This window comes from Macaca fascicularis, chromosome 7 (assembly GCF_037993035.2).
Source record: "Macaca fascicularis isolate 582-1 chromosome 7, T2T-MFA8v1.1".
Taxonomy (NCBI): Eukaryota; Metazoa; Chordata; class Mammalia; order Primates; family Cercopithecidae; genus Macaca; species Macaca fascicularis.
In genome coordinates, this window is record NC_088381.1 from 56129029 (window position 1) to 56270208 (window position 141180).

The 141180-nt window shown below is 52.1% G+C and overlaps 1 protein-coding gene, 3 long non-coding RNA genes and 2 pseudogenes across 4 annotated transcripts; 4 read left to right on the top strand and 2 right to left on the bottom strand.

Moving 5' to 3' along the window:
• The first annotated feature begins 11261 nt into the window (after window positions 1-11261).
• LOC102128067 (uncharacterized) lies at window positions 11262-23054 on the top strand. Its single transcript, XR_010588185.1, has 3 exons — window positions 11262-13732; window positions 14033-18601; window positions 22280-23054. It is a non-coding gene; the product is annotated as an uncharacterized lncRNA (long non-coding RNA).
• Window positions 23055-23258: 204 nt separating this feature from the next.
• Window positions 23259-23895, bottom strand: LOC102128480 (MKI67 FHA domain-interacting nucleolar phosphoprotein pseudogene; annotated as a pseudogene).
• Window positions 23896-29617: 5722 nt separating this feature from the next.
• On the top strand, window positions 29618-31548 carry LOC141407221 (uncharacterized). Its single transcript, XR_012415243.1, has 2 exons — window positions 29618-29875; window positions 31482-31548. It is a non-coding gene; the product is annotated as an uncharacterized lncRNA (long non-coding RNA).
• A 3595-nt stretch (window positions 31549-35143) lies between these two features.
• Window positions 35144-36598, top strand: LOC135971861 (uncharacterized). Its single transcript, XR_010588186.1, has 3 exons — window positions 35144-35252; window positions 36296-36382; window positions 36490-36598. It is a non-coding gene; the product is annotated as an uncharacterized lncRNA (long non-coding RNA).
• Window positions 36599-36660: 62 nt separating this feature from the next.
• LOC135971700 (uncharacterized) lies at window positions 36661-41103 on the top strand (annotated as a pseudogene).
• Window positions 41104-54360: 13257 nt separating this feature from the next.
• Window positions 54361-108804, bottom strand: ADAMTS7 (ADAM metallopeptidase with thrombospondin type 1 motif 7). The gene is made up of 24 exons (XM_045395882.2): window positions 108570-108804; window positions 96137-96492; window positions 93908-94073; window positions 92573-92769; window positions 86150-86233; window positions 85680-85804; window positions 84684-84833; window positions 83224-83367; window positions 72334-72478; window positions 71649-71741; window positions 71091-71236; window positions 69544-69713; window positions 69087-69220; window positions 68053-68173; window positions 66571-66815; window positions 66148-66289; window positions 63192-63318; window positions 62453-62666; window positions 60741-62162; window positions 59650-59802; window positions 59029-59202; window positions 58802-58948; window positions 57489-57651; window positions 54361-54731 (listed from the first exon to the last, which is right to left on the bottom strand). Exons 1-24 carry the CDS (start codon window positions 108667-108669, stop codon window positions 54574-54576), a joined length of 5076 nt encoding a protein of 1691 aa, XP_045251817.2. The 5' UTR covers window positions 108670-108804; the 3' UTR covers window positions 54361-54573.
• Between the last annotated feature and the right edge of the window lie 32376 nt (window positions 108805-141180).

Sequence of the window (141180 nt, forward strand, 5' to 3'; positions counted from 1 at the left end):
TTTTATTGTTTTTCTGGTTTTTTGTTTGTTTGTTTGTTTTTGAGATGGAGTCTCACTCTGTTGTCCAAGCTGGAGTGCACTGGTGTGATCTCAGCTCACTGCAACCTCCACCTCTTGGGTTCAAGTCATTCTCCTGCCTCAGACTCCCTAATAGCTGGGATTATAGGCACCCACCAACACACCCGGCTTTTTTTTTTTTTTTTTTTTTTTTTTGAGACAAAGTTTCACTCTTGTTGCCCACAGTGGAGTGCAATGGCATGATCTCGGTTCACTGCAACCTCCGCCTCCTGGATTCAAGTGATTCTCCTGCCTCAGCCTCCCAAGGAGCTGGGATTACAGATGCCTGCTACCATGCCTGGCTAATTTTTTTGTATTTTTAGTAGAGAAGGGTTATCACCATGTTGGCCAGGCTGCTCTCGAACTCCTGACCTCAGGTGATCCACCTACCTCAGGTTCCCAAAGGTCTGGGATTACAGGTAAGAGACACCATGCCCAGACTTTTTTTTTGTTTTTTTAAGTAGAGGCAGGTTTTCACCATGTTGGCCAAGCTGGTCTCGAACTCCTGACCTCAAGTGATCCGCTCACCTTGGCCTCCCAAAGTGTTGGGAATACAGGTGTGAGCCACCATTCCTGGCCCCCTTTTTATTGTTGAATAGCATTTCATAGAATGGATGTATCAGTTTGCTTAACCATTTACCTATTGGGGGCATTTAGTTGTTTCCAGTTTGGGGCTATTACAAATAAATCTGCCATGAACAATCATGTGTGAGTTTTTGTGCAGACATCAGTTTTATTTTCTGGTACAAATGCCCAGAAGCAATTGCTGGGTCATATATTAAGGTGTATGTTTAATTAAAGAAGCTGCCAAACTACTTTCTAGAGTGTCTGTACCATTTTATATTCCCACCAGCGATGTATGAGAGAGTGAGTTTTGTCTGCATCCTCGCCAATATTTGATATTATCACTATGTTTGATTTGAGCTGTTTTAATAGAAATGTAGTGATATCTTACTGTGGTTTTAATTTGCATTTCCCCAGTGGTTGGTGTTGAAGATCTATTCCTGTGCTTTAAGTCAACTCATTTTTAAAACTTAAATAAACATATTTAAAAAGAAACTTTTGCTTTAGGAAGCCAAGGCATGTGAATTGCTCAAGCCCAGGAGTTCAAGACCAGCCTGAACAACATAGTGAAACTCCATCTCTACACAAAACAAAAAAATATCCAGCATGGTGGCGTGCACCTATGGTTTCAGCTACTCGGGAAGTGAGGCAGGAGGATTGCTTGAGCCTGGGAGGTCGAAGCTGCCATGAGCCATGATTGTACCATTATACTCCAGCCTGGGTGACAGACAAAAACCTCGCCTTAAATAAATAAATAAAAGGAAATTTGTGATTAGTAGTTCTCAAAGTGTGGTCCCTGAGCCAGCAGCATCAGCATCACCATCACCTGAGAATGTTAGAAATGCAGATTCTCAGGCACCACCCCAGACCTCCTGAATCAGAACCTCTGATGTGTGGGTTCAGTGGTCTGTGGTTTAACAAGCCCTCCCAGTGAGAATCGGTCTCATTTACTACAAATAGAAGGTAGGGCCGGGCGCGGTGGCTCAAGCCTGTAATCCCAGCACTTTGGGAGGCCGAGACGGGCGGATCACGAGGTCAGGAGTTCGAGACCATCCTGGCTAACACGGTGAAACCCCGTCTCTACTAAAAAATACAAAAAACTAGCCGGGCGAGGTGGCGGGCGCCTGTAGTCCCAGCTACTTGGGAGGCTGAGGCAGGAGAATGGCGTGAACCCAGGAGGCAGAGCTTGCAGTGAGCTGAGATCCGGCCACTGCACTCCAGCCTGGGTGACAGAGCAAGACTCCGTCTCAAAAAAAAAAAAAAAAAAAAAAAAAAAAAAAAAAAAAAAAAAAAAAACAAATAGAAGGTAATGGTAAGAATAAATGCATCCGCATATCACCTGAAATCCTCTTGTGGGCACCAGGTTCACACACCACACTTTCGGGCAGGAGCCCCACCCACAGAGGCTATGACAAGAATGTTCCTGCCCCTGGGGCTGTGCAGTGACAGCTCACACAGCTCCATGTGGCAGTTCTGAGTTTGGGAAGGGCTGATGCCATCCTACTACAGCCCTTCCTGCCCTTCACTGGACTGAGAAAATCCAGGCTCTGAGGAGGGCGAGACTTGCCCATGGTCACCCAGCAACATGGTCAGTCTCCTTTCCCAGGGTCCTCACAATGCCTGGCCTGTTTAAAGCCTGTCTCTATTCACTGCTGAGTGAAAACTCCAGCTCCAAAACACAATACGGGGAAGGATAGTATCTTGGGCAGCTTATGTTTATAGCTGCAGATACATGGGGAAAAAGTCCAAGAATACTTTTGAAGCAGTTATTTAGGGAGACAAGGGGTTTGTTGGTTTGTGTTTTTAACTTTTCTATATTTCATAACTTTATCACAATAATCATATTTAGTTACATAATCAAAATGTATTAAATATAATATTAAAAATCAACATGAAGCCTGATCCAGCCACGGCCCATCGTTGGCAGAGTCAGGAAACCTTCCAGATAAAGCAGCCCCGCACCTGCCCCAGGTCACACCCTGGGCCTGGGCACATGCTAGGTCCTATGTCTGGACACCCTCACCCCATAGTTGCCTCCACATCCACACCCACCAGCACCAACTGTGGGTGAGGCCCTGCCCTGCATCCAGCCCTGGGCACCCCCTAACCCAGAGGGCACCTCATGGTGTGAGAGTCCACCTGTCTGTCTCTAAAGAGAGGAAAGCTCCTTGGGACATGTGTTCCGCTTGACCATCACCCCTGGCCTGGTACAGAAAGGTGGACAATGGGTATTTGGTGAATAAATGAATGAATGATTGGAATGAATCCCCAAAACTGTGATTTCCTGAGGTCCTTCTCCAGCTGGCCCAGGTGGAACCGATTCCACTTTTTCACAGGAAAGCCAGGTGTGAGGAATGGGGCAGGTATGTGTGAGGGGCCAGGTTCTCGAAGGCTGGGTGGACATGGGGCTTGTGGCGGGTCTGGGGGTGGCAGTGCTGCTGTGGAAGCCTTGGGGAGGGCTCATCCCTGGAATCCCCCAGGGTATCCTGGTGTCCCCAGCTGCTGTGTGGTGTGAGAAGGCCTGGCTGGTGGTGACACACAGGTACTTGTTTGGATTGGCCATCTGGTCCAGTCCAGGGAGCTGAGCCTCCAGGCCCTCAGGGAAAAACTCACTTTTGATGTGTGACAACAGCTGCAGGCAAGGGGAGGGAGACGTGAGCTAAGCCTCGGCCTTAGAAGCCAGAAGCCAGCTCATGCCCCTACCTTGGTCTATGTGGGAAAGGGATGAGACCTCAGCTAGCTCTAGGGTCCTGGGTTTTGTTCAGAACCCTCCCCTATGGACTCAGTGACTTGGGCTGACCCAGCCCCTCCGTGAGCCTCATCAGTGAAACCAGGGCTGGGCCAGGGCTCTTGACACCTCCCAGTTCCAGCCTCTGGCTTTCTCCCAGGAGGGCAGGAGATCAGACAGAGGTGACCCAGGCTCCCCTGTTTACCTCGGCCTCCTTGTGAAGCCTCCCTCTTTCTGCCTGTGAGGTGGGTGGGGCTGGAAGGAGGGGCATTCACCTGTAGGTCTCTGACTTCTCTGCCCAGGTGTTCCTGGAGAGCCTGGTCTATACCCAGTGCTCTGCTATACCCCATGGCCTGGCCACAACCTCCCTGCCTCCAGAGCAGCCCTGGCCCAGGGAAGAAGCTGGTCTCTGTATGGAATGATAGGTAGAAAATAGAAGTGGGGACGACAGCTCTGGAAAGGAGCCAAGGACGAGGTGCCTTCCCAAGGACGTGGAGGGTTTTTCCGGAATGGAACTTGACTGGTGCAGGCAAACATCAGGAGTTGGGAAGGGTGGCTCCCTCTGTGGGAGCTGGGGTGACTTGCCTGGGCCAAATGGTGGTTGGCTGTGGGTAGGGCAGGCACAGCTGGGGTGCCCAGAGCCTGGGGTCCCTGTCCTTGCAGAGGACTTGAATGCAAAATGAGTGTCCCCTGCCCTCCTCTACTTCCAAGCCCAGACACACATCGGCTGCCACAAGCCCCTGAGGCTCTTCAGAGGACCAATGGGCAGCCACACCCATGCTGGGCCAGCCTTCTGGGCCCACCTGCACCCTGGTCAGAGCCCATGACTGAGGGGACTCTCTGGGGACAATGGGGGCAGTCTCATGCTGCCCTCTTACAGGTGGGTCAGTTCCTGGGATCTGGTGTTGGGCTGGGGTGGGCTGAGGCTGTTCTCTGCCGGGGTGCCTGGTGGACAGCACATAGAGCAACTTCTCCTTGGCTTTCCTGGACCCCAGGACACAGCTGAACACTGCGCTTTACCCTGGATGCCTTTGGATTCTCAGGGGACCCTGGGAAGGAAGAGGGGGATGCCTCAGCAGGAGGCCAGGGCCCTGGGCCAGGCTTGCTCCTCCTAGTCCCTCCAGCAGGCACCTTCTCTTCAGATTGACATCACCTGATTCCTGAAGGCCTGGGCTACTGACCAGAGAGAGCCCCAACTCCCTCACCACAGCCTGTTCTCACATCAGACCAGCTAGTATGAGTTCGGAGCTGAAGCGGGTGGAGAGAGAACACAGGGCTCTGTAAGAGTTCTCAGCTCCCTGCTGCGGTGGGCCTTGTAGAAGACCCCCAGAAATCCGCAGCTGCTGTAAGTCACTGGGAGGAAACTGCGGCAGACATGCGTTTCCCAGCCTGGTAGATGCAGAGGGGTGTCCGGGCCCCCGAGTGGGAGGCCCAAACGTGGCCTTGGATGTGGCAATGCGGGAATTCTAGCCAGTTCTGGGGCCCTGGGCAAGTCATTTAACCTCTCAGAACCCCATTCCTGGTCACCATGGGGCTCTTGTGTGGATGTAAAGGACCCCCAGGCCACTTATGTCCCATCAGTGGAAGCCTAGCATGGGTGGAGACCCCCAAGACTGAACTCAGTGGTGGGATCCAGCCTGCCCAGCTCTCCTACATAGAGCCCAGAGCCAGCAGGGTGGGCTTCCTGGAGATGCAGGTGCTCCTGCGGGCTGGGGAGCATGAGCAGCGGTCCCTTTGGGAAGGTGGAAGAGGCTGCGGTCAGTGGAGGCCATAGTGAGGCAGAGCTTGGGCAGAAAAGGCCTGATGATCGGGGGATCTGAGACCCGACAGAGCCTGGACTGAGAACATTGTGACCACCTCCTCCAGGTGCCACTGAGGTGGTGGAAGCTGAGCTAGGGCTGGGCCCCCTGGTCCTGAATGAGGCCTCACCAGTCTTGGAAGCTGTACCCAAGGTAGCTTCATGTAAGGGCGCATCTAAGCACTTTTTTTTTGAGACGGGCTCTTGCTCTGTCTCCAGGCTGCAATTGGGTGGCATGATCACAGCTCACTGTAGCCTCAAACTCCTGGGCCCAAGTGATCCTCCACCTCAGCCTCACAAAGTATAGTAATTATAGGTCTGAGCTACGGAGCCCGTTTTAAATCTTAATACATATGTCTTCCTGGTCTGCTTCCCTGGCTGACACACATGCTGACATCTTGTGCCTAGACAGACATGTTTCTGGACTTGGTTCCATTCGTTCTGACGGGCTCCTCCCTCTCAATGACCGCACGTTACAGTATGTGGCTATTCTTACACATTTCTGTATAGACCTGAGGGTTAGTATATTAATGTCAAAGTTCTACTGGTTTTCGAGGCTGGGTGGAATGTTTGGGCTAATTTAGTTGTGGGCATCTTGACAATATAGGCTTTCCCTCTGGGAACGGTGATTCTGGGATGCAGGTTTTGCACATTCTGGTTTATTGCTTGGCTCGCTGCCACAGAGGGATGGCACTGCTCCACGTGCCATGCCCAAGAGATGTCCCACCTTATCTTTCTAAATCAAGCTGAATGTTCTCAGCTGACAGCATATCATCAGTGTGCGGGGACTCACTCCCCACAACCCGAGATGAAGTGAGGCGGAGACTGTGGAACAGATCCGTACTGACTGCATTCGCCCTTCCTGACCTGCACTGCTGCTGGCCGGGGCTGTGTCTGAGCCATCAGAGGGCATTGATTTGGGGACAGGGTGGGGGGCAGTGCTGGAGAGATGCCCCTCACCTCCCTCAGCTCCTCCTGTCCACCCAACACTTGGCCACTAAGGCCCCTGACTTCCAGGCCCCAGTCACCACTAATAGGGTGCTGCACGGGAACAAAGTGTAGGCCCAGAACCTGGAGTTCAGGTCACTCCTCCTTCCAGTCGAAGCCTCTGTCCCTCCCAGGTGATTCCAGCCTCATTCCTCCATGGGCCACATATCCTAAACAAAGGCCTGGACAGGGGGTCTTTATCCGAGTGCCCAGAAAACACACACGGAAAGGCTCTGCATGCCCCCATGGCCTGCCAGAGGTAAGAGCCTCCCCGTCAAAATGCACAGTCCAGGTTCTTGCAGGGAGGTGAGGAGGGGAGGAAGAAAAGGTCCACCTCATTGTTTCAGCAGGAACCTAAACTTGGGATAGCCACACACAGCACAGTTCTTAATCCTGATAGTTTTATAACTGGTTACAGCAGGGTCACATGCACAACTGTCTTCCAACATCTTTCAATGGGCCACATAACATCCTGTACCTTCTTTGTTTTTTTATTTTTATTTTGTAAGGCCATGGGGAGTGGCTCATGCCCGTAATCTCAACACTTTCGGGGGCTAAGGAAGGAAGACTGCTTGAGGCCAGGAGTTTGAGACCAGTCTGGGCAGCACAGCAAGACCCCATATGCAACAGAGAACAACCCTATCTCAAAAAAAAATGTTTTTGAGTACAGTGGCATGATCACAGCTCACCGTAGCCTCCAACGCGTGAGTTCAAGTGACACTCCCACCTCAGCAGTTGGGAATCTCAGAGCGCACCACCACATCTGGCTGATGTTTTAAATTTTGGTAGAGATATGGTCTATGTTTCCCAGGCTGGTCTTGAACTCTTGGCCTCAAGAGATCCTCCCAATGCTACCTCACAATGCACTGGGGTTACAGGCATGAGCCACCATGCAGCCCCTGCAAAATCTAACCATTCTTCAGGTGCTTCTTTTGGACCTCCTAGTTAGACTGTCATTGGCAAATACTAGTTTATTATTTTCCCATATTTATGTTACTGGATTTCCCATATTTTATTTATCTAGACTAGGGTTTCTCAACAGCTGTATTATTGATGTTTTGGGCTGGATAATTCTTTGTTATGGAGCTGTTTGTGCCTTGCAGGATGTTTAGCAACATCCCCAGCCTCTACCTGCTACATACCATTAGCACTCCTCAGTATGATGGCCAAAATGATTCCAGATATTGTCAAATATCCCCAGGGAGGCAAAATCACCTCCAGTTGAGAACTGCTAACCTAAAAACCTGTGAAACAATGTTAGATCATGGTAATGATAGCACATACTGCTCCTGACCTTAATGGGAATACCTCTAGCATCAAAGTATAGTAGCACCTGCGTACTACTGTCTGGGCTGTTATTAGTACACTGTATTAGTCCATTCTCACACTGCTATGAAGAAATACCCAAGACTAGGTAATTTATAAAGAAAAGAGGTTTAAATTGACTCACAGTTTTGCATGGCTAGGGAGGCCTCAGGAAACTTACAACTGTGGCAGAAGACACCTATTCACAGGGCAGCAGGAGAGAGAAGGAGAGCAAAGCAAGGGGGAATGCCCATAATTAAAACCATCAAATCTCATGAGAACTCACTCACTATCACGAGAACAGCATGGGAGAAACTGCCCCCATGATTCAATTATCTCCACCTGGTCCCACCTTTGAAACATGGGGATTAATGCAATTCAAGGTGAGACCTGGATGGGGACACAGAGCCAAACCATATCATATCCTTTATATTAGCATATTGTATCAAAGTATAATTTTTTCTTTTTTTTTTTTTTTTTCTTTGAGACAGAGTCTCGCTCTGGCTCTGGCTGGAGTTCAGTGGCATGAGCTCAGCTCATGGCAACCTCCGCCTCCTGGGTTCAAGCAATTCTTGTGCCTCTGCCTCCCAAGTAGCTGGAACTACAGGTGTGTGCCACCACGCCCAGCTAATCTTGATTTTTTTTTTTAGTACACATGGGGTTCGACATATTGGCCAGGCTGGTGTCAAACTCCTGGCCTCAAGTGATCCTGCCACTTCGGCCTCCCGAAGTGCTGGGATTACAGGCGTGAGCAACTGCACCCAGCCTGAAGTATAATTTTCACAATGTGAAAAGCTTGACTTTCATACAGATAATGAAGGAATACGTATAAGATATTTTCTTTAATTTCCAAGGAAGTCAGCAACACGATGAAGCTAGTAAAGGAGCATTTTGAAAGACAGTGTCTGTAGTGATCTAGGAAGGGCATTCCAAAATGCATTCTGAGATAGAGCCAAAACTTGTTAATATCCTCTAGGGAGACCAGGCATGGTGGCTCATGCCTGTAATCACAGCACTTTGGGAGGCCGAGGTGGGTGGATCACCTGAGGTCAGGAGTTCAAGACCAGACTAGCCAACATGGTGAAACCCTGTCTCTACGAAAAATACAAAAATTAGCCAGGTGCAGTGCTGGGCGCTTGTAGTCCCAGCAACTTGGGAGGCTGAGGCAGGAGAATCGCTTCAACCTGGGAGGTGGAGGTTGCAGTGAGCCAAAATCATGCCACTGCACTCCAGCCTAGGTGACAGAGAGAGATTCTGACTTTAAAAAAAAAAAAATCATATTGGGACATAAAAATGTCATCTTTGGGAGTTGTCTTTTCTACTGAACAGAAATTTGTAAGTTAACGTATATACATATTCTCCAGTATATTCATAACATATTCTCTAGTATATTTCCCTACACTAGTGGTTTTCAAGGCCACTAGTCTTTGAAATTGGAAGTCTCAAATTGGAAGCATCAGCGTCACCTGGGAACATAGACCTGCAATGCTCAGGCCCCACCTCAGTCCTACTGAGTTAGAAACTCTGGTGTGGGGCCCAGCAGCCGGTTTCACAAGCCCTGCAGGGGATGATGATGCACTCTAATGTGTGAGAGCCAAGGCTCTAAATAGTCAATCTTTAATGGTAAAACAAGCATCTATGAAACAATGCTACAGTATGATAATAAGAGGGCATGCCACCCACCTTTTAACTTTATTTCTCAATTTAAATATTTTGTCTGTCTGATGTTAAATTTGCTGTTTTGTTTTTCAAATACTCTTAAGACAGTTTTCATCTGTTCCTAATTTTCTCTTTTCAAATAAAAAATGGTTTTCCAAATCTGTCCATTTTTCTCTTCTTTAACCTATCGATTGGATGAAATGAAAGTTGAACCATTCTTACCTTTTTTTTTTTTTTTGAGATTGATTCTCACCCTGTTTCATGGGCTGATTGTAATGTAGTGGTGCAATCTTGGCTCACTGCAACCTCCACCTCCTGGGTTCAAGCGATTCTTGTGACTCAGCCTCCTGAGTAGCTGGGATTACATGTACTCACCACCAGACCCAGCTAATTTTTTTTTCTTTTTTTTTAGTAGAGACGGGTTTCGCCATGTTGGCCAGGTCTCCAATTCCTGACCTGAGGTGATCTGCCTGCCTCGGCCTCCCAAAGTGCTAGGATTATAGGCGTGAGCCACTGCACCCAGCCTTTTTTTTTTTTTTTTTTTTTTTTTTTTGAGATGGTCTCATTCCGTTGCTCAGGCTGGATGGAGTACAGTGGCGCCATCATGGCTCACTGCAGCCTCCACTTCCCAAGCTCAAGAGATCCTCCCACCTCAGCCTCTTAGGTAGCTGGGACGACATGTGTGCACCAGCACAAGCAGCTAATTTTTTGTAGAGACCAAAGTCTCCCTTTTTTGCCCAAGATGGTCTAGAATCCTGGGCTCAAGCAATCCACCGACCTTGGCTTTCCAAAGTGCTATGATTACAGGTCTTATGTTCTTAAAATTGTTCTTCAACATGGTATAAGGTAGTCTAGTAACTTAACATACTGTTGTTTTCAACAGGCTAATGCTTGTGATTTGTAAAAGAACTCTTCAGAAATGAGTTCAATTTTACCATGAATTGGGACACTTTCCATTTCTTTCTATTCCATAGAGCAGTTTACTTGTCATGAGCTCTGTCTTTTGAAAACTTGAAAACCTACAACAATAAAACCAGCTGCACCTGGTGCATGGGATGGGCATGGAATTGAGGACAGAGCTCAAACTACAGTCAGCTCTCTGTATCCTCGGTTCTGGGTCCTTGGATTTAACCAACTGTGCATCAAAAATACTTGGAAAAAGTAAAACAATAAAAAACAAAAAATTATAAATACTTTATAACAGGTATTTACAAAGCATTTATGTTGTATTAGGTATTGTAGTAATCTAGAGATGATTTAAAGTATACAGAAGGATGTGCATAGGTTATATGCAAATACTATGCCATATTATCTCAGGGACTTGAGCATCGGTGAATTTGGTATCTCTGGGGTCCTGGAACCAATATCCTGAGGTTACTAAGGGATGACTGTATTCAGTTGCTTTTTGGGGTATTAGTTTATTCTCTAATGTATTTTTGTCATTGTTTTGTCTTTTTGTTTTTGCCTCTGAAGTCGATGTCGGAAACTTAGTTGTTCTAGACTACCCACTAGTTCAAAGCTACTGGTAAGCAGACTACGACTGCAATCTAAACAACCGATTTTTTCCCCATCGGATTGGCAAAAATTAAGCATCTATTGATGTTGAAGCTGTAGGGAGTTTTCCTGAGCATGTTAATTACGACAGCCCTTTTTGCTAGGCACCTAGGCGACTCATCAAAATGAAATAAAATACACATGCACTTGAAGAAGTTATCTGGTTATTTCCTTATCTGGGTGCTGGTTATGTTAGGTCTACAGTTGATGAAAACGTATTAAGCTTTATATTTATAATAGCTACAATTTTCTGTATGTGTAGTAGATTTCAATAGTTTTTAAAATGTCTTTTGCCACAGCCCGCAGCTGTGTATTATGCTATTCGCTTAACAGCGGAAAACATGGCAATGACCTGAATCTCCCGGGATCCTACCCACTTAAATTAAATGAAACAACTTCCACTGTCTTTCCTAATGCCTTAATTCGGTCCTCAGTTAAACTGCCGATGTGGGAGTGTTTTTTCCAGGGAAGGATTCTGCAAGACGGAGGAGAAGATGCCAGCATTTCGCCCCGGGCACCTCCAGTGGGCTGCGGTCTGCTCCCAGCCTCACTCGAGCAGGCCCCGCCCTCCCAGAGGCCGTTAGTCCAAGTCACGTGATCGCCGACTCCGCTGACCCTGCAGGACCTGAAAAAGGAATTCCGGGGTCCTGGCTTCCTGGCCTGATGATGAGGCACCAGGGCTGCTGGAGAGGGAATGAGGGGGCACCAGTGGCTCGGGAAACCGGGGAGGGTGCCTGCGCTGGCCTTTCCGCAAACACAGTGTGTGCGGGCCTGACGGCTGCGAGTCCGCTAGAGGAAAGTCCACCATTACCCCTCTCGGGAGACTGGGGCGGGGGTGGGGGGCGGGTAAGACAGGGCAGACCCGCCGGCTTAGAGTCCCTGTGCTTCCCTAGTGAAAGGAAGGGCCCACGCCTCCCGGGGCAGGAACTAGGGCTTGTCTGGAGCTGGGAGTCCTTTCAGATCTTCCCCAGCCCCAAGAGGACCTCCCAAGGACACCCCCTTCCCCAGCCCTGCTGTGGGACTTAGACAAGAACGTGCTTAGACTCAGGCTCACTCTTGCACACTGTTAGGAAGCCCCTCCGCTCTTTCCAGAGCCAGAAAGTAGTAGTTTTGGGGTTGAGACTTATCCATCTATCCATCCATCCATCCAGTCCATCCATCCTTGCGTTCCAAGCGCCTAGTCTATACCATGAAGTGTGCTAGGCACTGGGAGGACTTGAGCTGCCCAGGGAAGGGGAAATCGGAGGCTTGAATTGGAAATCATAGTTAAGGCTCCAGGGGCAGAGACCTAACGGCGCTTTGTGTGTAGTGCTAAGGGGTCTTCCTGAGGATGCTATTAACCTTAAAGGCGGATGGCGAGAGCTGGCTGGCTGAAGTACAGTTTGTGCACCGGGGTTGGCAGGCAAGGGTGGGAGGCGTGTGTCTTCAGACAGGGAACAGCATGTGCAGAGACTTCAGGTGAGAGAGAGCTTGGCTCCCCAGGAATGAATGCATTTCCCATAGCTGGGAGAGTATTATCTGGAGGTTAGATAAAGATGAGGCTGGACAAGTAAAAACTAAATCTTCCTGGCTCTTGGATCACCACAATAAAATTAGTGTACCAGCCACCAAAATTTCCTTGTGTGAGGGGCTATTTTAGGAAGTATGATCAAGCAGGGCCTGGCCAGGTACAGTGACTCACGCCTGTAATCCCAGCACTTTGGGAGGCTGAGGTGTGTGGATGACCTGAGGTCAGGAGTTCGAGACCAGCATGGCCAGTGTGGTGAAACCCTGTCTCTACTAAAAATACTAAAAAGCCGGGTAGTCTTGCCTGTAGTCTCAGCTACTTGGGAGGCTGAGAGGCAGGAGAATTGCTCGAACCCGAGAAGCGGAAGTTACAGTGAGCCAAGTTTGTGCCATTGCACTCCAACCTGGGCAACAGAGTGATAGCCGTCTTTAAAAGAAAAAAAAAGAGAGAGAGACTGGTCTGATGAGGGGTCACTTGAGCAGAGAGTGGAATGAAATAAAGGATAGCAAGCCACACAGATAATGCAGCAGGCATGGAGGCGGGAACAAGGCTGGTGTCCCTGAGCAGCAGCAGGGAAACTGGAATGGCTGGACTTGTGTGGGTATAGGGAAGAGGGGAGAGAGGTCACTTGTCTCTGTGAGGCAAAGGACTTTGTTTTATTCCCTGCTGTACCCCCAGCGCTTAGAGTGGGAGCTAGCACAGAGAAGGTACTCAACGGATGTTTGCCGAGCAGACGAATGCCTGGAGTAGACCTCAGAGCAGGGTTTGGTGGCAGGGTGGGTCAGGGAGAGAGTTCACTCAACAGCCTGGTGATAGGGGAGAACAGGTGGCCAGAGGGCATCCATCTATGACGGGGACCAGGGGTCCCTGCTGGGCAGTAGTGTGGGAGACACAGATCCTGGCCATACCTCAGCCTTCCCTCCAGCCTGATTACCTGCCTCCCTCCCTTGCAGAGGTTTCGGTTCTGTGGTGATCTGGACTGCCCCGACTGGGTCCTGGCAGAGATCAGCACGCTGGCCAAGATGGTTGAGTGCACAGGGTCTAGTCTGGGGGGAGGAGGGGCGCTGGGCTGGGGATTGTGGGTGTAGAGGATGGTGAGGTTTTCTGGGGTTGGGACCTCAGTGCTCTCAGCCTGTGCTACCATGCTTTGTGACCGTGATCAGTGTCTGGCCTGCTCTAAGCCAGTCCCCAGGAAGGAGGGGTGAGGTTCGCCAGCCTGGCTGATGTAAGGACTTCCCTTCCAGTTCTCTGTGAAGTTGCAGCTGCTCTGCAGCCAGGTACTAAAGAGCTGCTGGGACAGGGGAATGATGTGAGTACAAGACCCAGCACCCCATTGTCCCATGACCTTATGACCCCCAGTGCCCTGAAGCTCTGCACTAGGCCCGGGGAGACGGGTGACCCAGCCTCACAACCTCTCTGGGCACCTCCCATACTTCTTTCCAGCCTGTCTGTTCTTATTGCAGGATCCAGGCTGGGGGTGAGGGGCTGGTGAATAGGGGCCTGGCACCCCCTGCAGGTCTCCTTTCCCCATAGTATGAGAAGATCCTGAAGCTCACAGCTGATGTCAAGTTTGGTGAGTACCCCACTGAGTCCACAGGCCCCAAGCTACCCTGGGACCTCGGCCTGGTGCCTGGTATGGAGGGGCCCCCTACTCCTCCCTGGAGCATCCTTAACTTACCTTCCCTAGTGGAGGAGCATGAGGGAAAGAAAGACATTGACAGTCCCACCTTCCTGTCCTCTGCCAGCTCCTGGTGGAGCAGGAGCAGTGCCTTGGCTCCAGGGGGCCTCAGGGCTTTGAGCTGAAGTTAATATGGCAACTGGGAGGTGGTTGGGGTGGTGGTGACACCCCCTGTCCCACCCACGGGTCCATCAGAGTCAGGCGACGTCAAGGCCACAGTGGCAGTGCTGAGTTTCATCCTCTCCAGTGCAGCCAAGCACAGTGTCGATGGTGGATCCTTGTCCAGTGAAGTGCAGCAGCTGGGGCTGCCCAAAGGTATGGGTTGTGGGTGGGCAGCTGGGCAGCCTGTGGGCCAAGGGCTGCTAGAGAGGGGGCCGGGTCCTGTGACCCCGAGGTGTACCCTGCCCTGTCTGGACCAGGAACCCAAGCCCAGCCCCCACCTGCTACTTCCAGAGCTACTCCGTTCTACCCCCAGAGCACACAGTCAGCCTGTGCCACTGTTAGGAGGAGAAGCAAAGCCCCTTGCAGAAGCACTTGCGGGTCTGCAGCCTACGCAGCAAGTATGAGGCCAGCCAGGGTCCAGGCTCCTTCTAGAAGGTGCATGCAGCATGCAAAGTGCATGGAGAGTCCAGGGGGATGACTTAACCATGGTCACATACCAAGCAGCTGCAGAGCTGGGACCTGGCCCTGGCTCTCCTGACTCTGCGGGCTGTGTGATGTGTACATACAGGATCAGACCTTGCCCTTTCCTCCTGGCTGACCCTTCCCTAGTCCCCTGTACCCCATGTGTGAGCACCCAGCTCACTCTTATTCCTCCCTCTCCGAAGTGTGGCCCTGGCAGAATGAGTGGCAGGAGGGGCAGCAGAGGCTGTGGACCCCTCAGCTGCACCTAAGTCCTCTGTGTGGTCTAGCTATGTGTGCTGGGGAAGGTTCTTGGCCACAATCTCCCCTCTGTAAATGAGATCAATACCTGTGGCAGGGAGAGCGGGAGGCCAGTGTGAGTGCCTAGCACTTGGAACAGGGCCCTGAATGAGCATGGACATGGAAGCAGGGATGTTCCTCGACTTTATGCACCTTGGGGATGGGAGCGGGGCTCCCTGCATGGGTTGACAAGGCATTGCTTTCCCCCACTCCACCTCTGTCCCAGCCCTGCAAGTCCAGTCCTTGGGGGTCCAGGAAGGAAGAAGCCCCTGGCTGTGTGACCTTGGGCTGGTGCTTGGCCCTCTCTGGCTCTGAGTTCCTGGGAAAGTCAGTGGTGTTGGAACTCCAGGTTCATTCCTCAGGGTTGAAGCACGGTCTGTGGCAAAGAGGGAGAAGATGTGTCCCATGGTGAGAGAGGGAGAAAGAGAGAGGAGGCATCAGCCTCTTTTAAACAACCAGCTCTCCTGTGAACTACTAGAAAACTCACTCACTGAATCACTTGAACCCTGGAGGTGGAGATTGCAGTGAGCTGAGATCGCGCCACTGCACTCCAGCCTGGGCTGTAAGCGAGACTCTGTCTCAAAAAAAAAAAAAAAGAAAGAAAAGAAAATTCACTCATTACCATGGGGAGGGCACTAAGCCATTCAAGAGGGGTCCCTCACCATGACCCAAACACCTCACACTATAGGCCCCACCTCCAGCATTGGGGATCACATTTCAACAAGAGATGTGGATGGGACAAGTATCCAAACTATGTCAGAGGCCTCCACCTCCCTCTCATCAGAGTCTTCTGTCCTCAGTTCAAGTGCATGCTGGCCTCCATGCCTGGCTTCCTAGGAAGTCATCTTGGCCCCAAGGGGTTGGGAAGGGCCACTAGGCCAAGGGTTGGAGCCCTATCTCTCCTCATCCCAGTCTGGTTCTCCAACATGGGCTAGCCCACTCTGCTTGCTGCGTTCTCTCCACACCTGCTCCCTGAAGCTCAGGGGTCAGTCTGGGTGCAGGTCTGGGTAGAGGTCCAGGAGAAAATTCTGCCCTCCATCCCCCAGCTCATAGCTCCTGTGCACCACGGCAGCCAAAATGCACCAGTGTGGCCAGGAGCACTGGCTTGTCCTTGTAATCTAAGTGTTTTGGGAGGCTGAGGTGGAAAGATCGCTTGAGACCAGCCTGGGCAACATAGCCAGACCCTGTCTCTACAAAAAATAAAATTAGGCATGGTGGCATGCGCCTGTAGTCCCAGTTACTCAGGAGGCTGAGGTGGGAAGATCACATGAACCCAGGAGGTCAAGGCTGCAGTGAGCTATGATTGCACCACCACACTCCAGCCTGGGCAACGGAGCAAGACCTTGTCTCTAAAACAAGAAACAAAGTGCACCAGTGTGTGGATACCAGCTTCTCCTGGTGTGTGGACCTGACCTCATTTGACTCCATTGGTGAGTGGGAGGCTGCCTGCTGACTTCCAGAACATTCTCACCACTACACCTGTGTCCCTCCTGCATGCTCTGGCAGGCTTTGTGAGCGGGCCTGTCAGCTACCTCTCTGGCTGCCCTAAGGCCCAGCTCAAACCTTATCTGCACCTGAGAACCTTGTTCTGACGAGTCTTTCCCCCACCCATAGGCCCCCTCATTTCAGAGCTTTTGGTGGGGTGAGTACAAGGATCGACTCTCTGCTACCAGCCTGGGAGGAACTGTCCCCAGGGTTGGGTCTCTGGATGGCATATGAGGGTCTAGACCAGGACCCGGATGCCTCTAAGCTGAAAGGCAGGCCCTCGGTTGCCCCAGCTTCACAGAGCCCCCTTGTCCAGCCTGACCTTCTGGGACAGGCCCGACCCCTGCGTCCTTTGGTCTTTGTCCCTGCTGGGAACTCTGGTTACCCTGGCTTACCTACTTTGACTCAAAAGGTAATGCTGACATCCCCCATGAGACAGAGTGACAGACTGAGACTAACATAGGGTTACCTGGCTCAGAGTCACCATGGCCAGGCAGAGCTCAGGTTCTAGCCTTGTTCAACCTCCACCTCCCGGGGTTCAAGTGATTCTCCTGCCTCAGCCTCCCAAGTGGCTGGGACTACAGGTGCATGCCACCATGCCTGGCTAATGTTTTGTAGTTTTAGTAGAGGTGGGGTTTCACCGTGTTAGCCAGGATGGTCTTGATCTCCTGACCTCGTGATCTACCCACCTCAGTCTTTCAAAGTGCTGAAATTACAGGTGTGAGCCACTGTGCCCAGCCTCCCCAATGTCCTTCTAGCTCTGGTGCCCTGCAGGGTCTGCCTTGGAGCACCTGGAGCCCAAGAAGCTGCCCCTCACCTTTGTGATCCCAGGGACCCCCTCCCTGATCATGAAGAATGTAGACCCAAACCCGCTGAGGTGCCTGAAGGAGCAGGGTCAGCCTCTGCCTCCCACGGCCTCTCTGATGGGGAGGATGTTATCCCAGCAGCGAGAGCTGGGAGCAGAATCAGGAGGATGGGGGACTTCTCTCTGGGTAGCTCTGGGCTCCACGGTGGAGCTCTTTTAACCTGGCCCCTCCCCTGTGACTCTCCTTGGCCACAGGCAAAGAAAGCAGCTTACCTGAGGTCACCTCTCAGGTAGGGACCTGGGTTCTTTCTCACCCAGCTGCAGCTCCCCCTCCCCTGGCCGCTTCCCCCAGGTGATAGAGAACCTGGCACTCTGTGCCCCATAGAAGAGTCCCCTTTCCTTCTGGTGAGGGATGGGAACTGGCTTGGGGCGGGAGGGATGAGGGGGCTGGGGGCTCTCCCAGCCTGGCCTCACATTTGAAGGATGACATCTGGGAGGCAGCATGGTTTAGGCTGTGAGATGTGTCTCTCCCTCTGTTTATTCATCTGAAGGACAGGGCTGTGCTGTTCTGGGGTCACTGTGACAATGCAGCTGGTCTGTGTGAGTTGGTGGTGGCCCCCTGAGATGGTTTGAGGTGGGCTGGAGGTGTGTCTGGAATGCTCCCTCGCACCCATGGGGAAGATCCACTTCAGGAAGACTCATGTGTCTGTATGAAGGAAACCCGGTTCCCTGCCCCTCAGTTGTCCTCTGTCCCTTCCCAGCCCCCTCTGCTGTCCTGCAGGCTCTGGCGGTGGCCATCCCGCTTGGTGACCATCTGACTGGTCCACTCTTCCAGGTGGACCCTCTCTCCTCACGTGGTGCAGGTCCCATTGTGCCACCTCCAGACAGGCCACACTAGTCTGAGGGCCTCCCTTCCCTGGTACCCAGCCCCCACCACTAGGTATGTGCGCCCTCCCTAAAGCCCGCTGTGTTCACCAGCTGTGTTTGAACTCTGTCTCTGTGCAAGGCCTCATGCAAAGCCTGAAACAGCCTGGCTTGTAGAGGGCCAGGAGACCAAAGCTTGAAAACAGAGTGACGGTCTCCCAGAGTCCACTTAGCCTCAGCCCCAGGGCTGCGTCCATGCTGGTCCTGGCTCCAGTGGGTCAATTCTCTCCCATGACATCTATAAGGGCTCCTGTGGTGATGGAGGTGGCTGGAGAGAACAGGCTGCCATAACCCTCCCTCCCTGAGAAGGCCCAAAGGGGAACATTTTAGGCATCAGGGCATTCTGGGAAGCATCTTCCAGGGACCCCTCCTACACCCTGCCCCACCCTGGCTCTCTAGTCAGAAATTGCAGTTGCTTGGACAGTGGAACCGACTCAGGACAAATGCATCTATTAGGCTGGTCTTCGGGGTGCTGGGGTGGGGGCAGGGGCACTTCAGGGATAGGAAGGAGAGGCCTGTGTGTTCCAGAAGTACAGAGGAATCTGGTGCCAGCTGCAGTCAACCCTGATGTGATGACCTTTCTACCCGCCCTCTTTGATGTCTTGGTGCTGGCCGCTGTCTTTGGCCAGGTAAGCTCATGGTGTGGGCTCCTGGGGTCCCCTCACTGGGCCTGCCCACTGCCTGCAGGTAGGGGAGCCTATGGGCCAGGACTGTCCTTGGCTTCGCCTTCCAGGTCATGGGTTCAAAGACCATTCCTGGGTTCCACCACAACCAAGCCTCAACGGTGTCCTGATGGGCACAGGAGCTGCTGGGGCTTTCTAGGTTAAGACCCTTGCCTATCCCGTTGTTCCTCCTACAGGGGGTAAGGGGTAGCTGCAAGGGTCACCCTCAGTCTCTGCCCTGAGAGTCTGCCTAACTTTGCCCCGGCAGCCCCACACCTGCCCTGGAAGACCCCCCACACCCACTGGCTCTGATTCACCATAGAGCAGCCAGGGCCCCCGTTGCTCACACCCTCTGGCCTGAGGCTGACTGGCTCTCTGGCTGGGTTTGAGGGGTCAGGGAGGAGGGTGGGCCTTGCCGTCAGCAGCTCCCATTCCCACTCTGACCCCTTTTTAGTCTCCCTCCTCTTGTGGGCTCTACCCTGGGGCCCTCCCAGCTCCTCACACCAGATGACTGTCTAAATATCTAGAAATCAGTTCTTAAAATACCGACCTTGGATTGCTTCCTGACTTTTCCATACCCCCAAAGGGCCAGCGTTTCTCTTAGGACTGACAGTCTCTCCAGTCCTACTGGTCTGGACCAGGCAGTCATAAGGGTGCCCTTGCCCCAGCCCTCTTTGGGGCGGACTTCTATCCCCTTCCTGCCACCTGGCAGCAGGACCAACCACACTTTGGTGGCAAGAGGGGCAGCAGAGACTGCGGGCCCCCCAGCTGTGCCTAAGTCCTCTGTGTGGTCTAGCTGTGTATGCTGGGGGAGGCACTTGGCCACCATTTTCCCCTCTGTAAATAAGACCGATACCTGTGGCATGGAGGGTGGGAGGCCGGTGTGAGTGCCAAGCACTTGGAGCAGGGCCCTGAATGAGCATGGACGTGGGAGCAGGGGTGTTCCTCGACTTTATGCACCTTGGGGATGGGAGTGGGGCTCCCTGTGTGGGTTGACAAGGCATTGCTTTCCCCCACCCTACCTCTGTCCCAGCCCTGCAAGTCCAGTCCTTGGGGGTCTAGGAGGGAAGAAGCCCCTGGCTGAGTGGCCTCGGGCTAGACCCTGGCCCTCTCTGGCTCTGAGTTCCTGGGAAAGTCGGTGGTGTTGGAACTCCGGATTCATTCCTCAGCGTTGAGGCACTGTCTGTGGAAGCTGTGGGGCAAGATGAAGGTGGGGAGAGGAGAGGCTTGGAGTTTGGGTTTCAGCACAGGGATCAGCAGCGTGAGGGGTCACCTGTGTGTAGAGGAAAGGGAGTGAAGGCCAGGAGTGAGGAATGAGTCTGACTGCACCCAGGATGGTGCCGTGTCTCCTCCCACATCCACCTGGCCCTGGGGGAGAGAGAAGAAAGGCCATGAGACAACAGGGAAGGTGAGTTGGATCCACACATGTCCTTCCAGGACCTGGAGGTGCCTGGTAAGCTCCAGGCACCTGGAGGAGTGCCACTGTCTGGCCCTCATGCAGTGGGAAGTAGGGGAAGGAAGATTCCCTCCCCTGTTCTCTGTCCCAGGTCTCCTGGCCTCCTGTGCTCCTAACTTCAGTCTCTGTCGGCCCCCAGCATCATTTCTAGGGTTGGTGGGAGGCAACTGGGAACAGGTTAGGGGTAGGTGGGGCCTGCTTGGGGGAGTCTGCTTGACTGCCTGGGCCACTGCCCACAGTAGTGGGGAGCTTTTCTGGCACACTGACTGCACCACCCAGGCGCTGCCAGTAACAGCCCCCAGGGAGTGTTTGCAGAAGGCCTTGGCTGCGGGGGGTGTTGGTTGGACCCCACCCAGAACAAACACCTGGGGTGGGGTCAGAGAGAACCGCCCTCCACTTACCTGTCTGGAGAGGGTCCTCTGTGTTGCACTGTGCGTGTCTAAGCTCCCAGGCTGAACACCCCGTGGGAGGCCCTCCACTTTAGCACCTTGACAAGAAGGGCAGTGTCACTGGGATCAGGCCCAGCCCCCTGGCCACAAACCCCACAGCCCCAGCTGGAGGGTGAGGAGATGCTGGGCTTGGGTGGGGGAATCAGGGGAGTAAAGGGACCTGCTCACCGCTCAGCTTGGCTCAAAGGCTCAAGGCGTCAAAGGCTCAACTTGCCCCTCAGGAAGGAGCCCAGGCCCAGCCAGACACTCACCAGGACAAGGGTGAATGTGACAAGCAGGAGGCCTAGAATGAGGAGAGCCACAGCATAGCCGGGGATGGAGATGTCCAGTGGCTGAAGGCTTCGGGGCTAGGAGTGCCTAGAGCAGACCAAGAAGCCTATGGCCAGGCGGGGCCCTGCCTCCCAGACATCTGAGAAGATAGAATCTGGGCCCAGAAGGTGCTGAGGGACTAGAGAGCTGGGGCTATGAGCACCTTGGAGGGCTCCATGAGGAGGGGAGGCAGGCTTCAGATCAGGGCATATGGAGGCAGTGAGCCCGAGGGAGGAGGCAGATGGACAGAGGGAGGGGCCTGCAGAGGGAAGGAGGTACTGACTGATGTCTGGGATGACCATCTCTCCCAGGAGGCCCTCTGCCTTCCACAGGGTGGGCAGACCCTGCTGCACACAGTCCCACACGAGAACCTGGGCTGGCACCACCCTGAAGAAGGTGGCACCCACTCTGGTGGTCAGTGGGTATGGCCTGGTGGAGGATTATCCCACTTCAGGGATCTTGGCAGCCTGAGGGGCCTAAGGGAGGTCATCTCTTCCAGCCTCCTGCCCTCAACCCCAGAACCCAGGTCTGAGCCCTGGGTCACCCAGAACCACCCCGGACCCACCAGAATTCCTCCACCACCACTTGGTCAAAGTTCTGTAGAGGTCTGAGAACAAGGGTCAGCTCGGGAGTCAGGAGAGGATGAAGAGGGTCACAGCTCTACCAAAGTCTTGTCCAGTCATCCCCCATCTTCCCGAGGCCTCTTCCCCGACCCCCCCACTTTATCCCGCCACTTCACCCATCTCGTCAGCCGCCCCTGAGGTGCCCAGAACTCAGGGCTGCTTTTGTCCTCCAAGGCCTTGGTGTAGTGCTGGCCCAGGATCCGCAGCCACACTTCAAACAGCACCAGCTCTGCCTTCTCCCCTAAAGAGATGGGGTGGAGGTGGCATCAGCCTGCACCCCCTCTTCTGGAAGCCCTGGAGTGGGATGCACACCCACGCTCTAATGCTCCATCCAGGGGTCAGCCACCACTATTGGTCTAAAGACCATATTAATTTCAACATCTATTTGTCTGTTTTTCTTTAAAAGTATAACCACCAAGCCATTCTATTTTTAGGAAGATACGTTCTTTTTGAAGTGTTGGAAACCATGATGACTATTCTTAACTTTAAGTCCTAAATGACCAGTATGTGTATTAGTAGATAACTGGACACAGTACAAGGTCAGAAGGGTGACTGAGTGTGGAAGAAAGAGCAGTATGTCCAGTAACTGCAGATGGCTAAATGACAATGAGTCCAGATAATGGATTCTGATGCAACCATTCAAATAATGCTTATGAGTGCTTGATAACGTAGGGAAAAGCTTAAGATACAGTGTTTTAGAGAGAAAAGGGGAAGGAGGAAAAAACAGATGGAAAGTATGACTTCAATAATGAACATTTTGAATGCTTCCATTTTATGTCTTTCTCTTTTTTTTTTTTTTTTGAGACAGGGTCTCACTCTGTCGCCCAGGCTGGAGTGCAGTGGCATCATGATCGCGGCTCACTGCAGCCTCTACTTCCTGAGCTCAAGCAATGCTCCCATCCTGGCCTCCTAAATACCTGGGACTACAGGTATGTGCCACCATGCCCAGCTAACTTTTTGTATTATTAGTAGAGATGGGGTTTTGCCATGTTGCCCAGTCTGCTCTCAAACTCCTGAGCTCAAGAGATCTGCCTGCCTCGACCTCCTAAAGTGCTGGGATTATAGGCATGAGCCACCGCCTCTACTTTCTACTTTCTTGTTGAAGTAGACTGTATTACTGATGCCCCACCCACACCCTCTTTTTGGACATCTGGCCCCTCCTCGAGTCTCTGGAAAGGGCAGCACTACAAATCCAGGGACAACTAGGGAACTCCCACCCTCACTGCTAGGCAGATCAGATTCTCTCTCCTGCTCATTGGAAATGACACAGAGAGTTTTCAATAGATTTTTTGCAGAGGAGCATCTATATGGTCCAGTAACACTGGGACCAGGGGTACTGCCAGGGCAAGCCAAAGCCTCAGAGGCTGGAGGAGCCTGGAGCACATGCCGAATGTTCATCTGCAGAGCCAATCACAAGCATGGAGCAGAAGTCCAGAGTGAAGGCATGCAGGAGAGGAAAATCACCTCCCAGCCCAGGCCTTCCATGGTGTGGTCATATTTTGAGTTTTGTACTTAGATGTCTGTGAGGTTGCCTGTTGTATTCTTAATGCAAATCCCACTTAAGCCAGCCTAGAATAGGTCAAGATAAATGTAATGACTTGACTTGGCTGGAGTGCAGTGGCACAATCACGGCTCACTGTAGCCTCAACTTCCTGGGCTCAGGTGATTCACTTCTGCCTCCTGAGTAGCTGGGACTACAGGCATGAGCCAACTTGCCCAGCTAATTTTATGTATTTTTCTCATAAAAATATTTTTCAGAAGAAATCTTACATATAATACATTGAAAATCACTGATTGGTTTTTCTTCATCTTTTCTGTGAATGTATAGGTGTTTGAGTCTCTTGTATTTATTCTTTTACACAGCATATGGGCTGTTTGAAGACTATTTCATTATTTTCATCATCATCATTCATTTCAGCCACTTCAGATTTTCATCTTTTTAAAAATGTTGATGTACAAACCGGTGTGGGGCCCTAGGTATCCACTGTCTTCTCAGGAGTGTCAGGAGTACCTAAAACCTTTTTCTTCTTATGTAAAACTTGGCCTTTTGTAGACATCTGATGATTCATTTTTGAAATACCTTCCATTTTCTGTAAAATCAAAGAAGGAAAATAATAATCAATTCCTTTTTAAGCTAATTTCTTCCCAAGTAATCCTTTCCTTTTAAATCACTCCTCCATCCATAGCTTTTGTGTAAGTGCCAATTCTGATTATACATTTCACTGATGGATGTGATGGCTGCTTAAATGGAATATTCCAGTGTTGAAAGAGTTCTTTCTGTACTTTTTCAGGTGGCATAAAATGACTCTCCAAGAGTCTTTCACCAAACAGGTAGTTGTTCATTGTTTCAGCAACTATCTCGGCAACATCCTCAGACTCAAACTCCACAAATGCATGGCCTTTGCTATTTCCAGGCCTTTTATTTCTGGATAGTCTGAACCTTGTAACAGTGCCTTGGAACTGGGAGACATAGGAAAGGATCTGGGTTTCCTTCAGTAGGTTATGTAGGTGGCACACATAGACTACTCCAGAAGAAAGTTGTTCTTGTTTTTGTGTTTTGTTTCATTTGTTTGTTTGTTTTTGAGATGGAGTCTTACTCTTGTTGCCCAGACTGGAGTGCGATGGCATGATCTTGACTCACTGCACCCTCTACCTCCTGGATTCAAGTGATTCTCCTATCTCAGTCTCCTGAGTATCTGGGATTAAAGGCATGCACCACCACACCCAGCTAATTTTTGTATTTTTAGTAGAGACAAGATTTCTCCCTGTTGGTCAGGCTGGTGTAGAACTCCTGGATTCAAGCAATCTGCCTGCCTTGGACTCCCAAGGTGCTGCGATTAGAGGCATGAGCCACTGCACCCAGCCCAGCCTTGACTTTGAAATATATGTTGTTCATCCAGTCAACAGTGAACTCTGGGGGAACACCAAAGATGAGGAGAATGAGAGAAGAGATACCTCCAATTAAAGGAGTTAAGAAGAGATGCTTGAACTCATGTTTTAAAAAGTCACTGCAGGTTGGGCACAGTGGCTGATGTCTGTAGACACAGCACTTTGGGAGGCTGAAGTGGGTGAACTGCTTGAGCCTAGAAGTTTGAGACCACCCTGGGCAACATGGCAAAACCCCATCTGTATACAAAATAAAATAAATTAGCCGGGCGCGGTGGCGCCTGTGGTCCCAGCTACTTGGGAGGCTAAGGTGGGAGGTGGAGGCTGCAGTGAGCTGAGATCCACCACTCCACTGCAGCCTGCATGACAGAGTGACACCCTGTCTTAAAAAAAAAAAAAAAAAAAGTCACTGTTTTGGGGTTTTCTGGGTGAAATCTGTTTCCGTTAAAAAAAAGGGGGGTCAAGACAGTATGTATTACTGATTCAAATTCATAATCAGATGCTTAGAGTAAATAATTGTATCTATTGGTTCAAAAACCAACCTCGGAATTGTTAAGTTAGTTTTATTGGGTTTTTCTTTAAACTGTGCTGATTCATTCAGGTCTGTCACTTCCAAGCCCATGTTTTACTACTTTGTAATCTTATTTGGAAGGAAAACTGCAGCTAAGATTATGATCCATCCTGAGATGAAAAGTTTCACACATATACACCACACATACCCCCACCACAGTATGATGACACAGCGACCCAACCTTAGGCAAATGGTACCACTGACAGCAAATGCATTTTTTTCTTTATTCTCAATTTTTATTTCTTTATTCTAACAGCAGCATATGCATTTAACATTTTATTGAGATCCTCAACAGCTGCCATTTGGTTTGTATGGCAAATTGTTTACAAAGTAACTTTTTTCCATTTTTGATATTTTGATGAAAATTACGTTCTTCAATTTTAAAGCCCTGTCCCTCTCCCAAAGAAAGACTAATAACTAACTACCAAGTAATGATTTTTTAGGAAAAGAACGAAAGCCAGAACAGCTTTTAAACACTTCTGGAATGTGGTAAGGGTCCAAAGTCAAGACCTTCTGGGCCCAGTGGAGGTGCTAGGCTGCCTCGGGACACCATCAGCACTTCCCCATCCACAACATCCTCAACAGTGGGGAGCCATGCGTGGACCCTGGGGGCTTCCTGTTCCACAAGCTCCCCTCTCTTTTTCCTCTCCACCCTTGCTGCTGGGCCTCCCCTCCAAATCTGCCTAATGAAGGCAGCAGTGTCTTTAATACTGTTCAGCTTTGTCAGTGGAGACAGGGTACTCTAGAAAGCTGAGAGATTCCCTGGTCCAGTCTGGGGGAGGAAAAAATATGCAGTGTAGCATAGATGGTTTCACTTGTCCACTGAGACACATGCTCATACTTATTAGATGCATGTATCAGATGCTTCAAAAGTCCTGATGTGTAGTAGCACAAAAGTTGCTTGCAAAAAAAAAGTTGCAAAATGATAAAAATGTCTTCAACAGTTCAGGCTCCTGATGACAAAGCTGGTTCTGATAAGTAGTTATTTTGACATGCACAGCAGCTTTCCCTATAAGTCCTGTGTTCCAAGGGTTTCATTTAGACCACAGGAAATGGAAATCAAAGTTTAAATGGCTCTCTGCTGACAAAATGTGGTATATCCATCAATGGACTCAGTAATGATCAAACTACCAAACCTGTTATATGTCACAGACCAACGCCAAAAACATTAGCTAAGTAAAAAAGCCAGACACGAGACCACATATTGTATAATTCCATTGATTTGAAATGTCCAAAAAAGGCAAGTTGATAGAGACAGAAATGGTCTGATTTACCTCAAGAGGTAGGGATTCAAGCTCTCTAGAGTACATGTGATACATACATGAGAAAAAATAAGGAAAAGAAATTTAGATATAAATAAATGAAAATAATACTTCTCCCTGATTACAAAGAAAACCACTTTCTGTAATAATTTGGAAGACAAAATATGAAGAAGTCTTTAATTTTGCCACTCAAAACATTCTGGTTTGTTGCTTTTTATACTTTTTTATGCATATAAGCATTTTAAAAAGTAGAATCATAATATATAGTCTTTTGTCACTATGTTTGGGGCATATTTCTATGGCAGTAAATATATCCTTGGCATCATCATTTGTAAAAGCTTGATGTAATATTAATCTTTGCCACCCCAGAAGTAAATTTTCTTATGTATGTATTTTAATGGACTCAATCAAGCATTTTTTGGCTGAATTCATAGAAGTAGAATTTCTGGAGGAAAATAACATAAAACAGTCTTAAGATTTTTAATAGAAATTTTCAAATTATCCTGCAGAAAAATTGGTTCAGTTTATACTCACACCAACAAGGGCGGAGCTCCAGTGTCCCCCTTCCATTTGTCCTCTTTGCTGGTATTTAAGCAGAAAATCTCATTGTTTTCATTACATTTCTTTGGTTTTTAGTGCTTTTGAAGTTTTTTTTCTTTTTTTTTTGAGATGGAGTCTTGCTCTATCGCCCAGGCTGGAGTGCAACAGAGCAATCTCAGCTCACTGCAACCTCCGCCTCCTGGGTTCAAGCGATTCCCCTGCTTCAGCTTCCTGAGTAGCTGGTATTACAGGTGCCCACCACCATGCCTGGCTAATTTTTTGTATTTTTTAGTAGAGATGGGGTTTCACCATGTTGGTCAGGCCGGTCTCAAACTCCCGACCTCAGGTGTTCCACCTACCTTGGCCTCCTGAAGTGCTGGGATTAGAGGCGTGAGCCATGGCACCCAACCTTGAATCTTTTTTATATGCTTATTGGGCATTTTTATTCTTGTGGAAATTGCCTGTTTCCCCATTGCCTATTTTCTAGCCAACCTCCAAAGTCACATTTCAGTTAATTTTTATCCTGCTGATTGAAAGCATTTTAACTTAATGATTTTAACATAAACAGGAGCAGGACAGATTGTAATTATCTAGATCTTGCTCTGTCACCCAGGCTGGAGTGCAGTGGCATGATCATAGTTGCTGCAGCCTCGTACTCCTGAGCTGAAGCAATTTTGTCTACCTCATCCTCCCAAGTAGCTAGGACTACAGGTGTGTGCCACCATGCCCAGCTAATTCTTAAAAATTTTTTGTAGAGATGTGAATTCACTATGCTGCCCAGGCTGGTCTTGAACTCCTGACTTAAAGTGAGCCTACCACCTTGGCTTGCCAAAGTTCTGGGATTACAGACATGAACTACTGCTTCTGGCTGAGAGCTCATTTTGTTTGCTAGTGGTGTTCTTGGTATCCTTTTATATTTGAGGCTTTGGTGCTAGTGCTGAAGTATTATACTCACTATCCAAGGTTTACAGGACTTTTGTTTTAATATTGAACAGATGGAACTGTTTAGTTCTGCATGTTTGTAGACATAAAAAATGTACCTACCAGGACTCAGCTTTATATCCATTGAAAGAAAGAAGTAATACAATAAAACTTTGCCTGGCTAGAGGCTTTGAAATAATGAAGTATTCTGATTTGATTCTATTAATGTGGAAGTGTGAAGGTGAAAAGAATTCAAAACTTACATTTCCTGTTGAATGCAATTTGAAAATACAGCCAATGATTCCACTTCTCTTCTCTAGTAAGTTTGGACATTCCCATCTACTTGGTGTTTTATTATAGAACTGCTAGTGTGTCTGAGACTTACATTGTGAAGACACTTTTTTTAAAACTTGAGATGTAAGAGGGTGTAAATTGTATGAGATCAGGCTGAATGAGAACTGACGCTTGTAAATATACTTTTTAGACTGAATCTCTGATCGCCACTTGTTTTCTTATTTAACACATAAAAATAAAACACATTGGGTGGAGGGTTGGAGTAGGAAGGAGATTTATGTGTTTTAATTGCATGTCATGGTTTCGTATCAAGACAGAACATATGGTATCCCTGGCTTTGGACCTACAGAAGGAAACACATTTTTCTACCTGCTGTATGCCAGAGGTTCTTGAACATCTGGAGGGATTACTGCAGCACAGATTGCTGAGCCCTACTCCAGAGTTTCTCTTTCACGAGGTCCAGGGTGAAGCCTGAGAATTTGCACTTATAAAAAGTTCTCAGGTTCTGCTGGTGCTGCTAGTCCAGAGACTACATTTTTGAGAACCACTCTTGTCTACTAACTGTGAATTGTAGAACTCTAAAAAAAGCTTAGTTTGGTGTGGGAAAAGAAGCTCACAGGTTATGGAGCAAATCATGAAAGATTCAACCCTTGATCTCAGTCTAGTGTGGAATTCAGGTAACAAGCAATACACAGTGATATAGCACAGTTCTTGGTTTTCATTGTTGTAAGTCATAGCCAAGTATCAAGTGAGAAATTCAGTTTCATTTGCAAGTTTTAGAGAGGTCAGGTGATTCTAGATAAATGCTTTAAACCAGTAAAGAGCTTTGAGTGCTTATTAAATTGAAAGCTTTGTGTTTTTATTTATTTTTTATTATTTTATTTCTTTTGAGATGGAGTCTCACTTTGTCACCCAGGCTGGAGTGCAGTGGCATGACCTTGGCTCACTGCAGCTTCTGCCTCCCTGATTCAAGTGATCTACTGCCTCATCCTCCCGAGTAGCTGAGATTACAGGTACCCACCACCACACCTGGCTAGCTTTAGTATTTTTAGTAGAGATGGGGTTTCACCATGTTGGCCAGGCTGGTCTTGAACTCCTGACCTAAGGTGATCCACCCGTCTAGGCCTCCCAGAGTGCTGGGATTACAGGTGTGAGCCACCGCACCCTGCCCAAATGCTTTGTGTTTTTAAAGATATTGAACATTTTTCTTGTTCTTTAAAAAATCCAAATAATGTAGGAGAATAAGAGAAATGTCTTTCATAAAAGAGAAATCATTGTGATTATTTTACCTTATTGGAATGTTGGATAATATAGTCCACTTCATTAATCATCAAACGTGCTATGGATTTTCCATTTTTATTGGATTTGTGTCTCAATTGAGGTAATACTGGTAATTCTTGTATTCCATCTGAAGATGAAAAATGTAGGCCAAAATCATAGACCATGTATAGAAGCTAGATAATGAAGACAGCTCTGGAGGAACATGTAGACACACACACACTGACGCACATATATATAAAGTATAAACACATATATTTTTTAAAGATTATTTTTAAAGTTTTAAAGCAAAACCCAGCCCCTCTCCTCTCCCGGAGTAGGCAGGCCCCACCCCTCTCTCCAAGTGGGCGGGACAGCAGTTGCATGGACAGCTTTCCTTGTGATGCCACAGGTTCCTCTGGACACACTGCTCCCTGGCCACGCCTCCTTTCCCTTTCATCTTTCTCATTGACCAATGGGCTTGGAGCATTAAGGCCACACCCCTATTCTGTGTTCTAGTGGGGCCCTGGTTACGCTGCCTCTGGCTCAGTCGCACAGCCGCCTGGTAGGTGACTGGAGGTGTTCACTGATGTGGCCCCAACACTGCCTCCCTTCCCACCCCACAATGTTAGAAGAAACTCGACAGAGAAAATTGGCAGCAGCCAAGAAAAAGGTAAGACACACCAGGTCATGGCCCCCCAACCTAGCCAGAGATCTCTTCCAATGACAAGTCTACTGCCAGAATCCATACCAGTCCTCAGGCACACCAAGCTGAGTCCCCTACACTGGTGCCTCTGGGCTCCCCTCACTAAAGTCTCATCAGTCAACCCCACCCCTTCAGCAAGCAGCCCAGCCTCTGCCCTCACCAATCACCCCACGGTGACTTTTGATGGGTGACTCCTGGGGCTCCCTGCTCCATACTTGGTTCTCACATCCTACCACCCCAAGCCCAACCTCCCTGGATTCTTTGGGCTCACCTGTCCGAGGACCTCGGTCCCCCAGCCCCAGCACCCCACCATCACCAGTCATCCCTGGGTGACTTTGGGCTGCTGACTCCTACGGTTCCCTGCTGCAGACTCTGCTCTCCCCTCCTGCTGACCCGAGCCTGACCTTCCTGGGCGTTTTGGACTGGCACCTCCAAAGGCCTGAGTCCCAGCCCTATATCCCCCTCCCCTATCATGGATCAGCAACTCAACCATTGCACTGATGTGGTTCCCCCCTCCCCCAGGAGGAGTGGAATGTAGTGATGTCACAGTCCCCCAAGGAACTGTCATTACTGCTGCAAGACCAGCCTTTGATCTTATAACTCAGTCCCCTAAGCATCCTCGCCCCATTTCTGGTTCCTCTGGCCGCAGCACAAATTTCCAGCTGGGAGGGGAATGGGGACAATGGGACTTAGGAGCAACAGGTTTCAGGTTGCCTTACTCCCTTCGGATAGACATTGACTTTGTGAAAAGCCTACACTTCCCCTGTGAGATCAAACGTTGACAGTATCTCTGGGTGGCAATGGGAGAATGGGTTTGGATTGGTTTTCTCCCAGCCTTCTACTCTCCAGAGAGACTTTAACATGTTTTTCTGAGTTCTCCACCTCATATTCTAATTCTCCATGGTTCTGGGACCAGACTGCACTTCAGTCAGTGGTCTCTGAAGTGAGATTTGCTTATCTTCTGTGGAATAGATCTTGGAAAACTGAACTTGATAGCTTGAATCTTCCTCATATTATCTCAACCTGGTACTTTGAGTGTCTCAGGATAAATGTGGGAGATCTTTCTGAAGCATCAGTTTCCCTTGATTCTCTTGAGAGAGAAAAAACATTAATGTACTTAGGGATGAAATTCACAGATTTACCAAAAACCTGCCTTCTGCCATGAGGACACATTGATATAAAAGTTTGAGAGGTCCCGGTGCACTTCTTCACACTAACAGACGTGTGAGGATGTGTGACTCCAAACCTCACAGTGTGCAGTTCCTGCCTACTTAATGTTTACTTTTCTACCTCTGCCTCTGGTTTTGGTCTCTGGCAGCTGCTGATTCATGGCAAAACCCCAGAGCTTGGAGTCAGAAGACTGAGTTTAAGTTCCATTATTGCCTCCCCACTACTTTTTTTAAGCCATAATATACATTCCTCTCAGTCACTAAGTGACTGTGACAACGCCTTGTACAGTTGTTGGTGGCATTAAGTCAGATGGTGTATAAGAGTATTTTGAAAAACTGTAAAGGGGGATGTAGCTGTAGGGGCTGGTAGTTCTCATGAGTATTACTGCTCTTCTTTCCCACAGCTAAAAGAATATCAGCAGAGGAACAGCTCTGGTGTTCCGGCAGGAACGAAGACAAAAAAGAAGAAAACTGGCGGTAGCCCTGAGACAACCACTTCTGGTGGTTGCCACTCACCTGGGGATGTGAGTCTTGGCTGGCCAGGCTCCTGGGGACAGGGGGCCCAAGGGGCAGTAGGGGATAATTGTTGAGATTGCTGGGTACTGGTTAAGGATTCTGGGATTGAATCCTGCCTCTCCATCGAGTAGGCTTCTGATTTACGGCAAATTGCTTGAGCATTTTGGGCCTCTGTTTTCACATCTGTAAAACAGAGGTAGCATTGTTTGACTTCCATTTGTGAAGTTTAAATGAAATTCCTTATTGTTGTTGTTTTTATGTTAATCCCCAGTACATGGTCTGCTGTAAACACTCAGGATGCCCATGAAATGGTCATTGCTATTTGATTTTCCTGATCCCCATTCTCGAGGGGAAGCTGGGACAATGTGTACAGCCACTTGCCATCAGACTGTCCCTTTAGGAGTTACAGAAGGAGGGCCAGTGTGTGGTGAGGACAGTCCCAGGCACTAGGAGTAAGAGAGGATCTAACTTGCCACCAGCTTGCTGGGTGACCACAGAAAAATCACTTCTTCCCCTGGCCTCAGTTTCTTCCTCTGTAAGACGATACTGGACAAGATTAGTACCTTTCAAACTTGTTTTTCAGCTGGAGCCCCCTTAGTTCAAGTGAACCCTTACTCAGGAGTCTGGTTTTTTTAATAGAGGTGGAGGTCTGGAGCTCTACCAGATTCATCGTCCACATCCTGGGCTTGAGGAGAGGGGTCCAGTGAGCATATTAAGAGCTGCATTGGTCAGGTTGCTCCACTCTGTGGCTGCATCACTCAGGGAACTTTTCCATCTATTTGTTCCTGCCCCTGGCAAGGCAGCAGGTGGCCATTTGGGAGAATGGCACAGGCCATGGTTTCAATCTCCTCTGCCCTTCTTTGCGTTTTGTTTTCCTCAACCCACATCTTCCTCCTACCCTGACTTTTTTGTTTCTCTCTAAGCCACTTCTGTCTTTCTCCCCATGCCCTTGTTTTTCCCTTGTCACCTCCTATAGATTCAGGATATTCCGAAGGTGCTGGTGTCCAACCTTAACCATTCCAGTGGGTAGCGCTCCCCCATTGCACAAGTGGAAGGTGAGGCAGTGCCAGGACCCCTCTCTGGCTTGCTCTCTCCAGCTGTGCAAGCTCCTCATGCCCCTGAGGCTTCTCTGGTTTGGGAGATACTTTGCCTCTGCCTTGTTTTATGTTGCTGCCATTAACCTTCATTCTGTTTATGTCTGCTTCTTCACTTGCTTGATTGATTGGGTTTTTTCCTTCCCTGCATCTTTTATCATCTTGGAAATGGTGAGACCTTAAAGTTTAAAAGTAACTTGGAAATAAAGTATGGAGCAGGCATGTGGGATTCAGGGCCTTTTTTGTTTTGTTTTGTTTTGTTTTGTTTTGTTTTGTTTTGTTTTTGTGACAGAGTCTCACTCTGTCACCCAAACTGGAGTGGAGTGGAATGGTGCAATCTCGGCTTACTGCAACCTCTGCCTCCTGGGTTCAAGTGATTCTCTTGTCTTAGCCTCCTGAGTAGCTGGTATTAAATGCACCTGCCACCACGTGCAGCTAATCTTTGTATTTTTAGTAGAGATGGGGTTTCACCATGTCAGCCAGGCTGGTCTTGAACTCTTGACCTCAAGTGATCCACCAGCCTCAGCCTCCCAAAGTGCTGAGATTACATGTGTGAGCCACCGTGCCTGGTGCCTTGCTGTTTATATATTTTGTCTATATCCATAATTGTTTCCCATGTCAGTTTTTGGTTTGTTTGGTTTTTTTTTTTAAATTTCTAATTTTTATTACTCCTGCATCATCTGCTACCCTGAAGGATCTGGAAGTAAGAGGCCCTGGGCTGACTTGCAGTGACCCTGCAGGCCAGCCCTCCAACCTCCTCTCACAGTGGGGGCTGGGTGCCCCTCTGCCAGCTGAGACAGCCCACACACACACCCCAGCCCTAATGATTGTTCTCTCTACCTCTTTCCACAATCCTCCTCCAACTCCTCCTCTCTGCATGCGCCTCAGAGCCGGAACCAAGAACTGGAAGTAGCCCTGGACTCAAGCTCCACAACAATCAATCAACTCAGTGAAAACATAGAATCACTGGTAAGAGTCCATTGGGGTCCTGTGATTCCATGCTGCCAATCCTGGGCTTTAGTTTCCCGTTGGGGCTCTGAAGAAAGGGACTGGGGCCCCTGGTGCCAAGGGCAAATGGGGAGCTGGAGCACCCAGGCCTCACCTAGAGGGACCCCAGAGCAAGGAGCATGCAGCATGGCTCTTCTGTCACTGCCCTCTTTGCCGACTCTCTCTTCTCCAGACACCCCTGCTCCAGTCCTTGCCACACACGCCCTGGGGTTTTCTCCTCTCAGGGAAGCACTAGCCTGATGGTTTGTCAAGGGTCCTGTATTTCTGCCATGACTCAGTCCCTAATTTGCTCTTTGAGTCTGGACAAGCCACCTCTCCTCCTTGGGCTCCTGTTTCCAGAGGAGGTAGAGCATCAAAATCTCTGTTAGCTCTGAAAGTCTGAGATTTAAAGGCCCTTAGAATGGAAACCTCAGGGCCAAGGGCTCCTGTCTGTCCTTTTCTGTCCTATATCTGCTGTGAAGAACTGTACCTGGCTTGTACGTGCTCAGTAAATGTTTGTTGAATGAACGCACCTTTCTCAATCACAAGCTGGCAGAAGGGTGGGCCTTTCTCAGACTCCGTCTCTAGAGGTTTATGTTACTGCCCTTTCGAGAGAATCCAGGTTCAGACTTTGAGTTCTGTGGCTGTGGGCAAAACCCAACAAAGACCCAAATCCTCTGTCCTTGCGAGCTTGAGGAGGGTTGACCCATTCCTGTTGCCATTGGGTCTGAGAACATTGCCCTTAAAATCCATTCCTGGCCACTGCCTACCGCTTCCTGGTCTGGGGAATAGAGTTGAGGGGGCCCCCCTCAGTCACCTGAATTTGACTGTCCCCACAGAAACAACAGAAGAAACAAGTGGAACGTCAGCTGGAAGAAGTAATGCGATTTCTTTGCTTGCTCACAACATGACTGCTGGGTTTGGGGGGCATCAGATGTAGAGGCACCAGACTCATCTCACCCACTCCCAGCCTGGGGAAGAAGGCTTATCCCTCAGATTCCACCACATCCCCACAGGGTCCCTGATAACCTGGTCCCATGGGTGGGCCTGTGCTGGGGCATTGGTGGCATTCTGGGGGCATGTCTCTTGCTGTGCCATCTCTGCCTCCCCCGGATAAGAGCTCTGTCTTCCTCTTCCTATAGGAAAAGAAAGCAAACAATGAAATACACAAAGCACAGACGGAGCAGTTAGAGGTGAGTGGAGGGTGGGGAGTTTTCTCCTGTCCTCCGGAGAATGTTTCTTTCCTTCTCTTTCATCACTTGCTTGGCTTTTCTCCCAAACATTCCATTTCAGACAATCAACATCCTCACGCTGGAAAAGGCAGACTTGAAGACCACCCTTTACCATACTAAACGTGCCGCCAGATGCTTTGAAGGTGGGAATCTGGGCACCCCGTTATCCTTCAACCTGGCACTTTGACAGGTCTTCAGGGGAAGTCCTTTGGGCCCCATCTCAACCTCTGTCATTACAGAAGAGTCCAAGGATCTGGCCGGCCGCCTGCAATACTCTTTACAGTGTATTCAAGAATTGGAGCGGGCTCTCTCTGCTGTGTCTACACAGCAGCAGGAAGAGGACAGGGTGAGTCCAACCAGCTGCCCCATCCCCTGGCAGCCCGGCTTCCCAGATGGAGGAGAGAGTATAAAGGTCCCTTCTGCAGGATGCAGTGTCCTGCCCAGAAGGCAGCATGCTCATTTCTTGCTGCTTTTGTGTGTGGTTGTTAGAGGCAGCCTGGGGCTGAGTCAGCTGCTGTGGGTGAGTTGGGGGCACTGTGGGGAGCAAGCACTGGACGCAGAGCTCAGAGGCCAAGTGCCTGCCCTGCCCTTACCTGGCTGTGGCCTTGGCCAAGTCCTAGGTGGGATATTGGGTACTTGTACTGTGAAGGTACAGAAGAGTATCTTTAGTATGTTACCATTTCTGTAGAGAGAGGAAAGGCGTGTGTGTGTGGGTGTGAGTGTGTGTGTCTGTGTGTGTACATACTATGATAATATACATAAAACATGTTTGCAAGGGTTTGTAAAAAATTCACAAGAGAGTAACAGGGTGGCTGGGAGACACTTCCCTTCTGTGCCTTCTGAGTTTTGGACTATGCGAATGTATCATCCTTTCAAAAAGTGAACAAAAGATTAATTTCCCCCTTGCTATCTGTGCCCCCACCCTCAGCAAGAAAAATGGGCTTAGATAATTGGATAGACCTGGGTGTTCAAATCCCAGCTTGGTCTGAGTGATTTTAGGCAAGCCCTTAACCTCGAACACTTGATGTTTTTCATCTGCACCATAGGGGTTATCCTAGTAACTGTCTCATATGGTGGTTGTGAGGATTACATGGGATTGCTAGTATGGAACCTGGTAAAGCACTCCATAAAGGTTCAAACAGTGGTATTAATAACAGTAATAACAACAGCAATGTTATCTGATCTCTCTGGGCCTCTGTTAGCCAGCTGAAAGTTCGATCTCTTTCCCTGTCCCTTCCAACTTTACTGGGTTCTTTTAAAAACCAGGTCATGGGCTTGGAAATGTCTTGATCTTTACTGACCGAATTGTATATTGAGCCTATCCCTAGCCCTTTTAAGGGGCACTGCCTGGGCTCCCCACATCAAAACTTCTCACTCTTCACCATCCAGTCCTCGAGCCGCAGTGAAGCAGTCCTCCAGCGGCAGTTACAGCAGACCAGAAAGGAGCGGGCGCTGCTGAACGCACACGTGACACGGGTGAGGCTTTGCAGAGGGAGGGATGTGGAGGGAAGATGACCCCAGCTGACCAGGAGCAGGTGAGGACCAGTGACAGCCCTTCCTCACTTCTGTGGTCATTCTTGCAGGTGACAGAGTCACTTAAACAAGTCCAGCTGGAGAGAGATGAATATGCTCAACATATAAAAGGAGAGAGGGCCCGGTGGCAGGAGAGGATGTGGAAAATGTCGGTGGAGGTGAGACCTGACCCTGCAGCCCCCACCTTTGATGCGTCACTGGATCTTTCTGGGCATCTGTAAAATGGGAATAGTACAGCCAGAGGTGGTCATGGATCTGGGTTTGTGGAGGTGGGGGCAGAGAGGGAGACGGTAGCTTGTCCAGCCACCAGCTCCTTTCTCCAGGGCCCTTTCCCCCTGTGCTTTGGGCAGGCTCGCACATTGAAGGAGGAGAAGAAGTGTGACATACATCAGATACAGGAGCTGGAGAGGAGCTTGTCTGAACTCAAAAACCAGATGGGTAAGATGGGGCTGGTGTGACCTGGCAGCAGGACTGGCATCAGAGGGCTGTGGGGTGGCTTAGAATGCCCCAGGGAAGTGGGTGGATGGAAGGGCTTTGAGGCAGAGGGAAAGTGGTCTGTGTCAGCAGCCAGCAAGCCTTGTCATCTCCATGAGCCTCAGGGTCCCCATCAGCAAAGAGAGAGGAGTGCCCATTGCCAGCCACCCACAGTGCTCTCTATCTGACATGGCTGGGAAATTGGCTACCATCGGGTGTGACGAATCATTAGCAGTGAGGCCAAGTTTCTGAAGCCTGAGAGGAGCTGCATCAAGAGGAGGGCTTTTTCGGGGGTGGGGGTGGGGGATTGGAGGGAATCTACAGGCCCTTATTGTCTGTTTCATTTCTCAGCTGAGCCCCCATCCTCGGCACCCCCAGTAGGGACCTCTGAGGTGGAACAGCTACAAGATGAGGCCAAACACCTGAGGAAGGAGGTGGAAAGTCTGGAGGGAAAGCTCCAATCCCAGGTGGAAAACAATCAGGCCTTGAGTCTCCTGAGCAAGGAACAAAAGGAGAGACTCCAGGAGCAGGAAGAGAGGCTCCAAGAGCAGAAGGAGAGGAGGCTGCAGGAGCAGGAGAGACTATGTGAGCAAAAGGAGAGGCTTTGGGAGCAGCAGAAGAGGCTGGGGGAGCAGGGTAAGAGGCTGTGAAAGCAGGAGGACAGGCTACAAAAGCAGGAGAAGAGGCTACAAAAGCAGGAGGAGAGGCTGCAAAAGGAGGAGGAGAGGCTGTGGGAGAAGGAGGAGAGGCTACGGAAGCAGGAGGAGAGACTGTGGGAGAAGGAGGAGAGGCTACGGAAGCAGGAGGAGAGACTGTGGGAGAAGGAGGAGAGGCTACGGAAGCAGGAAGAGAGGCTGCGGGAGAAGGAGGAGAGGCTACAAAAACAGGAGAAGAGGCTGCGAATGCAGGAGGAGAGGCTCGGGCTCTCCCAGAACCACAAGTTCAACAAGCAACTGGCCAAGCTTTAGTGCAGCTTTGAGGATCTGGTGGGTTGCCCCACCTGGGGAGCCTGCCCTCATCCCTAGCCCTCCAGGCCTTTGTTTCCCCACCTGTAAAATGAGGCAGTGTAGTCCTCACATGACATGGTACTTCTAAAGGCATCTGTGAGCCAGAGCTCATCAGGCCTTGCTCTGATGGCTGTGAGGGAGAGGGGATGATTTTTCTAACTTGCCTCCACCCTTCCCGGTGACATGGGAGGCAGACACCAAGTTCTGGGGTCTCCAGCTGCAGTGGCTGGCCACTGATTGCTTCTCTCTGTCCAGAATAATGAGAACCAAAGCGCACTGCATTGGAGCAGCAAGTAAAGCAGCTGCAGGAGAAGCTGAGCGAGGTGAAGGAGATGGTAACCTCTGCCCCATCCAAGAAGGGCTGGGAGGCAGGCACCAGCCTCTGGGGAGGGGAGGTGCCAGGCCAAAGGCAGCTCCAGCTGGGGGGCAGGTGATGGCAGCAACCTCCAGGGCAGCTCCATGACTGTTTCTTGCTTCCTGCCCTCTGACTTTTACAGGTGGGTAGCCCTGGGCTCTTCCCAGGTCTGGACATCATCATCCCAGCTAAAGGCATAGATTACCCCAACCATAGGGGAAGAGACAGCTGAACAAGAGGCTCCTTATGCCGGGCACAGTGGCTCCTGCCTGTAATCCCAGCACTTTGGGAGGCTGAGGCAGGAGAATTACTTGAGGTCAGGAGTTTGAGACCAACCTGGCCAAAATTGCAAAACCTCATCTCTACTAAAATAACAACAACAACAAATTAGCCAGGCACGGTGGCGCATGCTTGTAATCTCAGCTACTCAGGAGGCTGAGGCACGAGAATCGCTTGAGCCTGGGAGGTGGAGGTTGCAGTGAGCCGAGATTGCACCACTGCACTCCAGCCTGGGCCACAAGGTGACATTCTGTCTCCAAATAAAACAAAAAAGCCTCCTTAGATTCAAACTGGATTCCAACCTCGATTCCACTGGTCACCATTCAACTACTTTTCATCTCTGTTTCTTTAGCTTCAAAAGGAAGTTAGCATTTTTCTTATGGAGGTGCTGGGGATTAAATGAGAGAACACATGGAAAGCATTAGACATGTAGCACACTTAGCAGATGGTGGTTGCCTCCCTCAGCTTTTCCACCAGTCTGTGGCCTACAGTTTAAATGGTGGGAAGAAGGACATGAGATTTGAGGCTGGGGAAGGAAACATGTGGTTCTAGGCAAGGGAGGAAGTCTCTTAGGCCTGGAGCAAGGGGCCAGGGTCCCAGGCAGGTGACAGAGCCCCACTGTGCCCTTGCTACCCTATTAATGGGCCCAGAATCTGGAAGCCAACCACCACGTGCCCTCATGCCCAGGGTCTTCCTGCAGGTGGAGCTGAAGAGCCAAGAGTCTCAGAGTCTGCAGCAGCAGCAGTGAGACTAGTACCGGGGTCACCTGCAGCAGTACGTGGTCACCTATTAGCAGCTGACCTCTGAGAAGCAGGCGCCGCACAGGCAGTTACTGCTGCAGACCCAGCTCATGGACCAGCTGCAGCAGCAGGAAGCTCAGGGCAAAGCGGTGGCTGAGATGGCCTGCCAAAAGTTGCAGGAGACCCAGGGGAGGGAGTTGCTGAGGACAGGGCCCCGAGGGGATGACCTGGCAAACTCTGTGCCTTCTCACTCTGTTTCCCATCCTGTTAGGAGCACCTAGAAGCTGCCAGCCAGCAGAACCAACAGCTAGAGACCCAGCTGAGTCTCATGGCTATCCCTGGACAAGGTACAGGAGACCACTCAGAGGAAGAGGAGAGAGCCCCAGGAGGAAGGGGGGACTGTTAGCAGCATAGGATTGAGGGGTTGGAAGAGACCTTTAGAACAGCTGGTTGTTATGCCAACCGGGTGTCTGCACTAAGTTCGGCATCGATATAATGACCTCCTGGGAGCAGGGGGCCACCAGGTTGCCTAAGGATGAGTGAACTGGCCCAGATCAGAAAGGGAGCAAGTCAGAACTCCCACACCGACAGGTAGCAGGACTGTGCCTGGGCAATATAGCAAGATCTTGGTTCTTAAAAGGAAAACTAAAGAACAGCAGCTCATTCCCCTCTGGGGAGGGGCTGGCTCAGGGTTACACAGTGAGGGTGGGGACAGACGTGGGCCCATAGTACGTCCCTTGTTGGGTTTTCTGAGGACCCCTCTGGCCACCTCCCTACAGGAGATGGAGGAGGACATCTGGACACTGAGGAGGAGGGGGTGCCTCGGCCTATGCCGAGTGTCCCAGAGGACCTGGAGAGCCAGGAGGCCACAGTGAGTCTGACTTTCCCTGCCCCCATTTTGCCACCTTCCTCCGTGGTCCCTCCCAGACCCCCTTATGCTCTTGCTTTCCCCGCCTTCTGATTTCTCTGGACATTCACCCCTTCCGGGAGCCAGTGGTCAGACACCACTTCACCTGTGACCAACAGGTGCACTCTCTGAGGCCCCAAGGGAAGGGGCTGTGCTCCACCTCCCTGCCCCATTTGTTCTGTGTATGCCCCTACAAGAATACTCACCTCTTGCCTTCAAGTGGCATTTTTCAACTCCGCTGGAGCCAGTTCCCAGGAGGAGCAGGCACGGCTATGTGGGCAGCGGAAGGTGTGAAGGCTGTGCTGCCTGTACCTGGCTCACCTGGTGGCCTCGGCCTGGAAGGAGCCAGAGGAGAGGCCCCAGCCCTAGGGACTGGGGGTGAGTTTGTGTGTGGGGAGAGCTACCGGGCCCTGAAGGAGGTCATGGAGAAGGTGAAGGTGAGTGAGTCCTGGCATGGGCCATGAAAAGTGGGGGCAGGGCAGGAAAGGTCACTCCCAAGATATGACCCCATTATTTTGGCTCCAGAGTGGCTTTATGGACCTCCCAAAGCAGAAGGTGGGTGGGAAGGAGCAGGTGGAGAACCTAGAGCTTGGATTCATCCAGCTCTCTGGAGCAACAGACGGCATGAGTGAGCGGGAGGCCACAGCATGGGCACGGGCAGCTGCAGGGCCATTGTAGGGGCCCCAGCGTCTGAGCCCTGTCGTCTTGCAGGAGAGTACTTCACCGTATATGGGAGCCAAGGGGCAGTCCCAAACACGCGGCACCAGGAGGAGGAGGACGTCAGCAGTCTGGCCCAGAATGAGGAGGAGATGAACATAGGGCACGAAACATTTCTGCAGGGGTGGGGGTGGGTGTGAGCACAGGCTCTGATGTGGTAGCTGAGCACTCCTCCCTTCAGGTGAAGCTGCTGGAGCTGCAGGAGCTGGTGTTGCCACTTGTGGGTGACCACGAGGGGCATGACAAATTCCTCCCCACTGCCCAGAACCCTGCTGATGAGCCCGCTCCAGGGGCCCCAGCCCCCCAGGAACTTGGGGCTGCCCATGAGCAGGGTGGTGAGTAGAGCCCTCAGGCGGGGTGGACAGGCAGGGGCAGGGGAGGCTCGCACTGTGCTCAGACCCCCGCCTCCCTCTCTCCGAAGATTTCTATGAGGTGAGCCTGGCCGACAGCGTGGAGCCTGCACCAGGAGAGGCCAGGGAGGGTTCTCCCCATGACAACCCCACTGCACAGAAGGTTGTACAGCTGCTTCCTGTAACGCAGGACACCCAGGAGCACCCAGGCTTGGCCAGCAAACCCTGCGTGCCATTCTTTTACCGGGCAGCCGAGAACAGGGAGATAAACATCATCATCATCTAAGAGCTGGTCAAGAAATTTAAAAAAAAAAAAAAATTATGGGGTTAATCCCCTACACAATTCATCTACTTCATTGGAATGTTAGAACCCCTCATGTTTATTTATGTTTCTAATTTACAGTTTAAATTTGTTTGTAGAAAGTTACCTTTAGTATTTTTGTTTTTAATTGATAATTGTGGGTCATTAGCTCACATATCGAGTTTGCCCTTACATGGTGGGAGTTCAAACACACAAAACCCACTATTTGCACAAAACTATTCTTACTGGTTTGGAATAGGCTGCCCTGCTTTTTAAATGTTATTGCAGCATGTATATTCATTACAGAATTCAGATAAAATTTGCTTATGTTCTGCTATTATGTTTGATCGATTCCTAATCACAGTGAGCTCTTCATTAGCTCAGTATATGGTTTGCCCTCAAGTGCGCACTGTTTCTTACTTCGTAATATGCCACTGTGAGTACTGACATTTAGAGTTGTTTAAAGGCCGAGAACTGGAAACAGCCTTTCCCCTATTTTCTGTGTATTGGGGATGGGAGTGATAACATTTTGGGGAGCTTTTTAAATCTCACAGAAGAGGAAAGTGGCCTGCTCTGGCAGGTGTGTGCGGGATAGAGTGTGTTTCATTTGTTCTGGTGCCAGGAATGAGCGCGGTTCTATGGTAGTTCCCTTAGGATTTGTACGTGCTCTGGGCTCATGAAGATATCGCAGCATGAGCTGCAGCGGTTGGACTCTTTCTCAATGACCTAAAAGGGATTATTTCTGAGGAATGAAAGGCTCCCGTCATTGACTGTGGATGTGGAAAACCTTTCCCAGCCTAGAGCATTTATATCTACAATACATTTTAAAGTCAGAGTTCATGCTACCTGTCTTAATCACATGACTACATGTCCCAGTACACAAAAGGGCACTGCTTGGCATTCTTCTTAGTGTATTTAGTGAAGATCATAAGAAACCCTTTCAGAGTTTAAATGTCCCTGGAACAGGCATACAGGCTCTAGTCAAGAATGAATTCGAGTGAAGGAAAGCTGTGTGACACCTGGCATTCCTCTATGTTCACGGAGCTTCTTTGAGGCTAGAAGATTGATTTTACCATCTAGACCTCTCTGACTAATACCTATTTTTCAGCCACATTGGTTAATCTGATATAGGAATTTACTTCTTTTCCTTGAATGGAAAACACTTTAAAAATAATAACAACCATTTTAATAAACTAATACATGTGAGAGTATTCGTTGAAACAAAAAGCAGTTTTAGTGGACAGTGTTATACTACATTTGAAAATCAAGGAGAAGTTTATGCAACTTAAAATATTTACAAACTGCAATGCAATCTACTGTTTGTGAATGTCAAAGTATTATGAGTAAAGGTATCTATACAATCACAGAGTTATATTTCCTCACAAAGTTCTTTACGAAGGGTGAAATATGTTTTTATACCTCTCGGTTTCAGTTAGAGGCATATTTTGTGCCATATTTATGTTATGTGCCTATACAGGATGAATGAATTATTTCAGTCATATGTTGCCTAAATCATAACTTCATGATGCTTGGGAAAGAATCAACAGTTAAAACTTCATGAAGTTCTAATGTCTGTGTTCCAAAATACGTCACAGTATTAGGATGTAGGGAGAGATGTATGTGCGCTCCCTGGGGTGTGCAATTCTAGTTACTAGACCATCTCCATTTTTAGCATTTGGCATCCTCATGATACTTTTATAAATATGACATTAATAGGAGAGCAATAATATGATTTTACAGATGAAATAACAGATTTGCCTGCATTCACTGAAAGAGTACAAACATTGGTCCTTCAACTGACTCTTTCAAATTGTATGAATTTATCAATGTATTGGATAAACCCAGTTTCAGAATGATAAAAACTGTCAGACCAAATAGTGTGGGTAATTAGCAGTGGTACAGTTTCTAAATACCGCTCTTTGTGTAGGGATTTTGTCCTATGTTTCAGAAAATCTAAAAAGAATGGAAATCCTATGACAATAACTTAAGTGTTTCTTCAAAGCATGCAGTCTTTGCAATACCTCATTCAGCCAAGTATTTGTTCTCTTCCTCATTCGGTATAAGGCAGCTTTCAATCTGCTTAGAAGGCAACATTAGAAGGTTAGAGTTCATCAAAAATACAGAATTTTAAAATGTGAGTTCAACTGAATAAAATCGAATTTCTGTAGGAAGTAAAGAATCAAAATACCTATTTAAAGATTGCAATATATGGTCATTATTTTTAAAGTATCTGATTAAACCTGATAGGTTTTCCAGAAATGAAAAAAAAAAATCAGTTCAAAAACTAAAGCTGATTTTTAGAAAATGTGAAAATGTAAATCAGCCCTATCCGTAATATTTTCTCTAAAACTTTATCTTACAGAGTCACTTTAAGATAACTATTCAAAAATGTAACTGCTATGTTAATGTTTTAAAATAAGTTAAAACATCTTAAAATATGAATACTGTAGTTTAAAGCAAAGAACCTGGGGGAAGGAAAAGTAGAGAAAGAGATGCCAATTCCAATGCCAAGCTTTATTTGCTGAGTTTTCTTAGAATGACTTTTACCAATTTATGAATTCCTGTCAACAGAATGTATAATGGAAATACTGAAAAACTTTTGTGTAAACTGGAATTATTGACTGCTACTGTGATGCTATTGTAATGTAATAAATTAGGAAATTGTTGCAAAGTGCTGTTTTTGCCGTAAATTTTGTGTGTCTTCAAAACTATGGTATTAAATGTATTGAGACTGTGCAAATGCTGGGCACGCTTGGCATGAGATAATCGGCTTTTGTTTTTACAAAATTGTAACTATGCAAGTGTGTTTATTAAAAGAACAGAAACTAAAAAGAAGTTATGGGAATTTAAGACAGTTGTGGGATGAAACAGTTATGAGATAAAAAATGCTGTGGAAAAGCGGCCAAAAAAGTAGAAAAAGTTTTATGAAAAGTTTTTTTAAGTTATAAGAAGTTATGAGATTTTTTAAAAAGTCATGGGATAAAAATAAAAATAAATAAAAGCAGGCCCCTGTCAGCATAAGCCTGGAGAAGTGAGGCTGGAGTCTTCGCCCCCCACCATGTACCAACCACCCCTTCCCAGTCACCCCTTTACCATTAGGGTAGCAAGACAAGACCCCGTCTAATGGAGGGAGACAAACAGACCCTTTGCCATCTTGACCAGGGCCGAGTCCTTAAATTTCTGGATGGTGATGTTTGTTATTGAAGAGCCAGAGGCTGGTGGAGCTGGTTTGTTTGGAGAAGGCCTGATGACCTCCCTACTCTCACCAAAGCAACTTTTCCCTCAGGGGGCCTCGCATCTTCTTATTCAGAGAGGCAGCTGAGGCGGGACAGTGGGGCTAACTGTAGAGCAGGCGAGGGCACGGGCTGCTGGGGTGACCCCCCTTCCCCAGTGTACATATAGTATCTGTGTAACATTTTGTATATTCCGGGGGGTAGGGCTGCCCCCTGTATCGTACCTAGTGGAGGTTGGAGCTGGCATATGAGGAGGAGGTTCTAATCATTATTGATGGCTGGGAAACTTATTTATTGATAGCACAGGACAGAGGAAGGAGGTCGGGATGGGGTTGTGGCTCCCTGGTGATGCGACTCCTGTTTATTTTGCTTTTCATTATGGAATAAATGGATTTAGCCATACTGCTCAGCCTGGTGGGTTCCCGTTCCCCTCACTGGGTGCTGGAGTTTGTGCCACTGAACGAGGAGCCCCAGAGTGTCTGGGCATGTCCAGCTCAGCTGTTGGGAACCTTCCAGGCCTGTTACCTGTATGCTGCCTGGTGACACCTGATGGATTTCATGGGGGCTGCCATGGCACCTATGGGGCACAGTGAGGCCCTGACAGCCAACAGGCTCAGAAGCCTGATCTAGCGGTGGCCAGGAAGGCAGATACCAGCACCCAAGGACACTGACTTCCATCCACCCCAGGCATCTTCCCTTCGGCCTCCCTGCCTCTCTGGCCTATCTGCACTGGGTGGCCTGTTCTGTCTGTCCCTCCAGAGTGACAGGTGCCCCGCAGGCTCCTCCAGGCTGAGTTCATGGCCCTGCCCCCTAGTGGCCACAGCCAGCTTCACAGGATAAGAGCCAGCTAAGCTCCAGGGGCTTTCCAGGAAGTGTCCCTTGGAAAGGGTGTGGCCTTTTCACCACTCCCAACAGCACCCTAGAAATGGCTTGGCCTTTTCCCTCCCTGAGCTCCACAGAGAACAGCCAGCAGAGGACACATTCCCCGTCATCCAGAAATGGATCTGATTCTCAGCTGAGGGACAGCAGGACTGGTAGACACTGTCAGCCCACACAGCTGCCTGCACAGCACCCCCATGCTTGGTGGGGGGTGGGAGGGATGGTGGAGGCTGGCTGTCCACAGGCCAGGCATGACAGGGAGGCTCACTGGAGGTGGCGCTCTTTGGAAGGGCAATGTCAAGGGACAGCTTTCTCTTGTTGGGCCACAAGACTCCACCAGGACAGCACGGTGACTGATTCCCAGTGCTAGAGGTGAGGCGGTCGGCCACGTGTAGATGTGTATATATATATATGAGTATTTAGAGCTATTTATAGAACAGGGCAGGGCGTACCACAGAGGGGCACAAGTTTTCAGCAATGGTCACACCTGGATGTGTCAGCTCAGCACTACAACAGACTAAGTCACAGATGAAGGGGGCTGGCTTTGGGCTGGGGAGCCACTGTCAAGTCACAGGACACCCGCCCAGGCAGGCTTGGAAAGGGAGGCCTCCCAGAAGAGGAGGATCTGTTTAGAGGTTGAAGGGGGACCTGGGGCTCTCAGGATGGGATGGACTTGCCTGATCCATTCAGCTGGCAGTTGGAGGAAAGCAGAGAGAAAATGGGTTAAAGAAAAGCCAGAGCCGGAGCTTGTAGTGAGCCGAGTTGGCGCCACTGCACTCCAGCCTGGGCGACAGAGCAAAGACTCCGTCTCAAAAAAAAAAAAAGAAAGAAAAGAAAAGCCAGAGCTGGTGAGGCAAGTGCAGAGCATGGGCGAGCCACAGCAGCTGTGGGAGGGCTGGGGAGGGGAGGGCACAGGTGTGGGTGTGGCAAGGTTCCTAGAAAAGAGGGGCTGGAAGGGAAAGGGGAGGAAGATAGAGGGAGGAGCCAGAGCTTCACAGGTGGTACCTGGGGGATGTGGCTGCCCTCTGTAGCCCACACACGCTGGCCTCTCTCACGGGACCCAGGAAGTGCACCCATAGTTCAAACCAATGCTCAGCCCCCTTGGGCTTCCCTCTTCTCTGGTCACCCTGTCTTCCAACTCACTGGCCCAGGGCCACCTCTTGCTTGGGGAGCCCCACCCAACAGCCAACTGGCCTGATAAGGAACACTGCTTGAACCAAAATAGTGAAGCTATAAGGGATGGATGGCTGGAGTGAGTGCCAGAGGCCCCTCTGGGTGGTCAGCAAGACCAGGGTCCTCTGAAGGGAGCCTGGGGAAGGCAGGGAGGGCAGGTAGCCGGATGCCACTGGCCATAGACTTATAAATCTACGAGGGGAGCCTCAACTGGTTGATGGGGGGCTGCAGGTTGCATAGGTGAAGCTGGGCCCTTCCGACTGGGAAAAGCAGAAGAGGGAGAGTCCGTGGCAGGAAAGGCAGGTGGGCTCGCTAGGCGGAGCTCAGCTGGCACTGTGGTCCCATTGGCTGAATAGCACAGACAACCTCTAGGAACAACAGGCCAAGGCGCGTGAGCCCGCTGGCCAGTGGTAGTGCTTCAGTGGGGGCCAGGGACCCTGCCTTTGGTCACACAATAGCAGCTATGATGGCACTTGGGAGGGAGGGAAGGGGGTGGCTGTGTGTCCCTGCCTGGCCTGTGGAGTGTGTTGTGGGATGACCGTGTGTGTGGGACTCTCACCTAGATCGCCACTGGATTGCCGACAGATAGAAGAGGTGGGACCCTGACTATCACCCCTGCTCTGCAGTGGATTCGGCTCTCGGCACTCCCAGGCTGGGAGCTGGATGCCCTGCCCTGGCAGCATGACTCAGACTGCACGACAGGTACGGTGTGCCCAGGATGATGTTCCTAGACCTCTGGCCACCTCAGAGTCCATCCCCACACTCAACCCCCTCCAAGCTCCCAGCCCCTACACCATGAACCACGAGCTCTCTGCCCTCTCTGATGGCTCCAGAGAGCACCCACACCTGCCAGCTTGGGAATGGAACCTGTTTCAAGAGCCCCCAGGCTCAGTCATGGAGGCTGGTACCTGCATCTGGCCGGGACGTTCTGCACCTACAACCAGGAGTCATCCACCAGCCCCTGTGGGTGTGCTAACAGTGGTCGTGTTGATGTCACCGATGATGCTGGGTGCCTCCATCAGCATGTGGTACATGTGCAGCATCTTGTCGCCCGGCTGTGCCTGCTCTGCTGACTCCTCCATCAGCGTGTTCTCATCCCCATGCTAGTACAGGTTGGCCAGCAGTTCTGAGAAGATGAACTCGTTGGTCTGAGAGTGGGCAAAGAGGGAAGGAGGTTAGAACCTGATGCCTGTGCCACCCTGGCCACCCCGCCGGGCCCTGCTAGGACTGTGTGCTGGACTTGGAGCCCCAAGTATGGCTTTTCAGACGTGGCTTCTACACTGCTTCAACTCGAAGATCTGCCTCCCAACCACCTTTTCCCACTCAGATGGGGACACTGAGGTCCAGAGGAAAAGTCACCTGTCCAATATCACAGATCTGGAAGGGCACCCAGGACCTATCATGCCACCAGGACACCTGTCTACTCAGTTTTTAAAAATTTTTTTTGGAGATAGGATATTGTTCCATCGCCAGGCTGGAGTACAGTGGGCGATATCACCACTCACTGCAGCCTCAAACTCCTGGGCTCAAAGTGATCCTCCAACATCAGCCTGTCAAGTAGCTAGGACTACATGCACATGCCACCACCAAGCCCAGCTAGTTTTAAAACTTTTGCATAGAGACCAAGTCTCACTATGTTGCCCAGACTTGTCTCGAACTCCTGGGCTCAAGCAATCCTTGACTTGGAAGAGCCCTGGGTTTATGGCCTGGGCAGCCAAGTGTTCAGGAACCCTCCCTGGCCACACAGTCATTGCCTGTTCTGGGCCACCCTCGTCCCCTTGACCACAGCTGTTGGCTGCTCTGACGCTGACAGCCGATTTGGACACTGGGAGCTGAGGTGCTGGCTGAGGCCATGCCAGGCTTCCAGGAGGTCGTCACTATTTTTAGGGTCTTTTATTGGGGAGTGGCTTTGTAACAGTTTCAGGCTTACTAATATCACCCACAACAGTGTCCTGATTTCTGCCAAATGAGGAAGGATATGAGAATCATATTTGCTGGGGAAAGTGATTCTGAGTCCTGGGGTGAGCCTGGAGAGTTTCTGTTCATATCGTGTTGGGTCAGGATTCCTGAGAGTGACACGGAATGAGCTCACCCATGCCGACAGCTAGGGCTGTGTTGGGAGCGCCGCTGCCCTCAGTTCTGTACTGGGTTCCAGGTGCTCCCAGGAGGAGCAGAGGTGAGTGGGCATGGCTCTGGCGAGTGCCCGCCCCTTCCCTGGCACCGCAGGTCGACCTGGCCCCTCCCACACTGCTGGGCCTTGCATGGTCCTGCAGCACCTCCTTGTGAATGGCTCGTGATACGGTCTCCCCTGCAGCTTGCTTTAGAAAGCAGGGTCGCCAGACTGACAGGTGTTTTAAAGAGTGCTGAGGCATGGCAGCAGGCTCCCTGATGTTATCAAGACTGCAGGGGCCCATAACCCGCCTGTGGGCTGCAGCCTCAGTGTTTTAATGAGCTCCCCAGACTAGAGGTTGCAAGGAGGCCAATCCTGCAGCACAGTGAGTGGCCTTCAGAAACACAGGGAGGGAGTTGTGTGGTCAGCTGCATTCAGGAGACGGGGATTAAACAGGATTGAACCAGGCTCTGTAGCAGAACTTCTGGGAGCCTTTCAAGGTGCTGAGCATCGTCTCCCAAATTTAGCTGACCACGGGGCGCCTTCTCATCTCCCAGAGGAATCTTCCAGGCCTGAGGCAGAGGTGGGATCTGGCTTCCCAGGTGCCAGCCTGGGCTCAGAGGCCTCTGTCAGCTCCTGACTGAGGAGCAAATGAAGAATTACACTTCGGGCTCACGTTCTGCAGCACAGGAGGGGTGGGCGCCTTTGGTTTGGGGTTTGTGGGGGCTGTGGGCTGACAGCTATGGGGGAGAAAGTGCTGGTGAGTGGGGACCCTGTGCCCCGTTCACATGAAGCCTCCTCCCGCCTGGTGGGGCTGGCAGCCTGGTCTGCAGAGCCAGGCAGGAGGTGGAACCTGAGAAATCCACAAGCGGGGACCCCTGTGCTCGGGTCTTCCCTGTTCTCTGGTGCTCCCATGTTCTAGAACACACGCTGGGGAATTCGGAATTTAAATAAAGCTGGCCTTTCTGACCTTGAGCCTCTGGACGAGAGTTAAGCATGTCCAGGTAGCGGGGTTTGGAAACACAGAAGGCTGCGCCCTCGTGTGCGCCGTGTGTTGACAGGAACCCAGGCGGCTGACGGCAGCAGGAGCAAATGGCCTGCTCCACTAGGGACGGGCAGGAAGTCCTTCGGGGCATTTCTGTTTCATCACAGCTTTTCCTGGGGCTGGTGAGTCTGTTGGGCCTTCAGTTGACAGGAAAGGAACGAGCCCCTGTTGCTGGATGCAGAGCATCTGGGGCCTGGCAGAATCCAGAGAGGGGAAGATGGTGGCCCCGTGTTGGAGGAACTGGCTTATTTTGTGATCCCCAGAGACCAGCGTGGCTGACTCCTTAGTGCTAGAAATCCATAGCCAGGCCTCAGGACAGCTTTTGGTTTTATTTTTATTAAGCCACTGACCAGTGGTTAGGAGCAAGTGATCACAACCTTAACATTTTTATTGTAAATTGGAGCCTTGACCTGGGGATAATGTGAAACCCACAAGCTGCACGTTTCTCTGTAGACTGCATCTGGACACTTGTCACATTGCCGAGTGGCTCTGACAGTCATCGCCAGGACTGCCTGGGCCTGTGTTCATTCCCCCAATCAGTCCTGGGACACAGACGTCCCGGACTCAAGCCCGGTGCCAGGCCTCATGCCTACCTGAGGATGCAGACACATCCGCACCTGTCATCACCATGCAAGTGCCGGGCACTCTTCTCGGTGCTTATGTGTGGGAACTCGAGTAATCCCACACACTAGGAGGTGGCACTACTGTCATCCCCAGTGTGCAGATGAGGAATCAGAGGCCATAAAAGGGGGTGACTTCAGTCACACAGCAAGCATGTGGCAGAGCTGGAGTCCAGGCTGTCATTCTGAACCTGCCCCTGGCAGGGCCATTGTTTCTTGTCACCTCTCTGCAGAAGATGGGCCTCATTCCCTACGTCAGACTCCCAGCCTGGCCAGTGCTCTTCCCACCCTGCCCCAGGCCACCTGCTGTGCCTGTGAGGGCTGTGTGTGAGCACTCACGTGAGCGCTGCTGATTCTCTTGTCTCTCCCCGGTGTCCTGCCAGAAAGCAGTTGAACCTCTGTTAATACTTTTGTATGCTTTCACTACAGTTTACATTTTTATAGGCTATTTTCTCAAGGTGTTTCTAGATTCCACATATCTATTTTATATAACAAGTTCTTACGTTATGTGTGTGACTCCCTTGTATCTGTGCCAGCCTGAGCCTCCGAGTTGCTCTTCCCTCTGGCCCTGACTCTCAGCGACTCACTGTTGTGATGTGCGGGCCCACTTCTTACCCCAGGTAGCCCCGGGCGCTGCCTGTAGTCATGCTGACAGCTGTACAGTAGCCGCCAAGACTGCTGATGGCTGGAGACGGTTCTGGTTCCAACTACGGTATATTGATATAGGAAGTATTCTAGACAGATGCTCGGTTGGGTTTTCTAACTACAAGTTTGTATGGCACAGATCCCCACCCACCATCCTATAGTTTTGTCTTCCTGTGTGTTCCGGGACTTCTGGGCAGCTGGGCCTGCCCGGGGAAGTCCTTGCAGGTGGGAGGCCATACAGAGACCTAGTGTGTGCCACTGAGTGTCCCACCGCTGCTGGGCAACTGGAGGACTGCAGGGGGCGCCAGGTGACTCTCCTTTTATATCATAGCAGCTCCTGTGCTGACCTTCAAGTTACATTTTGGAACTGTAATACTAAGGAAGAAATAAACTAATTTGTATGATATTCTGCACTGAAATTCCATTATAGTCACTAGTGATGAGGCTCACCCCAAAGGCTTGGAGGGTGGACCAGGGCTTATTGGTGTTGGGGGGTGAGGAGGGGCTCTCTGACCTTCCAGCCTGGTGTTTCTGGGTGTCCCTGCCCTTGGCTCACCCTGGGGCGGGTGCGTCAGGATGCCTTTCCCAGCAGTGGCAGCCTTTGGAGTCTCCAAGAACCATGGCCAAGCTGCAGGTGTGGGCTGGGGGCACCAAGGTGGGAAGCCAGGACCTGGAGACTCCCTGTGTCCAGATAACCCCCCACCCAGCCACAAAGAACAGGCACGCTTCCTTCCGCCAGCTGTGCCGTGCCCTGCCTGAGTCACAGGCTTGTTTGTCTCCTGCCTGGGCTGACAGCTCAGGCCCAGCTGCCACCGGAGACACCCCCAGCCGTCAGTGGAAAACACCCAAGAATGATGAAGACCAAAGGGGTTCCCATAGGGGTGTTTCAGGGGTGGCTCCCGCAAGGATTCCCAGACAGGGCAAGGCAAGGCCTGGCAGGCTTTTCCCTTCTGGGGACATGGATTCAGCGAGGCTGGGGGTTCCCGAAGTCACACAGCACAGCAGCGGCGGCAGAGCTGGGACAGGGACTGGCTCAGTGTGTGGGTCAGGAGCAAGTCGACAGGCTCTGCTCCCCACCCCTTGGAAGGGGCTGCCACCAGGGGCAGTTCTGACTAAGGTCTGGGAAGCCATGACTCAGAGCATGGGTCCCCAGGGTCTCTTTGGGCCAGCCGGGCTGCTGTAGACAGACAGGAAACACTCCTGACGCTCCTCCACCCGCGGGCAGCACAGCGGGGCTGGACTCACGCTAGCTTGCCCAGCAACTTGCTTTCCTGCGTGAACTCTGGCAGGCTGCCCGCTTTGTGCAAAGCCGCCGCTGGGGCCTGCTCGGGGCCCTCTCCCTCTTCCACCTGCTCAGGGTGGCCTGGAGCTTGGAGGTGGGCAGTTGGAGCCTAGGATGGGCCTGTGTCAGCAGGGCATGTGCCCTTGGGCCAATTACTTCCTCTCAGAGCCTTGGGCTCCTCCTCTGAGGATGGGGTGTGTTGGTGTGAAACGAGGTGAGCATGTTGAATTGGGGAGCAGCAGGACACGCACCTGCAGGCAGCCACCCTGCTCACGCTCCCTCCCTCCCTTCCAAGTCCTTGGATAGACACTCATCGCAAAAGATTCAGCCTCTGATACTGTTTCTTGGTCTTAGTCCCTAAGGAGTCTTTTTTTTTTTTTTTTTTTTTTTGAGATGGAGTCTCACTCTGTTGCCCAGGATGGAGTGTAAAGGCGCGATCTCAGCTCTCTGCAACCTCCGCCTCCTGGGTTCAAGTGATTCTCCTTCCTCAGCCTCCTGAGTAGCTGGGATTGCAGGTGCCCACCACCGCACCCGGCTAATTTTTGTATTTCTAGCAGAGACAGGGTTTTGCCACATTGGCCAGGCTGGTTTCAAACTCCTGACCTCAGGTGATCCGCCCACCTAGCCTCCCAAAGCACTGGGATTACAAGCGTGAGCCACTGCACCCAGCCAGGAGTGATTTTCAGTGGTGTCTCCTCCATCCCCAGCATACACCCAGCCCTGAGTGGCCGTGGCTGCCACATGCAGGCTCCAGGGCCACACTCGCCTTTCGTCCAGGGATGTCATATGCTGGAGATAGAATGTGAGAGGTAACCCCTGTAGGCTGCAGGGTGACCTCTCTGAACCTTAGTGTCCCCACCTGGAGAAGGGGCATAACACCTCCCAGGGGGAGGGCTGAGGAGGAAATTGTCAACAACTGAGTCCAAGGCTCATAGACAGAGGGTAGGGTCAGCTCCAGGGCTGGGCCTGGGCCTGGGAGGACAGTGTCTGCCCCTTCCCCAGCCTCCTGCCCCTGGCCAGGACAGGACCCTTTTCAAAACACATTCATGCTCATCTGTTCCCTGCTGTGGGCACCACTGTCTGGCTCCATGGGACTAGATTTTATGGGAGGGGAAGGGGCTGTGGGTAGGCAGGTGCCAGGTGCTGGACCATCGATCAGCGCGGTAGGAACCTGTTGCTGGGGCTGGTGGTGGGAAAGGGGCCACCCCGAGGCAGTGGCAATTAGCCCAGCCCTATCTCTGGGCACAGAGATGAAGGGACACATGGGGACACAGTAGGGCACAGCTGGCCAGCCTGCTCTTCCCCTCTCTGCCTGCTTTTTGTAGAAGAGTCAACAGATAGAACAGACAGGGCCAGGGAGGTGCCCCCGGGGGCCCCAGTCCCCATCACTCCAGGGGGCAGTCCCTGCAAGTGACAAGATGGGCCCAATCCCTGTGGAACAGGTCTCTGAGGACCACAGAGTGGGGCCCCAGCGGACGCTGGGAGCCTGAGCTGGAGGCAGGCAGCAAGTAAGGGCCAAGCTGTGCCCCTGCCCAGAAGACCTTCCTGCCCCCAGCACCCCACCCTCTGCACACAGGCCTCCCTGGGCAGCAGCCCCCGGCTTCCAAGGCCTTCTGTGCCTCACCAGACGCCATGCTCTCATGGACCCGACTGCTGCTCTGCCCACTGCAGATGTGCCCCAGAGGAGCACGTGAAAAGCCGGGCCTGCCAAGGTGCTGCCGTGGTGGAGTTTTGGGCAGAGGGGCTGGGGGAAGAGTTTCTGACTTTTAAGATTCCCCAAATCCAGGATGAAGTCACACAGTGCTTTGGAATGGTAGATGCTCATTTATGTAAAATAGTAATAAATGTTACACGAACTGTTAGAATAAAAAAATACCTTTTTTGATGGGGAGGAGGTCCCCAGCCTGCCGCTGGGTAGGGAGAGGGTTAGCACCATTAGGGCGCAGGGGGTGGAAGCTCCGCCACAGCCCGTGGTGGGCACTGAGGTCTGTCGGTCAGTCTGTGCATCCTGGCACAGTCAGCGGCGGGCAACCCGCTGATGGCCTCGGGAGGGGACGCCGTGGCTGGGCGGAGAGCATGAGCGGCAGCACTGCATGCGGATGGTCGGCAGCTGGCAGCGGCCCAGTAGGCGCAGCCTCTCACAGAACCCGAAGGACAGGCGGTCCCGCTCACAGCCTGGAGTGGGGGGCAGAGAGGCATCAGAATCAGTGGTTTAGGGTACCCAGAACCTGGCTCCCCACCCCAACCGCCTTAAGGAGGCTCCAGCAGCTCCCCACCAAGTAGAGAGCCTCGGTTTTTGGAGTGGCTCGCGAACCGGAGTTGCAGGTCTCCAGCTGTTGCTGTTTCTGTCCCACCTACTCATGACCAACCCCAGGACTCGAGAACGGGTGCTCCTGGGCTGAGGTTTCTGGAGGAAAGGTCCTGAGACCCCACCCTGATGCCCTCACATGCCCATGAAAGAGCCTGCCCAGGGCGACTCCCTGCCACCCCATCTCCATCCTTGCTCACCCCTGGTGTTCCCCAACAGATCCTGCCACAGAACTGCGGTCCCGGGGCCTCCTGCCAGCCTGCAGTGGCCTCTGTCCCCGACTCCCACCACCACCCCCTGCCCCAGTACATCTGTCCTGCCAGGCCTCTGTGACCACCTCCAGCCATGGGGGCTGTACTCAGCCTCGGGTTCTGGGTCACAGGGTCCCATCTCCTAGACCAGCCTCCCACTTCTCAGGTGGGCCACGAAGCCTAGAGTGAGTGGGCCTTACAGGCTGTCAGCCGAAACCAGGGACTGAGCCCAGGCCCACTGGGGAGGGAGGCCAGCTCCAGGCTGTGCTCATCAGGGCTGAGGCTTGGCTGGGCCCTCCTGCCCCAAGTTATCAGAGCTATTTTGGGAAGTGGCTTGTTCCCAGCCTCCTGGCCTTGCTCCTGATGCCGCTGCCACTGCTGACAGCCCCCAACTGCTGCCCGGGCCCTGCTTATTCCAGCAGACCTCCCTAGGGAGGAGGAGCAGGAGGGCAGCAGCCCCTGGGACATCCCCCAGGCCCAGCAGAGGGCACAAGGCAGCAGGCAGGCTCCTCCACCCCAACTCCAGGCAGAGCTCCAAAGTGTACATCTGCAGGCATGCATCCTGGTCACCCCGGGGTGACCTCAGATACGCTGCTTCACCTCTTGGGCCTTGGTTCCCTCCTCTGTCAACCCCACCTCCACAGCAAACGGATGTGGCCATGCTGTGTCATTGCAATGACCACACACACACCAGTTTCCCGGCTTTCCACATGTCCCGCCAACTGTCCCACAGACCAGCAAAACACCCTGGGAATTCCAGGTCTGGAAGTCCAAGACACCTTCCCAGCCGCCCCTCCACTGTTCACTGGTGGCAGAAAACTCCTCACTTAGGACAGCTTCTAGTTCAGCCACCTAACCAGCCCCCATAGCCCACTCCCTGCAGCCCACTCACACCCGCCCCTGGGAGACCTTGCAAGCCCAGAGCCTCCTGGGCCATCCGTCCTTGGTTCTAGGCTGCCAGGCACCTCAGTTCCTGTTCTCTGCCCCATCTGGTCCTCATCCCCGGGGGTCATAACCACCCTGCTCCCTCTGGCCAGCCCTAACCCTGAAGGTGAGAGACATGGTGCCAGCACCCAGCTTAGGCGACACACAGGAGCACTCTGAGATGCTGGCTAGGTGCATGCTGAGGGCAGGCAGGACAGGGTGGGGGCACTGCCACTGGGCCTTGAGGTTTGAGGCAGGAAGGCCACCCCTGCCAGAGGCAGGGTAACGAGGCATGGCAGGGGCCACTCTGAGCCTGAATGAGGGCTGCCCAGGAGCCAGTGCAGATAGAGAAGGCTGTATTGGACAAGGGGAGAAGGCAGACTGGGGAGATTGCAGGGGGCCCCGAATGCCAGCTTGAGGGCCCTGGCTAAGGACTTTGTCTTAGGGGTAGGGAGCAGACAGCCAATAGCACAGGGGCCACAACTCCTCATGCCACAGCTTCTGGATTCCTTAGACTGGCAGGGTTGGCCCCAGGCCCTCTCCCTGACCTTGCAATTGGGGATGACAGTGGCTTTGGCAGAGGGGAAGAAGCCGCTTTGCCTGAGTATCCCCTCGATGCCCACGCAGTGCTGGGCCCTTCATGCCCAGACTTCATTTATGCAAGGATGGGGCTTGGCAGCCCCTTTATTCAGCACATGAAGGCCTGAGAGGGAAATGGAGCCCAAGGCCACACAGCTGGTGAGGGGAGCCTAGGTGACACTCCAGGGCCACCCCATTTTCTGCCCTCAGCACTGCTGAGAGCAGCTGGGGCTGCAGGAAGGAAGTGTATGAGTGTGTGTGTGTGTGTGTGTGTGTGTGTGGCAGCAGCGGGGTTGTGGAGAACCACCTCTAGCTCAGGCCCTTCCACCAGGACCCAGCTGGCCAGGAAACCCCCCACCACTGGGATTAGCAGAACCCTGGAAGGGAGGCCCTTCCTGCCTCAAACCCCATTACCTCATCAGCAGGGCCCTGAAAGGGAGGCCCTTCCTGCGGCTCCATTGCTCACTCTAGGCAGTCCCCTGGCCAGGGAATGGACAGGCCAGGGCTAGGGACAGGGACTCACCCAGGCCCAGTTTTCATACAGCCTTAGGGACATCCCTGGTCTCACTGTGAAGACTGAGACCCAGAGGGGAAAGAGCTTACCCAGGTTCACACAGCAAATCAGGGGCCAGGGCCACTCCCTCTACTCCCCCGAGGTCAGACAGCTGCCTGCGGGATGTTGTATGACTGGGACTCCCCTTGACTGACTCCCAGCACAGCCCAGCCTCCAGCATGGCATCCTGTGGCATCAGGATTTTCAGTGGCCACATGGCTCCTGAGCCCAGACGCAATGGTTTGACGACCCAATTTCCCCATCGCCCTCCCCGCCCCACCTCACTTCAGTAGAGATCCTGGGGTCAGGGGACTCACGGGGAAGCTCGACGGGTTCACAATCCTCGGTGCCACACGGCCGGGAGCTCTCAGGCCAGGCCTCGTGACCACACTGGTCGCTGTCTTCCTCTGGCAGCCCCGTCTGGGTGTTGACACACTTGACCAGGCGCCGCTGGACGCCACCACCACAGGGGGCTGAGCACTGGGGGGAGTGGGGGAGGAATGAGTTTCTCCGGGGCCAGTCCTAACAATGGGGACAGTGACACCTCCTCTGGGAAGCCATCCCTGCGCCCTGTGCCTGACAGGCCTGCCCTTGCTCCCTGAGTGCCTCCTGGAGGACCTGGTCCCACTCCTAGAGCCCACTTGGTGCTGGAACCCCACTCTCACTTGTGGGATCGGCTCCTGCAGAGGGGAGGGGCATGAGAACAGTGGGACAGCCCTCAGGGTTGCTGGGCAGTGAGCCCCTCACCAGGGACATGCCTGAGAGGCCTGGGCAGGGGCCCCGGGATGGAACCCTGATGCAGCGGTGGGCAGAGATGTGGGCGAGACACCACTGTGCCCGAGGAACAGGGCAGAGGACCTGCAGCAGCCCTTGGGCAGGAGGGGAGGAGACAGGTTTCACAGCCGGGGCCCAGCCCACCAGGCTTCGTTGTTATCAGGTGTGGGTCTGAAAGCCCTAAACATGCGCTGAGTCTGTGCCAGTGTCGTACTGTGCCCAGCCCTGTGCTTTGTTGTGTTCGTTCATTTAATCTTCCCAACCCTCCTCTCCCAAGCTGTCCCAATTTTACAGATGAAAAAACAGTGACCTAGCAAAGCAAAGCAACCTGCCCAGAGTCACTCAGCAGCCAGTGGGACAAAGACTCAACGCTGGCCCAGCTGACTCCAGGACCCAGTTCAGGGCCCAAATCTGAGACGCCTGAACCCCTGAGTTCCAAACAGGCCTGGCAGAAGGTGTCCTGCCCATCTGAGGGCCCTCTCCCGCCCCCTTCTGCCGCTGGCCTTTGCTGGGCTCCCTGATACCCCCAAGCTCGTCATTCCTGCCTCAGACTTCACACCTGCTATCCCCTTGATCCCTGTCCTTGGCATCACTGACTCCTCCCTCGGGTCTCAACCCCAGACCCCTCCTTGGAAGGCCTTCCCTGACATCACAGCACACGTGCCCTTTCCTTGTCTGTTTCTCCCTGGCAGGTGTGAGCACCAGTGGGCGGGGCCTCGTCCAGTCACTGCTGCATGCGCAGGGGCCACAGAGAGCCTGGCTCACAGCACACACTCAAAAGATCCTTCACCCAACCCAGGACCGACCAGGTGCCATCACGCACTTGCTCCCTGCTCCTCCACTCAGCCCGGCTCACCTGGCCCCAGGGCCCCACCACCCACTGTGTGCAGGGGTGGGTGTTGCAGGGCCGTGTGGTGTTGGGTCTCAGCGCCTCCTCGCAGAGGCCTGGCTCTGGACAGGTCACCAGACGCTGCTGCTCACCACCGCCACAGGCCTCGGAGCACTGGGTGGGCAGGGAAGCAGTCAGGGCACAGCCAGCATCTGAGGGCGTCCCCTCCCCCCAACTGAACCCCCAGGCCTCACCTCCCTCCAGGAAGAGGTGTACCAGCTGAGGCAGGGCTGGGCCCCGCAGGGCCTGTGCGCAGGTGGCTTGGCAGGCCCGGGCTGACAGTGGAAGGGCCGCAGCAGCCGGAGGTCCCGTGTGTCCACACACTGCACATCCCGCACTGAGGAACCTCCGCCGCAGCTGCGAGAGCACTGGGGACCGAGAGACGTGTGGGGACACATCCCCAGGTGCAGGCCCACAGGTGTGACCCCGTGAGGCGTGTGGCGGGAAAGGCATCAGGCCCACGCCCCAGCCCGGGGCAAATCCCTGAAAAGCCCCAGCGAGAGGCCAAGACTGGCCCGCCCCAGGCAAAAGGTGGCATGGCCAGGGGCTGCCAGGGGCGGGGACAGACAGAGAAAGGGAGGAACAAAGGCAAGCTGGTAAAAGACAAGTCCAGATGGGGTCAAAAATACAGAGGAAAGGAAACAGGCCAAGCCAGACACAGACTCCCAAGAGATTCGGAATCCGGTGTGATCGGGCACACAGACGTGCAGCCTGGAGCCCTCCCCTGTCCTGCTGCTTTTGGAACACAGGCCGCGGGGAACCAGGGCTCCAACCCATGCCCTGGGAATGCCTGTCCTAGCTCCATCCTCACGCACCTTACTCCAGTTGCCTGAGTGCCAGGTGGCACAGGGCCGCAGGTGGCAGCGGCGGGCAGGCTGGGGCCGGCCAGCGGGGGCGCAGTCCTCATCCCGGCCAGAGCTACAGCGCACCGACCTCCAGACAGCACCCAGGCCACAGGTGGTGGAGCACTGCGGGGCACAGACCCGTGAAAGCCAGGCAGATCCCATCCCCGCCAGGCCTCTACAGCCAGGAAACTACCCACCTAGCCTAGCGAGACCTCAGCAAGACAGGGGCCCTCTTCTGGGCCTCAGTTTCCTTATTTGCAAGATAGGCTCCTCCACCCACCTCCCAGGAAGACCGTGAGAATGAAAAGTCAAATCCCCCCAGCAACCAACCGTCCCTGCTCACATGGGACAAAGGGCCTGTGTTCCAGTGTCATTGGTGCAGAGGTGGGGGAGGGGACCCTGTGGGCAGCCCTGACCAGCTGTCCTGACCAGCCTCGTCACTTCCCAGAGGCACCAGGGAAGGAAGGCTGGGTCCTGGGACAAGCAGCCAAATCGCTGGCGATAGATGTGCAAAACAAGTCCTGTGGGCCTCAGCCTGCCCCTTCCCACCCCCAAATTAGGGATCTGAACAGAAGCTTGCTTCTCCTGCAGTGACCATCTGGGGACCCAGGGAGGGGGCCCTGGCCAGCTTCTTTCATGCAGCTCAGATGCCTGCAGGTCACTGTCAAAGGAGGGTGAAGTCACTTAGGGCAGAGCCAGGTGGCAGTGGGCTGAGCCCAGCCTGGAGGAGCCAGGCCGAGCCTCAGGGAAGCTGCTGCCTGCTAGGCAGGACTGGGCCTGGCAGCCATGCGGGGACCCTCCCCATTACACAGCTGTCTGAGCCAGTTGCACCCTGGGGTGGGCTGTGCTGCCAGAGCGTGCCTGCCCCTGCCTTCCCTGAGGCCTCCTGTGCTGCCCAGAAATGGGCCCCAGGGTCCCCTCATTCCCTTAATCCTGGGAACTCCTGCCCCAAGAGAGGCGAGACAGATGGCGCCTGTGTCCCACTCTGCTCATTTTCAGATGAGGAAACAGTCACCAAGGTCCCGCGCAAACTCCCAGCCCACCCAGCCCGCACCACTTGCCTGGCTCCAGTTTCCCGCTTGCCAGCTAGCGTTCCTGACAGCCAACGGGTCCGCGGGGGAGACGGCTTCAGCCAGGCTGGGAGCCAGCGACTGGGTCTCAGGGGTTCTGTGGCTGTTGGCGGGGCTGTCCCAAGCGGGCGTGGACAGTAGCCTAGAGCTCAGGGGCACCTCAGGGCTGAGGGACTCAGGCTGGCCCTTGGGTCCTGGGTTCAGGGCAGGCTCAGGCGTGTGCCCGAGGCCAGTCAGGGTTGTGGGGAGGAAGGTCCCCCACACTGCCACAGTCTGCACGTCCCATAAGCCTGGTCCTGGGGTTGGGAAGGTGGGAGTCCTTGGCTCCAGGGGGCTGTCCCTGCCCTTCATCTCTGGCAGATGGGCTATGGGGGGAGGAGGGAGAGGAGCCACCCCAACAGTGGGCCACAGTTCACTGTCCACAGGCCCCAGGCCACCCTCCAGAGTTGGCTCCCAGGCCACAGTCCCTCCTGTCCATAGCTCTGTCACATCAGGACTAGGAGAGGAGTGGGTACTGCCGACAGGGGACAAAGGGGGCAGGGACAAAGGGGGCAGCGTGGGGCTGGGTCTCAGAGGCGGGTGGGGTGCTCCGCGGCCCTCGGGTTCCTCATCATCCTTGAAAACCTCATTGGTCCTGTCCCTCCATGGAGGGGGCAGCTGGCTCTGGCTGTCCTTGCCAACTGGGAAGTCATTTTGGCTCTCAGGGGCAGCAGGCGTCTGCAGGCCATCAATGGAAACCCTGGGCCAGGGCAGGCTGGGGAGCCCAAGATCTGGGGCCCCTCTGGGGGCGTCTTCCTCAGGCAGGAAATTGATCAAAGGGTTCCCAGGGGTCTGCTCTGAGGGTGGGGGTGGGGAGTGGCCGGCCTGGCTGGGCCAAGGGCTGGGGGACCAAGGTCCCGGTGCCCCCTCCTCCTTGGCTGCAGGAGGCTCTGTGGCAGGCACAGGGCTACCTGTGGAGGGCACAGCAGGACCACTGTGTGGTGGGGGCGTCTGATCCCCTGTCTCCGCCAGGTCTAGATCAGGCCCCTCAGAGGGCCCATAGGACAGATCCTCATGGAAGTTGATGAAATTGTAGTCGTAGTAGAAGTCATCCACAAACACGGGCCCCGGCAGGTCCAGCTCTAGGGCCTCCTCCTCAATGGCGTTGCCCATGGTGGCTGGCTTGGGTGATGAGACCGGTGAAGGGCGTGGGGCCAGGTGGCGTGGGATGAAGTCAGCCTCATTGAAGAGCTCGTGGCTGGAGGAGCCGCTACCTGAGCCTTCAGGGCCCAGTGTGTCCAGGGGCCACCGACAGGGTGGCAGAGAGCAGGTGACTTCGCTGGCTGGCTGCTGGGCCTCGTCACAGGGGACACCAGTGTCATTGGTGCAGAGGACATTTCGGTGCTGAGTGCCCTCCCCACATGTCACTGAGCACTGCAGGGGAAGCCAGGGTGAGGGGCATGGCTGGGTAACCTGTCCACTGCCCGATGTCAGAGTGGCAGAGACCCCAGCCAGCCCTCTCTGGTCCTGCCCAGCTCAAGGCCATGGCTGTGGACATGCTTGCCAGGGGCTTCCTGATCCCTGAGGCTTTAGAGTCAGGGGCTGGACCCTGGAATGCCCAGGCTCCCTCCCACCCACGAAGGCTCCAGGAAGGCTGTCTGCCTATCTGTAGCCGAAGACCAAGGGTGGAGCTGGAGGCAGGCCCCCTCCCATCCTACACTCACCTGAGACCAGTTCCCTACAGCCCAGGTGGCCGGACAGGGCACATGGCGGTTGCAAGGGGTTTCAGTAGGGGGCTGGGGAAGGTGTTCACAGGCCGGGGGCTCCAGGGCGCTCTGTTCATCCAGCCCCACGCTGCGGATGCAGAGCACGGCCCGGTGGGAGAGGCCCCAAGGCCCACAGGAGCTGGAGCACAGCTGCCACTCACCTGCCCACCACCTGGTGAGGGCACACAGGTGGCATCAGCATGGCATCAGATGGATGGCACCAGCAGGGAGGGCCAGGCTGGGCTTTCAGGCCCTCAGGGTTTGGGCAGAGCTGGGACTGAGGCCAGTGGATGATTCTCCAGAGCTCCAAGCCCAGGTAAGTGTCCTGCCCTCAAAGCCTGGTGACATGGCACAGCTCCTCCATTCCTGCCACCCTCCCCTCAGGGAAACTGAGCCCGATGACACGGCACAGCGCCTCTGTTCCTGCCACCCTCCCCTCAGGGAAACTTCCCTCAGGAAACTGATCTGAGGCCTATTTCCCCATCCAGGGACCCAAAGAGGAAGACCACAGGTGTCCAGGCTGGCCCAGGCTGGGGTGAGGGGTGACCGGGGGCTGGGGCTTCAGCCTTGAGAAGAGAATGAAAGCCTAGCTCCCTCTGCTCCTCCCCAGGGCCTCTGGGGACCCAGATGTAGGGGCCTGTGGCAGACTCAGGACACCTAGGGGTGGGGAGTTGGCGGGGGAGTGGGGTGGGCTCACCTGGCAGGGCAGGGCTGCTCGCTGCACTTCCTCTGGCGGTCATCGGGCCGGCCCAGGGGGTCACAGTGCTCCTCGTCCACGGGCCCTGTCTGCCGCTCCGAACAGTACACACTCTGCCTCTGCACACCTGGGGGCCATGGGGTTTAGCCTGGGACTGGCACCCAGGTGGCCACCGCCCAAGACCCAAAGACACCCTTTCTGCCAGAACCCTCCCAGAACAGCGCCTTACTGCCCATGTCAGGATGAAGGCAGACCTCCACCCTCACCTCCTCGCTGTCCTGGTTCTCACTCACCCCCTCTCTCTTATGTAGCTTCCCCTCTGGCTGCCCCTGGAGGGGTGGCAGAGTGTGGAGGATTAACAGGTTTTTGGTGCCCCGACCCTCTGCATCCTAGCTGAAACCCTGGACAACTCATTTGGCCTCTCTGAACCTCAGCGTCCTCCTCTGGGAAGTGGGAGCGACAATCCTGCCTCCTCCAAGCCCTGAAGGGAGGATTGCGTGTGTTCTTGCATGTGCAGGCTCGGCCCACGCCCAGCACATCCTAAGAGCTCGATCCGTGCCAGCTGCTGCTAGCATGCAAACCCAGCCATGGCTCCTGCCACCCTCCTCTCAAGGAAACTGAGCCTGCCCTGAGGCCTATTTCCACATCCAGGGGCCCAAAGAGGAGGACCACAGGTGTCCACGCTGGCCCAGGCTGGGGTGAGGGGTGACCAGGGGCTGGGGCTTCAGCCTTGAGAAGAGAATGAAAGCCCAGCTCCCTCTGCTCCTTCCCGGGGCTGGCTTGGGTGATGAGGTGGGTGAAAGGTGTGGGGCCAGGTGGCCTGGGATGAAGTCAGCCTCATTGAAGAACTCGTGGCTGGAGGAGCAGCTGCCTGAGCCTTCAGGGCCCAGTGTGTACAGGGGCCACCGACACACCATCCCACCATCCACACCCTTCCCAATGGCTCAGAGAACATCTGGACAAGAAATTGGGCATCAAGGGGCAGCCCCTGCTCTCTACCCCTGTACTAGCCTTGGCACTGCTCCTGTCCTTCACACCATCTGCCACTGCCCACCCTGGGGCCTTTGCACGGCCACGCTCCTCACCTTAGACACTCACTTCCATACTGCCGGTTGAGGCCCAGCCGCAAGACCCCCTCTGCAGGTGGCTCTGTCTTCTCTGCTCCACCCCCTGCCCCGTGGTCCTGAGAGTAAGTTGTCCCTCCCCTGAGCTGCCGGTCCCACACCCATCCCCCTCTTTCCTCACCAACAGATTCTGATTTTGTTCAAGGCAGCAATGGGACCTGCTGAAAACACACCCCACTGCCGCTCCCTTGCAACTAAGGGGTCTGGGACACAGTCCTGGCTGGGGAGAAAAAGGCACAAGTCCCTTGCTGGGAGTCAGCCCTTTCCCCTCTCCTTCTTCCTGCCCGGTACACGGTAAGAGCCCTGGAAGGGAGGACACCATCTGTGACAAGCAGGAGTGTAGGGGAGGCTGCTGTGGCAAGGACAGTGTGGCTGAGGGCCAGTCAGCTTCAGATCCCGCCAGCTTGGACTGTGCACCTGGAACTTCCTGCCTGAGACAAAGAACCCCTGTCTGTTCTAGCCACCACGGGGCACTTGCCTCTGCAGACACTCCCAAGTGGTCCACCTGCAAAGCAGCCAATTTGCTGAAAGACAATTCCCCAAATGTCTAGTGCTGCAAATGTATGTATTGGTTTCCACGTTTGTCCAATTAAAGACACCTGTGTTAGGCCAGGCGCGGTGGTTCACGCCTGTAATCCCAGCACTATGGGAGGCCGAGGAGGATGAATCACCTGAGGTCAGGAATTCAAGACCAGTCTGGCCAACATGGTGAAACCCCATCTCTACTAATAATATAAATTAGCCAGGCATGGTGGCGCATTCCTGTTAATCTCAGCTACTCAGGAGGCTGAGGCAGGAGAATCACTGGAACCTGGGAGGTGGAGGCTGCCGTGAGCCGAGATCATGCCATTGCGCTCCAGTCTGGGCGACAGGGTGAGACTCCATCTCAAATAAAATAAAATAAATAAAGACAGCTGTATTAGATAACATGGGTTTCCTAGCTTTGGAAGGTATCTGCCCAGTTCTCCATTTTCGTTTTGTCATCATAATAGCATTTTAAGGAATGCTCAAATGTCTGTATCTCAGATTCCCGATTCTGAGACCCTGAGGACACTGAGTGTCAACGATGGGAAGACTGAGGGAAAAAGGGAGGACTAAGGGACAAAGCGGGAGACTGAGGTGTGGGGAGACCAAGGAACCGCGGGGGAGACCGAGTGGGGAGAGGAAGACTGAGGGGCATGGGTGGGACTGGAGGACAGGAGGGAGACCGAGGGGCATGGGGGAAGATTGAGGGGCATTGGGGGAGACTGAGAAGTATGGGAGGAGACGGAGGGGCAGAGGGGAGGCCGAGGAGCAGTGGGGAGGACACGGAGGGGCAGAGGGGAGATCGAGGAGCAGTGGGGAGGAGACAAAGAGACAGAGAGGAGGAACTGAGGAGCATGGGGGGAGACTGAGAGAAATATGGGGAGGAAGAGTCGGAGTTAAAGAAATTGCCCTACTTTTTACAAATAGTTCAGGGAAATAAGTCAGCGTGGTGAGGGGCCACTGGACTGGTCTCCAGGACGCAGCAGAAATGCAGGCACAAGACCTGCTGGAGCTGAGCAAGGACACAATCGAGAGGGAGCTGTGTCCGCTGGAGGGAGAACGCCAAGAGCTGGAGCACACTGAGCACGCGCCACGAGCCAGCACCCACCTGCCTCATCCATTTACCCTCCCAGTGCGCCTGGGACATGGGGCGGTTGCCAGCCTCATCTCACAGATGGGGAACTGAGGCTCAGAGAAGCCAACTTCCAAACCCGTGGTGGCCCAGCAGTGAGCTGGAAGCTGAAGCCAGCGTCCCTGTCCACAGACGAAGCCCCTGCTGGCGGGGCTGTGCCTGCCCCACTTCTCACCTCTGCCACAGGTGACTGTGCACTTGGTCCAGGGTCCGTAGTGCCAGGAGAACTCGGGTGACGGGACCTCGTCATGGCCGCCTGCCTCCCTGTGGATGGTGTACTCGTAGCGCACCCCGGGGTTGCTCTCCTGGAACAGCAGCTGGGTGGGCAGGCAGGAGCCCGTGAGCACAAGGTGTCTTCTCCATCCACCCAGTCCTAAAGGAGCCAACCCCAGCCACCTCTGTGAACTGCAGCTACACCATTGGGCCATTTTAAAGATAGGGAAACCAAGGTAGAGGCCACAGCAGGAGGGCCTGGCTCAGAGCCAGGCTCTGTGACTGACCCAGGGCTCACTCCTCCAGGACGAGACCTGCCATGAGGGGTGCTGAGCCTGGGGACTGCGCCTCCGCTCCCCCACCCTGGGCCTCGGGAGGCAGGCACCTGGATCCAGACAGGCTCGTTGGTGGGACCCGGGGACGTGAGGTTCTCCCAGTTGCCCCTGCGTGCGTATGTGAAGGTGGTCCCGGCCACCTGGTAGTCCCCGTTCCACTGGATGGTCCAGCCACCATTGAGGAAGTACTTCTCCGGGTCCTCGCTCCGCAGTGCCAGGAAGTTGGCAGCCTCGGCCACCTCCTGGATGCGGATCTCGCGTGCGCCGGCTGGGATCAGCCCCACATCCACATACCCTGTCAGCCAAGGGTTGTGGGTAGGTTGTGCCCAGGGTGAGAAGGTTGCTTATCCCCACCCGCTTCCCTCACATCTCTCCCCACTTGCCTCTGCCTGCTGATGCCAAAGATTTCGCCATTAGCTTTAAAGTCTGAGCTCCCAAAATTGCTCAGATGTGTCGTGGGTCACCAAAACCCCACAGAGGTGCCACAAATCCTGACCCCGTGGCCATGCCCCGTCACCCCTCTCTTGAGGACCTAAACTGGTCTCATCATAAGGCTGGATCCATCCCCTACACTAATTCTCTTTCTAAAAAAAACAAAGTGCCCAGGCCTTTCTCCTGGGACACCCTCCTTATCCCCACACAGCCTGCTTTTATTCATTCACTTCTGTCACACCCATCACATGCCAGGCACTACTCTCAGCACTTGTGTAAGCTCATGGGTAACAGCCCTATAGCCTAGGTACTATTGTTATCCCCATTTTACAGATGAGCAGAGAGGCAGACAGGGATGGTAACGTGCATGAGCATCCTGCTGGGATATGAGCAGCCTCCAGGGCCAGTGCTTTATCCACCACATTGCACTGGGATGAAATCTAAGCTTCTCAGCCTGGCATTCAAGGCCCCATAGCTGGTCCTGCCTTCTCTTCTTGCCTCCAGGCTCTGGCACAAGCACTTTCCTCCATTTGGAAGGCACCTTCCATCACTTCTGAGTTTTATGATTCAGCTCAACTTCCACCTCCTACAGGAAACCTTCCCTGACTTCCCCAGGCCAGGACCTTCTTCCTCGGTGCTCCCATAGCCCTCTGGGCCTCTCTCCACTGCACTGGTCACACCAGAAGCTTCTGCCCCCTGCAGGACTGAGCGCTTCGCCTGCATGTCCCCATCACCTAGCACACAGTCCGTATTTGAGCAACGTGTGCAAAACAGACCGGAGGTGAGGGCACAGAGCTGGGGGTCTCAGAAGTTTCAGGAGGAGACTACCATTCTTTGAAAGGCCCAGGGGCCACACACAAGCCGGGTTGGCCCTGCCTGGGGTCTCTGGGACAGGAGGACTACCCATGGGGACAGGTCTCTGCACATGGGCCAGGGGTCCCCTGACTCCTGCAAGAATTCCACCCCAGCAAGGCTTCCCTGCTTAGCCATCTCCAGGCTGGGTGGGGACCACGAGGCCAAGGACAGGGGCCCAGGGGAGATGGGGAAGGGGTCACCAGGTGAAGAGCACACCCCTCCCCCACAGCAGTCCCACCCCATACCCAGGCCCTCGGCCTCCTCGAAGGTCCCGCTCACGGTGTGGCAGGTGGAGCCGTTGCCGTGGCACACACCACAGCGATCCTCCATAGCACCGGAGTCAATCTCAAAGTCACAGCCCACATTCTGCAACACACAAGGAGGGGAGGCTCCTGGTGCTGGCGGCCAGCCCTCTGTGGTCCCAGCCCCGGGGGTCAGCCAGGCTCAGGAGGAGAAAGCTGGGAGTGGGGGTCAGGAGGCCTCTCTCTGGCCCTGCCCCACCCCAGCTGTGCCTCTGACCCAGGTGAACTTCTCTACCTCCCTGAGCCTCAGTTTCCTCAGATGTGAGATGGAGAGACCCACCCCTCGCTTAAAGGCATGTCATGAGCATCACATGAGACAAGAGAAGGAAAAAGTTCTGCAAAGGCCACGGGCAGGCAGGGGATCTGACGCGCCACGGGCTCCTGACCAGCGCGTGCAGGGAATTTCAACGTCAAAGGCACTGGGGGTTGGCACCTCCCTGCTGGTCCTCCTCAGAGCCCAGGCTTTGATACCCCAGAGGCTTAGAGGGCAAGAAGCAGGGACAAGTAGGTGGCTGGGGACATAGGCAAAGAGGAGAGGCCATCGTTGTTATTAAAAATAAGAATAGATTTTGTTACCAAATACTAAGCACTATTCTTCGGGGCTCAGAGCCCTTCATGTCACCTGTGCCACCTCATTTAACCCCTTCTGTCAGGGAGCAAACCACTGCCTGGGGTCAGCCAGCCAGCAAGAGGTCAAGTCACTTTCTGGGCTTTGGTTTCCTGGTTGGGGCGATGCTGGTGCAGGCATCCAAGGAGATGCAGGGGGCGAGGCCTGACTGGTAGGGGTCCCCAGTGCCAGGAGGCATAGTAGGGGCTTTGCCTTAGAGGTCATACAGGGTAGGGGCTGGGAAGCCCAAAGGTAGAGCATAGGGAGGGTGGCCTGAGGAGGACCAGGAGGGACCCAGGAGAGAGCCTGAGGCCCACCAGTGGGGCTGGGGGCAGCCGGTGCTGGGAGAGCCTCTTCTAACCAGGCACACCTTGCAGATGCCGTTGATGCAGAGGTCCCTGCTGGCCCGGACCTGGTAGCAGGGGGTGCCATCGACCACGGCGTCCCGCAGCTTCTCGGCAAAGTACTCATTCGAGGGCCGGCAGTGCAGCTCGCAGGGGTTCACTGGGGGCCCAAGTAGAAGAGCCATCAGCAACAGCTGGGGCAGGAGTGTGAAGGCCACCAAGAAGACCCCTCTGTGACACACATCCATAGCAGGCTAGAGGCTCCCAAGCAGCACCAACATGCTGGAGGCTCCGGCTGGGCTGGTAGCTATCTGCAAGGCTGCAGACTGGAGAGCTAGGGGTGAGCAGCAGCCCCAGGGGACATTGGGAGAGGCCCAGGCTTGGGGTGGAGACTGGGCCTCCTGCTTGCATCACAGGGTAACCTTGGGCACACACACCCCCAGCCCTCTGAGCCTCAGTGTCTCCATGGGAGGCAGCACTCACCATCATTGACCACGGGCACCCATGTGTGCAGCTGGCCCTTGTAGAGCATAGCGTCAAAGTGGCTGCACTGGATGTGGCGGAAGGAGGGGCGGCCAGCGGGGCAGGCCTGTAGGTTGCAGAGGCGGAAGCGCTTCCGCTCACCCACACAGTATCTGCCTTTGTATTTGGGCCTGTGGGGAGGACCGGGGTGCGCCCCAGTGAGGGACTGGTGAATACTACTGCATGGCCACAGCCCAGAGCGAGCGGCTTCCTCCTGCACCCACACCCCGAGATGCCTGCCGCCCAGCTTTGTGCATGCTGCTCTCCTCCCTTGGGCTGCCCATCCTGTGGCCCAGACACACCCTCCCTGTTTGTAAGGACCTGTGGGGAGGTGGCAGCAGGAAGCCTGAGCTCTGCCCCCAACCTGCTGTGTGATCGGGGGCAAGTCTTGAGCCACCCTCTGGGCCTCAGTTTCCTCCAGTATAAAGTGAGGTTGGGGCTGCCTCTGCAGAGGGCTGTTGAGAAGCTGGGACAAGCTGTAGGCATGACTGGCACTGGCTGGAGGGACTGCTCCAAGTCTCCGACCCATGACACCAGCATCCTAACGAGCCCTTGAGTCCTCAGCCTCCCTCCTGGTGGCAGTACCCCAGCCCGGGCCTAAAGGAAGCTCCCAGGGCCCCAGCCAGCTGAGAGGTCTGACCGAGCACAGCTCCTGAAACCCTCTGCATCTAAGCCAGGGTCGCTGACCACCACCCAGCTCAGACCTGGAGGCCAGGAGGCAGGAGGGCCACAGGCCAATCTTGGGTAAGCACAGGGCCCTGGGTGGGGCTGACTGTGAACCCCATGCCTGCCCCAGGTGGCCTCCGGAAGTGAAGATTAGCCAGGTAGTGTCTCAGGTCTACAGTACCACTGGCCTCTGCATCTCACCAGATCTTCACACCCCACTGTTTAGACGGGGAAACAGAGGCCCAGAGAGGTGAAGTCACTCACCTCAGGCCACCCCTTGAATGCTGTCATCTCCTCCAAGCTGCCCTGTCTCATCTCAGACCTTTGTTGTGCCTCTGAGGCCACCAAGCCCCTCCCACTGAGTGCCCACTACAGACGAGCTGCAAAACTGAGGGCCTGGCCTGTGTAAACTGCATTTGTCCCCGACTACAACTTTACTGGATGGGCACTGCTGTTATATAGACGGGGAAACGGAGGCCCAGAGAAGGGGTGAACAGAGGATTCGAACTCAGAGCCATCTAAGGTCCAGGGCCCATGCTCTTCGCCACTGCCCTCTCCTGCCTCCTTCCAACCAGCAGCTGCTTTGCCATGTGGCCTCTGATGAGTCTCTCTAGTCTCTGGGCCGCAGTGTCCCGCTCTCTGGAAAGGGGTCAGCAGTGGGGACCCTGTCAGCCCCCAGAACACTGCTTGAAAGTGACTCAGGGTGCCCTGGACACTCGGACTGACCATTATGAGGACGCTTCTAAGAGCCAGGGGCTGGGACAGAGCCAAGCTCCTGCAATCGGCTGACTGCTTGGGTCCCTCTGTCCCATTACCCAGGGCACCCTGGGCCCCACACTCACGTAGGCTGCGTGCACTGCCGCTCGGCGCTCTGTACACCCACACCACAGCTCCGCGAGCAGATGGACCAGGCGCTCCAGCCGGACCAGCCACCATCCACCGCCTCGGGCCGGAAGCCCACGGGTACGCACTCCCCATTGAGACACCACTACTGTGACAGATGGAGGTAGAGCCACCCCACCCCCCAGCCTATCAGTCATCCTCACCCTAGTGAGAACAAGGTGGGTGGAAAGGCTGCGAAAGGCACAGAGGGGAAGGATGGAAGGTGAGAGAGACCCCCTCACAATCATCACAATCATCTGTGACCCAGGCCACAGGGAGGAGCTGAGCAGGGAGTAAAACAGCCCACGTGCTGACTCAGCTGAAGACACCCTGGGGAATCATGGAATCAAGCCCTGGCCCCAGTGCCTCCGCTTTGCAGATGGGGCCTTGGGGGGCAGAGAGTGTGGGGCTCTGCTAGGAGCACAAGCAAGACTGTGAGCCGGGGCTGACCCCAGGGCCCGGTCACAGCAGGTCTGGCCTCTCCAACACCCACCGCCGGGACTGGGGACATCCCCTACCTTATTCTCCCCACACCGGGTGCCGTCCACGGCTGCATCCAGCTTGGAGTGACAGGTGGTCCCCACAGAGCACCAGAGTGTGTGGCAGACATTCTGCAAGGAGGAGGCCATACCCTCACCCCCTCCCAGTGCCGCCACCCACCCTGCCCCCTCCCTGTCCCCAAGGGTCCCCTGGGCACCCCTCCACATGGCAGGGGCCTACAGACCCCCAGAGGTCCCTTCTTGTGTGCCTGCTCCCACCTTCCTCCCCGGACCATGTGGTGGTGTGGGGCGCCCAGGGCTGTGCTCCTCAGAGCCGTCCCCAGCTGTCCCCACCTCTCCGGGCCCAGCCCCTCCTCTGGAAACACTCCCGTTAGAAGATCACTTCAGGTGATCTTCTCCAGGATAAATAGACCCTCCCCACTGGGGTCCCTTTTCCCTCTCATGAGCCAGCTCCAGAGAGGCTAAGGGACTTGCCCGAAGTGTCACAGTTGGTCCATGGTTGACCCAGAATCAGAGCTGGGTCTGTGGCCGCCCATCCCTGGCCTCTCCCACAGGCCACTTGACATCTCACAGTATCACTCGGGGGCGCAGCCCAGACCAGGCGAGGTTACTCCCAGGCTGGCATCCACGGGCTGGTGAGAGCTGTCGCCTGAGCCCTCCTGCCGGGTCCCCATACCCCCACACCCACACCGGCCCCACTCACATCCATGTCCTCGCAGAAGGCAGAGTAGGCCCCGTACTGGAGGCGGCACTGGTGGCTCACATCATAGAGGACGCCAGGTGGCACCGAGGGGAAGTCGATGATGTCCTTGGCAGGAGGGTCGTCCAGGCACAGGCCCCACCCACGGCTAGAGATGGGACGGGAGGATGGAGGGGGCGCAGCCTGTGAGACCCATCAGAGAAGCCTCAGTGGGGCCGGGAGAGGAGGAGAGGTGGGAGGGGGCACAGAGCCCTACAGCTATAGGAAACTCCAGCCTCCCCGCTCGGTTCAGCTGATCCTCCAACCACAGCCAGCAGCACAGGCCCTCCCGGCCTCTCTCATCTCATCTCCTGGGCACTCCAGCTAGCTAAACAATCCCAACCCGAATCCCAGCCCTCTGCACACGCTGCCAGGGCCTTCCCTCAGAAGGCCTCCTGGACCGCCAAGCCCTCATGTGGCGCTGCCCTCTGACCCTGCAGCCTCCGTCCCTGAGCCCAGACCCTGGAGCCAGGCCCAACAAGGATCCAGAGAACATCACATCACAGTTGACACGACAGAGCCTCCGATGGCCCCACCCAGGCAGAGACCTCGGGTCATCTGTGGAAGGGCGGGGTCTGGAAAGCAGCCACCCCCGGGAGAGAGCCCAGGGCAGCCGTGCCTGTCCATTTCCCCCACCCACCGACAGGGCTGGCCTCCGGCCTCCACTCCTGTCTTCCTCCAGCCAGCATTCCCTGGCAGTGGTGGCAGGGAAACTGGCAGACACGAGCAGGAGCCATCTGTGTCCACCACACACTCCTGCTGCTGCAGTCTGGTGAGGACAAGGCTGCCCAGACACAACACCACGAGGCAGGGAGCACAGAGGTGGGGGCCCTGGGGAGAGCAGCCCGGGCCCGGCTGGCACTCACTTCTGCCTCTGCCTCACTCTGTACAGCCCTTGGCCATGCTATTGTTTCTGGGATCGGTGACCAGCCTGCTGCCCCTGCTGGAACTTAGGCGGGCACCACTATGGCTTAGCAGCAGGAGTGCCCTAACCCGCTGACCACCCCACCTATGGCTCACTGCTGTCCTGGGGGAACGTTTGGGGCCTTCTGGGGGCAGCAGTGGCTGGGGAGAATTGAGCCACGCAGACATGCAGGGCTGAGGATGACCCAGGCAGCCACGACTTGGGCAGAAGCAATGGAAGGAGGCAGGACCCGTGGGACCTGGGGCCTCTAGCCAGGCAGGGGACATGGGGAGGCACAAACCCTCCAGTTCTATAGTCTGGGTGGCCTCAGGGCAGGTGGTGCCAGGCCAGAGGGCCAGGATGAGCATACAGTCCTGACTGGGACAGGCGGGGGTTTGCACAGGGAAGAAGGGCAAAGGTGATGGATGCTGGATTTCCAGCAGGGAGAGAAAGACACTCTGAGATGTGGAGAGGCTGGGAGAACATGAAAGGGTCTGGAAACAGGGCCAAGACTGCTGAAGGCAGGTGTGGAGAGAGGCTGGGAGGGTAGATCAGACCATGGAATCCCAAAACCCAGATTTCAGAGGAGCGGGCCTGGCAGCTGGGAGACCCAGGGTGGGGTGGGTGGTCTGTGTGGTCTCCTAAGTCCCCTGGCCAGTGACAAGCCCCTGGCTCTGCCCAGAGCTGCAGAGAAGAAAGCCAAGGTGACCAGACTTCTACTGAGAACCCTGGAATCCTCCTGGAATCACCCAGACTGCCCATGCTGGCTGGAAACAGACCCTCAAACACGGGCGCTGGCAGATGAGCAGCTGCTGGATGCAGTTCTAGTGCCCAAGATGACCACGTGCCAGGCTGGCCCCGGGTACTGGGGGCATACCCTCTCATTTGCTCCTCACAACATCCCGGGCAGACTCTACCATCATCTCTCCTCACACACTCAGGGCCCATACGTCACTTGCCCTGGGTCACACAAGAGGGACGTGATGGCCAGGATCTGAAGCCAGGCCCAGGCTGCCTGCACCAGGCTGTGTCTACTCACTAAGCTGCCCCCAGTGCAGGGCTCCTCCCATTCAGCCGCGAGCCTGGCCTCAAATACTTCACCCCAAATACAAGTTCAAAACCATGGCAGCCAAGGCCTGGCGGGGAGAAAGGAGTGTCCCAAGTGCTCCTGCAGCTTGGGGCTCCCTGAGCCTCCCTGGGCCTGCACCCGGGGCAGAGTGTCAGCAGCGGGTGGTGGGCTCAGCTGGCCCTGGGCTCCCTCCTTCCCGCTAGCATTCCGTGGCTCCAGGAGGTAGACTGGGGGCTCACCCATCCCAGCCAGGGGGTCCTCTGATCCTGTGGCTGAGGGGTCCCATGCGCCTCATCCCAGCACCAACAGTCCCTGGGCTACAGCCCAGCCCTTCTGTTTCCTGGCTGCCCCAGTGCTGACTCGTTGCTCGTGTGGCTCCTGTGGGCCTGCTGCTGGGCAGCTGAAGCCACAACAACCTCTCAGCCCACCCTGGGTGTGTGGGAGAAGTCGGGAGCATGAGGCGACCCTCACAGAATCCACTGCCAGAATCAGGCCCAGGTGCTGTCTTGGGAGTCAGAAACCCAAGTTCTACTCTTTGCCTGGCTGTAGTTGCTGTGTGGCCTTGGGCCTTCACGTCCTCATCTGCAAGAAGCTGATCCCAAGCTACAGGGGTATAAATAGCAGTGTCTTCTTGGGAAAAATCACACAGGAGGCCGGCAGCCAGCCCTTCCTTCCTCTGGCAGGCTCACTGCCAGCTCCTCTGCACTGCCGACACACCCGGATCCCCAAACCCGTCAGCCCTTCCCCTCCACGCCCCTCCTTAGGCTAATTATAGCGCGGCTGGGCAGTCCCACAAGAGGTCAGAGCAGACAGTAGGTGATTCTGGTCAGAAACCTCACTCTCACCTCGAGACTGCAAAGAGCTGCCCACCACTGACAGGAGACACCTGTGGGCCCACTCCCCTGGCCACCCCTGGGATCTGGTCATGGAGTCACTGAATGGGGGGGTCCATGGGGTGAAGTGAAAGATCCCACATGTGACCGAGCCTGTCTCTCTCCCTGTAGAAATGCTGGCTTCAAGGAAAGCAGGGACCAGGGCCTCCCCTTCTCCCACCCAAGACCAAGTTGACACCAATGAAATGCTGTGACCTCTCCCCAGGGTCCCTTAAAGCACCTGTCAGCCTGGAAAGGATCTTAGAGTTCTTCAGGTCAACCCTCTTGGACAAGCTCCAGATGTTACCCTCCGGCACCCCCTCCCTGCCACCTCCTAATTCTGCCCCACCCTACACTCGCGTGGCCCCGGCCTCTGTCCAGCCTGCCCTCCACTTAGCACCCTTCTTCCTTGGGGTGGAAGTCAGCTTTTAGAGGGCAGGCTCCTTCTCCGAGTCACTGTTCCTGACCCCAGGAGGGCTTGGTGCCCCTCTCCCCAGTCCTACAGCCCATGAGGACTGCGTGCCTTGGTGCCAATCATCCCCAACCGTCATCTGTCCGTCTCCCCCTGGTGTGAGGACCTGCAGGACAGGCACCTGGAGGTCTGTCTCCTTTACCACGGTCCCCACACACAGGTCCTGATGGACACGGAGTCTGTGGACACAGCAAGAACGAGTCTGGATTCAGCCCTGTGGGTCTACCTGGCTGGATAAGCATCTACGCACAGGAAGCCAAGGGGCTTCAGGACCAGCCAGGATGAGGGGTTGTCTGTGAGTGCCTCTGAGGCACCCCCCAAGTCCTGGAAACACTGCCTGACCATTTGGCACTTCGGTGAATCTCACTCATTCTGTCCCCTAACCGGCTTGGGTGGGGCCCATCCTCTCTCTCCTGTCCCACCCCCAGCAAGGAGACCAAAGCCTGCCGGCTGGGAGACAGGCTGCTGCCACCCTCCCCGCCTCCGCACACCCTCTTCCTTCCACCTCCTGGGCCTTGGGAGGGCCCTGCTGCCTGACTCCCAGGATGCAAAGGTGAAAGTGTGAAAGGACCTTGGGAAGATGGGGTTCTTCTTCCTCCCAAACACCCTCCACTGGTGAGGCATGGATTGCTCTGCTTCTGTCTGGCTCACCCCAGTGCCAAGGCTCTGGGAGGCCACGGCTGGCTCTGACTCTCACCCTGTCCTCCCCTCCTCACCCCAGGTCCTGAGCCAAGTCCCTCAAGCATGCCAGCAGCTGAATGAGGACAGAGACTTGTCTGTCTGTCTGTCTGTCTGTCCTAGAGCCAGGGTGTTGGGCGGCACCCTGGGTGGGGGCAGCTGGGAACAAGCCCTGGGGGTGCTGTGGCGGCAGCTACTATTCTGATTTTCTGAAGCCATTCTCTCATTCTCTGCCTCTCTCTGGGGACGGAGACACACCCTCCTCTCCACCTTCAGGCCACTTGCCTGGTTCAAGTCCCATCTATCACTTGGTAACAGTGGAAGGAATAGTAGTGAGTGTGTGTGAAATGCTTACTGCGTGGCAGGCGCGGTGCTCAGCACTGCACGTGTTTTCTCACTTATTCCTCATATCACATGCACAAGGCAGTCCCATCATGATGTCCATTTTTTGAGGCTTAAGGGATAATATAACTTGTCTGCCAACACAGGTAGAAGCCTGGGCCGCAGTCTAGGTTCTTTTATTTCTCCGCACAAGACAGAGTCTTACTCTGTCACCCAAGCTGAACTGCCGTGGCGTGATCTCAGCTCACTGCAATCTCCACCTCCCAGGTTCAAGCAATTCTCCTGCCTCAGCCTCCCGAGTAGCTGGGATTATAGGCGTGCACCACCACACCCAGCTGATTTTTGTATTTTTAGTAGAGATGGGGTTTTGCCATGTTGGCCAGGCTGGTCTCAAACTCCTGACCTCAAGGGATCCGCCTGCCTCAGTCTCCCAAAGTGCTGGGATTACAGGTGTGAGCCACCGTGCCCAGCCAGTCTAGGTCCTTAACCACCAAACAAAACTCTTCTCTGCTTCCAATCCCAATCCCCACCCCAGTAATCCCTCCTCCACTGGAGGCCAGCATCCTTGCTCTTACATCCCTAATGGACCTGGTCACATCCCTGCTTAAACCCCACAGTGAGTGGACTTCTAGAAAAACATGGCACATTGAGCAGACAGATTTATCGATGCTCCCTTCCAAAACTCCACTCTGATGACAGTAGAGGAAATGACCACAGCATAAATCCATAAGAGGTGCTGATGGGTAATGAGGGATGTTAACAAGATTCTGGAAGCTGGGAAGCAGATGGCCGGGTAGTAGCTGACTTGGTAGAGTGATGAAAACTGAGAGCCAAATGCCTGCAGGGAGGAACCACTCAGAAGCAGAAGCCCAGAAAGGCTGAGGAATTGAGTTGCCAGGGACCCCTCAGGGACTTAGGGCCAGGAGGGCTGAAGACAGTAGGGCTGAAAGTCTGTAAGAACTGATCAGACCCTAGATCCCCTCCTAAACCCTGAGTAGCCAAGTGACTGTCACCTGCCACCCAGCAGAGGGCCGGGGATCACTCCCTGGCAAGGGTGAACCAAGAGGCTCTGGCCCAGCAACACTGGGCATAGATGAAGGCCCAAGGCAGAAGGACCTACAGAGAAAAGAGAACAAGCAAAAGTCTACACATCGAAGGGTAAGAAACACACCAAGCCCCTTCCTCACTTGGATGCCGGAATGCTGCAGCCAGACATACACTCTCCCAGGAAAAGTCTAGAGGATTCTTCTCTGGGGAAACTGAATCGCTCAGAAAAATGACCTCAGATACTGACATTAGAGGATCTCCCCAAAACAGCCCTATCCGAACCAGTCCTTCAGCAGTGACTTGGAAAAGTCCTGCCCAAGTCCACAAACTGAACAATTAGTATCTCTGCATCTCCTTGCTATATATTAAATACAGACAATGCATTTTAAGAAAACTTTTTTTGAGAGAGTCTCTCTCTGTTGCCAAGGCTGGAGTACAGTGGTGCAATCTCAGTTCACTGCAGCCTCCGTCTCCCGGGTTCAAGCGATTCTCCTGCCTCAGCCTCCTGAGTAGCTGCGATTACAGGCACCAGCCACCGTGCCCGGCTAATTTTTTATATTTTTTTTAGTAGAGACAGGGTTTCACCATGTTGGCCAGGCTGGTCTCAAACTCCTGACCTCAAGAGATCTGCCTGCCTCAGCCTCCCAAAGTGCTGGAATTACAGGCGTGAGCCACTGTGCCTGGCCAAGAAAACTGTTAACATGAAACAAATATTTTTAAAAAAATAACCCAAAGGAAAGAAAAACATTTCAGGGAACAGAAGAAAAAAGTCAAATCCATGTAAGTAATAACCTCACAGAGATAAGAGAACCTACTGTACCCATGAAACAAGAATAGGATCAAAAGGTGCACAGGTTGAGCACGTCTAATCCCAAAATCCAAATGCTCCAAAATCCAAAACTTTTGAACACTAACATGATGCTCAGAGGAAATGCTCTTTGGAGCACTTCAGATTTTGGACTTTCAGACTGGGGATTCTGAACTGCTAAATATAAGGCAAATACTCCAAAATGTAAAAAAAAAAAAATCCAAAATCTAAAACACTTCTGGTCCCAAGTATTTCAGATATGAGACACACAATGTGTATTTAGTGAAGAGAAAGTTTAAGAAATTAAAAGTACAATGAAAAATATGAAAAATTTAATAGAAAGATTATAAAGTAAAGATAAATCAGATGCCTCCTAGAAAACAAGAAAGAGACGGCCAGGCACGCTGGCTCACGCCTGTAATCCCAGAACTTTAGGAGGCTGAGGGAGGAGTCCAGGAGTTCAAGCCCAGCCTGAGCAACATGGCAAAACCCCATCTCTAGAAAAAAGTAAAAATTAAAAAATTAGCTGGGTGTGGTGGCACAGCTACTCGGAATGCTGAGGCAGGAGGATCATTTGTGCCTGGGAGCTCGAGGCTGCAGTGAGCCATGATTGTGGCACTGCACTGCAGCCTGGGCAACAAAGCAAGACCGAAAGAGAGAGAGAGGGAGAGAGAGAGGAGGGATGATAGAAAGGAAAAGAAAATAGAAAGAGATGAAAAAGTGTAAAATGTTTAAAAATAGGAAAGCAAGAGAATAGCTGCAGGGTTCCAGAAAGAGAAAATGTAAGAACATTATCAAATGAATAATACAACAACAGTTCAAGAACTGAAGGTCACAAGTTTCTAGATTAAAACACTCCAATGGAGTGCTCCCTCCAATTAAAATAGACAAAGGCATATATTGTAAAATTTAAAATCACCAAAAAGAGAAAGAGAAAGAGAGAGAGTCCTAAAAGCTTGCAGATTTTTTAAAAGGTCACATTCAAATCAGAATGGGATGGGACCTCTTCAGAGCAATGTTGGAAACTAGAAGACAACAGAAAAATGCCTCCAACATTCTGAAGAAGAGTCACTTCCAACCCAAAAGTTGATATCAAATCAAAATATCAATCAGATGTGAGGGAAGAATAAAGACACTTTGAGACGGGCAAACCGTTTACCTCCATGCACTCTTTCTCAGAAAGCTGCTTGAGGATGTGCTCCACCAAAACAAATTTTAAAAAAAGGTACCTCCCCATAAAAAAAGTAGCATGGGATCTAAGAAACATGATGACCCTCCATTAATATTTTGGGGCAGGCCTAGAAAGTATCCAGTCTAAATTGGAGGACAGAGGGAAGTTGGGAGGAGGGTCCAAGAAAGAAAGGAACTTCTGGATTATCTGGTAGGGATTACCTTTGGGAAAACTGGAATAAGAGACATCTTACAAAACTGTTAAAGGAGCTGGAAGGCCTGGAAAAGCAACAAAAACCAAGCAATTAAAAAACTTGTTCTTAAAAAGAAATGCCATCTAGATGGGGCGTGGTGGCTCATGCCTGTAATCCCAGCACTTTGGGAATCCAAGGTGGCGAATCACTTGAGGTCAGGAGTTCGAGACCAACCTGGCCAACATGGAAACCCCGTCTCTACTAAAAATACAAACATTAGCTGGGTGGGGGTGGCAGGTGCCTGTAATCCCAGCTACTCGGGAGGCTGAGGCATGAGAATTGCTTGAACCTGGGAGGCAGAGACTGCAGTGAGCCGAGATTGCACCACTGTACTCCAGCCAGGGCAACAGAGTGAGACTCTCTCGGAAAGAAAGAAAGAAAGAAAGAAAGAAGGAAGGAAGGAAGGAAGGAAGGAAGGAAGGAAGGAAGGAAGGAAGGAAGGAAGGAAGGAAGGAAGGGAGAGAGAGAGAGAGGGAGGGAGGGAGGGAGGGAGGGAGGGAGGGAGGAAGGAGAGAGAGAGAGAGAGAGAAAGAAAGAAAGAAAGAAAGAAAGAAAGAAAGAAAGAAAGAAAGAAAGAAAGAAAGAAAGAAAGAAAGAAAGAAAGAAATGCCGTCTTATTACAACATTTAGTTCAGCCATCAAGATTTATAGCTGTAATAATGAAAATGCGGAATATGGACTTAATCCAAATATGTTAACACTAAATTGGGATGAAAGGTGAGGGGACAAATGTATGTACAGAAAGTGATGCAAGGGTGCTAAATCCCAACCTTCCAGATAATATCTAAACTGGAAAATCAACAAATGAGAGTCTAGCAATGCTTTTTGGAAATAGAAAAGTAAATACAAGAAAAAGCTAAAAGTGTTAAGTTTCAAGGTGGTTGCCTAGAAAAAAGCAATGGAGGGTGGGGAGAAGTGGGGCAGGTGTACGATGCTCTGCTGTTGCAATCTTTTTTTTTTTTTTTTTGGAGGCAGAGTTTTTTCGCTCTTGTTCTCCAGGCTGGAGTGCAGTGGTGCAATCTTGGCTCACTGCAGCCTCCGCCTCCCGGGTTCAAGTAATTCTCCTACCTCAGGCTCCTGAACAGATGGGATTACAGGCATCTGCCCCCATGCCCAGCTAATTTTTTGTATTTTCAGTAGAGAAGGGGTTTCACCATGTTGGCCAGGCTGGTCTCAAACTCCTGACCTCAAGTGATCCACCTGCCTGGACTCCCAAAGTGCTGGGATTACAGGCGTGAGCCACCACGCCCGGCCAGTAAGCAAGGTCTTATGGGACAAAGGAGCCTATGTCTGAGCAGAGGAGAGAAAGGTAATGTCTGTGTCCAGCATTCCTTGCTGCCCTACTTGCATCTAACATTTACTTTGGTCCATGAGCTCAGAATCGATAATGTGTAGGAGTTCAGTGAGACTCAAAACTATCAGATGATAAACATGTTATGTCAACAACTGAGTAAGGGATGGGGGCCAGTGACAGGCCCAGAGGCTGCATTTTCCATTTGAACCAGACTTACTTCAAATGCAGAAAGAAGACAATGACCAAGGAGCCCCACCGTCCTTTCTTACTCATGTTAACACCCCTGTATTAGCCAATCGCTATGCAGAAAATGAAGACATGGGAGGAAAGAGAACCCCATAGTTCCTTCTCCTTTCAGTCTTTCCTTCCTCATTGGTAACAAAAGGTAGAGAGCCTGGGTAAATTGTGCCCATATCAAGGAGTGAGATGAAACCAGTTGAGATAGTTTTATTCTATCTCATCATCTGGTAAATATCAGCTACAAAAGATGAACTGTGTAATTTTGGTGACTCTGCATACATGTTAATACAACTGACCTTTGAACAACATGGATTTGAACTGCACAGGTCCACTTATATGTGGATTTTTTCCCACCTCTGCCACCCCTGAGATCATCCCCTGCCTTTCTCCTTCCTCTTCAGGCTACTCAACATGAAGAGGATGAGGGAGACCCTTATGATGATCCACTTCCACTTAATGAGCAGTGAACATATTTTCTCTTCCTTATGATTCCAATAACATTTGCTTTTCTCTAGCTTACTTTATTGTAAGAACACAGTATATATTATATATAACATACAAAATATGTATTAGCTGTTTATGTTATCAGTAAGGCTTCCAGTCAACAGTAGGCTATTAGTAGTTTTGGGCAAGTCGAAAGCTATACATGGATTTCCAACTGCACAGCGGTCAGCACCCCGACCCCCAAGTTGTTCAAGGGTCAGCTATACTCTTATATTTGCATTTAAAACTGGCACTGAACAAAATAAAGATGAATGGTACAATTTATGCCAATAATTTAAATTTAAAACTTTTTCTTACTTAGAACAACATTAAATCGCAAATTAAAAAAAAAACAAAAAACACCAGAATAGGCTAGGCATGGTGGCTCATGCCTGCAATTCCAGCACTCTAGGAGGCCAAGGTGGGTGGATCATCTGAGGTCAGGAGTTCAAGACCAGTCTGGCCAACATGGCAAAACCTTATCTCTACTAAAAATACAAAAATTAGTCAGCCATTGTGGTGCACACTTGTAGTCCCAGCTACCCAGGAGGCTGAGGCAGGAGAATCTCTTGAACTTGGGAGGCAGAGGTTGCAGTGAGCCAAGATCACACCATCGCACTCCAGCCTGGGAGACAGAGCGAAACTCCGTCTCAAAAAATAAACAAACAACAACAACAAAAACACCAGAACAAATGAAGAGAACATGAAAAAAAGGAGAAAGCTTCACATTTCAGTTCCCTTAGTGGCCCCTTCTTCCTGCCTCTCACTGGACCTTGTGGCCGACCCTCGCTTCCTCCAGCCTCATTTTCTACGCAGCCTTGGCTCCCATAGCCTCGCTCAGGGTTCTGCCATTCCCTGAAAAGCTCTCCCGCTCCTTCACGGCTGCAGGCCTTTCTCAGGCTTCCTCTACCAGGAACGCCATTCTTCTCCCTTCTGCACATGTGTGAATTCTCGCTCCTCCTCCAAGTTCAAGCTCAGGTGTCCCTTCGAGGAGGACATTTGGGACGCCAGCACCACATCTTTGCCAGGTGCCCCTCTGCTTCCCTCTACCCCGGCTCTGCAGTATGACTGTCTGCATCTCCCCCATTAGACCTTGACCTCACAGATCAAGACCTTGTCCCTCTGCTTCCCTCTACCCCTCCAATGTGACTGTCTGCAGCTCTCCCAGTAGACCTTGACCTCATGGATTAAGGCGCAGGGGCCCGGTGCTGGAGGACTTACTCAAGGAACCTGGTGATGTACTGGCGGCTGCAGCGGGACCAGGTGAGAGGAGCGGCGTCGTACAGGAGCTGTGGAGACATGATGAAAGGCCGTTTCCCAACGGGTTCACAGTCATTGCCGCTTCCGTCATGCTGAATGCCAAAACTGTGTGAGAGCACAGGCCCCAGGGGCGGGTGAGCTGGCGGGAGGCTGCCAGCCTGCCCTCCCCTGGAGACCCACAAGGGGCACAGCCCTAATTCCAGGGCTGGTTCTGCCACCCAATGGCCACACCCAATGGCTGCAGAAAGTCACATTCCCCTCTCTGAGCCTCAGTTTCCTTAATGTAAAATGAGAGTATGACAGCTAGGACCCCAAGGGCTCCTGCTCCAGCCTGAAATGAGGGCCAGGGACCCAGAGCAGCCCTGCCCCTGCCTGGGGGCTGGCCAGCAATGGCAAACCAGGTGGCACAGATGGGGGCCCGTGATGGCCCCTGCAAGCTCACTGGCCTCAAGAACAGTCTGACAGAGGTTCCCACTCACAGGTCCTTGTCCCAAGGCTGTGCACTTGAGTTAGGGGATCTGAGCTGCTGTGTCACAGAAAGGTCTCCAGAGACCATCCTTGGGAAGGACACGAGAAAAATTATTTCCTGAGCATCTACTATGTGCCAGGGGCCATGCTAAGCACTTTCAGAAACACAGTCTCACTCAGTTCTCATTATTACCCCCAGGGAGGCTCAGAGAGTCTAAGGAACTAGCCAGGGTAACACAGCCAGGAAATTGCAGTACTGCGGCAGGCTGTTCTTTCTGCAGCCATATAGGCAGCTTTAAGGTCCTGCAGGCACGGCCATCACCCACGAAACCCGGACATCTGAATGGATGGCCCCAACAGCTTTGACGATAGAACCCTCTGGGATCCTGCCTTTGAAAGCTTGCTGGACAATCTAAGATGCTGCCATATTCGCCAGCTCAACAGCCCGGGCACAAGTGGCTGGAGGCCTGTGAAGGCAGGAGCCTCAGGCAGCGGTGTCAGATGGAGGGAGCCTTGGACGTCACTGAATCCAAACCCCTCAATCTATGGGAAGCACACAGAGGCCTAGAGAGGGCAGGCACTGGCCCAGGCCACAGAGCAAACAGGAACAGGGACAGGGATCGAGAGTAAAAAATACAGCACTGAGGGAAATGGGGAGGCACAGCCAAAGACCTACGATGACTTTCTGGCCCATCACAACTCCCCTTTAAATAAGACTCCCTCCAGGCCAGTCCCAGTGATGCCCAGGCAGGCCTCTCTCCTGCTTTACAGGGAAGCAGCCTGGTTGTGGGGAGGGGACAGTGCAGGGACAGCACATGGCCACAGACGGGGCTCCTTCTCCAGAGAGTTTCCTTTCCCCTGTACTTTGTGACCCACAGGCTGGATACCCGGTGCCCCCAGGCTGGGAGGGTGAAGCTCAGCTCTCCGTGTAGCAATGGGGACAGGCACAGTACCTGTGCCCGAGCTCGTGGGCTACAGTGAAGGCCAGCGGCAGGCCTGTGTCCTCGTTGATGCTGCAGCTGCGGTGTGGCTGGCACATGCCCGCCACGTGGGACAGGCCCAGGGTCTCACAGGGCCGGTTCATGGCTGCACACAGGTCCTTCCTGCATAGGCAGAGAAGCGGCCTTCAGGTTAACCTGGCCCAGTGCCAGGCCCACCTGAGCGAAGGCCAGGGAAGGGTCCCCCCGAACTGATTCCAAGCGGAAAGGATGTCCCTCCCACCGTTCTGTGGCATGAGGCCAGCACAGTGGCCACGTGGGAAGCAGGTGCTCTCATTCACACACGATCCGCTGGGCATCTCTTTGGCCCTTGGGAGCACAGACCCGCACAGAACAATTTTGCTTACTATCCAGCAGGGGTGCTGACAGAAGCTGCCAGAGTCCAGCAGAGGGAAAATAACTGCCTCTGGATAGATCAGCAGTTGCCAGAGGTTAGGGGAGGAGGGAGGAAGGTGGCTGTGACTATAAACTGGTAGTACGAGACATCCTTCTGATGAGACAGATCTGTATCTAGACTGTGGGGGTGGGTAGGTGAACCCACAGTGATGAAACTGCACAGAACTGAATACATACACATTCACACAAAGGGCAGTACATGTGGAACTAATGATATCTGAGGAAGTCTGCGGATGGTATCAGTGTCAGTTTCCTGGTTGGGATACTGTGCTCTAGTCATGCAAGATGTTACTTACCACTGGGAGAGATGGATGAAGGCTATAGAGGCCCTCTCTCTATTATTTTTGACAACAGCATGAAAATCCACAATTATTTCAAAATAAAAAGACCTCCCCAAGTGCAGACAGAATCCAGCCTTGGGCCAAAGGTGCGGAAACTCTCCTAAAAATGGGGATCCCTGAGAGCACGGCCCCCTCGTCCACCAGGGCTTCTCCTGCAGGGCCGGGAAGCACCTCCCTGCGATGCAGGCTCCCACCCTCCTGCAGCTGGCAGTACCTGGTGAGCAGGATGGCGGTGTCATGGTGCAGGGGGTGGGTGTCCCCCTTCATGTTGATGCTTTTCTGCCACTTGCAAAAGCTCTTCAGGGTGTTGTCTGCATGGTGCGTGATCTTTAGGTCCTCCTGGGGGCAGAGAGAATGACCGCTCATGCCTCCTCTGAGTTCTGAGAGGGTCAGGCCCAATTCTCCTCCATATAAAGGCAGGAGACAGAGACCCAGCAGGGCAGTGGGAGGCCAGCAGGCACCAGTCCAGCTTCTGGCCTGACCACCCCTCCTGTAGGAACCTCCTGCAGAGGACCTGGGACCTGAGAGAGGGTCAGTCAGGAACCAGGGGATGGCAGGGGACACAGTCCAGGCCAAGGAGGCCTTCACTGTGCCCTTCCATACAGAGCAGCACAGGTCATGGTGCAGGAGGGCTCTGGCAGCGGAAGCCATTGCCGGGCATCGTGGGACCACATGAACGCTCACCTCTTCATCTTCCAGAAGGACCAGGCGCACAATGGTGATGTGGATGGGGTTCCCAATGCTGGGGTCATGAAACAGGCCAGCCACCTGCCCAAGAGATGGGGGGGTCAGGCTGTCACCAGGATGAAGGATACAAGCAGCCAATGCTCACCCCAACCCACCCACCCACCCAGGGCAACGCACACCCATGCTCGCACACAGGGACGCTGACACGGGTACACACAGGCTGCACAGCGGACAGGTGATGCACGTATACGAATGCATGAGTGTCCCCACACCTCACACACACTGCCCCAACCCGGCAGCAGCAGAACCTGGAGAGGACAAGAGGCCTCCGAGGCCCCTTCCCAGAGTTGCAGCCTCTCTTGAGCACCAGTTTGGGATCTGCTTCCAAGTACCAACTCCATGCCCACCCAGCACAGGCAACGGCAGTTAAGACCTCCAAATGCTGGTTTCTTGGCCTGTCTCAGGGCCCTAGTCCTCCAACTGCCCCTGGTCTATGACAGCAGTGCCCTCCTGACCTGGGGATGCCAGGACCAGCATCTCAGGAGTGCGCCCTCCAATGAAGCGTAGACCTGGGCAGGGCCCAGAGAGTAGAGTGAGGGTAGGCACAGGGCTATGGAGCCTCCCCACTGCTCTGCTATTCCATCTCCCCAGGACTGGCAGCCATGGGGCCAAGGAGGCAGGTATGCACATCTATCAGAGTCCCCATGGCTACATGGGGCTCCCTACTGAGCCCCAGGAGACGGGGCTATCCCCAAAAGATGGAAGATAAGCCAAGGTGAGGGGAAATGGGTGGGGAAAGCCATCTGCTCTTTTAAAATTAAAATTCCCTCAGAACAAAAAAGAGGCCAGCCCATGACTGGGGATAGCTGGCTGGTTCCCAGAGGGCAGAGATGGCAGAACAGGCCAGTTGTGAGTTGGCGTCTAGCAATGCATCAACAAAAATAATATTAAAATAGGAAGGGACCAAACAAACACTGTTAAGAGGGCACCAAAGCCCCTGATTATGGGGATGAATGACACTCTCAGAACCCAAGGTCAGAAATGGGGAAGATAAACAGCAATATCATGGACCACCGTCGCCTTCACACACAGGCTGGGAGCCCGGGAGCCCTGAACCATCTTTCTCCAATACAGCCAACTAATTTTGCCTCCCAAGTTTTGCCTGACTCTGTCTCTTCTCTCCATCTCCAACACCACTGCCTCGTCCAAGTTGCCATCATCATCTCGTCTGCTCAGTTGTTGAGGTCTCCTACGAGTGTACCCATATTCTGCAGCCCTTCCAGGCCACCTGCAGCCTAGTGGCTCCACCATCGGTCTTTGAAATGCAAACCCGGCCGGGCGCGGTGGCTCAAGCCTGTAATCCCAGCACTTTGGGAGGCCGAGACGGGTGGATCACGAGGTCAGGCGATCGAGACCATCCTGGCTAACACGGTGAAACCCCGTCTCTACTAAGAAATATAAAAAACTAGCCGGGCGAGGTGGCGGGCGCCTGTAGTCCCAGCTACTCGGGAGGCTGAGGCCGGAGAATGGCGTGAACCCGGAAGGCAGAGCTTGCAGTGAGCTGAGATCCGGCCACTGCACTCCAGCCTGGGCTACAGAGCGAGACTCCGTCTCAAAAAAAAAAAAAAAAAAAAAAAAAAAAAAAAAAGAAATGCAAACCCAATCATGACACGCCCTTGCCTAAAGCAGTAAGTGGCTCTTCACTGTCCAGGAAAAGGATGGAAGTCCCCAGCCTAGCCAACAGGCCTCTTGGATCTGGTCTCTGCCTTCCTCTCTGACCTCCCCTTGCCTCCCTCTCACTCTCTGGCTCCAACCACTCTGTCTTTCTCTTAGAATCCCATAATTCTTCCTAACACAAGGTCTCTGCAGATGCTATGGCCTCAGCCTGGAACATCTTCCCACCTGTCTTCCCCAAGTTACCGCCTATCCTCTCTCCTGCCCTCAACCCCTTGTCATGTCCTTTGGGGAGCTTTTATTTGATCTAACACTCCCAAAGCACTATGAATTTGTCCTTCCTAGCACCTCCCTCCATTGCTCCTTCATCGTCAACAAGGTAATGGTTTCATTAACTAATGTCTGTCTCCCTCAAGAGACCACAAGCTCCATGAGGACACGGCCAGGTATATGTAAACTTCCTCTTAGAGCCCCAGTGACACGTCTTGTACCTGGAACATGATGGGTACTCAAGACATATTTGTTGAATGAATGAATGTACCTTGGGTACTTGCTCAATATTTCCAATGTATTATCTCATTAAAAATAAACAGTGGAGGTTGGGTGTGGTGGCTCATGCCTGTAACCCCATACTTTGGGAGGCCAAGGCAGGTGCATCACCTGAGGTCAGGAGTTCGAGACCAGCCTGGCCAAATGGTGAAACCCATCTCTACTAAAAATACAAAAATTAGCTCGGCGTAGTAGCGCATGCCTGTAATCCCGGCTACCTGGGAGGCTGAGGCAGGAGAATCGCTGGAACCCAGGAAGGCAAAGGCTGCAGTGAGCTGCGATTTCACCACTGCACTCCGACCTGGGTGACAGAGCAGGACTCCATCTCCAAAAGAAAGAAAAGGAAGAAAGGAAGGAAGGAAGGAAGGAAGGAAGGAAGGAAGGAAGGAAGGAAGGAAGGAAGGAAGGAAGGAAGGAAGGGGAGAGAGAAAGAGAGACAGAAAGAAAAAAGAAAGAAAATGGGGTGAAAAGGGACCTGTCTTGCTATTCTTGGGACAGACCCACCCAAGCTCTAGGACTCAGGTCTGAATCTAGCACAGGGAGAACACTGATAAATTGGGCTCTGTAGGTAGTGTTGGTAAAGAAAGGTGTGGCTGTCCTGAAGGTGGCTGTGGGTCAAATACTGCAGCAGCCAAAAAAATAGCCACAGCCAACCTTGAATGAGCCTAACATGTACAGTCCCTGTGCTGGGGGCTTAGCATGCATTATCTCATTTAATCTTCTTACTTCTAAGGTAGGCACAATTATCCTCATTTTACAAATGAAGTAGCTGAAGCTCAAAGAGAGGGTGAAGCTGGGCTCAGAACCCAGGTTTCGCTGCTTCAAAGCCCCTGCTTATTTCCTAAATGTGGGGAATGCTGCCTGCCTATTCTGTTGGGGATTCTCAATGCATATTTATTTTGAGGGCTCTGAGAAGTCCTGTAGTAAAGAAGTCTGTTTTACCTTTTTTTCCCTTTTGAGACGGGGTCTCACTTTGTCACCCAAGATGGAGTGCAGTTGCATGATCTCGGCTCACTGCAGCCCAGCTGCAGCCTCGACCTCCTGGGCTCAAGCAATCCTCCCACCTCAGCCCCTCAAGTACCTGGGACTACAGGCGTGCACCATCATGCCTGGCCTGTTTTACTTTTTTTAACCCTGTGTGGCCAAACTTACTCAACAGCAGCATCTTTTTTCCCAGTACACTACTGGCATTCTTTGGAACACATTCCCTGAAATATTCCTTGGGAAATGCTACAATGAGACAGAGTCCCCAAGTGCAGGATCGTGCTCTTCCACATCCATCACTTTATCCTGGGTAGAGCGATGGCTCTCAACAAGTCAGTCTTAAATAAACATCTGATCCCGAGGGAACATCTGTTCCCCATCCTTCTGGCCCACCCTGTCTGCCCCTCTCCAGGGCAGATTAAGGGGCACAGGAGACAGAATGGGGCTTTGGAGGCAGACAGACCTGAGTTCCAGTCCCAGCTCTACCACTTACTAGCTGTGTGACCTTGAGCGAGCCCCTTGACCTCTCTGAATCTTTGTTCCCTCAACTCGAAAATGGGGATGAGGGCCGGGTACAGTGGCTCATGCCTGTAATCCCAGCACTTTGGGAGGATGAGCCAGGGAGAACAGCCTGGCCAATGTGGTGAAACTCCCTCTCTACTAAAAACACAAAAATTAGCAAGGCATAGTGGGGCACGCTTGTAATCCCAGCTACTCGGGAGACTGAGGCAGGAGAATCACTTGAACCCAGGAGGAGGAAGTTGCAGTGAGCTGAGATCATGCCATTGCACTCCAGCCTGGGCGACAAGAGTGAAATTCCATCTCAAAATAAATAAATAAATAAATAAATAAATAAATAAATAAATAAATAAAATGGGGGTGAGGCTTAGGTGAGGTGTTGGGTGTTGAACATTGGACAAAAGGTAGACAGATATGCACAAGGCTCCAGCCCTAACCCACCAGGGCCTCAGCCCACAATACAGAGGCTGTATTGTCCTCAGAGGCTGGCCACATGGGTTCCCATGTCCCTGCCATCCCTGCAGCCTCCTAGGGGGTCCAGCACTGTCAGGCTCAAAGGTGCCCCCAACCCCTGGTGGGTTAGGGCTGGAGCCTTGTGAATATCTGACCAATGCTGGGCTCACCAGCTCAGAAAAGCTTGATATTGTCAGAGCAGGTGAGTGTGAGAACCAGGCCCACCCTCTCCCCAGGGATGGGGCTCACCAAGTGAATGCGTGGGTCCTATGAGCCAGGGCAAGGCAGCCAGGAAGGGGCCAGGCCCTGGGGGGCAAAAACACCTGAATCCTGTCACCCAGGTTAAGTTATGGGGCACCTGTTGGGCTGGGTGGGTCTTTTTTTTTTTGAGATGGAGTCTCGCTCTGTCACCCAGGCAGGAGTGCAGTGGCGCGATCTCAGCTCACTGCAACCTCTGCCTCCCAGGCTCAAGATCCTCTCACCTCAGCCTCCCAAGTGGCTAGGACTACAGGTGTGCACCACCACACCCAACTATTTTTTGTATTTTGGTAGAAATGGGGTTTCACCATGTTGGCCAGGCTGGTCTCCAACTCCTGACCTCAAGTGATCTGCCCACCTCAGCCTCCCAAGGTGCTGGGATTATAGCCGTGAACCACAACACCCGCTCAGGTGGGTCTTACTTTGCCCAGAATCTGGAGCACAGGGAACACTCAGAAAAGCGGGTGTGAAATGAACCCAGTTAATCATCAGTGGCTCTAGCCAGCCTCCTGGGTCTTTCAGGCTGAGCCCCCAAAGTGCTGAGAATGAGAAGGAGGGAACCTCAAGGCCTGAGAACTTGGCCTTGCCCCTTGCTCCACCCCTATAGCCCAGGGGCCAGGCCCTGCTGTCCAGCAATAGCCCTGCTGAACCCTGGCTGTTAGTGGCTTCCCTCCCTAGGCAGATGAGGCTTGATCTGGGCCTTCAAGGCCTCAAATGCCAGGCAGAAGGCTGTGACTTTTATTCCATATGGAACAGGGAGCCAATGAGGGTGTCCCAGTCAGGGAAGAACTGGCCCAGAGCTGCATTTGCTGATGAGAACTCAAGTAGTGGGGATGTGGTGGTCAGCACGTAGAGAGAACAGCCCTGGACGCAGTCCCTTCCTCTCTCTGAGCCTCAGGTTTCACAGTGATAAACTAGGGGGCCAGACACTGGATGATCTCAGAGGGTACTTCCTTTAGGGTTGCAGGAGGTGTGGGGCTGGCAGGGGGAAGCAGCAGCATAGGATCCTGGCCCCAGGGCTCCTTTAGATGTCATCCTGTTCACAGCACACACCCTTATCTTGCCCCCAACCACCCAGCCCAGGAGAGAAACACGGTTATATGGTGGCCTGCCCACCAGGTGGCTGCTAAGAATGCCAGGAGCAGAGATCTTTCCTCCCAGGGGCTGCAGGAAGCAGCTTGAAGCCTGAGGCCTCCCACGTGCACCCACAGGGCAGGAGCAGGGAGTGGCGGCTCTGCAGTAGTCGGCTCCAGGAATCACCAGCTGCAATCAGCCACAGTTCCCCCGGTAGGACTTAGGACACCTGGGCTCCCATCTGGCTCTACCCTGCCTCGTTGTGTGACCTGGGCAAGTCACTTGTCCTCTCAAGGCCTCTGATACCTCATCCATCATATGGGGTCAAGAGCAGTTTGCCAACCCCACAAGGTACTGTCGTCATGCCCAGTTCACAGATGAGCAGGCTGAGACTCAGACAGGGCAAGTGATTTGCCCAAGGCTGCCAGCTAGTGACCACAGAACTGCACAGATCCTTCCAACTGTAATGTGTGCTGATATCTCAGGCAGGGCCTCAGGCAGAGTGTGGTCTAATCAGGCATTTCTGTGTTTCCAGCATCTAGCACAGGTCCTGACACAAAGGAAGGAGGTATCTGTGCAGGGAAGCATGAATGAACCAACTAGTCTATGAGCCCCGAGGCAGGCACAGAGTTGTGGCTGCCTCAGTCTCCCGCTCCCGCTCCCCCTCCCAGTGGCATGACACCCTGTGGTGTCCCCACAGCAGCCCTCTGTCCAGGCTCTCTCATGGTGACTTGCTGCCAAGACCCCCACCCCTTCCTGCCTCAGGAGCTTGGATACCCTTCTTCCTGCTCGGGGCCTGGACCTGGGTCTTGGGTCCAGCCTGCCAGCCTTCCTGCCCTGCACCCACTCTTTGCACCCCCATCCCCCAACACTATCCCCTCCACCCACTCCTGGCCCACACAGACTCACCATGTTCATGATGGTCAGCACATAGCTCTCAACCTGCGGCTGTCCGTGGTACTCCACCATTTTGGCATCAGCTACCACCAGGGTCTCCACCCACTTCTCTTTGCTGACCGACCGCTGGTGTAGACGCCTTAGCCGTGGCCGCTGCCACTGCTGCCGCTGCTCCCAACGCTCCCGTCGAGGCTCCAGCTCCAGGGACACTGGAGGTCCAGATGGGGTGGGGTTAGCTGCCAGCAGACTGGCCCAGGGCACATGTCTCCAGGGACTCTCCTCAGAGCTCTCTCTGGGGCACTGGGAACCACACTGAGATCAGAGGCCAGGGGCCTGAATTCTCCTCCTGGCTCTGCCCCAGATCTGTGCTATGTGGCTCTGCCTGGTCACCTTCCTTTTCTCATCTTGAGATTCCCTAACTAAAAATAGGAATAAGTTGATCTGCCTCACAGGGGGACCTCAAAGGGCAAATGAAATGGTGGATATAAACACAGTAAAGTACTGTGTCCATGGGAGGGGAACTCCTGGGCCTGACAAAGCTGGCAACTGAGCCCCTATCTCCCTGTGTCACTTCCTCCCCTCTTGGGGGGTTAGTACATCCCAACACAGGCTGACCTCACCCTCTAAACCCCAGCCTGAGGAAGCTGGCCAAGATCCAGCCCAGCTGGCCCTACTGGGCCTGCTCCCCTGACCCAGGCTGCTCCAGATCAGAAGAGGAAGCACATCTATGAAGCTGGGGAAACTGAGGCCAAGAAGCATGCTTCCGTGGATATGTGCTCCAGCAAATAGAGGACCAGAGCTGTGGGCAACTTGAGATTGGCATGCCAGCCAAACATTCCCCAAACCCTAGCAACCCTTAGCAGGCAGCTCCTCACCTGGACTGGCCAGCACTGCTGCTGCTCTGCAGAGGAGGCACTGGGTACCACACTCCAATTCCCAATAATAGAGGTAGTTATTCTAGGGTGGGAGCAGGGTGGCGGAGGGAGGGAGGTTCCTGGCTAGTGGCCCTGTTGGAGCTGGGCACTGGAGGAAGAATGGCTGGCAGAGCCAGGTGCCATAGGCTGTGGGGGGGAGGGAGCAGAGGGAGGTTGAGCCCCAAGGTGGGAGAAGGAGGTGAGACGGAGCGAAAGAGATCAGTCTGGGGGACTGACTGGGGCAGGCCTGAAAGGCAGAGGACACAGTCTTGTGGCACAATTAAGGGCACAGGCTATGGTGATGTATCCGTCTATCTGTGTCCCCTGGTCTAAGGGGCACTGGGCATGGGGATGTTAAGAGGGGCTTCTAGAAAGGCCCCTTCATGTCCCCAGGCCCAGCACCCACCCGAGAATTGGGAGCAGAAGAGCATACCTTGCACCCCACAGGTGCTTGGAGCACTGGAATCACCCCATTGTGCCAACCTCTCCGGGACCTGACGCTTGTACACCACATGGGGCTGGGCGTGGCCAGGCCGGGCCGGGGCACCATCCAGGGGCTCAATGAAGTAGTCCTCATTGGAGAGCTGGAACACACCTTTCTGGGGAAGAAGCACTAGGGTCACACAGGGAGGGCTGGCCCTCAGCTGTTCTTCCTGCATGTCCCAGAGACCCGTCCTGTCCAGCTGAGCCCCCACTGCCCATACCACCTGTGACTACCCACGGACACTCTGCACTTTCATCCCACTGGGCCTTTGCACACTCTGTAGCCTCCACCTGGAAAGCCCATTTCACACACAGCCAAACCTTCAAAGTGAAGCTCAGAAGCCTCCGCCCCTGGGGATGCTGCCCCACACACCCACCCCATTAGGAGAGGGAAATGGGTCTGCATCCCAATCTGACAAAATGGTGTCTTCCAGAGTCTCAGACAGCTATCCTGAGCAGGGCAGCTTGTGTCCAGGCCTCCAGGCTATTCTCCATCTCCTCTGCATGCCAGCCATTTCCAGCACTGTGCTCCCTCCCAGCTGGCCAGGGCTTCTGACCTTCCCTCTATCTCCCTAAGGCAATGAATCACTCCAAAGCATCTACACCCACACCCAAGCAGAGGAGATGCCCATGGCCACCAGGACACCCTGTTCTCTGGGCCCAGGGCCGCCCAGAGAAGGGAAGCTGGCAGGAGTGTCTTGGACATGTCCGCCAGCATTCAGAATCCACAGAGGGGAGGGGCCCTGGGAAGCATCTTTGATGCCCACTACCTCCTGAGGAAGCTCAGGGCTCCAACAGGGAAGAAGGTCTTACGTGCCTCGGAGTTCCCCTCGTAGGCACCAATTCTGCCCCTTGGGTCACACAGGACCAGGGAGCCTGGAGGGAGGGCTGGAGAGTGCATCAGCTCTTGGGTCTGGAGACCTGGGTATGAATGCGGAGTCCCCCCCTCCCACCCACCACTCACTGAATGACTAGGTGACCCTGGGCAAGTTCCCCTCTGAGCCTGTTTCCTCATCTGTGAAATGGGAATGACGCTCCGTGTGCACAGTTGCTGCTCAGGCTCAACAACATCAACTGTACATTAAGGGACAGGCACAGGCTCCATAAATGAGAATACTGTGCAGGGCAGATGGGCCTTCAAAGGTCCAGTTGTTGTGCAGCTTATGTTGTGGGCTGCCCTGTCATTAGGCCCTGTGCAGCCACAGCCCATGGTTTTTGCCTGAGCAATCTAAGCTGAGGGCCTCCTGGGAACAGTGGACGCTGAGAGTGTGCACACATCCCCTACTCCTCCCAAACCCCCACCCTCCAGAGCTGGGAGAATGGGGCTGGTCACCTGAACACGAACAGAAAGGGGCCCTGCCCCGCCTGGAGTGGAAGCTGCTCTAATCAGCCCCAGTCAGGGAGCCATTAGGGCTGCAGGCAGTAGCCAGCACCACCCTTCAGCCAGACCAAGCCAGGAAGCTGAGGCCTGCTTTTCCTGGAACGCTGATCGGGGCAGAGGGGCTGAAAGGGGTTCCTCACCACACCCTGCAGAATGGCTACAGGGTGAGGGGTGGCTTTCCTGGAGAAGAGCAGCCTAAAGGGACCTGTGAAGGAACAGTCATAACTGATGCCCCAGGGAAGAGAAGCCAATTGCTTTTTCGGTTACTTAGTCCAGTCAAAGAGAGTTTCTCAAAGTGGGATCTCTGGACCTGCATCTTCAATATTACCTGAGACGGTTTCAGAAATCCAAGTGTTTGGGCGCCACCCCAGACCTACCCTGCAAACATTCTGTTTAAACAGGGCCTGCAGGTGATTTGAGCTCATAGTAAATCTATTTTTTTCTTCTTCTTCTTCTTTTTTAGTGCCTAGGGTCTGGCTGTATCACCAGCTAAGCTCTATCATCACACCCTACATCCTTGAACTCCTGGGCTCAAGTGATCCTTTCGCCTCAGCCTCCCAAGTAGCTGGGACTACAGGTGCACCACCACCCGGCTTCACATTAAACTTTGAGAAGTGCTGTCCCAGAGATCAACGAGGCCTGCGTTGTCACTCCCCCTTTACAGGCGTGAATACCGAGGCTGGCAGAGGAAAAGTGCCCTGGGCAAAGCCACCAGACAAGTGCATGGCAAGACTGGAGCCAATCTCCACATCCCACCACCCGAGACTGCCCCAAGTATACATGTCCCAGCGCACTCACCAGGCCGTCGCAGGCGCTGATGGCCGCCAGGCCACCCTCGAGCTCGGGGTCCTGCACCTCGCCAAGCAGGTGGCAGGCGGGGGTGTGGGCCTGGATGTGCGCACGACCCAGGCCTCCGCGCCGCCGCGTCTCGCTCACAAAGCCGGGCGCCAGCAGGTGCTGATTGGCGGTCAGGTTGAAGCGCAGCTCGCGCCCGCGGTATTGCAGCTGATAGAAGGCGGGCGCGTCTCGGCGCACAGACACATCCCGCTTGCGCAGTGCGCGGGGCCACAGCTCGTAGGACAGGAAGGAGCCCCCCGCGTCAACGCGAACTGGGTGCACGATGTCCAGTGCCGCTCGGCCCTCAGTTGCACGTCCTGCAGGGAGAGAACCACAAACGCCTAAGCCCAGGGCAGACCCGGGTTCTTGCTGGTGGCCGGAGACAAGAAGGAAGCGGCCAAGAGGGGGCTGCTGGAGTCAGAGTATCTGGATTCAAATCCTCCCTGGGCTATCTACTAACTTTGCCATTTCATCTTTCCGTGCCTCAGTTTCTCCATCTGGATCGTTGCAGTAACTTATTTTGTTGTTGTTGTTTGTGTTTGGGGTTTTTTGTTTGTTTGTTTGTTTTGAGACAATCTCGCTCTGTCGCCGGGGCTGGAGTGCGTGGTGCGATCTCGGCTCACTGCAACCTCCGCCTCCTGGGTTCAAGCGATTCTCCTGCCTCAGGAGTAGCTGGGACTACAGTCACACGCGACCACGCCCAGCTATTTTTTGTATTTTTAGTAGACACAGGATTTCACCATGTTGACCAGGCTGGTCTCAAGCTCCTGAACTCAGGCGATACGCTCTCTTCGGCCTCCCAAAGTGCTGGAATTACAGGCGCGAGCTACTGCGCGCCCGGCCTGGATTGCTGCGGTAACTTCTTTTTTTTTTTTTTTTTTTTTTTTTTTTTTTTTTTTTTGAGACGGAGTCTCGCTCTGCCGCCCAGGCTGGAGTGCAGTGGCCGGATCTCAGCTCACTGCAAGCTTAACAGGTCTCTCTGTTTCAACTATTGCCTACCCCAGGTGCCCCTCCCCTCGTGTTTTCAATATAGAAGCCAGAAAGATTCATTCAAAACCAGCGCAATCATGGTCTTACTCTGCTCAAAATCCTGCAATGGTGCCCATCTCATGGAGCAAAAGACAAAGTTCTGGCCTATACGAGGCCCTAGGCAAGGTAACCTCTCCAGTCTCATTTCCAGCTACACCGCCTTAGTTCCCTCCACTCCGCCCACTGGCCTCCTTGCAGTTCCTCCACAGGCCAGACATGCTCCTGCTTCAGGATTTTGCATTGATGTTCCCTACACCTGGAACACTCTTCTCTCTGTTTTCCACGTGGCTAAAGCACTCACTTTTGAGTTCTTGCTCAAATGTCTCCTTCTCAATGAGGCCTCCTCTAATGACTTTATTTTAAAATTGCAACTCCCTGGCTCTCCCTATCCCCCTTCCTTGCTTTGTTTTTCCCCATAGCACTTCTGACATACCATATCACTTAGCATTTTCAGTATTTTTTCTATTTATTTGTTTTCTCGCACCCCTCCCAATGTAGTCTAGGAAGGCAAGAATCTATATTCTTTGCACTTTTTTTTTTTTTTTTAAATAGGGTCTTGCTCTGTCACCCAGACAGGAGTGCAGGTGTGCAATCATAGCTCACTGCAGCCTCCAACTCCTGAGCTTGAGCCATCCTCCCATCTCAGCCTCCCAAGTAGCAAGGGACTGGGACTACAGGTGGGTGCCACCACACTTGGCTAGTTTTTTTTTATTTTTAATTTTTTTAATAGAGATGGGATCTCACTATGTTGCCCAGGCTGGTCTCAGACAAACTCCTGGGCTCAAGCAATCCTTCTACCTCAGCCTCCCATACCTGGGATTACAGGTGTGAGGCATCAAGGCTGGCCCTGATTAATTTTTTTTTTTTTTTTTTGGTAGAGATGGGAGTTTTGCTATGTTGCCCAGGCTGGTCTCAAACTCCAGGCCTCAACTGATCCTCCCACCTCAGCCTCCTAAATTGTTGGGATTACAGGTGTGAGCCACCACACTTGGCCCTTTATATTCTTTGTTGAAGATTTAAGTGTCAGAGGAAGTGTCCAGAACTTAGTCCTTTTTTGGTATTTGTTGAATACCAAAATTCTACTCTGTAGAATGCAGATAACCACAGCACTTACACTCTCGATGCTGTTGTGAGGATTAAACCTGGTGAGCTACTCCACATTTAGCAGTGCCTGAGCCACTGGTGGAATATGATGGCAATTATGATTGTTATGATTATTATTAGCCTGATGGATTGAAAAATGTGCTCTCAGGTGCGTGAGCATTCTGCAAATGTCTCCAGGCCTCCTGGAATGGGGAGACAGAGAAAGACCACCCCAGTGGGGCTCCCTGGCCCCTAACTGCCACTTAGAGAGTAGCTCTGGTTTCTTTCTTTTATATACAAGAATTCATTTAAAGAAAGCTTCCAGGGATGGAAAAAATTGGCAGACCTCTGCTCAGGCCCTTGCCGTTTAAAAACCCCTCTCTGTTGCTCTGTCCTCTTGGATTTCCCAGTAAGGCCTGGATTCTTATCCCTTTTTGCCACAAACTCCTTCTCCTCAGAACAATGTTTTGAAATGCAGTAAATAAAATACACAGGAGTGGTTGGGCACAGTGGCTCACGCCTGTAATCCTAGTACTTTGGGAGGCCGAGGCAGGCGAATCACTTGAGGTCAGGAGTTTGAGACCAGCCCGGCCAACATAGTGAAACCCCGTCTCTACTAAAAATGCAAAAATTAGCCAGGCTTGGTGGCGCATGCCTGTAATCCCAGCTACTCAGGAGACTGAGACAGGAGAATTGCTTGAACCTGGGAGGTGAAGGTTGTAGTGAGCCGAGATCGCATCACTGCACTCCAGCCTGGGTGACAGAGTGAGACCCTGCCACAAAAAATAAATAAATAAAATAAAATACACAGAAGTACCAAGGAAATTGATTATCCTGAAATATAGTTATCCAAATAATTTAAGGCCAGGCATGGTTGTTCATACCTGTAATCCCAGAACTTTGGGAGAATGAGGTGGGAGGATCACTTGAGCCTAGGAGTTCAAGACCAACTGGGCAACATAATGGGACCTTGTTGCTACAAAAAAAATATATATATATTAGCCAGGCAAGGTGGTGCACACCTGTAGTCCCAGCTACTTGGAATGCTGAGGTGGGAGGCTCTCTTGAGCCCAGGAGGTCAAGGCTGCAGTGAGCCATGATGGTACCATTGTACTCCAGCCTGGGTGACAGAGTGAGACATTATCTAAAAAACAAAACATAACAAAACAAAAAATAATTTAAAAAGTAGGGTGTGGAATTAAACAAGATTTTGTGGCATATTTAACAACTATGGTTTTGTTTTTGTTTTTGTTTTTTGTGACAGAGTCTCTCTCTGTCACCCAGGCTGTAGTGCAGTAGCTCAATCTTGGCTCAACACAACCTCTGCCTCCTAGGTTCAAGCAATACTTGTCCCTTAGCCTTTCAAGTAGCTGGGACTATAGGTGCATGCCATTACACCTAGCAAGTTTTTGTATTTTTAGTAGAGACAGGGTTTTGCCATGTTGGCAAGGCTGGTCTTGAACTCCTGACCTTGAGTGATCCACTTACCTCAGCCTCCAAAAGTGCTGGGATTACAGGCATGAGCCACTATGCCGGGCAACTATGGAAATGTTGAAGTAGTGATGAACGTAAACCTTATTTCAAGATATGTGCAACAATCGTAATGAGATAGAAAAATATTTGGTTTGTTCTATTGGTAACAAAACCACAGGTGCTGTTGGGATTTGCTAATGATATTCATAATTGAGGGAAATGCTAAATTTCTTTGAGAGGTTACAAAAAGTAAATATGTAATATTTTCCCATTCAAGTTCATGGATCCCCTGAGTTCACAGTCCCTTAGGCTGTGAAGCCCAGGTTAGGACACCTGCAGTAAGGTGTCCAGACTGCTTCCTAGGTGAGAGAGCAAAGGGAGGCTCAGAGAGGTAGACAGGCTGGCCTAGAGCCACACAGTGACAGTAAGAATAACAGTGCTGAGACTGGAACTCAAGTCCCCCAAATGATTTCAGTCTCTTCAGTAACATTGCTCTATATTCTCAATACTCCAGCCCTTGCTGGGCCTCAGTTTCCCCATTGTTAATGTGCAAAAGTTGAATTAGATCACGTTTCTCAAGTCTCTTTGGCCACCAGGTCTAGTCTCAAAAGAAATCTCATGTGCTGGAGTTTGGGAGAGCCGGGCACCCATGCTTTCCTCCCCGGCCTTTTCCCTCTCTGCAGTTCCCAGGCTCTAAAGAGCACAGTTAGGAAACTTGGCAATCAGGAGTTTCTTGATTGGATTTATACCCAGCTCCCAGGATCCTGGCTGTTCACGACAATAGACTCTTCAGGCTCGCATGAATGCCTGAGTGCCCTGCTGACATCCCACCAGGGTTCCTTCTGCTGCTGCCCAGTCCAAAGCTCCATCCCAGCAGGCTACAGAAACCAAACCCGCCCTCCAGTCTGTCCTCTGCCAAACTGCATGTAGAGTGCCCTGCACATGCCAGTGCTGTGCCCCTGCTGAGAGCATCTCCCTCTGCTCCCAACCGCCCCAGCAGTGCCAGCCTCAAAGAGCCTTCTCTGAGAGTCAAGAGACTGGGTAGGCTGGGGCAACGTGCTGTGTGGCTGGCTCTGAGCTAATCTTCCCTGTCATTGAGCTTCAGCGGGCCACTAGTGCAAGGATTTTCCAGACCTCACAGATAAGTTTCTTAAAAAAGAGTCCCAGGTCCCATCCCAGACTCACTAAATCAGCATTTCCAGGAAACTAGGACTAGGGACTGGGAAGCTATGTTTTTACCAAGAGCCTCCAGGAACTGTGATCCTCAGGAAAGTTAGGAAATCCCCCACTGGGAGTGAACCTGACTGGTCATCACAGTACCTGGAGAGCTCTGAAAAACTGCAGATGCCAGGACCCAGCCCAGAGATTCTGGTTCCACAGATCCAGGGCTCTGGGGGCCTAGAATGTGTGTTTTCTGTATTTTTCTAGACCTTCCCAGGGATTCTGATCTAGCCAATTCAGAGGCTGGCATTCAGAAGCCACCGGACTGGAAGATTTAAGGAGACTTCTTGCTCTGACATCCTAATAAGGGCATATGGGACTACAACTCCTTAATCACAGCTTGCAGATTTGCTTGTGTTGATCAGTTATTGATTTTTTGGTTTGTTTTGGCTGACACAAATACTGAAAAACGTTTTAGTCAACTGCCAATGTTTAAGAATCACATGATCTTGGGGCTGGGCACAGTGGCTTTACGCCTGTAATCCCAGCACTTTGGGAGGCCGAGGCAGGCAGATCACGAGGTCAGGAGATCGAGACCATCCTGGCTAACATGGTGAAACCCCATCTCCACTAAAAATACAAAAAAATTAGCTGGGCATGGTGGCGGGTGCCTATAGTCCCAGCTACTCGGGAGGCTGAGGCAGGAGAATGGCGTGAACCCGGGAGGCGGAGCTTGTAGTGAGCTGAGATGGCGCCACTGCACTCCAGCCTGGGCTATAGAGTGAGACTCCGTCTCAAAAAAAAAAAAAAAAAAAAAAAAAAAAAATCACATGATCTTGTACAAAAATCTCAATTTTCAGCTTTTCTTGAAAAGTCTTATCATCCATCCATGTCAGGCTTAAATTTCTGCCTGGCAGAAGTGGCCAGGGTGGAGCAGTGAGTTCCCTTTAGGAAGGGCCTATGCTCCCCAGTCCTCAGTCCCCACCACTCCCTATTCATTCCCAGTACTGTGGCTGCAAGTAGGCTCCCTTTCCCATCACGCTTGTGTTTCCTTTCACTCAGTAAAGAACTGAGTCTCTAACAAAAGTGGGAAAACAAGAGATGGGCCAAGAGGCCCCACGTTTCAGGAAAAATCTGTCTCCCTGCCCACCTCGTTTGCTCATTTACATTACCTGCCTAGTCCATGGCATTTGGTATGTGACCCTTGGCTACTAACTGTGAGGGTGCACTAGGTGCTCCAAAGTCCAGGAAAGTGGATAAGACACCATCCTTGCCTTCATATGGAGAAATGGCTGGATGCAGTGGCTCACACCTGTAATCGCAGTATTTTGGAAGACCGAGGAGGGCAGACTGCTTGAGCTCAAGAGTTGGAGACCAGACTAGGCAACATGGTGAAATCCTATCTCTACAAAAAATACAAAAATTAGCCAGGCGTGGTGTTGTATGCCTGTAGTCTCAGCTACTCCGGAGGCTAAGGTGGGAGGATCACTTGAGCCTGGGAGGCGGAGATTGCAGTGAGCAGAGACTGCACCACTGTACTCCAGCCTGGATGACAGAGCAAGACTCTGACTCCCCCCCAAACACACATACACACACACACACACACACACACACACACACACAAACAGAAAAATGGGTGTGGTAGATCCAAGACCCCCACTCTGGCACAGTGCTGACAAGGTCCAAGCAAGGGGAGGGGATGACACCTTATGAATGCATCAGAATGAAGAAAAGTTTCATCAAGGAGGATGCATTTGAGATGGCCCTTAACATATGTTAATTTTTTTTTTTTTTTTTTTTTTTTTGAGACGGAGTCTGGCTCTGTCACCCAGGCTGGAGTGCAGTGGCGCGATCTCGGCTCACTGCAAGCTCCGCCTCCCGGGTTTACGCCATTCTCCTGCCTCAGCCTCCCGAGTAGCTGGGACTACAGGCGCCCGCCACCTCGCCCGGCTAGTTTTTTGTATTTTTTAGTAGAGACGGGGTTTCACCGTGTTAGCCAGGATGGTCTCGATCTCCTGACCTCGTGATCCGCCCGTCTCGGCCTCCCAAAGTGCTGGGATTACAGGCTTGAGCCACCGCGCCCGGCCAACATATGTTAATTTAACAGTGAAGACAAGGAGGGCCTCTTGGTGGTAGGGGCACTGTGTGGTAAACCCTCAGAGAAGTGGGGGAAAAGCCAGAAGAATGGGCAACAAGAAGTTTAATCTTGGCCCAGGCATGTGTTTTGTAAAATGGAAGGCAATGGAGGGACAAAATAATGCATTATAGAGCATGGGCTTTGAAAGTAACAAGACCCCGGGCAGGCCCAAGTGGGCCACTTAATAGTTGTATAATGTGAGTCACTGCATGTCTCTGGGTTTGTTTCCTCATCTGCTTGGAAAATCCAGGCCAGAAAAACATGAGGAGGGGAGCCCAGGTCAAGGAGACGAAAATGACAGAGATAGGGAAGAACTGCTTCCCAGGTTCATTTCCAGTGGGGGATTTCCTAACTTTCCCAAGGTTCACAATTCGCGGAGACTACAATTCCAAGGCTCGTTTTGTTTTGTTTTGTTGTTTTTTTGAGAGAGAGTTTTGTTCTTGTCCCCCAGGCTGGAGTACAATGGCATAATCTTGGCTCACTGCAACTTCCAGCTCTCAGGTTCAGCTCTCCTGCCTCAGCCTCCCAAGTAGCTGTAATTACAGGTGCTAGCCACCACGCCCAGCTAATTTTTTGTATTTTTAGTAGAGATGGGGTTTCGCCATGCTGGCCAGGCTGGTCTCAAACTCCTGACCTCAGGTGGTCCACCCGCCTCGGCCTCCCAAAGTACTGGGATTACAGGCATGAGCCACTATGCCCACCCTCCAAGATTTGTTTTAAGTGAGTATTAACATTGGTTCCCAGGGCAAGGGCAATCCCAGCCAAGGCAGCTAAAGATGAGCTGAAGGTCAGGGGGCACTGATGCCAACTAGCTCTAAAGTTCTCAACTGGAGGAGCTCCATGACACTCTTTTAGGCAAGTTTTGTCCTCAAATGCATGTGGTTGGGGGATGGAAGCAGGTATGTAACTGAGGAATCAACCACTGGGGAGAAAAGGCCCCAAAAGCTTTAAAAAAATAAAGTATCGGGCCGGGCGCGGTGGCTCAAGCCTGTAATCCCAGCACTTTGGGAGGCCGAGACGGGTGGATCACGAGGTCAGGAGATCGAGACCATCCTGGTGAACATGGTGAAACCCCGTCTCTACTAAAAAATACAAAAAACTAGCCGGGCAAGGTGGCGGCGCCTGTAGTCCCAGCTACTCGGGAGGCTGAGGCAGGAGAATGGCGTGAACCCGGGAGGCGGAGCTTGCAGTGAGCTGAGATCCGGCCACTGCAACTCCAGCCCGGGAGACAGAGCGAGACTCCGTCTCAAAAAAAAAAAATAAATAAATAAATAAATAAATAAATAAAGTATCTCTGGGGAAGGACCCATGCCCCAAGGGATGTACAGTCCTGTTGAGAATACCTGCTCTAGATCCTAGGCAAATATTGCAAGACAGAAATTCCAGATGAGTTACAAAGAAGCATCCTATTAAGTTCAAAAATGTGGACAGGGCTAAGTAGAGCTATGCTGCAGGTAAAAAGCATTCGGATTAGTGAGCTCTAGAGCCAGACAGGCTGGGTTTGAATCCCAGCTCTGCTACCCATATCTGTGAGACCATGGGTAAATTACTCAACCACTCAGAATCTCAGTTTCTCCATCTGTAAAATGGGGATGATAATAATTACAGCTGCTCTCTTTGGTTGTGTAAGAATTAAATAAGTTAGCATGTCAGTGCTTACAACAATAGCTGGCACATAACAAATGTGAGCTAAGTTATAACTGAAAATTAGCAAGAGAACTTCTAACGTATACTTAGCTTTTTCTTTTAAAAACGTGTTGTTTTATCTGTTTGCCTAATGGCTTAAAAACAAACAAACCAAACCAAACCAAAACAGGTTTTTTTTCTTTTCTTTATTTCTTTTTCTTTCTTTCTCTTTCTCTCTTTCTCTCTCTCTCTTTCTCTCTTTCTTTTTTTTTTTTTTTTTTTTTGAGACAGGGTCTCACCCCGTCACCCAGGCTGGAGTGCAGTGATGCAATCATGGTTTACTGCAGCCTTGACCTCCTGGGCTCATGCAATCCTCCCACCTCAGCCTCCCAAGTAGCTGGGACCACAGGCGTGGACCACCAGGCCTGGATAATTTTTTAATTTTTTTGTAGAGATGGGGTCTCATTATGCTGCCCAAGCTAGTCTTGAATTCCTGGGCTCAAATGATCTGCCTACCTCAGCCTCCCAAAGTGCTGGAATTACAGGTGTACATCACTGTGCCCGGTCTAAAACATCTTTTTCAATCAACAAGAAAAGAACAGACTTACAGGATGTTGCCACTTTTTTTTTTTTTTTGAGACGGAGTCTCGCTCTGTCACCCAGGCTGGAGTGCAGTGGCCGGACCTCAGCTCACTGCAAGCTCCGCCTCCCGGGTTCACGCCATTCTCCTGCCTCAGCCTCCCGAGTAGCTGGGACTACAGGCGCCTGCCACCTCGCCCGGCTAAGTTTTTGTATTCTTAGTAGAGACGGGGTTTCACTGTGTTACCCAGGATGGTCTCGATCTCCTGACCTCGTGATCCGCCCATCTCGGCCTCCCAAAGTGCTGGGATTACAGGCTTGAGCCACCGCGCCCGGCCAGGATGTTGCCACTTTTATTGCAATAATTTTTTTCTTGTTTTGTTTAGTTTTTGTTTGTTTGGTTTGTTGGTTGGTTTTTTATTTTGTTTTGTTTTGTTTTGAGACAGAGTCTCCCTGTGTCACCCAGGCTGGTATGCAGTCGTGCAATCTCGGCTCACTGCAACCTCTGCCTCCTGGGTTCAAGTGATTCTCATGCCTCAGCCTTCCGAGTCGCTGGGATGACAGGCATGCACCAGCATACCCAGCTAATTTTTGTATTTTAATAGAGACAGAGTTTCACCATGCTGGCCAGGCTGGTTTTGAACTCCTGGCCTCAAGAGATCTGCCAGCCTCAGCCTCCCAAAGTGCTGGGATTACAGGCATAAGCCACTGCACCCCACCAGCATTAATTTTTTTTATAGTTAACTTGTATTGTTTTTCCATTAAAATATTTTCAAAGAGTGCAGGGGTAAGTTTAAAAATAAGTAACTTTCACTGTAGCCTACAGTTGACCCCAGTAGAGATGTTGGTGGCTGAAACTAGCACCACCCAGTGCCAGCAAGGAGTAATTGCAGGTTCCAGTCTCAAATGGTCATGTGCTTGCATCAGAACTGAGCCTGCAGAGCTCAAGTGACAGTGGAATGGCAACAGGCGCCATTCAGGAGGACTGCCAGAGATTCATGGCCAAATCTATTCTGCCAAGTCAGGAGGTCTGTTCTGATTGGACCAAGCTCCTGCCACATTGGGTGTTAAAAACTTTTAATATCTCCCCTGGGTGACAGAACTGTCACTTTGGAGTTTCTATCAAAGAAATGCCAAGATGGTGTTTACCCTCACCTCCCTATCAAGAACCTGAGTTACAATCCAGCCCTTCAAATGACCCACAGCTCATGCCAAGAAGGAAAAATACCCAGCAGGGTGGGGGGTGGTATGTGAATGCCCTCCTCTGTGAGTCCTAGTGTGCACAGAAACACATGCACACAGGGTTCACATGTGCCATACAGCATGAGGAGGAGACATGGCTGGGCTCCAGCCTCAGAAACCCTAGCAGGTCCCTGGGTTAGTCACAAGTGGGGAAAAAGGATATGTTTTCCTAAAAGTGAGCCCAGGATGAGCCCTTTGGTCTCAAAGAAGGTAACATTCAGTAGGAGGAGGAGCCCCAGGCTTAGGTCCTGGTCTCCAAAGAAAATGACAAACAGGCCAGCAGCCTCAGAGTCACCAATCCCAAGGGAGTGCAGAACGGGGAGGACCCCATGCTCTATATCTATGGGAACACTAGAGACAGACTCCACCCTTGGAGTGTTTGTGCCCAGATTAGGTAGAGGAGAGTGCCTGGCCTGCCTCCACCCGCAAATAGCAGGTCCAGGTCATCTGGGGAGTCCTGGGTTGGCCTGGCAGATTAATAAAAATAATGACCACTACATTGTAGTCACTGTGTCCTGTACTGAGCAACTGACATATTCAGTATCTCATTTAATCCTCATAAGAATACCACCAGGTTGACCGTACCCAGCTCTTCGCACAGTTGCCAGGGGGCCTGGACCCAAGTCCTGAAGGAAGCATTTTCCTGCTCTCTCATTCCCATAGCCCGGTTCATCCTCCTCAGCCCCCAGTTCTGGACAGTGGAAAATACAGGCCTCATTCAGGAAGCTCAGGAGTCCAAACCCACAGGTCGCTCTACTCTGAGCCTGTCTGCCGGTCCATAAAAGACCTTTCCATCACTTGCTTTGCAGGGTTGTTGTGGAGATTATGAGAAATAACCCGTAAGGCTGGCACACAGTAGGTGCTCATTAAATGTTCGCTCCCTCTGCACTCTGCACATGGCTGCTAGACCAAATCTTCCCAAAACACTGCTTTCATCAGCAGCTCCCTTCATTGACTTCCCAAACCTCTGAGACCAAGAGTAAATGTCAGACTACTTTCTAGTCACAATCCCTCCAGTGGGGAGGTAGGTCGACTCCGTCCCAGCAAGTAACCCTACTCCAGTCCCCCGACTGATGCTCCCCAGGGGAGGCCCCCACTCCCTCCACGCCCTTACAGCCCATCCAGAATCCATCCATCCTTCCAGTCTCTCCAACCTCATGCCCCTCCTCTCCTACAAAGCCTGCCGATCGCCTCTATTGCAGGGCTCTCCCAACTATCCACCGCCTCCCCTAACTGGGAGCTCCCGGAGCACTGGGCCTGGGGTCTCCTACATACTCGGTTACTGAATTCCCAGGCCCGCTGCGCTGCGTCGGACGCGCCAGCAGCGCTGCCGCCCGGCAGGTCTCCGCCAAACAAGAGTCTGGACGCAGGCCAGAGGCTCATCGGAGGCCGGCCCGGCTGGGCGGGGAGAGTTTAACCCATGGCCGGGAAAAGAAGCTCCTGCTCCCGGTTCCACTCCCGGCGTCTTCACACTTGGGGGAGGGAGAGGCAGGAAGTGCAAGGACCGCGCAAGACCCGGTCCCCCAGGCCGCCAGGGACCGCGCCAGCAGCCCAGATGCGGTAGGCGGGAGCAGGCGGGGGGCGGGGGGGGAGGGGCGGCGGGGACCCGCGGAGACCTGCGACCTGGCGCCCTCGCCGGCGGTGTCCCGGACAGCCCGCTTTCCAGGAAAGCCCCACTAAGGAGTGTGAGAAACCAAATCCTCAGTGGGTAAACTGCGCTCCATCCAGCCCACTCGGACGAGAGTTCTCCCAGGAGCGAGGCGCGTTGCTGCACCCGAGGTGGGGAAACCGGAGCCCGAAGAGCGGAAGGGGCTTATTGCAGGCAACAGACAGTGTCAGTAGCTGAATCAAGGGCTGAGGAAATTTCCCCAGAGGCGCCGCTTCACTCCCCCGCCGGCCCGACCCCACCCCTGTCCCCTAATACCCTGGGAGCAGAAGACACGACCACCTCCAGGCAGAGCGGGGCCGGCGCGGGTACCACAAAGCTGAGGAGGGACTAAACCGAGACTTGGGGAGCGGGAAGGGGTGGCAGGGCTGGCTGGCCGGGGAGGGGCGGACACCCACCTGGTGCGGGTCCGGGGGCGCCGGGAACCAGAGCGCAGAGGAGCAGGAGGAGGGGGCGCAGCAACGGCGCGGGGCTGCGGGGACTCGGGCCCCCGGGCATGGCAGGGACCGGGCGGCCACCGGGTGACCCCGCGCGCACGCTCTCGTCCGTCCCGTCCGGTCGCTGCCTGGTCCCAGGTCCGGCTCAGGACATGCACGGCCCGCGTGCAGCTCCCGACTACCCGGCCCAGACTCCGGTCGGCTGTGCTCGGTCCGCGGGCAACAAAGGCTGCAGGGCCCGCCCCCTTGGCCGGCTGCAGAGGCAAAGAAAAGACAAGAGAGCGAGAAGGAGAGAAAGAAAGAAAGAAAGAAAGGGAGGGTGGGTGAGGGAGGGCGGCTGCCGGCCCCCGCCCCGCCCCTCGGGCTCCTTCCCCCGCCCCCGGCCCCGCCCCGTCCCGCCCCCACCGGCCCTGGCCTCTTCGGCCCCGCAGGCCGCGCTCCCCTCAAGGGCTGGCAGGGCCCGGCGCAGGCAGCGCCCCACGACGGATGTCCGCGCCCCTCGCCCCCCTGTCCCCAGCGCCCCCTGCCGGCGGAGCCCGGCCAGGCCTTCCCGACCCCGACCCGTTGAGGCTCCCCACAAAGAATCTGGAATTTCCAGAATTTCTGTGTTGTCCCTAAACTGGGCTCCAGGAGGTGCCCTTCGCTGTGTTCTCCGGGCCAAGTAGGGCAGCCTCTCAAAAGGGGACACGGGAGGCCTCCCGAGGGTCCAGGGTCACACAGAGGGGCAGCGGGGGCCCTGCTTCAAAGCTAGCTGCGGAGAGAGGCCTGGGCCCTCCCTGGATGGACAGCGGTTGCCCGCGCTAGGTGGGGCCCCGCAGTTCCTCGTCTCCTGACTCCTCTCCTAGTGTGTTTGCTTGAAGCAGAGCGCAGAGTTGAGTCCACAGGCAGGGGACCGCGGCTTCGCCCAGGCCAGCGCCCACAGACTTTCAACAGGGGCCCCCGGGGAGCCTGGAGCCTGGCCAACTCCAATCTCACATCCCAGGCCAGCCTCCGCCCCTAACACCGGCCATCTGTCCTTCGCAGCCCCAGCCTTGGCTCTGGCTTCAGGCTCCCCTTCCCCCTGTGCTCCCAGGAGCTTCCTCTCTCCCTTCTGCCGTCACTAAACATGGCCCTGCCCCGAGAATGCCAGTCTTGTCCTCAGGGAGGTTACGGTCAACTTCCTCCTTTTGTTTAGCCTTTGTGTGCCCCCTGCCCTCTGAGACCCGCACACCTCCTCATTGTCCAATCTCCTGGGTGCTTTCCTTCAATTCCTGCAAGCTCACTTCTGGCTTCCTCTCCACCCTCAACCCTTCTGTCCTCTAGGGAATTCATGTAGCACAGGGTCACCTACATCCTCCACCACATCTCCAATGACCTTCCACTCCACCTCAGCCATCAGGTCTCAGGGTCGCAGCCTGGGCTGTGTCATCCCTCAGAACTGCTCCATCTCGGAAATCCGAAGATCAGGTGCCCTCCTCTCAGACCCAACCCTGCTATCCTTTCCACCTTTACAATCCCACTATGTATTGCTCTTCCTCCAGTCCCTTGATACCTTCCTCTTTGCCCCATCTACCAGCCCCTCCTAGCTTCACCTACTTCCCTCCCTAGTTATATCCACTGCTTGACTCCTGGCCGCTACCCAACCACCTTCCATTTCTTCCCCACCGCTTACACCAGCTGGTCTTGCTGCTCAGTGACAGGAACAATTCAGACCACCACATCCATTGCACTGCATGCAATGAGACTTTGTAGCTGGCACCCACTCGCTTCTCCCTCCATCTGGACACAGTGAAACAGGTGCCCTCCAGCAGTCAGAGACAATGCTTCCACCAGGGCTTGTGGCTCCCTCCCCTCCTGTCTCCTCAAGGGTCCTGCTCCAGGTGTCCCCCACTTTCCTCGGTCTCCTTGGGCTGGTGATCGTCAGTCTAAAAACATTCTTGTCTTCCTCCTATTAAAAATACCGATAATAGCTGGGCACAGTGGCACAGGCCTATAGTCCCAGTGACACTCAGGAGTCTGAGGAGGGAGGATCACTTGAACCCAGAAGTTCCAGGCCAGGCTGGGAGACATACTGAGACATTGTCTCTAGGGAAAAACAAACAAACAAAAAACAGGCAAGGTGCCTCACATCTACAATCCCAACACTTTTGGAGGCCAAGGTGGGAGGGTCACTTGAGCCCCGAGTTTGGGACCAGCCTGGGCAACATAGTGAAACACCATCTCTACAAAAAAATTAAAAATTAGCCCAGCATGGTGGCGTATGCCTGTGGTCCCAGCTACTTGCGGGGCTGAGGTGGGAGGATCACTTGAGTTCAGGAGATTGAGGCTGGGCCGGGCCCAGCCCCGCCTGTGAGCAGTAGCCAAGATCACACCACTGCATTCCAGCCTGTGCAATGAAGTGAGGCCCTGTCTCAAAAAAGAAAAAAAAAAAAAGAAAAGAAAAAAACAGTACTGATAATACCCTTCCATGGACTGGATGTCCCTTCTAGTTCCCACCCCACATACCTGCTCCTTGTCTGAGTCAAACTTCTCCCTCAAGGTTGTCTAGATTCCCCCTTTTCCCGTTTGTACCTCAGGCTAAGCCTCTTGTCCATCCCCATCTTGGTGTCAAAGCCAAATTCCTTCTCCACCTTGACCTGCGCAGTGCATTCTAGAGATGCCCTCCCCATTCGCACGCCTCCACTCTGCCCTTATCACCTGACACATATCTTCTTCACTCCATAAATATCAAGTATGCACTGCAGACCCAGGGCACTGGGGACACAGCTGTGAACAGATGGATAAGGTCTCTGTTCCCTGGAGCTCCCACTCTGGAGGAGGCCACGGACAGCAAGCAAATAGACAGATGGATAAACAATTCAGACCACCATATAAACAAGACCAGCTACAGAGAGGTGCTTTGAAGAAAATAAAACCAGAAGTGACTAGAGTCTACTTTCCATGGGGTGGTCAGGGAAGGCCTTCCTGAAAAGGTGACATTTAAGCTGTGACACCAGAATGACAAGAAGGAGCCAGTCATGTGAAGGTGAAAGGGAGAAGATGTGAGCCAGGCACGGGATGCATGCCTGTTGTCCTACCTGCTCAGGAGAGTGTGGAAGGAGGATCCCTTGAGCCCAGGAGATTGAGGCTGCAGTGAGCTCTGATCGCACTACTGCACTCCAGCCTAGGCGAGAGAATGAGACCCTGTCTCTAGAAATAAAAATAAATGGTAAAAAGCTGGACACTGGCCAGGTGCAGTGTCTCACACCTGTAATCCCAGCACTTTGGGAGGCTGAAGAGGGTGGATCACTTGAGGTCAGGAGTTTGAGACCAGTCTGGCCAACATGGTGAAATCCCTTCTCTAATAAAAATACAAAATAATTAGCTGGGCATGGTGGTGGACAGATGCGCGTAATCCCAGCTACTCAGGAGGCTGAGGCAGGAGAATTGCTTGAACCTGGGAGGCAGAGGTTGCAGTGAGCCGAGATCATGCCACTGCACTCCAGCCAGCAACAGAGCGAGACTCAGTCTCAAAAAATGAAAAATAAATAAAAGATGGGCATAAACTTGATGTCCCTGAGACTTGTCCTTTCAGACCTAGGCTATACGTCACCCCTTCCAGAATGCCCTCCCTGACCTCTTAGGTTCCCTGGAGCACCCTTTGCCATTCTCGTTGACAGCACACTAGACTGCTAGTATCTGATTATGGGTCTGTCAACCCTGACACACTGTGAGATGCTAAGGTCATGTCTTAGTCTTTGTGATCCCTGCCACCAGCACAGCAAACCCTAGAGATCAGGAGGATCTTGGGAGGGGACACACAGCCCTCCCTGGCCAATGCCACGAACTGCCTCCATGCTGCCAAGGCCCAACAGTAGATTGGAGGCTTTTCTGAAATGCAGCCTTGGAGTTTGTGTTTTCAAATCCCGCAGCTGACAACAGTCCCTGCCTGCTTCCTCCAGTGTCCCAGGTCCTGGTCTTTACTCCATCCACACTCTGCTGGATGCCTTCATTTTAAACCTCCTTGGAAACCATGGGATACAAAAAAAAGATACAAAAAATGATAAGCCTTAGTCATGCCATCATGATGCAAATAATAATTCAACTGGAAATACAGGACCAGCCAACTCCAAATTTTGAGGAGTAAAGTGTACATTTTGTTTTTGTTTTTTTGGGGGTTTTGTTTTTGTTGTTGTTGTTGTTGTTGTTTGAGACAGAGTCTCGTTCTATTGCCCAGGCCAGAGTGTAGTGGCACGATCTTGGCTCACTACAGCCTCTGCCTCCTGGGTTCAAGCAATTCTCCTGCCTCGGCCTCCTGAGTAGCTGGGACTACAGGCGTTCGCCACCTCACCTGGCTAATTTTTGTGCTTTTAGTAGCGACAAGGTTTCGGCATATTGGCCAGGCTGGCCTCAAACTCCTGACCTCAAGTGATCGGCCCACCTTGGCCTCTCAAAGTGCTGGGATTATAGGTGTGAGCCACTGTGCCCAGCCCAAAGTGTACATTTTGAACAAAGCAAGAGATTTGATATTTCAACACATATTTTATGTCATTGTTCAGAGTGTCGAGTATCCAGTCAGTGAGCTTCTCCCCCGTATCTTGATATAAATTATTTCATTTATTGTTTAAATGATTATCATGCTATATGACCCAACATCTCCAGTAAGTTTTAACATAGCTAAAACATTACCAGAAACTGATCAAAATTTAAAAAGATACTATATTTGTTCTACTTCTATATATCCATTTATATATTGATAGATTGCTTAAAAAGTAGGAAAGGGCTGTGTGTGGTGGCTCTTGGGAGGTTGACGCAGGAGGATTGCTTGAGTCCAGGAGTTGGAGACCAGCCTGAGCAACACGGCAAAATCTTGTCTCTACAAAAATTTAGCCAAGTGTTGTGGCACACACCTGTAGTCCCAGCTAATCAGGAGGCTGAAGTGGGAGGATTGCTTGAGCCCGGTGGTCCAGGCTGTAGTGAGCCATGATTGTGCCACTACACTCTAGCCTGAGGAAGAGTGAGACCCTGTCTCAAAATAATAAATAAATAATAATAAATAAAAAGTAGGAAAGTATAGCAGAACATCATCCATTTAAAATTATAAATGAATAAATAACAAAGAAAATGAGCCACACATTTTTTTTTCTTTTTGAGACACGGTCTTGCTTTGTCACCAAGGCTGGAGTGCAGTGGCATGCTCAGGACTCACTGCAGTCTCAAACTCCCCAGGCTCAGGTGGTCCTCCCACCTCAGCCTCTCGAGTAGCTGGGAATACGGGCATGTGCTTCATGCCCAACTAATTTTTGTATTTTTTGTAGAGATGAGATTTAGTTCTGTTTCCCAGGCTGGTCTCAAACTCCTGGACTGAAGCGATCTGCCCTCCTCAGTCTCCCAAAGTGCTAGGATTACAGGCATAAGCCACAGCACCTGGACAAGGCACACAATTCTTAAAAACAAAATAAAACCTCTTTAGGCCTCAACTTTCTTATCTATCTAGTGGAGATAGAGACTCCTACACCCCTATTTCATATGTTATCTAGAGCAGTGTTTCTTAAGTGGGGGTGATTCTGCCTCCATGGAATTTGCAATGTTTGGAGACATTTTTGGTTGTCACAACCAGGGAGAGGGTGCTACTGGCATCTAATGGGTAGAGGCCAGGGGTGTGGCTAAATGACAACCCCCTGCAACAAAGAATTCTTCAGCCCCAAGTGTCAATAGTACCAAGGTTGAGAAACCCTGGTCTAGAGGAGTAAAGAAAGGATTTGAGGCATTTGGCAAAAGTAAAGGCCTTTATGTTTTATTTTGTATTTTGTTGTAAGACAGCACAGAATTAAAAATGTAAACTTTACAAACATTGAAAAGTAATTATTCCCTTCCAAACCTGACCCCTGGTCCCTCAGTGCTCCTTCTCAGGGGTCATGACTTATTTCAGTTTCTCATGAATCCTTCCAGAAAAATGCATTGCAAACACAAAGATATATTTTACACACATGCTAGCATATATACTCTCTATCTTTACCTGGCTTTTTAAAAAAATTTAACACTATAACTTGGAGGCTGGGTGCCCTAGTTCATACCTGTAATCCCAGCACTTTGAGAGGGTAAGGTGGGAGGATTGCTGAAGCCCAGGAGTTCAAGACTAGCCTGGGCCACACAGTGAGAGTACAAAAATTAAAAAATTAGCTGGAGAGGCTATGGTTAGCTATGATCATGCCACTGTACTCCAGCCTGGGCAACAGAGCAAGACTCTGTCTAAAAATATATATATATATCTATATAGGCCGGGCATGGTGGCTCACTCCTGTAATCCCAGCACTTTGGGAGGCGGAGGCAGGCAGATCGCGAGGTCAAGAGATCGAGACCATCCTGGCCAACATGGTGAAACCCCATCTCTACTAAAAATACAAAAAGTAGCCGGGCATGGTGGCAGGTGCCTGTAGTCCCAGCTACTCGGGAGGCTGAGGCAGGAGAATGGAGTGAACCTGGGAAGCGGAGCTTGCAGTGAGCCAAGATCGCACCACTGCACTCCAGCCTGGGTGATAGAGCAAGACTCTATCTCAAAAACAATATATATACACACACACACACACATATACACACGCACACGTATATATATATACACACATACATATGTATGTAAACTTGGAGATGGCTTCATATCCTTGGTTGTGGAGCTTGTGGCACATAAGCCACAATATGAGCTCTGTGAGAGCAGGCAATCTTTATTTTGCTCTCTAATGTGTCCTAACTACTTTGAACAGTGGCTGGCGTATAGTATGTGTTCGATAGTTATTTTCAATATTTTAAAAAATGTTACAAAATTGATATTCCATTGTGTGCATATGCCATTATCCTCATCTTCTACTGAAGGATATTTAGATTGTTTCCAATCTCTTTCTGGCCATGTTCACGATGCACCTGTGTGAGTACATCTGTAGAATAAAGTCCTTGAACTGAGATTGCTGTAAGAGATGTGTGCATTTGTGACTTTGATAGACAGGTATTGCCAAATTAAAGACATTATTTTTGGTGGGTCCCTTCCACCCCAGTAAATTTCAAGCATTGCAAAATAATTGAAAATGCCAGTTTAGGTTGCAGATTTCTAAACAAGGATGCCCAAAAAAGCCCCCTCGTTAGACAGAACTGGGCAGAGTATGAGCTGGCCTTGAAAATGTATGGGATGATTGACTTGGAAAGGGATGCTGAGCTGCCACTGTGGGCCTGATTAGTCATTGTTCTGGAAGCCCTGGAGACATGGGTGTTTTCAATCTATCCCCATTCTCTGGAGCACTGCAGCCTTCACCTGCCAACGCCATAGCCACAGCTGCCTCTGCAGCTTGGGAGTGTGTCCTGCCCCCTCACCGTAGGGGAGAAATGCCACAGGAAGAGTCATGAGAATTATCCACATTGAGATTTTGGAGCCATCACTTAGCTGATGGGAAAAAGGCTCATGACTGGCTTCTACTGCCTTTGAGTTGCCACTTGGGCAGTGAGAATGATGATTTGATGGAGGCAAATTGAGATAGTGAAGGAGTGCTGTATCCTATTTTCTGGCACTGTGCCTTACACACAATGTCTCATGTAATCTTTCCAACATGAAGCAGATATTGTTTTCCTCATTTTAGGAGTGGAGAAACTGGGGCATGGAATGGTTAAGTAACTTGCCCAACATCCCACATTTGGAGGTGTCAGGGCCAGGACTGGCCTAATTCCAGCACCTGGATTCCTAACCACTCCATATCACTGCCTCTCCAAATTACCAATTTTGGCTTCTATCATTAAAGGATCTGTTTCTTCGGGACTCCTCCTTTTAGAGTTGTTTCTAAGTCTGTCAGACAGCTGGATATGTGGGAGGCTGCCAGATCCCCTTCACCAGAGACTCACTGATGAACATATACTAAGTGCTAATTGCCAAGAGCCATGCTGATTTGCAAAGGGGCTCTTAATGATAGTTATCACGTTCTTTCCTGCAGTCAAATCTTATCTTCACTTCTAGCTCATGAACACTGAAAGGGCACGGGCCATGTCTGATGGGCTGGTGCTTAGTAGGATCTCAGAAGACTGTTGTTTGAGAGTCTAACCAGTGCTGGAAGTGTGAGCCATGCACGCTACTGGACCCAGCCTTGTCCTGGCACAAACCCAACCATCTTTGGGTTTCTTTACCACCTTGATGCTATAGCTTACTTATTGCCTTGGCTGTTTTCTTCTTCTTTTTTTTTTTTTTTTTTAGAATGAGTCTCACTCTTATCGCCCAGGCTAGAGTGCGGTGGCGTGATCTCGGCTCACTGCAACCTCTGCCTCCCAGGTTCAAGCGATTCTCCTGCCTCAGACTGCCGAGTAGCTGGGATTACAGGCGCCCGCCACCACACCCGGTTAATTTATGTATTTTTAGTAGAGACAGGGTTTCACCATGTTGGCCAGGTTGTTCTTCAACTCCTGACCTCAAGTGATCCGCCCGCCTCAGCCTCCCAAAGTGCTGGGATTACAGGTGTGAGCCACCATGCCTAGCCTCTTCTTCTTCTTAAAATTGTGTTTTTCTTCTTTTTTCACACCATTGTTTCAGCAATGGATGTTCCATATTTTTTGTGTCTGGAAATAATCTGAAAACTTTTATTGCTTTTCTATTGTGTTTACTGAATATTTAGGAGCTCTTTCTGCTCATTATTTATCTTTTGTTTTTTCATGCATTTTACTAACTTTTGTAAAGAAAATATTTGTTTTCACATTTAAAAATTAGAATCCCAGCTGGGCATGGTGGCTCACACTTGTAATCCCAGCACTTTGGGAAGCCAAGGCAGGTGGATCACCAGAGGTCAGGAGTTTGAGACCAGCCTGGCCAACATGGTAAACTCTGTCTCTACTAAAAATACAAAAATTAGCCAGGTGTGGTGGTGGGCGCCTGTAATCCCAGCTACTCAGGAGGCTGAGGCAGGAGAATTGCTTGAACCCGGAAGGCTGAGGTTGCAGTGAGCCAAGATTGCGCCACTGCACTCCAGCCTGGGCGACAAATGAGACTCTGTCTCAAAAATAAACAATAAAAAATAAATTTAAAAAATAAAAAATAAAAATCAGAATCCCTGCTGGCAATAAGGTGCTGGATAAAGGCCAGGCGCGGTGGCCCAAGCCTGTAATCCCAGCACTTTGGGAGGCCGAGACTGGCGGATCACGAGGTCAGGAGATCGACACCATCCTGGCTAACACGGTGAAACCCCGTCTCTACTAAAAAATACAAAAAAACTAGCCAGGCGAGGTGGTGGGCGCCTGTAGTCCCAGCTACTCGGGAGGCTGAGGCAGGAGAATGGCGTGAACCCAGGAGGCAGAGCTTGCAGTGAGCTGAGATCGCGCCACTGCACTCCAGCCTGGGCGAGAGAGCGAGACTCCGTCTCAAAAAAAAAAAAAAAAAAAAAAAAAAAGATGCTGGACAAAATGAATTACATGGATCATTTTTCTTTTTTTTTAAATCAATAAATCATTTCACTGTTTTATTTATCCAACAAATAGTCACTTCTGCTGCCTGCAGTAGAGCTTAGACAAGAGAAACAGCATGAACCTTATTTTGAAACTGCTATTGCCAACATGAAAAGTGAAGTTGGTTATGTAATTTTGGCGTTGGGAAGGATATTTTAAAGATGAAATCAACAGCAAAATCTGTAGGAAAACAGTTTATGGATATGCCTGTATGAAAAGTAAAAACTTGTCCATATCTTAAAACTTCATAAATCCAACATCCAAAAAATAGGAGACCTAGCAAGATCAGAGGAAACAGAGGGAAGACTATCAAATAAATAATACAAGAGTTTTCTCAGAACTGAAGCACATGAATTTCTAGATGGGTTTACTGGCTTCCAGCACACACACAAAAAGACCCACACCAAGACATGACATCTCGACGTACCATAACTTTGGGATATTAGAGAAAATTGTTTCCAGATTTTCCAGAGAAGGAATAAAAATGGTCCAAAGACTCTGTAATTGGGGTGGCAACAGAATTCTCTCCAGCAATGCTACAGATTAGAGGTCAACAGAGCAATGCCTTCAAAATTCTAGGGAGAATGGTTTCCAACATAGGATTCAACTCCCAGACTCTTGATCAAGTGTAAGAAAGTGGAATAAGAACATTTTAAGACATACAAGGTCAAACTTTTTTTGGGGGGGGTGCTGATCAGAGTCTTGCTCTGTCACCCAGGCTGGAGTGCAGTGGTGTGATCTCAGCTCACTGCAACCTCCACCTCCCAGGTTCAAGCAGTCCTCCTACCTCAGCCTCCCAAGTGGCTGGGACTACAGGCACCTGCCACCACGCCAGGCTAATTTTTGTATTTTTAGTAGAGGCAGGTTTTTGCCATGTTGACCAGGCTGGTCTCAAACTCCTGACCTCAGGAGATCTGCCTGCCTCAGCCTCCCAAAGTGCTGGGATTACAGGCATGAGCCACTGCACCGGACTCAAAATATTTGCCTTCTATGCACCCTTTTTCCAAAAGTTACTAAAGGTTGTGCTCTACCAAAATGAAGAAGTAAGCCAAGAAAGAGAAAGACTGACGCCCTAAGGAACAGATCCAACACAAACGTAAGGTGAAGGGAGCCTCCAGAATAATAGTAAAGGTAGATTCCAGGATCACAGCTGGTTAGCAGACCAGAAGAGACACCAGTCTAGACATGAACAGGAAGGCAGAGACCCAGGAGGGAGGCTTCACAAGAAAGGAACAAAATCCAAAGAAATAGAGATTATTGGCTCTATGTACAGGAACCCACAAAGGCTTAATTGCAAACCATCTGAATGACCAATTGTAACACCTCCTGGTAGAGATAAGACCCGCAGGCCTGGCTCAACTCAGCTGCCTCCCTCCAGACTAGATTCAGGATCTGGATGTTCTCAAGGTGAGCGCCACGTAGTAATGGTGGCAGGCTCTGGAGCTAAATATGGTTGGGTTCAAATCCCAGCTCTGCTACGTGTTTTTTGTTTGTTTGTTTTTGAGATGGAGTCTCACTCTGTCACCAGGCTGGAGTGCAGTGGCACAATCTCAGCTCACTGCAACCTCTGCCTCCTGGATTCAAGCAATTCTCTTGCCTCAGCCTCCTGAGTAACTGGGACTACAGGCACGTGCCATAACGCCCAGCTAATTTTTGTATTTTTAATACAGAGGGGGTTCTACCATGTTGGCCAGGATGGTCTCGATCTCCTGACCTCATGATTCACCCATCTCAGCCTCCCAAAGTGCTGGGATTACAGGCATGAGTACTATGCCTGGTCTTTTTTTTTTTTTTTTTTTTTTTAAAGACAGGGTCTTGCTCTGTTGCCCAGGCTGGAGTACAGTGGCGTCATCTCGGCTCACTGCAACCTCCACCTCCCAGGTTCAAGCGATTCTCCTGCCTCAGACCCCTGAGTAGCTGGGATTACAAGCTTGCACCACCATACCCAGCTAATCTTTGTATTCTTAGTAGAGACAGGGTTTCACCATGTTGGCCAGGCTGGTCTCAAACTCCTGGTCTCAAGCAATCCACCTGCTTTGGCCTCCCAAAGTGCTGGGATTACAGGTGTGAGCTACTGCACCCAACCAATCCTTCTGAGTCTTAAATCCTTAGTGTAAAAAAAGAATTGGTGGCTGGGTCCAGGGGCTCATGCCTGTAATCCCAGCATTTTGAGAGGCCAAGGCAGGAGGATCACTTGAGCCCAGGAGTTCAAGGCTGCAGTGAGCTATGATCACACCATTACAGCCTGGGCAGCAGAGCTAGACCTCAACTCAAAAAAAAAAAGGGCAGGGGATTAAAATAACGGCCCATGGTATAATAATGATTACAATAACTCCCTATGGCATTAAAATAATGCCTCAAATGAAATGATATATGTGAAAGTACTTTGTAAACTAGTGTTAGTCACAGTGGAAGTTCCTTAGTAACCTCTGCCAACCTAGCTCACTACACCACCACCAATCTCCCAGTAAAACATAGAGACTAATGCCCAGCCATTAGCCCATTGCTACTAGTAGAATATAGTTTCCTTCCCTACATTAAATGTGGCCCTTTGGACCAACAGCAGAGCATCACCTAGGAGTTTGTTAGAAATATAGCATCTGGGCCAGGCGCAGTGGCTCACACCTGTAATCCCAGCACTTTGGGAGGCTGAGGCGGGCAGATCATGAGGTCAGGAGTTCGAGACCAGCCTGGCCAATATGGTGAAACCCTGTCGCTACTAAAAATACAAAAATTAGCCGGGGTGGCACGCGCCTTTAGTCCCAGCTACTCGGGAGGCTGAGGCAGAAGAATTGCTTGAACTCAAGAGGCAGAGGATGCAGTGAGCTGAGATCATGCCACTGCACTCCAGCCTAGGTGACAAAGTGAGACTCTATCTCAAAAAAAAAAGAAAAAGAAAAGAAATACAGCATCTGGCTGGGTATGGTGGCTCATTCCTGTAATTCCAGCACTTTGGGAGGCTGAGGCCAGAGGATTGCTTGAGACCAGGAGTTCAAGACCAGCCTGGGCAACAGAGCAAGACCCTGTCTCTACACAAAATCAAAAATTAGCCAGGTGTGGTGGTGCATGCCTGTAGTCCCAGCTACTTGAGAGGCTGAGGCAGGAGGATCACTTGAACCTGGGAGCTGGAGGTTACAGTGAGCTGTGATTGTGCCACTGCACTCCAGCTTACATGACAGAGTGTGACACTGTCTCAAAAAAACAAACATACAAACAAACAAACAACAGACATATTATGTCTTTCTGAAGAGAGGAAGGAAAATTAATAGAATACAGGCCAGGCGCGGTGGCTCACGCCTGTAGTCCTAGCATTTTGGAAGGCCAAGGCGGGCGGATCGCTTGAGCTCAGGAGTTTGAGACCAACCTTGGCAACATGGCAAAATCCCATCACTTCAAAAAATACAAAAATGAGCCAGGGTATCAGGGAGAGGCAAGTGGAGATAGCTTGAGCCTGGGAGGCAGAGGTTGCAGTGAGCCAAGATTGGGCCACTACACTCCAGCCTGGGTGACAAAGCAAGATCCTATCTCAAAATAAAATAAAACAAAATACAGCATTTAAAAACATTATTTTATTTTTCAATTTTTATTTACTTTTTTTTGATACCAAGTTATGAGACTGGCTAATTTTTTAATTTTTGAGACTGGCTAATATTTTAATTTAGAGACAGGGTTTCACCATGTTGCATTATGTTAATTTTCTAGTTAAAAGTTGAACAACCCTATGAGGTAAACTTACTACAGGTTGAGCACCCCTAATCCAAAAATCCAAAATCTGAAATGCTCTTTTTGAGCACTGACATGCCGCAAGTGAAAATTCCATACCCAACACCTTTGCTTTCTATGGTTCAATGTACCTAGACTTAGTTTCATGCACAAAATTTTTTTTAAAATTTATTTCTGTAAACTGTTTGAGTGCAGAGATGTTCTTCACAATCTCAATACAGTACAGATTTCTTCCCCAAAACGAAATGAGAAGGAAAAAAAGAAAAAGAGCTATATAAAATGTGCCCATGGAGAATCAAGCCAATCTCATCTTTCTTTAAAAACAAAACAAAACGATCCTTTTGAATGTGTTGTGCAGGCCTAGGATTAAAGCCGCAGGCTTTTGGTGCACCATGAGACCAGGGCTTTGCTCAACTCACAGCTAGCGTGGCGGGTGGAGCAGCCCCATAGCCCCAGCCATCCTCACTACTTGCACAGAAGCATCCTGAACCTAAGGGATCTGTCCCCAGCTCTCCTTAAATTCACAGTCCCCACTCTGGACCTGTCTCCCTAACACCCTCATCGTTTTAGGAGTCCCAGAATTGAACCCTGAAATACTCCCTCCATCAACTCTGGGCTCAGACCTTTGCCCTTCTCTGTGTCACAAGGAAATTTCAGTCGAGAGGGCCGGAACGGGTGTTTTCAGGCCGTGCAGCAAAGCCATTGCCAGTTTTAGGCAAATTTTATCTCTTCTTATTCGGTCTGAGCCAGACCTAACCTTCTCACCACCAAGCAATCCTGCCTCTGCTGGACCTGCAACTTAGGCAACTCTGGATGGAGGTGGGATGAGGGAGCCCAGGGCAGATTTCAAGAGGTCTGGGAATGGATGTGTGCATACACAAAATTATTTAAAATAATGTATAGGCTGGGCATGGTGGCTCACACCCGTAATCCCAGCATTTTGGGAGGCCGAGGCAGGCAGATCACCTGAGGTCAGGAGTTTGAGACCAGCCTGGCCAACATGGTGAAACTCTGTCTCTACTAAAAATACACAAATTAGCCAGGCATGGTGGTGCCCATCTATAGTCCCAGCTACTCAGGAGGCTGAGGCAGGAGAATTGCTTGAACCCAGGAGGCGGAGGTTGCAATGTGTCGAGATCGTACCACTGCACTCCAGCCTGGGCGACAGAGGGAGACTCCATCTCAAAATAAAAAAATAAATAAATAAAATGAAACAATGCATAAAATTACCTTCATGCTATGTGTATAAGGTGTATATGAAACATAAATGCATTCCATGTTTACACGTAGGCCCCATCCCCAAGATTTGCGTTATACATATGCAAATATTCCAAAATCCAAAAAAGTCCAAAATCTAAAACACTTCTGATCTCAAGCATTTTGAATAAGGGAAACCCAACCTTTATCTCCAATGTGCAGACAAGAAAAAAAATGGAGATCAAGTCCCTTGCCAGTAACAGGCAGAGCCAAGACTTGTAGGTAGATCTGTCTGCCTCCAGGTACCAGGCCCACAGCCATTACCCTATTCCCTGACGGGAAGTGCCAAAAGTGTAGAGAAAATACAGATGGTGCAGAAACATTTGAGAAATGTACAGCCTTGCCAGAAATTAAAGGAATGCAAATCCAAGCAACTGTGGAGCATTTGCCACCTATCAAATTTGCAAAGGTTTTTGTGCTTTTGCTATTTAATTTACTTTACTTCCAAGTAATATATGTTCATGGTTTAAAAGAGTCAAGTTGTATTACAGAAATACAAGCTGAAAACCAGCCCACTCTGTCCTAGCCCATCAAACACACACACACACACACACACACACACACCCCACTCATGCAGTGGGAGGAGGGGAAGGCCCCTGAGCCAGGCCAGGCCTGTCTCCCTATCATGGCCTTGACCTACTGTCTGTTGCTTCCGGACCTCCCCACTTCCTCTAGGCTCTCCAGGGACTCTGGGAATACTGCCCTGATGTTTCTGTGATCTTCCCAGTGCAGCAAAGCAAGGGGCCGAGTGGCCTATTGTGGAGATGGGAATGGGGAATCAAAGGGATTATGCAGCAAGACACCAAAGCTTGACACAGTCACCTATAATCTCATGGTGAGGAAATTTTCTCAAGGGAAAAATCAATACTGGCCACATAATTTGTACAAAACTACATGTGGAAATGCTGTATTTTCACTGCAGTAATAATATAAAGAGTTTTGTGTTTTAGGGTTTTTTTGTTTGTTTGTTTTTTCGAGACAGGGTCTTTCTCTGTCACCCAGGCTGGAGTACAGTGGCAGGAACATGGCCCACTGCCCCCCAACCTCCTCTGCTCAAGTGATCCTCCTACCTTGGCCTCCCAAAGTGTTGGGATTACAGGGATGAGCCACTGCACCTGGCCACAAAGGGATTTTTTTTTTTTGAAACAGGATCTCCTCTGTTGCCACAGATGGAGTGCAGTGGCACAAGCACGGCTCACTGCAGCCTCCAACTCTTGGACTCAGGCGATCCTCTTACCTCAGCCTCCTGAGTAGCTAGGACCTCAGGCACATACCACCACACCCAGCTAATTTTTTTTTTTTTGATAGAGAAAGGGTCTCACTATGTTGCCCAGGCTGGTCTTGAACTCCTGAGCTCAAGTGTTCCTCTTGCCTTGGCCTCCCAAGGTGCTAAAATTACAGGTGTGAGCCACTGTGCCCGAACATAAAGATACTTTTTTAAAAGAAAAATAAATGCATCCGGCCAGGTGCAGTGGCTCACACCTGTAATCCCAGCACTTTGGGAGGCCAAGATGGGCAGATCACTTGAGGTCAGGAGTTCGAGATCATCCTGGCCAATATGACGAAACCCTATCTCTACTGAAAATACAAAAATTAGCCAGGTGTGGTGGCACACAGCTGTGGTCCCAGTTAATCGGGAGGCTGAGGCAGGAGAATTGCTTGAACCTGGGAAGTAGAGGTTGTAGTGAGCCAAGCTGGAGCCACTGCACTCCAGCCTGGGCAACAGAGCAAGGCTCTGTCTCATAAATAAATAAATAAGAAAAAGAAATGTATCCCCAACTTGTGACCCTCTCTCACCAATAACTGTTTCTCTTGGGAGACTCCCCTGGTGTGCAGATTTTAGGAGTGCTGTCAGCAGAGCACCTCAGGGAAAACTGGACAAGCTCTTCAGAGGGAGGCTTCTGTTCACCTGCTGGGTGGGCCTTTACGCAAGTCCTCTCTCGGAGCCTGCTTCCTCCTGTGTAAGTCCAGGTCACATTCCCTGTCTCACAGAGCAGTCATGGGGACAGGAGGAGATGATCCTTGTAAAACACCTGGCACTGGACCTGGCACATAGTAGATGCTCAGCCAATGCGAAGAAGCTGCAGTGAGCTATGATCAGGCCTTGCACTCCAGCCTGGGTGACACAGCAAGACCTTGTCTCTAAAAACACTCTTCGAATTAGAAGGTGTCTTATTTTACAAATGAGAAAACAGACCAGAATGGGAAAAGTCACTTGATTTTACACAGAGCCCTCGGGCACAGAGACTAGAACCCAGGCCACTTGACATTCAGTGACAACTTCCACTGAAGGAAGAAAAAGTCCCAGGCATCAGACCCTGCTGGAAGGAAACCCTGGGAAAGCATGATCTAATTTTGGAAACTTTCGATCAGATTCCCAGTTCATCCAGGTTCTGGCCTAGTCTATGTCTCGGTAAGTAGGCTAATCTCCCCTTTCCTAACTGCTGGGCAGAGAATGTCACTTACTGCAGATTCCCTGTCTCCTGGGCAAGAAAGGCAGAGGCCTGGGAGTGATGGGGAGGCTCTGGCAGTGGTGATTGATTGAGGGCAGGAGACATGAAGGAGATCTGCCCTCTGGGAACCACCTCCCAGCTCCTGGTGGCATGTTGTGCCTGTGTTCTAGATGAAGGTAGGAAAGAAGGAAAAGGCAAGTGCACGGTATGCCAGGGTTGACATACAGTGGGAGCTCCAGACTAAAGTTGGCCAAGAAGTTCCAGAGAGGGCCTTCAGCAAAACGGGAGGTCACTCTAGCCTCTCAATAATAATCACAAGAAGAAGAGTTTCGTACCGGGCACAGAGCTGAAGGCTTTCTCTCATGAGGTTGGTTAATTGTCCTATGACCCTAACAAGGGGTTATCAGCATCTTCCTTTACAGATAGGCAAGATTAATTGGTTAACCTCTGGCTGGAGGTGGTGGCTCACACCTGTAATCCCAGCACTTTGGGAGGCTGAGGTGGGTGGATCACCTGAGGTTGGGAATTCAAGACTAGCCTGGCCAACATGGCAAAACCCCATTTCTACTAAGAAGTACAAAAATTTGCTGGGTGTGGTAGCAGGCACCTGTAATCTCAGCTACCCAGGAGGCTGAAGCACGAGAATTGCTTGAACCCGGGAGGCGGAGATTGCAGTGAGCCAAGATCGCACCACTGCACTTCATCCTGGGTGACACAGCGAGACTCCATCTCAAAAATAAAGTAAAATAAAATAAAATAAAAAATGAAAAATAAAAACTGGTTAACCCCTAGACATATACCTGGTAAGTGGCATAAAGGGGACCATGGTCTCCTCCTCCCCTGGGAGCCCTCCCATCCCTAAACTCATACCCCTTCCTTCAGCCTGCTGCCCTGCCCCTCACTCTCTATCTTGTTACCCTGCTTTGTTTCATTGTCACTCTTTCCCCCATAAATTCATCTCATTTACTTGTTTGTCTTTATCCCCTAGTAGAAGACACACATGCACCAGGCTGCATCCTGGGTGCTTAGCAAGGTGCTTGGCACATAGTGGGCACGCAATGAATGTTTTTGGAAGTAAACAGAGTGGTGGCAGACGAAAGTCTCCTCTGAGGAAGTGATATTTGGGCTGAGGCCTGAGTGCTGAGAAGGAGCAGCCACATGGTAATCCGGTTGAAGGGCATTCTTGGCAGATGGAACAGCAAAGGCAAAGGCCTGAGGCAGGCCAGAGTGGTGTACCTGGGGAAGGACCACTGTGTCTGGAGTGAAGTGAGCAAGGCTCAGAGTGGTAGGTGACAAGGTCTAGGACATGGGCAGAGAGATCACAAACAGAGGACTTGTCAACCCTGGCATACAGTGGTATTGCCTAGGCACCTTTAAAAATACCAGGGCTGGCCGGGAACGGTGGCTCACGCCTGTAATCCCAGCACTTTGGGAGGCCGAGGCGGGCAAATCACAAGGTCAGGAGTTTGAGACCAGCCTGGCCAACATGGTGAAACCTGTCTCTACTAAAAATACAAAAATTAGCCAGGCATGGTGGCTTGCGTCTGTAGTCCCAGCTCCTCAGGAGGCTGAGGCAGGAGAATCACTTGAACCTGGGAGGCGGAGGTTGTGGTCAGCCAAGATCGCTCCACTGCACTCCAACCTGGGCAACAGAACGAGACTCTGTCTAAAGAAAAAAAAACACACACACACCGAGCTTACTCCAGACCTCTGGAGTATGGGACCCATGCATTGATTTGTTGTTGTTGTTTTGTTTTGTTTGTTTTGTTTTTTGTTTGAGATGAAGTCTTGATCTGTCTCCCAGGCTGGAGTGCAGTGGTATGATCTCGGCTCACTGCAAGCTCTGCCTCCCGGGTTCATGCCATTCTCCTGCCTCAGCCTCCCCAGCAGCTGGGACTACAGGCGCATGCTACCACCCCCGGCTACCTTTTTTGTATTTTTAGTAGAGAAGGGATTTCACCACGTTAGCCAGGATGGTCTCGTTCTCCTGACCTCATGATCTGCCTGCCTGGGCCTCCCAAAGTGCTGGGATTACAGGCGTGAGCCACTGCACCCGGCTTTTTTTTTTTTTTTTTTTTCAACCTTAGTTGGTTGGGCATGGTGGCTCACACCTGTAATCCCAGCACTTTGGGAGGTGGATCACCTGAGGTCAGGAGTTCAAGACCAGCCTGGCCAACAAAATGAAACCCCATCTCTACTAAAAACATAAAAATTAGCTGGGTGTGGTGATGCATGCCTGTAGTCCCAGCTACACGGGAGGCTGAGGCAGAAGGATCACTTGAACCCAGGAGGCGTAGGTTGCAGTGAGCTGAGATCACACCACTGCACTCCAGCCTGGGCAACAGAGTGAAACTCCGTCTCAAAAAAAAAAAAAAAAAAAGAAAAGAAAAGCTATAGTTGAGTGCCTCTGTCATGAGGCCTTGTAGTCCAAAGCAGGAAATCTGGATTTTATTCTAACTATAGGAGGAACTCACTGGAATTGGAAGCCAAGGCAATATTGGGATCAGCTCAAAAATCACCTCCTCCAAGAAGCCCTTCAGGATTCCCCAGGCTTTAGGACCCTCCTCTGTGCATGCTGAGCATGAGTGCTGACCCAGTCTTGGTCTCTCAACACTGGACCTTTTTTTTTTTTTAGATGGAATCTTGCTCTGTCGCACAGGCTGGAGTGCAATGGCCTGCCATCTCTGCTCTCTGCAACCTCCACCTCCCAGATTCAAGCGATTCTCCTGCCTCAGCCTCCCAAGTAGCTGGGATTACAGGCACACACCATCAAGCCCAGCTAATTTTTGTATTTTAGGTAGAGACAGGGTTTTACCATGTTGTCTAGGCTGGTCTCAAACTCCTGACCTCAGGTGATCCGCCGGCCTCGGCCACCCAAAATGCTGGGATTACAGGCGTGAGCCCTCGCACCTGGCCCAACACTGGTCTTTTAAACCCTGTTTGCGTGTCTCTTTCTCTGACTGCTCCTAGATTAGTTGCTTCTCAGGCTGACCTTGGGAAGAAGGTCACAGATACTTGCAGAGCAGACCACAGTGAAGGTGGAGATGAAGGGTACCCATGGCTAAAGCAGGGGAGGAGAAATGCCTTTATCAGGAGCGGGGGGGTTCAAGGAAGCAGGGTTGCCGGGCAGTGGGCTGCCAGGCCCCACTGGTCGGACTTGGGCAACCCTCCTTGGTCTTCAGTTGGCTATCTCGGGGCCCACACTGGAGGTTGAGGGGCGCACTGCCTCCACAGGAAGAATTTGTATGACCTCCCTTCTCTGTCCCCCGAGTATCAGAGTCCCTCTGGGAGGCACTGGGAAGCTGGAGCTGCGTCGTCGGGCGGGAACCAGCAGCTGTGGCCCCACGCCTTGGGTGAATGGCAGACGCTGTTTCCTCTGGTTCCGGCTTCCGGCCTCTGCGTCTCAGTTCACCCGCAAAGGGTCCCCGGTTCAACGCGAATTCAAGGGTGCAGAAGCAGCTAATGGAAATACAGCACGGAGGCCTTTGGGGTGGGACCACGGGTGCAGCTGGCCGATCACAGGCTAGCGAGCGGTCCCCAGTTTTTAAAAGGTGCTGCGGCGAGGTACCGCAGACCCCTAATTCTCTCTCAGCAACTGCCGGTGTTAGAGTGTATCTGAGCGGATCCCTGCATCGCCATCTACGGCGATGGCGTCCGCCAGCGGCAGGGTCGAATCGCCCGAGCTCTCTGGGCGGTGCTTCTCTTCAGCTGGCTGCAAGAGGCGTCGTCAGGGCTGCGCCCTAACAGCTCCCTGGGCAACAGATTGGAGAGCACTCGCCCGGACCAGAGTCCCCGCAGCCTGGACGGCCTGGACTGGGTGGCGGGGGCAGTCCCGGCGCCGGCGCTGCGGGCACTGATTGCGGGCGCCTACTGGGCCCTGTGCGCTGTAGGCCTGGTGAGCAACGTGCTGGTGCTAGTCCTGGTCCCGGCAGCGGCGCCGCCACTGGCTGCTCAATTGCTTCCTCCTCAACCTGGCAGCCACTGACCTGCAGTTTGTGCTAACGCTGCCTTTTTGGGCCGTGGACACGGTGCGCGACTTCAGCTGGCCCTTCGGGGGTGCCATCTGCAAGGTGGTGCTGATGCTCACCGTGCTCAACATGTATGTCAGCAGCTTCTTCCTCAGCGCCATGAGCGTGGCACGCTATTGCACCGTGACTGGCACGCTGCCTCCGAGCCGGGCCAGCTGTGTGTGCTGCCTGCTGTGGGCTATGGCCGTCCTGGCTACAGCACCCACCGCCCTGTTCACCACGGCAGCTAGGGTGGGGGAAAAGCACTCGTGCCTGCTGCGCTTCCCCGACGGCGGCCCCAACTGGCAAACGCTCTACCACCTGCAGAGAAGATCGCGGTGGCCATGCTGACGCTGGCCACGCTGGGCACTTGCTCGCTGCTGCTGCTGCGCTTCCTGCAATTGTGGCGCGCACGCTGGCCGTGGAGAGTCAGGCGCCGACTGCTTTCCTGAGTCACCTGCTCGCTGGCCTGCGTGCTGCTGGCCTTAGTGCTCTGTTGGCTGCCCAACCAAGCGTTCACACTCTGAGGGATGCTGATCAAACTGAACGCCATGCCCTTGGACCGCTCTTACTTCCTGGCTTAGGCCTACCTCTTCCCGGTCTCCATCTGCCTGGCGCACTGCAACAACTGCCTCAGCCCACTGCTTTACTGCCAGCTGTGGCCCACTTCCGACAGGGCCTTCCAGAGCTGTGTAGCTAAGCCCAGCGCCCGGTGCCCCTCCCAGCTCCGACAGCGCCCCAGCGTCTGCTCTCTCCCAATGAGGGCCGCTTGTCTCTGCCTCAGTACCAAAGGCATGGGGTAAATTGGCTCATTTGGGGTTAGGGCGATGACATCAAGAAGCAGGGTCTGAAGTCTAGGCCGCTATTCTGGGGTCTCTCAGAAGGTCAGCGTTGGTCCATTGATGGAGATTACTTAAGACTGAAAGTCATCATTAACCTGCGTGTCCTAAGGTGAGCCCCATCTTCCCTGGCTTCAGTTTCCCCATTCGGAAAGTTTGGGGATGAGATGAATCCTGGGGACTCTGCCAGGTCCAGCACTTTGATCCTCCTAGCACAGCCTCCGCAAAAGGTATGAGCTCCATTCATTGCACTTTAAGGGACTTAACTGTCCTGGCTTCTGTTTTGTTTCCTTTCTATTTTTAGGAGGGAGCTCCCAGGGCAAGGTCTGAGCCGTTTTTGGAAACCTACAATGGAGGAACATCAGGCTCAAAGACAGCCCTCAATGACTGAAGATTTCTGAGCTTTCATCTTTAAGACCTTCCTGTTACATGTCCTCTTAAGATCCTGGGGACTTGGCTGACCCCAAGCAGCACTGATTCAGTAGTATGCTGACTCTGAGAATGTTAGATGTTGCATGAAAAAGGGCTGCAAGAAGCAGCCAGAGGGCTGAAGCTGTGCAGTTTGGAGAAGGGGACAGGGTAGTCACCCTCTCCCACCCCCAGGCTGGGTGAACCAGCAGTGGCCTGGGTGACCACAGAGGGCAGAACTAGGACCAGTGGTAGAAAAGTCATAGGAAGCAGATTTCAATCCTAATTATGACAGACTTTTTCCATTTTTGAGCAACTGAGCCTCATGAGCTCCCTATCTTTGGAGGTATTCCAGCAGAGACTAGCTGATCACTTACAAAGAATGTTGGAGACAGAATTGATGCATCTAGTGAGGCTGTGGAGTGACTAGATGATTTCTGCAATTCCTTTTAGCCTGGTGACCCTGTACCTGATATGGGACCAGGTAGGAGTATAACTTCAGCGTTTGCATGCTGTAAGCCTTAGCAGTCAGCATCCTCTCTTCCCCTGCTCCCCAAAATCACCTGAAGGTTAATCTAAAGACAGCCAAGTTAGATCCTTTCTCTGGTAGGCAACACTTGAGTCTCATATTGATGCAAAGCCACCATAAAGCAGCATTCTCAATACACATCACTTGAGATTAGATGGCCAGAGGTCAGAATTTATATCTGGATGCTTGCAAAAAGACCTGCTCATAAATTTCATGCCTGTTGCGTTGAATGAGAAAGATTTGATGCTGGAACATAGAGAGAAAAACACATTTCACAATGCCTGCTGTCCAAGCAAAGAGCCTGTACAGGACCTTGTGTCAACCCAAATGTCTACAGATGTATCATCCCAGAGCAGCCTGAATTGGGGGCAATACCCATAGCTAGTGCCTGATGGAATAAGAGTGCCTGAACCGCTTGGTGTGGGCGATACTATTATTCCTTCAAAGTACTCCAGACTGAAGAATCTTAGCTCCTATCATAGTGGTTGTCTACTTAAAAGGAAAGTTACATTTTTGGAAAGAATAAAACACAGTGTCAGTTCTAGGAGTCAGGAAACATTTAAAAGATAAAGAAAGAAGAGAATGCAGTGGTTCACAGGTAGCTCTAAACCTTGATTATTTTTCTTGGTGTTTTTTTTTTTTTTTTTCTGAGACTGAGTCTCACTTTGTTGCCAGGCTGGAGTGCAGTGGCACAATCTCGGCTTACCGCAACCTCCACCTCCTGGATTGAAGCAATTCTCCTGCCTCAGCCTCCTGAGTAGCTGGGACTATACTACAGGTGCATGCCACCATGCCCAGCTAATTTTTGTATTTGTAGTAGAGACAGGTTTCACCATGTTGGCTAGGATAGTCTCGATCTCTTGACCTCATGATCCACCAGCCTCGGCCTCCCAAAGTGCTGGGATTACAGGCGTCTGAGCCACCATGCCTGGCCTTTCTTGGTGTTCTTTTTAAAGTGAGTCATGGCCGGGCACGGTGGCTCACACCTGTAATTCCAGCCATTTGGGAGACCAAGGCCGGTGGATCACCTGAGGTCAGGAGTTCAAGACCAGCCTGGCCAACATGGTGAAATCCCGTTTCTACTAAAAATACAAAAATTAGCCAGGCATGGTGGTGCATGCCTGTAATCCCAGCTCCTCGGGAGGCTGAGGCAAGAGAATTGCTTGAACACAGGAGGTGGAGGTTGCAGTGAGCCAAGATCGCACCATTGCACTCCAGCCTGGGCAACAAGAGCAAAACTCTGTCTCAAAAAAAAAAAAAAAAAAAGGAAGTGAGTCATTTGTAGCTCATTTCTCCCTCAAGTGCAGAGGCACGTGTTTCGTGGGAGCAATAGAAGGGAGAAGAGTCCCCTACTAATGCTTTCTCCCATCTTCCTGCAGCCCATCTGCTGAGTTAGAACCAGTCCAAAGAATGAAAAGAGTGCTGAGGCAGGAGAATCGCTTGAACCCGGGAGTCAGAGGTTGCAGTGAGCCAAGATCCTGCCACTGCACTCTAGCCTGAGAGACAGAGCGAGACTCAAAAAAAAAAAAAAAAAAAAAGAATTAAAAGGGTGGAGGCCAGGCGCGGTGGCTCACTGCCTGTAATCCCAGCACTTTGGGAGGCCAAGGCGAGCCGATCACTTGAGGCCAGAAGTTCCAGATCAGCCTGGCCAACATGGTGAAACTCCATCTCTACTAAAAAAAAAAAAAAAATTACAAAACTTAGCCAGGCATGGCAGCACCTGCCTGTAATGCCAGCTACTAGGGAGGCTGAGGCAGGAGAATCACTTGAACCTGGGAGCGGAGGTTTTAGTGAGCCAAGATCATGTCACTGCATTCCAGGCTGGGTGACAAAGTGATAACCTGTCCCCCACCCCCCGAAAAAGAAAGAAAGAATACCTTATTAAATAGAAGCCCAGGGCAAAAGTCACTTTTTTTTTTTTTTTTTTTGAGAAGGAGTTTCACTCTTATTTCCCAAGCAGGAGTGCAACGGCACAATCTGCAACCTCCACCTCCCAGGTTCAAGCGATTCTCCTGCCTCAGCCTCCTGAGTGAGTAGCTGGGATTGCAAGTGCCCGCCACATCCAGCTATTTTTTTTTTTTTTTTTTTTTTTTTTTGATGGAGTCTTGCTCTGTCGCCAGGTTGGAATGCAGGGTCGAAATCTTGGCTCACCGCAACCTCCGCCTCCCGGGTTCAAGCAATTCTCCTGCCTCAGCCTCCCAAGTGGCTGGGACTACAAGCGCCTACCACTACGACTGGCTAATTTTTGTATTTTTAGTAGAGACAAGGTTTCACCATGTTAGCCAGGATGGTCTTGATCTCCTGACCTCGTGAACTGCCCGTCTCGGCCTCCCAAAGTGCTGGGATTACAGGCGTGAGCCGCTGCTCCTGGCCTACGCCCAGCTAATTTTTGTATTTTTAGTAGGCATGGGGTTTTACCATGTTGCCCAGGCTGGTCTCAAACTCCTGACCTCAAGTAATCCACCCACCTCAGCCTCCCAAAGTGCTGGGATTACAGGGTGAGCCACTGATCCCGGCCAACAGTCACTTCTAAAACCATTCTCTTTGAAGTATATTGCAGAAAGCTACACCAGTTACTCCATAAACACCATATAGTGGACAGCAGGGTCTGGAGGCAAAGGCATTCAACTTGGAGTCAGCCTGGTCAGAAGCCCCTGCTCTGCCTTGTCCTGTGACCTTAAGCAGGTAACTTTGCCTCTCTGAGCCCCAGTTTCCTCATCTATAAAATGAGAAAAGTTGAGTTCCTTGTGCATTTTTCAGATCAGTGGTTTTTACCCACTCTGTATTCTTTTCTAATTACTCTTTACGCACAAATTGTTTTTGGGTCATTTCTTGCCACAAAGTTGAGATCCTAGAAAATACTGAACTTTTAGTTTCTGAATGTTTTCTATTATCAAGGCCAGGGTGAAATTTTACTGGCTTTTGTTATAAAAGCGTCAGGTTGTTCACCCAGAAGAGGACTGGCTCTTAAGAGGGGAAGATCAAATAAATACACATATTGCTAGTACTGGACTGTGCGCCCAGCTCTGAGCTGGTGCTCTTGAGTCCTCTGGGAACTGTTCTACAGTGTGGACATGGGTCTCTGGTGAGCCTCTAAAGGAAGGCATAGGGTTACACGGAGAAGATGGTCTGGATAGGGTGGCTGGAAGAGTGAGTAGTCAATGAATACAGAGAAGAGAGACACAAAGGAAATGCATGCAGAAAAATGCAGAGTACATGAGGTTTCTGAAGGAAAGAACAAACCCCAGGGCCGGGCACAGTGGCTCACATCTGTAATCTCAACACTTTGGGAGGCCAAGGCAGGCAGATCACGAGGTCAGGAGATAGAGACCATCCTGGCTAACACAGTGAAACTCCGTCCCTACTAAAAATACAAAAAAAAAAATTAGCCGGGCGTGGTGGCGGGCATCTGTAGTCCCAGCTAGTTGGGAGGCTGAGGCAGGAGAATGGTGTGAACCCGGGAGGCAGAGCTTATAGTGAGCCGAGATCATGCCACTGCACTCCAGCCTGGGCAACAGAGCGAGACTCTGTCTCAAAAAACAAAAACAAAAAAACACCCCCCAAAGTTTGTAAAAGAGCCATGGGCTGGCATTTATTGAGCACTTGACAATGAGGCAGGTGCAGCACTTCATGTATGTTTAATCTTCACAAGTGTTTTTAGTGCATCATATTATTTATGCTGTATGGAAGAAACTGAGGCTCAGAGAGGTTATGAAATTGCCCATGGTCACACAGCTTATAAGATGGCATAGCAAGTGTTTCAATTCACAGCTCCCTGATTCTGAAGTCCAAACTCTTGGAGTTTTTCATTTGTTTTGTTTTGTTTTTGTTTTCATCCTTGAGGCAGGGTCTCTGTTGCCCAGATTGGATATAGTAGCACAATGACAACTCACTGCAACCTAGACCTTCCGGGCTCAAGTGATCCTTCCACCTCAGCTTCCCTAGTAGCTGGGACCACAGGCACACAACACCATGCCCAGCTTTTATTTTCTTTATTTGTATTTTATTTATTTATTTTTGAGACAGAATTTCACTCTTGTTGCCCAGGCTGGAATGCAACAGTGTGATATTGGCTCACTGCAACCTCCGTCTCCCAGGTTCAAGTGATTCCCTTGCCTCAGCCTCCCTAGTAGCTGGGATTACAGGCATGCACCACCACGTCCAACTAATTTTGTATTTTTGGTAGAGACAAGGTTTCACCATGTTAGTCAGGCTGGTCTTGAACTCCTGACCTCAGGTGATCCATCCGCCTCAGTCTCCCAAAGTGCTGAGATTACAGGGGTGAGCCACTGCCTCCTGCCTTATTTTACCTTATTTTATTTTATTTTGTATTTAGACAGAGTCTCACTATGTTGCCCAGACTTGTCTTGAACTTCTGGGCTCGAGCAATCCTCCCACCTTGGCCTCAAAAAGTGTTTAGATTACAGGTATGAGCCACTGTGCCTGGCTCCAAACTCATCATCACTAATGGCTCATCTGCCAAGTGCCAAGAAGGGGAGCAAAGTGCTCTAAAAGGCCAAATAAGAACTTATATCCTGGTGCACAGAGGCCACAAAGGAGCCAGGCACCTGGGAAAAGAATAGATGCTCTGGGTGAATGAATGAATGGCAGCTGGGTTGGTGTTGGTGTCAGATGCTGCAGAGGAGGGAAGGAGGGTGAGAAGCGATGTCCTGAGTAAATCGTAAGCGTGTCTGATATTGTCATTCATCCCAGCACATCCCAGTCCCCTCAGTGGCAAATGGGGGAGGGGTGTGAGGGGCAGCCCTCGGACTCCTGCAGCCCCTCCAGGAGGGCAAAGGTGGGTGGGTATCTGAAAGAGCATCTTCAGCTCACAAAGGTGTCCCCCACCTCTCACAGCAGCCAGGCTTCTGCAGGCTAGGCCCTGTCAAGCTTTCTGTGCTGAATTCTCTCCCAAAGAGGGCAGGCTGCTTCTCTGAGCTCCCCACCCTAAGTCGCACAGCCTGGCTAGCGCAGAGCCCCTCCTGACTCTGACCACCTTTGTCTTTTGCCCTTCAGACAGGACAGCCGCTGAGCCTTTCTTTTTCTTCTATTCCACCTCACTCCTCCCCCTCCGTGGACTCTTCCAGGTGTTGGAACCTCAGGATGAAATGTTCTAGTCCTGGCCAGGCGCGGTGGCTCACGCCTGTAATCCCAGCACTTTGGGAGGCCAAGGCAGGTGGATCACCTGAGGTCAGGAATTCGAGACCAACCTGGCCAACATGGTGAAACCCCATCTCTACTAAAAATATAAAAATTAGCTGAGAATGGTGGCAGGCGCCTGTAACCCCAGATACACCGGAGGCTGAGATACGAGAATCACTTGAACCCAGGAGGTGGAGGCTGCAGTGAGCTGAGATCGGCACTCCAGCCTGGGCGACGGAGAGACTCTGTCTCAAAAAGAAGAAAAGAAAAAAATGTTCTAGTCCTTTCCTTAGCCCCAGCCTACTCTCTTGGGGGCCCTTGTATTCCCACTTTGTGCCCACTGCTCTACTCCCGTGTGCCCTGTGCCCTTTCTCTGTCTGTTTGTGGCTCTCACTCTCCACTCCCGGGGACCCTGCACTTCCTCTGGCCTACCTGGCTCCCCCAGCACAGTGCTTTGCCTATGAGGTATAGCAACCTGAATGCTAAGTATGTTTTCATGTCTTCTCTTCAATTATGAACTGTCAACGTGTGTCTGACTTTTGCTTGAATTGCTTATACAGTAGGTTCTCAATAAATAACCAATATGTGAGTGCACTCTGCAAGGTACATTCTCATTCTCCAGTTCGCCTGTGTATGATGCTGTCTTCGGTCTCTTTCCTCATTCCCTTAGCCTGAGCAGGGTCTGCCAAAGCCTCGCCTAGATTACAGAAGGTTGCTCCTAAAATCCAAGCTCTTGAGGAATGGGCCAGCTGGCCTGAGTCTTCTCTGGCACTCACATTTGTTCAGCCTGCCACATTCCCCTTTATGTCATCATCTCAGTTCTCCTCATAGCATCTTTGGGAGCTGGATCTCATTATTGTTCCAACCTCCTGCAGGAGCAAACTGAGGCTTCAAGCAGAGGAGTGGCATACAGTCAATCAACAACAGAGCTGAGAGACAATCCCAGGTCTCCCACCCTGCTTTGCCTTTAATAAGAGTTGTCAGACTGGAGTTAATCAAGACAGAAATGATTCAAGTAAATGTGGAGATTACTGATGGCTTGCTACTTTCTATAGTTGTTTTATTTTATTTATTTATTTATTTATTTATTTATTTATTTATTTATTTTTGAGATGGAGTCTCACTCTGTCACCCAGGCTGGAGAGCAGTGGTGCTATCTTGGCTCACTGCAACCTCTGCCTCCTGGGCTCAAGCGATTCTCCTGCCTCCCGAGTAGCTGGGACTACAGGCACACTTGGCTAATTTTTGTATTTTTAGTATAGATGGGGTTTCACCATGTTGGCCAGGCCGGTCTTAAACTCCTGATTTCAGGAGATCCACGTGCCTCAGCCTCCCCAAGTGCTAAGATTACAGGTGTGAGCCACCATGTCCGGACAACAGTTGTTTTATCTTAATAGAGGTTGTCCTACAGACTTTTGGATTTGTGGGGGTTGCTTGAGGAGGGTGGACTTGGGTTTGCAGCAAAAGCTTCAAGATACTCTCTGAGAAACGGAGTCTTGACCACTGACTGATATAAGGCCACTCCTGGCTGAATTCCAACCTCCCAGGACAGGATGGGAGAGGCAGGGCAGGGAAAACCAGATCACAGCAGCTGGCGGAATAGGTGGGAGGTGAGGAGAAGAGTCTGCAATGTCCGCACATGGGAGCCGAGGAGCTGGGACTGCAAATGCAGACAGCCCTTTCAACATGACCTGGGATAGAGAAAGACAATGGGAAGTTGCCGTAGGGTTGTAAGAGAAGCAGGTGGCTCTTTAGGTACTTGTGGGAATGAGCCAGTAGAACAGAAGAGGCTGAAGACAGAAGAGAGAAGAGACCATGGAAGAGTGAGCACTTACGAGGGATGAGAATACCTAGAGTTATTAAGGGGGCTGGGGAGGTAGTTGTAGATAACATGAACCCCAAGATTGACAACCATATTTGAAAGAAGATGCTATTGTGCATTGAATTGTGTCCCCCCACCTCCAAAAAAATATATTGAAGTCCAGCCCAAGATTAGAAGTATGGGAGTGGCCCCACATGGTCTAACAGGGAGCCACAGCAGAGGTTTTGGGCTCATGGAGGCTAGTTGAGTGGGAAGGACAGACAGCGTGAAGGTGAAAGTGGCTCTGGTTGCAGTAGAGGTAGTGTGGCACAGAGGAGAAAGCATGAGCACAGTCACTTCTGGGCTGTGCCTTCGGTTGTGAGTGAAGCATGCCTTAAAAAATTTTTTTTTTCCTTTTTTTTGAGACGGAGTCTTGGTCTGTTGCCCAGACTGGGGTGCAATGGCACAATCTCAGCTCACTGCAACCTCTGCCTTCCGGGCTCAAGCGATTCTCCTGCCTCAGCCTCCCGAGTAGGTGGGATTATGGGTGAGCACCACCACGCCCAGCTAATTTTTATAGTTTTAGTAGATGTGGGATTTCACCATGTTGGCCAGACTGGTCTTGAACTCCTGATCTCAAGTGATCCGCCCACCTTGGCCTCCCAGCATGCTGGGATTACAGGCATGAGCCATCATGCCCAGCCAAAATCTTGAGTTTTGTCTTCAAAAGTAGTCTAGTTGGTTGTCTGCTGCCTACTGTTCACAAGTTTATTTTACAATAAAAAAGAATGATCCCCTTCCCCCATCCTCAAGTGACTGATGCTCTTGGAAGATATTCCAGCTATATCCTGAGTAGTACTGTGGAGAGCCCCATTCTGAGAAGCATGAACTTTGAGAAGCAAGGTAAAGCCCAGAATCCTTTGTCTCCCCCATGGCCTTGGCATGGCCCAGACTCCCTCTCCAGTCTTCTCTGGCCACACCCCTCATGCCTGTGCCCTGAGCAAATCCACTTCCCGCTGTTCCTTCTGCCTGGAATGCCAGTCTTGCCCTGCCCTGCTGGGTGGGAGGTTTTCTTTTGTTCCCAAAGTCCCTTGTGTATCTGGTACTGTGGTGCTCTGTTGTCCCGGCTGCTGATCCCTAGACTCAGCACCCTGAGTCAGAACCCACTTCCCTTTTTGGCCTTCTTGCCTCTCAAAGCATTTTTTACCACCTCTTTTTTTTTTTTTTTTTGAGACGGAGTCTCACGCTGTTGCCCAGGCTGGAGTGCAGTGGCCGGATCTCAGCTCACTGCAAACTCCGCCTCCCGGGTTCACGCCATTCTCCTGCCTCAGCCTCCCGAGTAGCTGGGACTACAGGCGCCCGCCACCTCGCCCGGCTAGTTTTTTGTATTTTTTAGTAGAGACGGGGTTTCACCGTGTTAACCAGGATGGTCTCGATCTCCCGACCTCGTGATCCGCCCGTCTCGGCCTCCCAAAGTGCTGGGATTACAGGCTTGAGCCACCGCGCCCGGCTACCACCTCTTTTAAAGCACTCAGGTTCCACAGACAGTGGTTTGGGCCTGATGGAGATAATGTTTTAGATCCCCAGATATGGCGGAAATAATGTTTTAGACCGCCAGATATGGCAGGTTTGTTTGATAAGTCATGCACTTGTTCAGGTTTCCTCTGGTTCCTGGGGGCCCTGAAGAGCACCTGCCACAGGGTGCTTCTGGTTCCATCCATTGTGGGCATGGCACCCCCTTCCTGGGCTGAGCAGGAGCTTCTGGAAGCTGGGACCATGCTTCTCCTGTCTGTGTGTGTCTCCCCGACAACAGCCTCTGGCCTGGAGTGGGCAGTGGAATATTCCTCGCTGAAATGGAAATGTGTGTGACCCTGGCTCTTGACCTTTCCCCTTTAAGTTTCTCTGCTCTTAACTCCTTGATTAAAATGTCAAGTAAGCAGGGATCTGTAAACCCATTTTTAATTCCATGGGGAGTGGAACAGGGCTCCATTTTAAATGCCCTTTTGCTGTGGCTGGCATGAATAATCATCTCTTAAATGACACGCTTAGAGAATGGAAAAAGTAAGACTCTGTGTGCAGGGAGTGGAGGAGGCCACCCCTGCAGGGATCTAGTAGTCACTGTTTTTTCAGCACTGCCCCAGGGGAGTTGGCAATTTAGGCAAGGGACCAAAACATGCCATTAATCAACAAAACATTGGTTCAGAAACTGTGGAACATCTAAGCTAGAAGCATCCTCAGAGGTGCTATTGAATGTCCCCCCACCTTTTTTGTTTGTTTGTTTTTTTGAAATGGAGTCTTGTTCTGTCACCCAGGCTGGAGTGCAGTGGTGCGATCTCGGCTCACTGCAACCTCTGCCTCCCAGTTCAAATGATTCTCCTGCCTCAGCATCCCGAGTAGCTGGAACTACAGGTGTGTACCACCATGCCCAGCTAATTTTTGTATTTTTAGAGATGAGGTTTCACCATGTTGGCTAGGCTGGTCTCGAACTCCTGACCTCAGGCAATCCGCCTGCCTTGGCAGTGCTGGGGTTACAGGCATGAGCCACCATGCCCAGGCAATCCGCCTGCCTTGGCAGTGCTGGGGTTACAGGCATGAGCCACCATGCCCGGCCTAAATACCCCTATTTTAGAGATGGGGAAATTGAGGTCCAGGGAGGGAGGCTGCTGTCTGAGGATACACCAGGAAGAGATGTCACAGCCTGCCTCTCTAAGTCTGACAGAGTCCCAGGAGGAAGCCAGGCCACCCCAGACAGGGTGACCAAGCATCCGGTTTGCTTGGGACTGAGGGAATTCCTGGCACGTGGCATTGCTAACACTGATACAGCCTCAGGCAAACACCAGTGGTGGTCATCCTACCCCTATAGGTCATGGGTCATGGTTTCTTTCTCTGGCTGTACAGCCTTCCAGACAAGTTCTAGAAAAGAGTGAAAAAGCAGAGGTATCTGAGGCCCAGTCTGTCACTTGGACCCAGCAGGACCAATGGTCCAG

What these genes read in the sequence shown, in the direction of transcription:
- ADAMTS7 (XM_045395882.2), bottom strand. Translation starts at nt 108,669, where the DNA reads ATGCCCGGGGGCCCGAGTCCCCGCAGCCCCGCGCCGTTGCTGCGCCCC. An exon ending in AAGCACCTGTGGGGTGCAAG is followed by an intron (nt 92,770 to 93,907) that starts GTATGCTCTTCT and finishes CTGGACCTCCAG; the next exon opens with TGTCCCTGGAGCTGGAGCCT. An exon ending in TGCTGACCATCATGAACATG is followed by an intron (nt 86,234 to 92,572) that starts GTGAGTCTGTGT and finishes TCTCTTGGGCAG; the next exon opens with GTGGCTGGCCTGTTTCATGA.